Raw genomic sequence first — 144,179 nt, 5'->3', positions numbered from 1 at the left:
AACTGCATGTCTGAGACCTTTAGCTCAACAGTCAAACCAAGTCTCCACAATGCAGACAAACATCCCAGTCAGGATAATTCACATGTACAACATCAGTATGTTTGTCTTGTCCCTGATTTGGTTAAGATGTTGATCCTGTTCTCATGTCCATTACATTTTGTGCAAAGCATGGTCTCATATGGAGTACTAAGAAGTGAAAATGTCAGTTAAAAGTTGCCTTATTGGATTGAGAATAAGGTTAAAGATTGCTAAAGCATGTTGTTTGAGGTTCACAGACTGTTTTGAGACTCTCCTGCTCTTATTCACACACATGCACAAACTCACACTCTTCTTTGCCCCTAGAGCACGTTTGGTAATGCTTCTACTACTTTAAATCATGACGTGTAAATGAAACAAAGGCTGAATGAAACTGGACAAGCAATGTTGCAAGATTCCAGGTGGTCAAATTTAAGAATATATATAGAAAGACAAAGAATAATTTGCTAGTTTAATTTCAGTGACTTAAATGGTTTATGGTAGCAGAGAGAAAGAGGTTTTCAATTAAATGCAAATTGAAACCACAGTACAAGAGCAATAACATCCCTGTAACACAATTTTCCTTCAAATTGAAGTTGTCCCAGTATTGCAGCCGCATCATCCAATCAGGTTGGTCCGACCCTCGGCCAAAATGGTAAATTAACGTGTTGTTACCTTGATGGACGTCAGTTTCCTGAGAGCCAGCACTCGTCTTAACATAAAACCATACATAATTTTTAACTAGCTGGGGCTAGACTGGAATTTGTGATAATTAAAATGTAAAGTCCTGGCAAATGAGCGAGACTGCAGCAGAACACCACAATCCTGTTACCTGAATTTCCACTGTGGTTTACTAGTAAAGTAAGCATGTATGAACCCTGAAGCGTGTAACTCTGAGGATCTGGCTGATAAAAGAAAAAAAGAAAAACAAATCAATACCAGCTGGGGTGGAAAATAAAGCCATTCAAGTTGCATGTATTGCATTAAAATATTTATTTAAAACTTAGAAATCAGCTAAAAAATAAATCCTCAAAATAAATTTCATACTACAAGGCTATGTTACCAAGGGTTGTAGCAAGTGGTTTAAAGGGCCTACGGGAGACTGCGGGGCTGAATGCAGGCACTGTTCACACAAGGCCCTCTCTGACTACATGTTTACTCAACCAGTCACATGTCCAAATCTAAGCAGAAAAAAGTGTTATTACCGTTTTCCACACAGATTAACCCTAAGATTCAGGTTAACAGCCCTCCAGCGCAGGACATTCCTGTTTCACGTGCTGTGAGGAACACTGTCGTTTCTGCATTTGCCACATAATGAATTTTGATCTGTGCTTTAACGCCCTCTGAGTTTAATCTATAAATTTAAGGATATAAAATCAAATCAGTCGTTTAAGTCTCAACTTTCTATGGTGTTTGGCAGCATGTCAGACATTTACCATTTAATGTATGGCCGAGTTACTGAGCCACACATATATTTAAAACCATTTATAATGAAATTGCAATAAAGACATTTCCACCTCTTACGGCCTTTTTAATGATAAACATAACTTTTGTGTAATCACCTTCATCTTCTGGTCGACACACAAAGAATACAAACATTTCGCAGGGCCTGGTTGTGTCACAATTGGAGTGTTTGATGATAAAGATATTCCTGGAGTTTGTGAAGAAAGTCTGATAGGGCGCTCGTGTGCACCAAGAGTCTGTGTAAATAAAGAGAAAGGGCTGGTAGGGCTCTCAAGGCTTTGCTCTCTCTGCTCAGGCCTTATAAGGACGCTCGCTGATCAACAGAGCAGTCGCAGGGACATTTGATCCACAAAGACAAATGGAGAGCACTTGCACTGGAAACAGTGGGCACAGAGGCTGTCTGGGGGAGGGGAGTTATCACGGTTAACCATCCTGAAGCTATCACTGACAGTTCTTAAGGCACTTTCCAGTAAATTGAGATTAAATGTGTTGAGGGGTGACTGCATCTGGAAGAAAGATCATTCCTTTATGTAGAGTCATCACTGAAGTTGTTCATTTTACTCTTAATGTGAAAAGTAAGTTTAATTATTTGTTCTGTTCTGTAACTGTAATGAAAGGATCAGCTTCCAGCCAACAGTTGCTGATTCACCGAAGCCTCAAAGCTGCTGCGATGAGAGGAGGCTGCCATTCTTTCTGAGACTTGGCGATTAAAGGGATGAAGGTGTTCATTCCCAAGAGCTGCTGACAGCAGAGCTGACTTCCAGGTCAGGATGGGTATGGATCATCCACAAGGTTCAGACCTTTGTGGCAACCAGCAAGAAAACAGCTGGTCTTGGGCTCTGCTTCCACCTATCCTCCCTTCCTCCGTCACTCATCCCACTTAGCAAGAGCTGAGTCAACTACAGGAAATGGACACTCCCATCACCACCAACCACAATCCCAGACAGTTTACTATTGTTTCAAGCCTACGCCATCAATGGGAGCTCTGACGGTGTGAGATGATTGGAGGGTGACTCTCAGTCTTTGTGCAGGAGATCTCAGGACATCTGTTTCTGAGAAATCCTCAGGTTTCTCTGTCGGTGGTGTTTTCTTAGCCATACGTTGCACCCCACGGTGACAGTGAGGAGTGTGATCATGCAGGCTCATGCGGGGCCTCAGGTGGCAAAATGAATGTGCGACTGTGAGAAAAGTGCAGCAAGAACAAGTAGCAGGTACAACAAAGGGGAGACCACCAATTGCAAAGCAGTGAAGTGAAACGTTTGTTGGTTCACCGGTCGGTCTGACGTTGAAGCAGCCCAGTGGAAGCATCCAGCTTGGTGATCCTGCACTCTTATCAGTATAGTTATTCATCACTGATCACTCAGTGAAGCCTCAGCAGGTTCCACCTCATGTAGGCCTAGGGGGTGAATATCTGTGACACAGAACCATTGTTAAGACATGGTGTTAAAGGACTGACAGAGCTGTAGTGCAGCTGTGTGGCTGGCAGGCCCACCATGCAGAGGCAGGTGTGAGGACCAGACCACCTACGGTCCGAGCTGAGAGTATGCACTGTCAACATTCCCTTCACAGTCCCTCATAAACAATGGCGGTGTACCACCACATAGCCATCAGTGCCCTGTCAGTGTCATGTGAATTTGTCCTGTCTGTCCTGCCTGCCTCCGAGTGTCCCCTCTCTATATTTATTTATTTCCAGATACCATAAATAAAGTCCAGCTCAATTTTTTTCTAACATTTTTGTCTTATGACCCTTTACAGCAGGGCTCTCCAACCCGTAGCTCGTGAACCACCAGAAGCCGGCAACCTGGCTCTGAGTAGATACTATCAAAGTGATGAATTAACGAGTAGACAGTCTCCCCTCGCTCCCTTCACTTGTGTCTGCTCCGCACCGTCAGTGCAGCAGAGGATGAGCTCTGCCTGAGTGAAACACACGGACATCAGAGGACCGAATCTGCGACCTGCAACGTGCTGGCAAAACACCGCAGAAACTCTCACACTGAGTGAGTGAGTGAGTGAGTGAGTGAGTGAGTGAGTGAAAGATTAAAGTAGGTAGGCTGAACGCTGTGACTTTTCAAATTAAAGCCCTCCAGTTCCACACAGGGTCCAGCCCTATGTGACATTTTTACTTAAACATGTGAATCTTTCAGGAAGAGCAGGGGGTCCAAATCAAAGGGGAAACACTACATTTTTCCAGGTTAAATCTTATATTAGAATGCTTTATTTAACACTTTTCAAACCAGTTTGGCCACACCTTGCGTGCACTGCAGTAGGCATTTAGGGAACATCTGTGTTGAAACAGAAAATAATCACTCATTTAGTTGCAATGATGGGATAATTGTTGAAACCATTAATACGTTATCATGAAATGTTTTGCCAGTAGATCAAGTATTAACATTTTGTCGCTTAGAAGATTTAGTTAAATACAAATTTTTGTATTCATTTGGATGAAAAATGTTATTCAGATTATGTTTCTCTCCTAACATTTGTTATTTTAGTACTATAGTGCACTGGGTGGGTGGAACAGTGCGTCAGAACGATTTCTATTTAAACAAACAATGAATTATTTTGCCTTGAGATTTAAACTCATTCATTGATGAAAAGTAATTTCTCCAGCGTTAAGTGCTGTCCTGCCCTGAAGTTGTGATTTCCACAGCAAGAGGCCTCAGTAAACAGAGGGAGCAGACGCACTGCTCAAGGGCTCCTCATTTATCTCGTCATCCCAAGGACACTGACAGCTGGCCTTCGTGACGGGACAATGAGTCCGAGAGGAGCTCCAGCAGAGAGACGCTGGCCAACGGCCCTTTCTGCTCTCTCTCTGAAGGGGTTAAAGTCTTAATCCTCCTCTATTCTCTATGGCATAAGGATTAACCAGACTAAGTTTAATATGCACACCTTCAGGTTAGGGACTAGAGCGAGATCCCTGCTCTGTGGCCATACAGCCTGTCTGCTGTTTGCAAACAGCATGCGGCCTTCCCTGCCCTCATTGGCTGCAGCCAGTACAAGAGGCCATTTTGACCAGAGGGTGACCACCCTTGTTTCAAAGCCCTTCGTAGAGAAAGAACAGATTGTTTGACTTGTCCCTCTGCACTTTGTGCGTATGCATTTTGTCACCACTTAACCCATGAGCTAGGTCATGATTGAGATGGAATTTGCATTAATTCAGCATGAAAATATTATAATAGTTATGTAAACATGTGCATAAATAGAGCGATTTCACAGCTCACACTGCTGACCCTCAAAAGGAGGTTTGTTTGCCGCTGCTCAGCAGTGTATAAATATTCAATTGCCTGTTAGCCACGGCTGCTGCTAATCCTCCGCAGAAGTCGCTGCCAAGTCGGAACATATTTGAGGGCAGCTGGATAATAAATCATAAGAACTCAAACACAGAAATATACCAAATCGCTTGCTGTTTACGCCTTTTGTTCTGGAGCGATGACGGTTGTGACAGCGGGCTCATGAGACCGTGGCTAAACCCACCAAGAACTTGAGGCTCCGTGTGGACTGTCATTGTTCTAAGGCAAGCAATATGCTTATGCCACAACAAAGTAATGACTGTAAACTGTGCAGTGCTATATTTTTCAAATCAGTCACATCTTCTGATATGAATGATGTTCATTTCATGCTCCAATAGCGTCCTTAAACCCCAGGAAATTGATCCATTTTTTACTTTCACTAGCACAGAAACACAAAGCGATGATGACTATTTTAAATGAGATATCCGCTGAATTTGTTTCTGTATCTCTATAGCGAATCGTACTTATGATTTACTGGGCTTGTCTATACAAATGGGGGAAAAAAAATTGTTTTCCTTCCCGTGTTATTAATTTGCCCACAGTTGTCTCAAAGATAAAATGATCTAATCATAGAAGTGGAAAATTATTAACACTTTCAAAGACTGAAAAGAAAATTGCGTGCCAGCTGTTCTTACTATTACTTTTTACAGTACAATAATTCACTCAAACTGTTTATTGGCTTAAGCAAGTGGATACTGGTATGTTCTGTAAGTGAAAACAGGTGTCCAGTGCTGTGGCTGGTATGGAGACATACACTGCCTACAGTATGTATGTATTTATGCATATGGTGTGTTTCTCATATCATCCACATGTATAACGCAATTATTTTTGCATATAATTGTTCTTCGCTCACATGCTCTTTACTTAAAAAAGTTTCTGAACACTTTTGACAACCTTTACCAGTGGCACTGTACATCTCATGGGAGATATCAAAATTATATTTACAATAGTCAAACGATCAAATTTGGTTTGTGGTGCAAAGACAGACCACATATTCCAAAGAGAAACACTGTGGCGACACAAAGAATATTGTGGCATATTTGTGTGTCATTCAGAGTCGTAAAGTGGTGCCTCCGCTCACACCACTGCTGTCAATCATGTAGGATCGCCAGTGAGTGAGCATGTGTTTGCTGAAGCAACGGCTGCCGCAACAATGTTTACTCGATGTTTACTCGGGTGAAAGAGAAATTAGCTCAGCTTTTACTGTAAACAGGCTTGATTCCTCAAGGACACTGAAAGATTGGCGATTGTTAAGTATTTTTACTCAGATAATCAAATGCAGGACGAATATATTTTCAAACTCTAGAAGTGAAAATGTTTGGATGAATGTGTATGCTGTGTCAGCATCGCTCCATTAGAAACACTTCCATGGGAGCTAATCCAGCTCTGTTGCCCAGTAAGCACTTCTGCCGCAGCAGTCTATAGTTATATTTCATTGACAAGGGCCCCACATAGCACACTATACTATTTAGCACTGCACTCCTGTAATATTAAGAGTTATCGTCATAAAAAGTTAAATAAAATGATAAAAAAAAAAAAATCAATGTAGCAGAACTAGAAATCCATGCTTTATTCTTTTGTCCCAAACATTACCCACAAAGCAAACTGACTACAGACAAGTTAGATGGAGACTCATGAGTGCCATAGTAGTGACTAATGTGGTAGCGACTAATGTAGCACAGAGCTGCTAGCGTCATGCAGAGCTGAGGAAAGAATTTAGGAGGTGTGGTAATCTCACCCCAGGATCAGGATTCAGCTAAGAGTTATCCTTTCTATAAATGGAAATACAGGTATGGTCAATGATTTGAAGCCTGGTCACAAATAACTTCTTGCAGTGATATGTAGCCATTTTTATTTACATGTTGCAAATGACTTGAATCACTGTATCATTTAAGAACACATCAGATCCTATAGGAAATGATGGGCAAAACCATGAACCGTAAGTACTTCTCAAGAGAAGAGATACCTGCATATTTCATTTTACTCATAATCATGAACTCCTCTTAAATTATGAATCATAAAAAAATCCTTTCAAATTTAAAACTTTTCTTCCCAAGTGAATGAGAAAAAGCCCAATCAGCGTGTTTTCAGTGGGAATACCTCTATGTGTACACTGTAGTTTTGTTTTCCATTCCCATATTATATCCCTTCAAGTATCAGTGGAATCTGTGGAATGACTAAGTGGCTTGCAAAAGTTTTCATGAGATTGCCTTGATCTATGTGTAATCCCGCTCATAGGATGTGTCCAATCATTTTTCAGGTGATATAAAGAATAGCTCCATTCATTTTATCAATGGAAAGGATTATGTGTGAAGCCGAGAAGTCCTTCTGCTGACCAGGGTATCCATCATTGGTCATTAGGACATGAGTGGTAAGTGGATAATGCCAAGATGGCTCAGATCCAGGTGAGACTCCATTGCTGAATGAGGCAGGCAAGTTAATCCTCAATTCCAATTTTTTGTCTGGCTAAAAGGCACAATGCGGGACATCAGTGAAGAGGCTGGAGCTTTTTGAGAGCTGCTTTAATCCATAGTGAAACCAAGCAACCGTTGACATCGAGCCTTGTTTATTACGGGGGAGGATTAAGGTATTGCTAGGTTAAGAACAACTTTGATCATGACTGCTGGCTCCTGGAATGCACAAAGGCTTGAGCGTAAGCCGAGGCAGCAATTACCAGCCGACATAGTGTCATTAGATAGAGAGCTACTGCCCACGCTCCAGACACCTCCCCCCCATAACCACGACTGACCAGGACCGCTGATAACATCAAACCCACTTCTACCCGTCCAAGCTCTGCCACAATCATACCAAGCAAGGCTTCCTAATGCGAAGTACAACTCTGCCAGACTCCACTGAGATCCAGCATTCCCCACAGCTAAAGAAGAGAGGAGTGGCCCAACAGGAAGTGTCCAGGGTGTGCCAAAGTGGGAGGCTGCGATCCTGCGGGTGGTTAGGTCCATGGAGAGCTGCTCAGATGTGGTTCAAATGTGATGCTATCTTTCTCTTTATTTTTTTCTTTCCTGCTACAGATTTACCAAAGAGGCAGTAAAATGACCTAAAATAGGTACAGGTTAAATAGTGTTTATTTTTCTTTGATTCCAGGTTTACTGGAGATTACTGTAAAAGTACAATAAAGTTACGGTCATCCGCTTGTAATCATTGTGATTCTTTAATTTAGGTGTTAACCCTATTCCTGTAAATAGAAGGAAAGAGCTGCGGATGTGTAGATTCTGATCTCATGAACACATGAGCTCTGGTCAGAGTCTTTGAATCGGACCCTACAGCGGTGCCATTGTTCATGTTCTGTTATGAGCTCTCATAGCAGCTCACAGTCAGTCAAGTGAATTAAGATTGCTGGAGTTGCAGTCAAATTTGACATTTGCATGCGTATCCATCTTCGGAATCCAATCAAATTAATTTTGTGTGTCTACCAAGTGCTCTTACTTTGTTAAGGGCCACAGGTAATACCTGGATTAACCTCATTGAAAAAAGACAACAGTGCTGTAAGTTTACTCGCTGGCTGTCTGCACTTGAAATGTGTGTGCAAACTAAATTAGAGCATGAAATCAACAAGCTGACCATTGACCCATCTGCTCCTTCTGCCCTCTTGACTCTTGAGGTAGGTTAGGTTAGGTTAGGTTAGGTTAGGTTAGGTTAGGTAGTTACTTTATTAATCCCCGAGGGGAAATTATTTCGCTACAGCAGCATTAAGAAGCAATAAGATAATAATAGAACAATAGAAAAGCAATAAAATAGCAGTAAAATAGCAGTAAAAAAATATAAAATGCAGTGTATATACAGTATATACAGTACAGTATATATCTATATATATTATATACAAACAACCAAGAAACACAGTCAACAGTGTTATTGTTATGTGATGGATTTTGCCAGAGGTGAGTTATTGTACACTATTGTACATTTGCCAACCTTCTTTTTGAAGTGTTATGGGATCACAGCAGGATTTAATTTTGATTTTATAGGTTTTGCCTGTTATCAGGTGGTCACTCACCAAATGCCTGCAAGGTCAACGTACCTGCAAACATGGAAGTGGGAGGGATCGCAGGGCCACCCTTCTGTTGAGAGCCTGCTAACATTTGAGAGTGGTGAGGGTCAAATCACTGTTACACTCTGCTATCTGTTTAAATGTTTGGAGCTTCGGGATTATTTTGTACAACGTGAACAGGGCTCTATCTTAAACTGCCTGCAGCTGTGGAGAGCCGCAGACATCCTGGCAGTGTTTCCTTTCTAATCAGCCGGCTTACGGAGAGTTTATTCTCTTGAATATGCTTGCATAAGATCCGTAGTTGTCATAAATCTTAAGAGTCGCACAACAAAAGTCCAACTCAGCAGTGTTTGTCAGTGAATGCGCAGTGTTGACATAATCAACAACCCTCTCTTTGGGTCTGATTATGCCACAAAATATTCAGTCCCAACAATGTTTTCCACCACTCACTTCAGGGTTATTGCTTTCAGCTGGCCAAGCACCATTGATCTACACCCTGAGCATTTATATTGTGCATATCAACAGGAAACAAATCAGCACTGAGTAAACCCACAGTGTTTTGGTAAAACTCACAAAGACTGTGAGATGACTGGCAGGAAATATGTAAATAACAGCTCTATTTTTACCCAGGTCGCCCGCAGAAGCCACAAAGGCTGACAGTTTGACAACACTGGAGGGAAATAAAAAGTGTCTTGTGACAGTGGTTCATCAGCAACAGCATGAGACAACATCTGGCAATAGTTGGCGTGTCTTAGGAAAGATCGGGGAGTTCAAGTTTTAGATTTTAGGTTCTGATCTTCTTCGAGCAGTGTGTGACACTCCTTCTGCCACACTCTTTCAGCTTCAGAAATGAGCGTGGGTTGTGGTCCATTCATCGACTTTTGGTACTTTCCAAAACTGACCATCAACAGCAATGCCCACTTCACACAACAATTAGGCAAGTGTCTGGTGGTTAGAAAACCTGCAGGCCTTTAACTGTCTTTTCAAGCTTCTTGTTTTTTTTATCCCATCTTTCACACAATACCACTGTCACATTTGTGTATAACGGAGTACAACACTTTAAAAACCTGTCAAGGGAAATGCAGAAAATGTGCACCGTTATCCCCATTTGTGTAAACTGTCATAAACACTGGTTTATTTCAAGTTGGCACCAGAATTTAGAGTGGTATTTTGACGGTTGGAAACTTGAGTGAACTAGAAATTAGAAACCTCAAGTTTAAAGCTACATCTCAATTAAGGCAAATTTGGCTTAAATCTATTTCTATCTCTCACGTGTTTGGATTTGCAGAAAATTTCTATGGCATGACTTTTTTTAAATGCAGAAAACACTAAGTTATGTTAGAAGGCGTGAGCTGGGAGGGCGTCAGCCAGAAAACACTTGTTAACGGATACTCATTTGAATTAAAAGTTAAAGTAGAAATGTAACATAATTTACACGTAAGGGTCACATAAACCACAGGTGAACAGAAAAGCTCACATAATTTCAATACTTGGGGTATACAAACACAATTTTTTATTTCTTTTCATCTGTTGTGCAAATAGTAAACTCAACCTGACATCAAAATTTGGTGAGCTCACAAAGTGGCCACCAGCTGTGACATCACCCATTGGTTTGTGAACTGCTGTTATGAAGCCTCAAGTTTGGATTTTGGCTGTTTTTTTAGTTCGTTTGGAGCCAGAAGTGACCATATTTGGATGAACTGGGGACGAGCAAGCGGTGGATCTGACTCGTTCTGATTGGGAACCTGACGATAATACGTCCCACCCACCTTTAGTGGAAACCTGACTGCACCACAGGCCTGTCAATCAAACAGACAAGCCCCCAAGCACAGCTTGTTGAGGCCTAATTTCTAATTAATGATGGAATTATTTTCAGATGAACTACTAGAAAACTAATAAGAAGGAGTGACTTTAGCTGACAACATCATAGAAACTTCTGTAAAAAAAAATATTGACTTTTTATTTCACAAGACAAATTTAATGGGAGCTTATGGAGCCAGAGCCTTTTTAGAGTCGCCCCCTAGAGGCTCTCGTGGTATTGCAGCTTAAGGAACTTCCGCATTTGGCATTTGCCCAGTGGCTACATCCACTTTTATATACAGTCTATGGTGCTCACAAAACCAAAACAAGCTTTAGCTACAATAATGCATGCAGGTTAGTCAGCAGAATTATTTTCAGACATCTGATGCTCTCCAGTACACCTATCCTCTATCTATTTGGTCATAAATAGATCCGATTGCTGTACTCTATATCCATTTCTTTCCCCTCCTACTACCCCATTTCTCACAAGTTTTGTGATCTGACGTAGACCCTACTATGTGGAAAGACTTTGAGTCATAGTAAGTACAGAGGCATTTTCTTGCAATAGTTTGCAAGCTTTTACAAACATGCCAAATGTGATTGCATTTTGAGTATCCTGAGAGCTGTGGTCTTTTACACAGTCCAAAGAAAAACACCAATTTACTTTCAATCGCTCGAGGCTGATGCTGGAAACATGACCGATATTTTGACAAGGCTTTTGGGAACATTATCACAAACAGCTCAAGCTGAGAATTTGTACGACTTTTGCTATCCTCAGATAATGCTTGAACTCTGCGTTACCTGTGGTTGGTAAGCTATACTTGGCACGGCTGACACTGAGATAGGTCACGTGACACACATTGCTGGCCTTTCTGTCATTATTATTGCAAATTCGAGGTGGATTTGATTCACCTCTGTAATTTATTAGTTTTAACCATAAATGGCAGGTACAGTTTAGATTTTACTTGAGATTCATGGCAAAGCTCATGTGACCTGAATTCAAAATCTACTGCAAAACAAACTAAGGATCTTTTGGGAACTCTCCACTACAGTAAAATAATTCTGCTGAGCACAGACTTTTCAATCTAGGCTGAAAAATTATCGGTGTTGCAGCATTAATATTTCTAAATAGGGGATTTCACTTTCTGACTCTTTTAGCAGACATGCAAAGTAAAAGCGTAGCATATCATTAGATCAGCAATGATTCCAAGGCCTCTGCCCTCATGGCATGTTCAGGCTTTCCAACGAGACTCTTATCAGAGACAACGCTGCATTCCACTGCAGGGCAGATGGAGTCACATTTTTCTCTATCCATCGACAAGATTTACTATTGCGCCCACTATCTCTATGATTTGTAGCTACAACCCACTTTGAAATTATACCATTTACCTCTGCTCCCTCTGGCACAACACATGCAGGGCTTAAATATGGAGGTCTATGGTTGGTGCTTACATTTGCACTCACTTTTCAGTAAAATCATATCATTCTTTCTGTGTTCATCTGTTTCATTTTATCCTGAGTCAAAATGGCTTCCCTTCAAATTTTTCTTTTTGCCTATTTGACAGGAATTTGTCATTTACAAGTAATTTACAAGTTGTCATGATAAAAAAAAAAATTGCTTTACTGAGTAGCAAGCAGAGAAATACACCACCACATTTTCTTAATTCATATCTTCAACTGTTTATAGTTTAAATACATTTATATGAGTAATTTAATCTTGTAATTGTAATAAATTATCAGTTTTCCATATCCTAATATTTTAACGTTCAACATTAAACATCAGACTGAGAATTAAAATTCAATCTCAGTACCTCCCGAATTTCAGAATCAGTCAGGTGACATGGAGTCTCTACATACACATTACACATTTTATAGTTGTTGTCAGACTAAAGGCCTGGTCACACAAGCATCTAACTCTAAAATATCTCAGTCAATCAGTAAATTCCAATTTACCACAGTTTGTGGAGATTCGCTTGCAGGTGCACCTCTGAGAGGATGGAGAGTGGAAGAGCCCAAAGTGAAGGTAGCTTGTAATGCACCATTCACTTTTATCTAACAGAGTCTAACAGAGTATATCCTGCTTTACAAAAGAGGCCTGGTTTGCACATAGTTGGGAAACATTGCGCAGATAGGTCATTTGAATAAAATGCGTGACCTTGTTGAAATGAGTGACTGAGCTAATGAGCCACTAATAGCAAACTATCAGCTAACATGTTAATAGATAGCTTGTCTGGTAAAACAGCTCACCAACTTGCTCTGCGAGTAGTAATTACATTATGTCCCCAAGATTACGAAACAAATATTTAACAATGACATATGAATGAATTTTGCTCTGACACTTTCTGGTGTGTCCATTACTTAGCTACTGTAAGAGTCTTACAAATGTCGATATTGACATCTTAAATTGGAGTAAGGATAACTCAGTTGTCATGTGTAGTCTGGTTTCTTTGGGTTTTTTCATTCTTCTCTGACTGACCTGGATATAATATTAACAGAGAGCAGAGGGACTGAACTTTATGTGACAAATGGTCTACACTAATATAATGCCTTGTACCTTAGTGGGCTCCAAAGCACTTTACAATTTTTGCCTGCCTGCCTGCCTGCCTGCCTGCCTGCCAGCCACCCACCCACCCACCCACCCACCCACACACACACACACACACACACACACACACACACACACACACACACACACACACACACACACACACACACACACACACACACACACACACACACACACACACACACACACAATAACTTGGGGTTCAATGTCTTGCCCAAGGAAAAGGACAAAAGGAGAAACTGAGAATTGAAACACCGATCTTCTGATTAGTGGCAATCAGACCACCATGTGAATATATCTGCAGAGACCATCCTGGGTTGTTTATCTTAATTAGTGCAAAGAGGAAATTCTGTGCACTTAAGTCCATCTACCAGTGGCACCTTAGTGTTTTCTTATGCTAGTGCATCAGGCCATGCAAGCAGTTTGATCATGAACTGTAAGAGGCAAGTAGGAAACCGTGCTGTTATTTTTTTTCCGACTGGGCAGTGACCAATAAACTATCATCTTGCATTCCATGCAGCCAACTAGCTCTTCCTGTCTTTGAACTTTATCCAGCACCAAAAAACAGAAGCTTCAGTGTTCAAAGAATGCTTGGCAAAGTTGATGCTGCAGTGTGATTCCAACCTATGAGTTAAGAAGCACGAGGATTACAAGGAACCAACAGAATGGCCCTCTTCCTGCTTTGAATTAAATCCCCCTTTCTGTCTCTCTTCTGTGTCCACAGACAGCTATGTCCATGCTGCGAGGGCCAGGGCACCATACCAGGGTGCTGTAAGCTGTTTGACCTGCATGAAAGTGTCACAGCGGAAGAAAAAAGGCTGACCTCTTCTTCTTGGTCAACATAACCCTCTAAAAAAAAAAATCATTTGAAGTTAAAGCTGCGTGTTAAATGAATCTCTGGTCTGCCAAGATAAGATATACTCAGCAGGAAGCCTTTTGAAGGCGTCTTCTCTTTGTGGGTGTGATGATGAAGACATAATGGACTATAATTTTTGAATGCTAATTTAGCTTTTCAGAAAATATACTCCCTTTGAGATTCAATGTTTGTAAAATTTGTGTCAATACTTTGACAAGAACACATTAGGAAAACAAGCACAAGGTTAGAGAAACTCAACCTCAGCATTTAACTATACTGAAATCTGTGGTTCAGAATTCTGGGAATACTGTACAATTTTCAGGCAGTCACTTATGAAAGGTAATTCCCTCAGGCATTTTATATGACTCTTTGCGGTAACAGGTGATAATGTGTTGTCAGGTCAAAAGGAGTTTTCTCATTTGTTATACCGTGGAGACAAACCCCTTTAGCTGAAGGTAAAAGCTTGACAAACTGTAAATAGATGCAATCATGCCCTTTGAACTGTATTTTCCTTTATATGCGAAAGTAATATTAAATTTGGGGCTTGGCAGCTGGCCAAAACAAAAACAAAGATGGTCTGGATGTCTTTCAGCAGTAAGATTGAGAGGGTATGACGATGTTGAATCTGATTCAGGCTATTCTCTGGAAAGACTCCATCACTGTCGTCCTCACATTGAAGACATGAGCTGATGCCGGGCACTTCAAAGAACTGGGAGGAGAACTGGGAGTAATTCAGAATTACTGGTTTCCTTTTGGCTTATCCCATTTTCTGAGGAATTTCTTGTATGTAAATAGTTGTTTGTGGATTTGATCAGTTGGGACCACACCCAAGCATGGCACAAGCCAAACCGTCTAGTCTCACTCAGCGACATCCATGCAACCTTATCACTAAACCAGGAACACATCCTCTCTATGGCTCTATCAGATTCAACTGACAGACATGACCGACAGCGTTATCTCTTGGATACGAGTAGGTTTTTGATCTCTTGATCTTTTCTCACATTTGAAGCCACATCAAAAGAGGCTTTAAGCTATTTAAAGAAGGTGGAGAGTACAGCATCCTGCCTTCATATGAGCTAATCCAAGCCAGGTGGAAGAAGGAGAAAGGAATGAAGACTGATGGATGAACTGATCTACAGATGTAGCCAGTGGCACTGCAATGCTGTGAATCCTGTATATACAAACAATGCATTCAGAGTCTTTGTTTAAAAATTGTTCACTGTGCGTTTTTACAGCTGCCTTAATGTTTGTCTTTTGTCCAGAGTGACCTACTGACAATTTGTGCACATTGAAGTCTATGCTCACACAAATTCATGACTTAAATATCCGGGTCCTTCTAATATTTATAAAATCAGCAATGTTTACTAGTGTATCTCTGGTGTTACAGTCATGTGTTTCATATAACCACCATCCACCCTGACAACCTCAATGTGACCCCAGTGTGGTTCATAACTGTACAGTTGCCTTCATTCCAGAAAAAACACAGACACTGAACCTAACGTGAACATAATCCAGATTGCGACATTTGTCACCACAAGGTGAAAACTATTTTGTAATATATAAACTTAATTTCTCAAAGATACAAGTACATATTAACATGTTGAGATTTGGAGGTGCAGAGTGGATTTTTTTTTTTTAACTCAGGACAGAACCTGTTCACCCCTCTTTCCATTTTTATGACTCCAAATCTATATTTAATGCATAGACATTCTCTATGTTCTCACGTAACGCTCAAGTACATCTTTATGATTATCTGCCAAAATATTGAATTCCTTCTGTGAGTGCCTCAGTTTGAACAATGAGTCCCAATGGAAGGATTGCTTAATTCAAGGTCTACTGGGAATTAACACTCAACTTGTCATCTTCACACTGCTTTCTCTGCTCATTGTTTGAGTTTGCTGCTCTGCACCCAGACGGTATAACTCAGGTTTCCCATGTTGCTATCCACCCAGTACATAGTCTAAAACTTATTCCAGCTGGTCTCTACCTATTTTAATTGCAACACATAACATGCACAGGTTCTGACACTGCATCAGATTTGTCAGGCTGAGGTTGAGTTCAGGTCTGGACTTCTGTGTGCTACAGTGTGCTCAGCTGTGAGTAATCCTAACAAAACAGCCAGCAAGACCCCAGTATTTTCATCAAACTGATATTATTATTATTATTATTATTATTATTAATATTATCAAGATGCCAAATCTTTCACCATAAACTTCTTTCCTTTCAGAGTTGAGGCTAGCATTTCCCCACAGGTCCGAAGAACAGGCACCACCAAACAACTTTCCTTTATAAACACCAACTCCTAATTAGTGAGTGGGTGCTTGAAACCACTAGGTCTGACTCATTACACCACATTTTACGAATGCAAACAATGTGACTTAACATTACCTTCAAACAAATACAAAGAAAGTAAGAAAGACACAGCCCCCAGGGGCATGAAGGAAATCTCAAGATTCACACTAGTAATGACCAACGAGATGAAATAAAACGTTTTTACTGTGTGTAAATTTGAGCAAGTCTCTTAGACTTTAAATTACCTTTCCATTTTAAGGAGTGCCACCACCTGGCACCACATTGTTTATAGAGCCATCAACAAATGATATAATGTTTCCAAACTTATGGTATAAACTGTATAAAGAACCATGGCACACTTTTGATTGCGTTTCTCAACCAACTGTTAAGCTGTCTGCCAGACAGAATCCGAGATTCATGAGTGCAATAGAGCTTAACAGTAAATAAAGCTGGTGCTATGTTCTTGTGGGTTGTCAGGATGATGAAATTACCCATTTTTACTTGCACTTATTCAGGCTGCTGTTCCTCACCTCCAGCCATGCAGTGATTTACAGCACAGTTCTGCGTCTATTTCGACCAGTGTGTTGCACAATGTGTTTTAGCTTGTTCAACAGACTCACGTAAGCAGAAAAATAAGCATTTAATCACAGGTTTCTGGACTCACCCCGAACTTTTTACTGCACCACTGATAGTGCTGCTGTTTCAGCAAAAAAAGAAGGTTCCACAGCTTGGCAACTTTTATCTGCTGGCAGATAATTATGGAAATTAATGATTTTGATGGTTGTTGTTCAGTGAATGCGGGTGTTAAAAAAAAAGAAGTGATGTGTGATATAAATGAATGAAGAAAAAAGCCACTAAATTAGCAGAGGAAACAGTCAGAAAAACCCTGTTTCTACTTGCGTTCAAGGGGAGAACAAGCGGCTTAAAATGGGTTTGATTTAGACTGGATAAGAAAAAAAATAGATGAAAGAAGGCAAAGTCAAACTAACTGGGCAGCATAATGGGCTTCAACACAACTTTCCGGACTGGCACCATGAAAAAAAAAAAGGGAACGGGTGTGGAACAAGTGGGATGCTTCATCTGTTAAGGATTAACTGTCCATTAGTCATAAAAGCAGAGTGGAGACAGGATGACCCTCAGGCAAGAACAAATGACAGTCTGTGGTGAAATCTCAGAAAACAAGTGTTTGCTCATTCTTCCCAGCTGTCCAGCAAACTTTGTTTTAACAGAAATGCTAAGTTGGCTTTGATCAACCGGCCATCTCTGACCTAGAAAATGAAGCCAACGCAGAGGTACCAATAACTGCAGTTTCTTGAATGGCCACTTAAGGCTGGCTCCAAAAGTGAGTCAAACCCCAAGGAAAGACTTTATAGCAGATATGAACATGTTTACAGCCTGGTAATGGCCAAAAATGGTTTTGGTCTCTGTAGCTAATTTTCGCATTCTTGATAAATGTAATGGCCTTAATTTTTTTACAACTCAAACATTTCATTTTTAGTGAGGCTTTAAGTCATGCATACTTAAGGGAAGGGCTGCTTTGAGTGACAGGTGGGTGCTGAGACAGTCAGCAAGCTATCTCCAGGTTTTAGAAAGCACCCACGCTCCACCTCTTTGCCCAGTTTTGGAGCCACCTGAAATTCAACTTTCAAACCAATCTTCAGGAAACCTATGGGTGACCTCATGCAGGCTACATCTATTATTTATATAGTCCATCGCTTTGATGGACCTACAAACCTTGTTTAGATAAAGTCTTGTAATTGTTAGGCAATGTTTTTGTATAAACTTACACTCAAATGCAATAGCTTTTCTGATTGGACCTAATTATACACAACTACATTAAGTTAATGGAGAGCTGGTCGTGTCCGGAGCGTATGGTCAGCCACAAAACATCTCACTTAAATATCCTCCTCAGTTTTCACAGGCCAGTAGGGGAAGACAACAGGGAACAGATGCCCTGCAGTCATAAAAAAGCAAAAAGGGGAAACAAAACAATCCTTCTTATTTGTTTAAACTTGAACTCCAGCAAGCTGATGGGAGGTAGGTTTCGGGGTCATTGGTGTCAGAGTGCTTCCCCTTTCTGCAGCGCCTCCCTGCGCACATCAAAGATCCCGAGCATCGGCGGATAGCTGGTCAGCCCGGTGAGCAAAAACAGCTGGGCCCGAGCAAAACAAAGATGATATAAGTGGCTTCCTCCTCGGTGGCGGCACCAGAGTAGTCAACAATGATAAGTAACAGCCTATATTGTGTTTGAAGCGCCGCGCCACCCCACACCCGCCGATCCCCCTCACCACACCGAAGCCAGACAATTTAGAGCCCCGTGTAATGCAAGAGGAAATATAAACTGTGATCTCTTGAACCCTGTCAAAAAAAAAAAAAAAAGGTCTGGCTTTTGTCTCTACAACCATTTTGGGGAGGTAGTGAGAGTGATTTTAAGGACTGTGATCTGTGAAAGCATTCAAACTTCCCTGGGGGAAGTATAATGGAGCTACGAAGGGTATGATTGGGCAAGAAAATGATACACGTGAAATGATGCCTTGTTTTGGCGAAAAGTCTGACAAATTGTTTCCTGGTTTTTCTGTTACCTGAGTGGGAGATGCAGACAGACAGAGAATGACGAACACACAATACTCTGCACCATACTTGTACTTCTTCCTAAAACAAAACCAAGCTCTTAACATTTTACATACATAACACACCTGCTGCTAACAGACACATCAAATTAGAAATATAACACCTTTCAAGTGAAAGTAAACCTCTCAGTCTATGACACACTTTGACAGCAAAATAACGATGTTATTCAGATGACTCATGCTAAGAAAAACAGGACAAGCTGCAGAGTTGGCAGTGACCAGACCTTGCATATGGATAGACATTTTTTTTTTCCGAGACAGTACCCAAAATGGAGGTAAACATTTTCAAGAGATGCACAATTTCCCGTTGGATTTAGCCGACAGTGCTCCAGGCATGCATGACACAGGGTAAGCATGAATCTATCTTCAGCAGCTGCCAGGAGCAAAAGGTATAATTTGCATACACAAGATCTTTTTCAAAACAGAAAGAATTTAAGTTACTGTGTTGACCCTAAGTCCATATCTGCAGTCAAAGGAACCAGGATACAAGACGCAAACTTTTTTGTGCATTAAAGCCGAGGTCTTCATATAATCCAAACTAAATTACAAGGTTAATGGGATAGAGCTGTTTGGGGAATTATGTTGTATTATGTAAACAAAGTTGGTTAATATGATTATTGTGGGCACACATCGTCTGCGCCTGATTACTTCTGGTGTTGAATGGTGTATACGCTTAATTCTCTTGTATTAAGTAAATGCGTGAATGTGTGACAGTTAACTTGTGACCAGTGCCTGGACCTGTAGCCTCTTACAAGTTAATTTAAAAACATGCTCTCCTCTAATTAATCCCACACACTTTGGTCAACTCGGCACGGGCTGAGGTACGCATTTAGAAAAAGTTTGAAGTTTTGAACTGGTATTATAAGGGATGGCCTTTGTCTTGATTCCTAATAAGACAATTCACTTGTCACTGAGAGATCAAGAGGGTTTATGGTATGGTTTTGAAAGTAGCACAATGTATTTAATAAATGGACTGCAGTTATACAGTACAGTTCTTTTATCCAAAGCACTTTAGAATCTAAAGTCTCATTCACCCATTCACACACTATCATCAGTGATGCTATCAGTGTAATGTGCTGTCTGTTAGGTTCACCGTCTTGTTCCAGTGTACTTAAACTCTGTGAATAATGGACAATCCACTTTACTTCCTGAAATAGATGCTGGTATCTTGCCGACATACTTGTGGGCCATATTGGTTAAGCTGTTGGCTGGTTGACAAGTGACATGCTAGCACTATTGAGCTAGTTGGTTATCAGCAGCTAACCCAAAAATATTTATTTGTATTTCATAACATAGTTTAAAAGACCTATTAGTACCATCAACTCCTGTCTCGATTGCGAACCACTATTTTCTGTGGAGCAGAGTTACAGTATATAAAATCAGATGGTGACACATGTATGGCTTCCATTTTGTACCCTGTGGCTCTCTCTTCCTTCAAATGTCAACATATTGCAAGGTAAAAGCACCAATTTCAATTTAAAGCTGCTCTTTATGATAAAGCTCCTTACAGATTTACTTGTTTATTAAGAATTGGTTAAGTAACCTGTTAATTGTTAATGTTCATGTGATAAGGCTCTTCGAAAGCTTCTGTTCATCCAGTTCAAACTACCAACACTTGGCTCTGAGTGTCATCACTGTCCCCTAGATTACATTGACTTTGGAGAGCAGGGGGGGCCATCCACCCCTTTTCATCCCCCGGGGCCGTCCAGGGCCGCAGCCATGTCTGGTTAAAGTGTGAGTCAAGGAGCTCACAGCCGGGCTGTTACACCTCCATCTGGGTCCCTGAATTAAACATCAGCTAGGCAGACGGGCTCCCTGCCTCAGAGCGTGAGGGGCCGGTAACCGAGGCCAATTAACCCGTGCCTGGTCTATTCAGACCTTAGTGTGTAGCCAATTAAGAGGGCATGTCAAAAGATGATAAAACGGTTGGGTTTGAATTGACATTAGGGACACTGGGTACGGTTTGCATAAAATCATTGGGGCTAAAAAGGAACACTTGGTCCTTGGCAAGGATTGCAGTCATAATAACCCAAACAAACACATTAAAAACACATTAAAAACATCCAGGATAATCATTCATAATAACTGAGGCTACTTGAGCTTTTGTTTCCCTAAAGCTTCTAAGAGCAGCAACAATATTTCCTTCAAGTAATTTGAGAATAACAGAACTTTTTTTTTTAATTGAATTGAACACTGAACTTAGAGTATCTTCCCCTGACATATGTCACATTATGGCACTATGTCATCAGACACTACTTTGTCTTCACTGCAGCTCAGTTCCTCTGTCACCCATCTCGTATAAGGAAATATGTCAGCAGATGAGACATGTCAGGAAACAGTGAATGAGGATAGCAGAAGTGAACAGAATCAGGACACTTATTTCCTTCTACCACTGAAACAGACGCAGATGGTCTCAGCTGTGGCCCAATCATAAACTAATGTGGCCTCGCAAATCCTGTCACAGAGGAAGTCTCATTTTTTTTTTCTTCCTGCCAGTAGAAATAATCATAGTCATTATGTTTTTTATTAATGATCTAAATGATTTGTCATAGAGGAGCTCTGCCGTGCAAACACCAACTATGTTATGTTGTGACTGGGAAAAACATTTGCAGTGGAACAGGATGCAGACAGAGTTTGATTTAGCTTTCATGGACTCGTGCCATGGACATCCCCAAATAATATGTCCAGGATTTATCTTTGTGCGGTGCAGTCTGTAAGTATTAGGAAAGTGATATGTTTTTCATTGTTTTGGCCCGACTCCAGAACACTGCATTTAAAATGAAACATATGCTGGGAGGTCAAGGTGCTGACTTTCAGCTTTAAGGGTGTGTTCACACTGACAAGGGATGAAGAGTGTGGCTCTTTTTACCTCTAGGGGAGGGAATTGGGGTATATATAAAGAGGTCTACAATTTTTACATGTTTTATTGAACACCAGACAGAGGTCTCAGTTGTAACATTTTCACACATTTACTTTTACACTCTTGATCATTGATCTTTTGCTGGTGGCGCTGACACAACTCCAGTGGGCGCTGAAACTAGTCATGTAAAAAGCTGGGTCATGAATCTGCTGCAGCTGACAACCTTCGCTGCACTTCTGTGTATGTTTTTGTTGCCAGGTGCACTATTACAGACATTTATCAAAAAAGGTGGAGAGTTTGGAAAACGCAACTTCTTAGTTTAAAGTCAGCTATGATACAAAACACAAGTTTACCATATGTCTGACTGCCTTTTTTTTTTTTAAACCTGCGTCTGTGAGCCTGCTGCTTTCAATTCAGCGCGCGCACACACACACACACACACACACACACACACACACACACACACACACACACACACACACACACACACACACACACACACGCACATATTTACACATATGTTCCTATTTGTAAGCCCGGCCAGCAGGGAAAATTCTTGGCGATATAATCTTTACAACATTGGTAACTAGGAATTCATTGCGTTCAGCCCTCACTACGTCCCCCTTTGAATAGCTAACATTTTACATCAATCTCTCCCCTCAGGGTAGGAAAAAGTGTAATGATGGTGAAACTAAAAGAAACAGGTGTTCTTCACGCTACGGGTATCTTTGAAGGTGCTGAGAGTTACAGAAAGATTGTGAATCACTGCTAATTGCACAAAATTATAGTTGTGGGGTGTAAAATGAACTCATCCCAGTGTAGCTCGAGCCAACACACTTATAGCAGTACTTTGGAGGGTTGTAGATGGCATGAATTATGGAATGACAGAGGTATTTCTGGATGGTAGCAGAAGAATGACTCTGGTTTACTGGAAAGGCTGCAGGAGGTTTACAAAAAGCTCACTTGATTATGACGATTGGAGTACATTTTGAAAGCGAATTGGATATTTAATGACATGAAAAAAATGCAGCTCATTTTAAGATCTGCCAAATTAGAAACCTAAGGGAAGTGAAATCAGCTGTCACTGTGTGCCACATGAAGACTTATTGGATTCAAACTATGGAGCCAAACAAGGATGAAATATGACAAGGATTGGCTGGAGCCTCTGTTCTTGTTTATTAAGAGTAAAATTCATTTGTGTAGCTTTCTGTACATGAACTCTTCTCTGAAGTTAGAATTTATTGAAATGATTTAATCTAATTATTATTTGACAGCACATCTCTAATTACAAAATACATATACTCCGTAGTTAACTTGTTCAACTGAAGCCACTAAAACAAAAGCATGTGCAACAGAGAGTGTGGCCTCTCATTGTTCAGTTGCTTTATCAGAAGATGCAGCCGTGACTAAACCCATTTAGAGTAGACAAATACAAGTCATTTGTATTCTTTGACAGGCAAAAACCAATAACCAGGATAAATAATGCAAAAGCCAGCGGGGAAATATCTAACTGGTGATAAATCTCAGAATGTCTTTCATATCATTTCAGTAACTTAATAAACTGTGTATATTAAGTTTCTGAAATATTATACTGAGTACTGCTGGTTGTCTTTACACAACACAAAACCATAATCAATCCAAGTATGTGTGAAGTCTGAGATATTCACCTCTGCAGATTGATATAAACCAAGCTTTCAAATAAAAATAAATGATGATTTTAATATATGAAAGACTGATTTTGTTGTCTTTATTGTCTATTCTCTTTTGTATTCTGACTTGTTTGCTATATGACTGAAATAGACTTGACTTGCAATGTGGTTTTAGTGGTTCATTCAGCTCTTTTGCAATGAGGTTATGTTTGGCAATACTGCAGTGAATCATGTATTTACGTAATGGAAGCTGAAAATGTCAGTTCTCACATGACTTCCATGTTTGTAGTCTTTGGAGAACTGAAAGTAGACTCTTGACTAAGAATTCACTTGGTACTGAGGATTCACTTCTCTTTTAGGGCTGGATGTTTGTTCTTTAGGTGCCCTTTATAATCTGGGTGGCAAATTTTATGACTCATTTTGTCAGTGCTGCTTCTCGGTCAGGGATTGGAAATCCTCTCGACATCGAGTGCTCTGAAATAACAATTTCTGACGAAAGTTAGCAAGGATATATAGGACTACCCAGAAGACATACTTCTTCAAATCATGGCGTGTTTTACTACCATACTCCATGTCATCATTTTGTTGGAATTCATCAACGTCTCGGCAGGAGAGAAGGGCAACTGTGAAATCTACGCTGCTGTTGGACAGAGTGTGACTCTGCCTTTTGTCTTTGATGGACTGGTAAACTCATATGTGGTGAGATGGACTCATAACAGCAAAATCATTTTCTACAGAGAACAAGGGAGAGTGTCTATTGGAAAATCAACGGACATCTCTGCAACTGGATCTCTCCTGCTGAAAGTCCTAACATCCGCAAGTGCAGGAACTTACCGAGTAAACATACTATATCCTAATGGTACTTTCGTTAAAACATGGACTGGTCGCCTCTGTATGATGGACAACGTGTCAAAACCTGAACTCAATTATGTCTGTGACCTCAAAACTGGTGCTGTTAATTTGAATTGCCAAACAGCCAAACCTCAGGATCTGGTGTTCTCATGGGTGCTTGACGGAAAGACATTAACAAGCGAAACAAAACAAACTCTGAGTATATCTCTGACCCAGCTGAAAGGGGAGAGGAGTTTCTCGTGTAGTGTGGCAAACAAAGTCAGCAAGGAGAGCAGCAGCATTGTTCGTCCAACCTGTAAAAGTCCATCACCGCCACCTTTGCTTTGTTATACACCCAAAACTGTTAAGACAGCGCTAATAGGAGGAGCAGGAGTGATCCTTCTTTTACTCATTATCATCATCGTATTATGCTGCTGCTACAGACGCAAAAAGTCCCAAATGAGACTCGGGGATAAAGGGGCACTGAGGATGCTTTCTCTAAACAAAAGAGAGGATGGCGCCATTAGCCCAGAGTATGAGACCATGCACCCGACGGAGAACTCTCTGCCCCCGACCCCTCAGCCTCCACCAAGAGCCTGTTACCAGACTGTTCAGCCTGAAGTTCACACTGAAAGCAGGCCTGCAGAGCTACCCACAGCTGCTGAAGAACAACAACCTTCACCGGTTCCAAAGCCAAGGACGAAGAACCCCCAGACACCGAACATCTGAACATACCGTCCTCTCTTAGCATCCCAGGGACATTTAAAGAACATGTTTGTAGCTTGACAACAGGGAGAAAAAAAAAAAATTCTTAATTGCCTACAATGTTAATTTACATATTTTTTAATCACATAAATACTTTTACGTAAAACTAGAAAGATACAGTATTTGATGTTTTGGTGGTGTGGGCCTTTGAGCTAGAATTTGAGACAGCAACATCTTTGTTTTCTTCAAATGTAATGTCGGGGCTTATCTTTGTTGTTTTACTGTTGATGTTTAAAACTTTTAGTAGTAGGTGTTAAGAGTTGGTGGGGGGTGTCTTATCCTTGTTATACATTATGATGCAACAAACTGTGCGAGATGAATTTCAAACACTGTCCTCCAACCCGTCTTTTTTGCAAGCAGCGTATTATGACCTACAGCTCCGCTTTTGAAAGTTAAGCGACCTTTTGTGGTTGCATAAATAATGATTATCTGGTACCCATGTAATGTGAGTTTTTCCTTGTTAGAAGATTGGATTAAAGAAAAAATGCTGGTGATATTCTGTATTTGTCATATTTTTAACCAATCCAAGAGTACTAAACCCCCAAGCTCACTTTTTCCAACACAAAAGATGTACAACATAAACTACGAAACATAGAGATTAGCTTTAAATTTATTTTCAGGCTAAATCATTTCACAAAACAGCTTGGCACTGTAGTGTTTACATTTCTCTAACAAGAGCAAACTTTTTTGGGGACTAATTTCAATTTTGGCATGATACACATTTGATGGTTTAGTTTTTTTTTATTTGCATTAAAATCTCCCCACAATGAGGACAAATATACAGAAGAATATTGCACGACTTTTTCCTACAAGTTGTCTTCTTTTTTTTTTAAACATTACCTGGTATGGTATAAGGACTAAAAAAGTAAAGGACAAAAGTATGAAAAAGTAAAAGCGTCTCAACCTCTTCTGTCACAGACAAACTATTCACCACTTGACCTACTTTTGTGCACATTTTATTGAATGAAGACTATTTTTAGCAACTCCACTGATCCACGATCCACTTTACACAATAATCTTGAAACATAGCAGCTGGGCTTACTGTAATATAATAACACTTTTTGTTTACATATACAATATGGTGTTTGAAATAAATAAAGTTGTCTAAAACGGTCCCGTATCCCATTTGCGTGGAAAACTACATTAGGCAGCTTATCTGTGTCAAACACAGTCCTTTGTTCCAGCTTCTTACATGTCAGCATTCTTGCACTTATTAAAATTTGCTTGCTTGCAAGAAGTTATTAAAGGGAAAAAAATCAATAGAGAAATGGATTAGCCAAGGCAAATATCTATTATCTCCAATGGGTAAATGGTAATCCACACATGAAAGTGTTTGCTGTCTCGCCTAATGCTGTGTGACAGCCACATAATGGAATCCCCCTGAGCGTCATCGCCTAAAACTTACAAGCCAATGTCATCTTTTGTCAGGTCCTGCTCAACTCCTGCTCTCTTTACATGGCTGAAATTTTCAGTCCAGCCGGCAGGGATTTGGCTGTAAAGCTGCTATCTGCTCCTGGAACAATACCCCTTTTTTTTTTTTTTTTTTTTTCCTGCGTTTCTCAGTATCACTGTTTCTCAAGAAACACAGAGACTTGACTGGCAACAAGCCACGTCACTTCCCCCACCAGCTAGAACTGTGCACGATATACACAATCAGAGATGGAACAATATACATGCACATACTTAGACATACTGTATTCTCACTTACAGTACACACAACCACACGGGACTACATTTCACGATACAACTTAATGAAACACATATCATACATCTATGCCAGATCTACCCTGGAAATAGAAGGGAAATACTTCTGAAATGTGTTTAATCAGTGGCTCTTGGAGTCTAGAGGATATGTCCTTTTGATCTCGGAGTGTGTGTCCAGGAAAAAGGTCAATTACCCATGGAAAGTATTTTTACTCATGTCAGATCATTCCTATTAAAGTTCTCCTGTTGTCAGACGCTGCCAAGTCTGGGGAAAGTACAAATTAGAACATCAGAGGTCAGCCAGCGCAGTGGCCTTTTTCATCAGATTTGTCTGAAAATACTGAGATGATTATGACCTATTAGCATTCTTGAGACAACTTGGCACTCCTTGATCTCAGTTCTTTTCTGAAGCTTTAAGCATGCAACGAAGCCACGATCTTACAATCAGTCTCCACCAGTGATGTAACAACTTTGAATACCATGTTGTTTACAGAAAAATCTTTTAAAAGTGTGGAAAATTATAAGACATCTTTAAGTGTGTTACTGCTGAACACATTGTAGCACAGCACATAAATGGTGTTAAATCTGTTTCATTAAGCTCCAAATTCACAGTATCTGTCAACACATCAGTCCTGTTGCTGTTTTCTCCTCCATCTGTACACTTCACCATTTTTTGTATTTTTTTTCACAGTGCATGTAAATTCAGGACCGGCTCTACACAGTCTGTGGGTGTCTGCAAAACGGTTTCCAAATTTTGCTGAGGAAACAGGCTGCCCTGATTTTTAATGGAGGCAGAATACTTTCCAGACTCAAGGTTTAGCATATAACTGGCTCTAATGTGATTTGCTAAAAGATTATGTTTTTGAGAGGAAATTTGCCTTTTCATCTGACCACAGATTCAGCCACACTGAGCTGCACCCCTTCATTAGGTTGCACCAGGTTGTATATAAAGTCCTCGCTTAGTTCTTTTAAGTGCTAGATAGTTTCAAACCAGGAGTTTTTCAGCCTGGGTGAAACCTTAAAATGAAGGAAAGCCTTAACAATAATGACAATCTACTATGTAAATAGGAAGTCATTATAGCATCAAAGGCTGAAATGGAAGTCCAAAACAGTTTTTTTGGAGGCTAAAACAATATACCTGCCAATCCTTTGTAAATGTGGTTCTGACATTTTTTTTTTTTTTTTTAGAGAAGGTAGTATTGTTTTTGTGATTTGAGGCCAGGTCAGTTATACAAATTACTCGATATACTGTTTAGAATAAGTGGGGAAATTTCTGATGAAGTAAACGTGACTGACATTTTAATTTCATTTAAAAGCTTTTCATTTTACATCATTATGAGATAACATGTTAATTAGGTCACTTCTTGGATGAAAAAAGCAGCTCACATTTAAGATTATACAGAGTGCTAACCAAAAAGGTCATATGACATTATGTCCTATGCAAATTTTAATGTTATGTCCATCTCTGTCATTACACAAGGATCAATTGTTGAATCTGTTTTTGTGTATTTAACCAGATTGTCATAGCAGACCAGTATCTCGCTGTTGCTTGCACTGTTGCAAAACACTCTCTCGTTGTCTATTTTGATTAGGACACACCAGCAGAGGCTGATTCCATGAAAAATAACTGCTCGTGAAAAAATAAGCTTCCAATACTTCCCTGATCTGCTACCTAACAATTTTATAGTTTTCTTCATGAATGAATCAAATGTTTTGACCAATATGTGAAACGTGTTTACTTGATGAGTCCTACTCACGCCTGCACTTTTATAACAACATCACATTAAACTCAAGTTAATGGATGTATTGAGTTCATTAAGCAGAAATCCAAAAGCACAGAGTCCTGGCTATACTTCTGTTTGGTGGCTTCTGTTTTTTTTTTTTAAGGTGCAAATCCACAGTTATAACCTTAAAACCAACTTAAAAAAAAACAAAAAAAACAATGAGGAAGTCTTAAATTTGGCATCTGAAAGCAGTTAGGAATGCATGTATAAATCACTTTGATACCATATCATGTGTCCAGGAAATGAAAAGTGGAGGTCATACAGGAAGAAAAGATGGACAGAATCAATGTTGAGACCATATCGAAGTGAGTAGAACAAATATTCCCCTAATTTCATTCTAATGCCTCAGCAGCTGCTCTGAGCCAGAGAGGCTGGCGTGTGAAAAGAGAAAAGGCTAGCAAAACAACAGCCCTTTGTCAGAAACAGACATAGACGGGGGCGCCGCTACCATTTGTAGCAGCGGAGGAATGTGACAGCACCAAGGTCTGCAGACGAGAACATCACTGCTCTCAGCAGATATTTCAAAATAGTTCACTGCAACAACAAAAAATTAACTCCGTGTGTAGTGTATTCACTGGTAAAGAATACTATATTTTAAAATAAAATAAATACACTGCACACCTGCCTTGAATATTGAGTGGCCTGGTGAGGGTGTAGACAGCCACGTGCCTCCTCCGTTAAGTTTCGTGTTTTATTCACCTGCCATCAAGGAGCTTCATCAGAAGTTCTGAGCGCCTGACGAAGCTGCTTACTGTATGTTGCAACACAGACATGATGCCTCACAGGCTTCCCCCCTGCCAATGTACTTGGGAGGACAGAAAGAAGCTGGAGAGCAAGCGCTTTGCATCTCCACCACCCATCCAAAAACAATCAAGACAACTTATGTCAGTAAACTAATAACTTTCTTCTGAATATAAGAGAACATTTTAGGGAACTCAGTGTTTGAGATTACAAGCAACAACACCCTGGAGCAGCGACATGATCCACCAGATATCTGCCAAACAACTGACATCCTTTCTCTTCTTAATCCACACGTGAATCTCCACAGATGAGAAGTGTAGTACATAATACATTATATTTTTGGTGCAGGAAGGGGAAAAATAAACAGCTTACCGCCCAAGTAAGAAATCATAGGTGCACTGCCAAGTCAAATTGTGAATAAATCCTTAAAGCTGAGGAAACAAGCAAGCTGTTCAATTAAAACTGTCTTAAGCCTAACTAAACCCTGGTTGACTTACTTTCACAGTCATTCCTAAGTACATTCATGTTGTAATTGACATCCTAAACGTTGTGTGTGACTATTCATATGTGCATGCACTGACAGAAAACTGTCAGCTGCCATTAAGTATGAATTGTTTTATCCTTCTATACAACCAGTGTTGCAAAAAATAACAAGATCCCAACATTTGTTTTAAAGAGGCAGTCTCACATGTAGAGTGTTTTTTTACTCCATTGCTTCACTTACTACAAGCGCAATTGTGTTTGGACCATATGGGAGATGTCAGTAGTGGTTAAAGGATCCCTTTCACGATGTTAAACCTCGTCTGTTTGTTATCCCTCACCAGGTGTATCTTAGAGTTTGTCTTCATCATGTGCGCCGCAACGAAGCAGGTGAAGCTCCCACACGGGGGAAGAGTCTAAACAAACATTCCAGGATAATCAGCTGTAGACAAAAGAAAGGAGGTAAACTCCAGTCCACAAATGCTGTAAAGCAGCCCTATCATTTCCACTACAACCAGAACTCTATAATAAAAATGCTTCTATCAGCCAAATTACCCATCCATGGTCTTGCACCTGATATAAATCAGATGGAAGAAAAATTCCACCTTCTGCTCTAATAAGCATCTTGTGTGCACCGACTCAACGTTCATGCAAAGATCAAACATTTCTGTAACATTCTTGGAGATGTGTATGTGTGTGTGCCAACATAAAATTACAACCTGGCAAAAGAAAAAGAAGAACAAATCAACACCCTACTGCTTATGATGTACATTTTGCACAATAAGACTTTTTTGCTTTGACATGTAGGGCATAAGCATTTAAGATGATTGTCCCACAGCTATAATGCCTTTTGAGGAACACCCAGAAGAGATAATTTGGATAGTTTGAAGCCTTTGTCTTGCTCTCTGGAGCTATCTCCTCTCAGAGAAAATGATCCCTTCAGCCTTATTGTGTGTGTGGATCCATGAAGGGATGACAGCATCTCAGTGAAGGGCCATGCAACAATAGTTCAAGATGAGAGAGGTGTAAAGGTGCGACAAAGGGCTAACAACAGAAGGTTTTGCTTTGGCTATGTTGTGCCTATCTCAGAAAGCATCACCACAACACTCCAATGGCCTCTCTGTGTGGCCTCGGGATCTTCAAACAGCTTTAAAAAAATAACATAAAAAAAAAAAGGTACTCTGCTGTTTGTAGTGGCCTCATGCTGGAAAATTGCCCTGAAAAGTATTTTATCAGCAAAGTAGATAAAAGCTTTGAAAAAAATACATGTGTTTTGCGGTGTATGTGTAGTTTTTTTTTTTTTTTTATTATTGCTGCCATAGAAACCATCTGGTTGAGAGAGTTGTGTCAGAAAAAAAATGAAAAAATGAAGGTTGAACAAGTCCACCACTCCTCTGATAGGAACTGCAGCAATAATAAACCATATTTCTAACAAGCTGTGTTTAAAGTATCAGGAGTTGACAGAGGATAAAGGAAAAGTACTTATTATGACTTTTAATATGATTCTTATTAAGAGGCAAAGCTATAAATGAGTATGCAAAGGTTAACACTGAAGCATGACTGTCTAATTGGGAATACATCTAATCATGTGTCTAACAAGTCTTCTGGGCCAATTAATCTGAGTCAATTCTTGTCCTTATGGCAACTGACAGACAGTCTGGACAAAGCGGCCACTGATGTCGCACTCTGTGCCAATAAATGTGTCAGAAGCAGCTGGGCGGAGTATGTCGTTGAGCTGTAGTACCATATGGAGTGCTAAAACGGAATAAATCCTGCTGCCACTATGACATTTGAAAATCTCATGAATCTTTCTTGTATGACACGTGTGTCATTCAACACTGTCCGGGAAGTCCATGTGCAAAGTGCAAACAATGGCCTTGGTGCGAGGCTTGAATTTGAGTTTCCTCTGAATACAATACAGAGAAGCTTCAGAACAGAAGCTGTCTGATATCTATTCATTTTTAGAGGAGCAGCAGAAAGACTGATCAGCAGTATTATGAATGAAAGCCAAGAATGCATGTTGGTTACTCTGGTTGTTTCGATGGAGCCACCAGTTTGATTTACTGCTCGTTTACAGAACACACAATCCTGGTAAAAAAAAAAAGACAAATTATTTTTCTTGAAAGATTACACATCTTTCTTCATCAGCTGAGAACGTTTTAAGGCATTTATGGTTAACATCTACAAAAATGCAGTCTTTATCTGATCCCTGTTCCACACAATAATTTGATTTAATCTATGAATGTTTACAAGTCCTCAGTTTAAATTCACACCCAGACATGAATGTAATCACTTCTAAAACACATCCTTGGTTGAAATTATGGGTTTGGGGGCTTTTCTTTTCTCAGCCGGACACATTTGTCATAGTCTAACATGAAAAGCTTGGATCACTTTAAGTGTTGCCTTTCCGCACTTTTCAGATGTTGCAGTAGCTGCTGATTTAAAACATAAAAAATTTAAGAAAAAAAATTGTTTTGAAAACACAACCGTTGATTAATTACATACCTTCTTAATCTATGCAGTGTCATGGAGCTGGCTGAAACATTTTCTCCTCTCCTCTCCTCTCCTCTCCTCTCCTCTCCTCTCCTCTCCTCTCCTCCCCTTCCCTTCCCTGACACATGCACACATGAGGTGAGACTGATCTTTTGCATGGGAAGCATATACATAACCAAATAACCCTTCCCTTTGGGCAATTTATAATCTCCAAATCACCTAACCTGCATGTGTTTGAACTGTGAGAGAAAACCAGAAATTCCACAGGAAACCCTCACAGACCAAGTGAGCACATGCAAAATCTAAAATAGGAGTAAAATGCTAACAATAGACTGGTCTTCAAAAGCCAGTTTAAGCAAGACACTTTTACAAGCCCTCCATCCCCTTCCTAATTAATCTGTATCTTTATTGCCTCTTTTCAAAGCACTGTGTTGCATTCACTGAGTTGCTAAAGACCTACTTCAAAATAATAATAGTACATTTGAATGTAAGTACTCTATATTGTAAAATATGATCTTCGGCTGGCAAATGGAGGCTGGAGAGCTTAAAAGCCATCGGCTATTGTCCGGGTCTATTGAAGTGGCTTTTTCTGTGTTTGAGTGGTCTTGTCAGAGATAGACTTGAATGAGAGCCCTTCTTGCCACGCTAATAGACAATTTAAACAAGTGTGTGTGTGTGTGTGTGTGTGTGTGAGAGAGAGAGAGAGAGAGAGAGAGAGAGAGAGAGAGAGAGAGAGAGAGAGAGAGAGAGAGAGAGAGAGAGAGAGAGAGAGAGATTTGAGTGTGTCTGAAGCACATAACCATAATCAAACAAAAAGAAATACCCAGACACAGATACTGTCTGTAATCCAGACAGGAAGACATGCTCAACACAACACAGAGGCAGTGGGACTGGCTCTTAATTAGAGCAGGTAGGAGGGGTGGAGATGTTTTGGGGGAAAAGGACATTATTGGGGTTTTGAGGGCCCTTTCAAGGTTGAATAGCTGGACAATAGGGGGGGACTTCTTGTGGTTTAAACATTGATCACAACCTCATGCAAAGATAGAATGATTAATATTCAACACAAGGAGTGATTTTTTTTTTTCATTGAGCCCTATTGATAGACTACACAACCAAACATTTAAGTATCTTGGAATTTCCCATTTTTCTCCCATCCTGAGATTGTATCTTCCTTTGACAGAGTAGGGCTCGTCTGCACATCTCTGGGCACAAGAAACCAGAACCTATCATTTAGTCAGGCGCAGAGAAATAGTAGTTTGTGAGTGCAGGGGACCTTCAGAGAAGTGATTGATGTGAGTTAACCCTGTCAAATGCAGGGTTATGTATGGATCAGTGCAAAACAGGACATAAATCATTTCCAAATGGTCTTACTGTTACTGTCTGTTAGATCAGACCGATACACTCTGTGCTCTATATGTGAATGTTCAGAGTGTCTCTTCATTCAAATCCACTACTTTAGGTATTTTTATTATAGTAGTAAAATCACAGTTTAGTGCACACTTTTTGAGGGCAACAGTGCCCTCATCAGCTCATGTGAAGCAAAGAAATGAAACTATAAACCTTCCTTTGCCTCAAACTGCACTTGCACTTTTAATGAAGATGACAAAATACTGAAATGTATCAATATTACTTATTTTGTATGTAAAATTTCCAGTTACACAAAAGATAAGTGTTTTATTCCCCATTAAGTAATTCACAAAACCCAAAAATGTACATTACGTTGTCCTATATAGAGATGTTACTGTGTTTGGGTCTAATTAGACTTCAAGGGGGTGAAACTCCATTCGACCTCTATTAAACTATAAACTTAAAAAACTGAAATTTGAATAGACTGATTTGAGATTCAGCAGATAGCACTGCAGAAGTGGTCTGTCAATATCAATCACAGATGGAGCGCGCACAAAACAAACTTTGGTGACGCTAAATAGAAGTAAAGTATCATCAGGCAGACTTATGAAACATGTAACGGGTTTAAAAATATTAAAGTGCTAATACAATGCTAAGGACTATTTCTGACATGTTAAACTGGGCCGTGGGTCTCCGAGATCCCAAACAAATCCTATTTAGTAACATTTTTGAGTTTTCCAAGAGGGGAACACTGCATCTTTTGGGCTTCGTTATGGTTGCTCAGAATGGTCTCATGCCCTAGTTTGAATAGAAACACGTTGGTTCTTTGCAGCAGGAAAACAATTGGGTCTGGAAAAATGGATATCATCTGTTCTGAGCTACCTTGACAAGAATTCCCACATGACCACGAACATCTTTTTTATGAGCTTTGGGAAACTTTTCCACTAAACGCATAGGAGAATGTCACTTCTTTTTCACACAGCTTTAAATACAAAAACATGCTGAAGCCACAAGAATTTGGGAGAATATCTGTTGTCTGTGTCATCCCATGACAGAGCGTGTGTGTGTGTGTGTGTGTGTGTGTGTGTGTGTGTGTGTGTGTCGTGTGCGTGCGTGCGTGCGTGCGTGCGTGCGTGCGTGCGTGCGTGTGTGTGTGTGTGTGTGTGTGAGTGGCTGGGCTGGACTGTTTGTACAGTACTCCACTGGGCTTTTGCAAGTGTGAAATGCCAAAATCAAAGAGGCCATTCTGTTAAGAGGTTTATTTTTACTCTGGTGACGTGAGCCACAACAGTGTGTAAAAATCTCCAGAAAGCTAATTTGATTGGAGTGTTATGCTGTTAAAAATATTGTGTCCCCCCCCCCCTGCTGTTATCAAGAGTCTTTAGCTGCTGGTTTCACACACAAAAGGCCGACCACAGTGCACAGCTATAGCCGGTGTCATTCATTCTAACTATGCTGACATTAGGCAACATTTTCCAGGCTGCTTAACAGCCTAAAGTTTTACAATGGGAAAGTATTTGCTTCAACAAAAACACTGCCACTGGTCATAATGTGTGCATTTCCTAAATGACTGTCAGCAGACTTTTATGACCGCTCCACTACAAGAACAAAAGCTTTGTTTTTGCAACAAATATAGAACTTTAACTATGATACCTTGCTGTATATTGCATGGAGTCTGAACAAAGATCCCTGAGGAGACATGGAAAACCTTCAGTGAGTGTCTTACGTTCACTGCTGGTCTTAATGTGTGATTCACGCTTGAATCTCACATTCATGGATCAAACAATGCAAGTCCATTTTTCACCACACCACATGTGCATATGGACTATTGGCACGTACTTGCAGACCCCAAGGGTCCAGCACTAAGCCCTCGCCCCCCTTCATACCTCCTCCAGTTGGACCATGCCCGTTTCTGACAGCATACCACCCGGCCCCGTGCACTGAATAGGTGGTCAGCTTGGGACCAAGGCTGCAGTCCCCCACACATCGCATGCAGCTGTTACAAAATGGACACTCTAGACCTGTAACACAATACCTAAAAATGACCTCATTCAGTCTCAGCCAGTTAAAGTCAAAGCTGACACGATTTCTTCAAAAGCTCTGTCAGCCAGGCTGACAGTACAGTCTATGATGCCCATATGGCAACGTGCCAACAGCTTCTACCCCCCAAACTACTGATAGCCCAGTTGGCAGTGGAGATAACTGCTCAATCGTGTGTGGTTTCCATGGATTTTCAAGCAGACATTGGTGCATCAAAAGATGAAACTGATACTGTTCAAGGCCAACTGTTTCACTATAGGATGTGTGTGGGTGGGAGTTATGTGTGAGGTATACAAGGATTTGAGCTTGCTTAAATAACCTCCTACTGCAACAACTTTCACTGGGAAAGTCTTTTAAGGACTAATACGCTCTGGATGTTTGAGCTCACTGCTGTTTATACAGAAGTACATGCAGACAGTGCTGTAGGAAAGATCTAGAAAAAGCTGCACTACATTAAAACTATCAAACCGCTTCAATTAATGGATTGCCTAAAACATACATACACACAAAAAAAACAGATCATGCAAAGAACAGTTCTCATTGCATACTAACAAAAACAAAACGTCACAAAAACCACAAAGGTGGTGCGTGATGTAAGACATAACGCACAATGTGCAATACATCAGGAAATCATGGTGGAAAACTGGATCATTGAAAAGTCTCTGCTTCCTTACCGCGCATGAGTCTATGGAGCAAATCGCTGAAGTAAGCCAGTGGTTTGTCTAATGCTTTACCACCATCTACTGGTCAGCACTAAAGGTGCCTCGGGTTTTACAGTAAACTTTACTATATCTCCACCATAATCCAGTTCCATTGAAAAAAAGTTTAAATGACATAGTGTAAAACTGGAAACAAATCAAATAAATGAATACAATTCAAAATGTAAGGTCATTCACGTTTAAGGTATTTCAACAACAAAGCTGCAACTATGTCTAAAAATGTAAATGTGTTAAGATATTTTCACTCAAAACTCAAATTGATTTCTTCATGCGCGTCACTATAATTGACAAGAAAAACTCACCTCCGTCCCAGAAAACCTTTGAAATGTTGCAGCAGGTCAAGCCAAGGTGCAAATACGATGATGGAGTGGAGGTTCATTAAAGTGATCCTGGTCCGGGTGGTAGACTGTAGCTATTTAAAAGCTCCAGGCTCCTGGTCGTCTTTATGTTCATGTTATTAGCAACACCTACACCTGTGTCGATTCAAACCAATTACGAGTCAAATGAGCTGCTAAGTAAGACCTTACGGTGCGGTGCACTGAGATAATGTAACAGTCATGTGACTACAAGAGTCACCGCAAAAAAATATTATATTTGTAAAACATGTGATTGTTTTACATTATGAGAAAAGTTACTGTTTGGTCATGAGTAAGGACAAATGACATCAGCTATGATATAATATTTACTTTATAAACTATGCTTTACTACAGAAACTAAAGCTACAGCAATAAATGATAGCATTATATTATATGTAGAATAATATAGTAATTCAATATTGATTATCAATTCATACTAATTATGAGTATACTCATAATTTCGCCGTAGTCTGCTGGGGGAGCAGCATTGGAGCCGGCGACACCAACAGACTTAACAAACTGGAGAAGAAGGCCGGCTCCATTATTGGCTACAAACTGGACATCCTGGAAAAGGTGGTGGAGAGGAGGACGCTGAGGAAACTATTATCCATATTGGATAATCCTGACCAGCCTCTCCACCACCTGCTGCAGGGACAGTGGAGCACTTTCTCCAATAGACTCCTCCAGCTCTGCTGTCACAAGGACCGATACAGGAGATCATTCCTGATACAGGAGATCATTCCTGCCCACTGCAATAAGACTGTACAATAACTCACCTCTGGCAAAATCAATCACATAACAATAACACTGTTGGTTGTTTGTTTTCTTGTTTGTTGTTTGTTTAAATCCTTGCACTATTGTTTAGTTAGTTTTAATTTAATTTAATTATTCTATTTTATTGTATGTACTGTGCATTTTTATATTTAATATTTTTACTCTGTTGTTTTATTGCTTTGCTGTACCTATAATGCTGCTGTAGCGAAAAAATGTCCCATTGTGGGATTAATAAAGTATCTATCTATCTATCTATCTATCTATCTATCTATCTATCTATCTATCTATCTATCTATCTATCTATCTATCTATCTATCTATCTATCTATCTATCTATCTTTCTATCTATCTATCTATTTTCATAAATATTTAATAAGCATTTAACAGTAAAATAATTACTATTACTTAAATAACTACCTAAATTTAATTGACATCAATTTACTATTTGGAGTTTGAATTGTATTGTGTTACCCTATTCATAATCCTGGCAATTATGGACATTTATTCGTTATGGCTGAGTCCCATCATTCCAACAGTGGATGTACTGTCATAGTTATAACACTAGGGGGAAATGTGTGGCCAATTGAAAATAAATTCCTTTTGATCACTAGGTGAACTCTGCAAGGCTTTCAGTGCAGAATTCCCCATTGAAATGTTCTGTAAATGCGTTATGAAATGCTTTAGTTCATGTTTTATAAATTCAGTGGCAAATATAACTGTAGTTCCATTGCAGTAGCTCTTCTGCAGTTGATTTTAAATATGATATTGTATTGTAAGCTGTAAAAATGCAGCAAAACTTGTGGGATGTGGTTCATTTATATTTTGTAAAACGTCAAGAAACTTAAGCATTTCCTAGTAGCAATGCTCAAAATTACCTGGAAATAAGATTGCTAATGTAATTTGGGGTGTTTTGTTTCAGTGTGTCAATGCAAACTATTGTTGTTTCTGGATGTGCGCCCTTTAGTGCAGGTTGCAGCTGCAGATTACACTGGAATGTCTGTGCTGTTACCTCAAAGCAGACTGCGCTTCATGGTAAACATCAATCATTAGTGTCTTTTATGAGGATTCTCGGCGCAGGTTTGTGTTTTTCAGCTCAGTCATTAAAGATGTCTGGTTTATGCTCACAACAAGAGGGCCAGGGAAGTTGTTTCCTAACTTGTCAATAGCCTGGAGAGTCTGGAAGGACCTCATCACAGCTTGGTTTCACTGGAAAACTGCTTTTGAGGGGAGTTGTTGTCGTGCTTCAGGACTCTTCCAAATCCTTAGATTAGATTTTAGGAACCAAGACTAGCTTCTGGCAAGAAATCAAAGCAGCTCTTGAGGGACCACAGTATCTGTTTTCATTTAATGTACAAAGCTATCTCTGTGCAATGAGCCCTGGAAAAGTGGCTTGTATATAAAGTTGGTCTTTTTGCTGAAGTACCTGCACCTTTATTGGAGTCATTTTGGTGACATAATTCTTTGAAAATGGTACTTTCCACCTCTTTTTGAGGTTTTCAAAGCATACAGAGAACTTACCTCATCCTTTGATTTGACATAATAATTTGATGAGTCATCGGGCAGTTGACAGCTTTGGTCGTTTCCAGAACTCGAGAATACATCTGCATTAGTGAGAAATAGATTTAAAAGTATTTGCTCTGTTTATGTGTCTCTTAAATGGAACTGAACTCTAGAAAGTCATGTTGTGGAAATGCAGCCTGCACCAGTAAGTGAAGCCACCTGGAGCCACAATCTGGTGAGCACAAGCACCCAGCCAGCTTTGATCTGCTTCCCTTTTTCATCAACCAATTGATTCTGTGGCAGAGAGAAAGCAATGGTGATAAGAAAGAGTTGAGTTTGTACTCACAACATTTTAATTTAACCACTTTGTGTTGCATTGGTGAAATATTGAAAGTCTTCCAAGTGTAAGGTCTTAAAAATGTGTCTTTCTTGAAACTCAACTTGGGTGTTTGGGCTTAAATATACAAAGTGTGTCTGCAGTTTGACACTTGACATTTGTCTGAGGGGTTGTCTGCGCTCACCATTTAAGACACTTACCTATGAGCATCATTTTGTAACATAACAAGTTTGAAAGTTAGTTTTGATCAAACAGCAACTTAACACATCTGTGATTTGAAAACCTGCAAGCTCCAGTACATGATCACAAAAAATGACTTCACAGTCATGTAAATTGGTATCTTCTGTAATTGGAAATAGGTAGTAATTAAACCAACATGTAAAAATAGCAGTTTCCAAATACAAATCATATTTCTGTTTTAAAAAAAAAAATCCTAAAATATTTCTTAAAGGAATCTCTAATGTAAAAACAGGTTTTAATGCAGACTGTTAAATGTGCTGTGCAAATAATAAACAAACATAAATCTACTTGTGAGTCCGCTTAAAAGCATCTTTTATTCTTACTTATTTTTTAAAAGCATTAGTATAGTAGCAAGACATACAGTAATTGTATGATTAGTAACCATAGCACCAGAATCATTCTTTTCTTTTATACAGGCTACATACATACTGTAAGTAGATATGATTCTTAAAAACATCTTTGGATAAAGCATGGCAAACAAGCACACTGTTTCTCTATTCAGTACCAATGCCCATTCAATATTTAGCACACTGTTTATAGTTCAAGTATGAATATTAAAAATACACATATATCATAAGTTACAAATCTTAACGGTTATTACAAAAAAACACAACAACATAGGATTACATTTCTACAAAATTTATGGCACATAGTGCATCAAGTATTCTTTAATTTCTGATACAGACCTCATAGCACAATTGACCATCATAAACATGAATGATAGCCAAAGGTTTTCTAGCTGCTCATTGACTTTTATTATTTTCAGCCATTCTTTAAATCAAAAGAAGCTGCATTGTCTGAGAAGAAAAAAAAAATCTGCATCTATCCTCTAACTTTGGTTAAAGCTTAACATCAGCGTACCAGCTTGTTAGGTTGCTTGATAGGGTAGAAGTGGTTATGGAGAAAGTCACGTTTGAGTTCAGCGTTGCTCAAGGGAAGATGTCCTCATGAAGTGCTTTATCTGATACATCCTGTCATTTTTGCAGCTAGACTTTCAGCTGTTAATAAGAAGACCGTGACATGCTTTATAGGCAGATCCTACATCTGCTAAAGAGTCCTTAAAACCAAACCGTGTCAGTTAGAGAGAGTTGAAGCTCTGCCACAGCGAGTGTTATTCCCAAAACCAGTGTTTTCCTTCTTAAGATTAGAGGTAATTCCAGTAGTTCAAAAGCACCATTCAAAAGATCCTCATTTAAGGTTAGTGGTTACACACTACAAATAGTCGGCTAATACCTATTTTTTAGCAAAGCAGGCGAAACATATCAGGCAATGGCTTCTCCGTCGGTAGTAGTCATTGTACCTTAATAAACAGAACATATCTACAAGTCAATACAGAATAAATATGGTCAAACATAAATATATTACAACACATGTTTGTGAGAGGTAGGGGTTGCAGGTACCTACAGTAGGCCCAATGGAGGGTGTGCGACGAGACATCACACCTGATACTGTGTCCTGGGGTAACAGATGAGAACTTGTCTGTGTGACGTAATTAAAGAATAACACTAAATAAAATGTAAAAAAGAAAAGGAAATGTTGCCGTATTTCAGCTATTTCCTCACAGCACAAGTGTCTATTCTGACAGTCGTATGTCAGCGTCGGTCAGTGTCAATGTGGGTCTCACTAGTTCTGTTAAATATCTGACAACAGATGACAGCAGACAGACTCTAGAAATACACAACAATGAAAACAAAACATGATCTGTAGTCGTTCCAAAGGCTCCTAATGTTCTCCTAAAGTTTGACCTCGACATGAGGCAGGTCTGGAGGCAAATCAGTACTTTGTTGCTTGTTTACTCTTTTTGAAAGTCAAACAAATAGTTTACTGTGTTGAAAAATCTATTTTGCATGAATTAAATGAGAACATTCATAATAATCTCCTGTCTACCAAAAGCCAGTATAGATTAGCATATGTCTTTTTTTTTTTAATATATATATATCAGCCTAATCAAACTAAAACGATTACACAACTAGCCGTTACATACTATTCCAATGTCTGTCTGTCGTACCTTATGTCACAGGAGAATTGCAATGATTACTATAGTATATTTACTTTTATACTGTCTCACGGATTGCAAGTCAGTTGGATAAGTGGTAACTAAATGCTTACAGTGGAGCTACAAATATAAATATCTATGTACCGTGGAGAGTATAACGTATAACATGATTAGTTCCAGGTACTGTGCACAATGAAGATCTGAAATGGTTTTTACCAGAAACTTTTCTGATAAGAATCTTTCTCTTGAAGAAGCTTTCCCAGTGTTTTTAAGTCCATATCCCTTGTCATGGTACAAAATAATGCAAAATAGTGTAAGAGAAAAAAAGAAATAGCATTTTAGGTTCCAAAGCGCAGATGTGTTGATAGCCAGTGCAAAACTGTTGGCAAGCAAATGTAGCTGGCTCCTCTTCAAGGTTAGCAGTTTGGATGAAGGGCCTGATGGTGGCCCTGTTGTACTGCACAGTATGCAGGGTGTGCTTTAGCTGCCATTTGGGAATGGGGGATGTTACTGTAGGATGATAACTGTTAAATGCTCTTCCACCACCCTCACAGATGACTACAGGATCTGACAAATCCCTCTTATTGTATGTTCCTTGGCCTACAGTCTTCAAGATATATTTGGGGGTTTGGTCTCTGCGTGTCCCTCAGTGGACTTGAAGGAGTAGGCCGTTGTGAGCCTGGGGAATGCACTTCCCACAGAAACCACCGCAGCGACCGTAGATTCTTTTTCCATCCTACAGATAGACACAAACGAGGGAGGAAAAAGTGGGCAAAGGGCAACTTTTTATGCAGAGAATGAGAGCATGTTAAATGTCAGTGAAGATTCCTGATCAGTGAATCAGACCGAAGCACAACATGGCAATTCAGATGACATCTCATAACAACAATCTCATATCAACACGCCACGATCCAATGCAAGGAACAATTACATCCCAGTAAAAAGACAACAGCAAAATCCATTACTTCACAGCCACATAGTGTCAGCCATACTACAGGAAACTATTGGATCTATTTGAAACTTCTTACCTCAGATCTGTGGACTTTGACGGAAACATAGTTTCCCTGAGATGTCCATTTGGTGGCCTGAGCCACTTTGAGGCCAGTGCCAATCAGATTAATGCTGAACTGACCCTGAAAACACACATCAGATTGAGTTAATTATGAGAAGGTATTTAACCGGGAAGGTATTTGCAGAATTATACAACACACAAAAAAAATAGATAGTATTTGACCAACCTGTGGACACTTGGCTGCACTGTAACAATCTCCTGCTGTAGCAAAAGGCACAGGTCGACCGAGAAGAGTCTGAGAAAACTGCAGGTCTGTGACTGGTAAACAGCAAAAACACAAGAAGTAAATAAATACTGAGAACATCTGCTCAAAGGAAAGTTTAAATCCTTTGTGGAGTGTATTTAGGTTTAGTGTTCAAATGCTAGGCTCACTTTTTTGTTAATGACTACATGCATGTTTTTTAAATTGCAATATGATTTTTTTACACTAGCAACAACTATAAACCAATGAATGAAGTATTTACTGACAGGTAAGCAAATCCAAACAGGTTATCAGAACCAATGCTTTCTTACACTGCATCACGACTATGAGAAAAATGTCTAGGTAAATAATATTTTACATTTTAAACTCAGTGAATCAGTCTGAACCCTGTTGACCTGAGTTCACTATTCAGATTTTTCATTTTCCATTTATCCAGCATTGCCACACATTAGCTTTGACCAGTACCTTTTCCTGCCCTCCCTTCATATTGCCCAAGAGATGTGCAAGTCACACCGCATTAGCGCCTCTTCATAATTTTGTATTCATCTTGAACTCATTATCCCCCCCATAGCTCTCTTCAAGCCACCTGAAAGCCAAATGAGTACCATGCAGAGGGAGGCGGGTAACATGTGCTGTCAGGACCCAGACGAGACGAAGGGGATGGGAGGATGACGGTGAAGGTACTAATCCAACTTCCCCTCCACTCGTGCACACACACGCACTGTAGTCTAACCCTCGTTCTCTAATCAAAGGCATACTTGGACAGAACAGGCCAGGTGGAGCTGACTGTAATAATGAGCAGAGGAATATGGCCTGAAGATGTATGTGTACACCCTTTGAATGGGTGACTGCTTGCATGCAAGTATGAGTAAGTGTTTGATACTGATGCAGTTGGATGCACGGGTGTGTGTGTGTGTGTGCACGCTCACACATGTCTGTATGTGTGCGCATGCATTCTTTTATTCTCCGGCTAACATGTTTGTACTGACAGGCCTGGTTTCAAGTCCTCGCCTGGTGATGTGAACACAACTGCTGAGCGGTCATTATTTTGAAGAGAGAGTGTGAGGGAAAATCAGCGGCTTTTGGATGAGGCTTGTGAGAGTTAAAACAACCACTGTTGTGTGGTCTCATTATGGTAGACAGTGCAAGGCAACCGCACAGTAATTACGCACTCATTATCCTCAGGGAGCTCAGGTCCAGACGAACTTTGTGGAAGAGTGTGTATCCTGCTGCTGAGTAGTCATTCCTACAGTCGCAGTCCTGCCTTCGGCTGCCATTATACGGGCATTCAAAGGGGTTCAGCAACCTGTGTGTTACGAACAATGAATAATAATATTTATTTAAGACTAAACACGGGAATCTGAACACTCCTACAAACACCGTGTGTTACAAACCGCACAGTAACTTTAATTTATACTTTACATAATCTTATACACAGTTACAGTGGTCATCGCTGCATCATATACACCTGTGGCCGTACACCTCGGAGTAGTTGTCTGTCTGACCGCTGCGCAAGGTCACATACTCTTTGGGGAAATCGGTCTGCATCTCAGCACAGTAAATCTAAGGCCAGAAACAGAGAGAGAACCGATTAGAGAACATGTGGGGAAGCTGGTGGCTGAGTCATTGCATCAGTAGTTCTGACTGAGCAGACACACCTGTAGGATCCGGGACTTGACTTTGAGATAGTATTCCCCATCTATCCTCACACCCTGTCTCATCTGAACCTCTCGGCAGGACGTGAACAACTGGCCTTGGAGAGAAAATATGAAGGAAGGAAAGGACAGATTTTAGTGCGACACCAAGGTAACAGGAGACAAGTGTGTGACACTGAGGTCAACAACTTTTGAAGGTCCTGATATTTAGCGACTCTACTTGTGCAAGTTCGTACATAAATCTATTGTCAAGAAATGCCAGGAGGATTTCAAAAGCTAATAAGCTAAGCGCTTCCCACCAGAAAGAATTGCAACCTGGCTCTTTTCTTCTCCAACAAAAGCTCTTGTAAAGGTCTTGTTATTTGTGTGGCCTCCTCCGTATTCCCATAGCGCTCTAGAGCTGATTAGCTGATTAAAATTAATACTTGACCACAGAACTGGCTGTCACCCGAGCATATCATTTTAATTTCGGCAGTGCCTGACTTGGCAGAAGCCAAATCGGGAATGATGAGCCTAGTGTGCCAGTACTGAACCATTTGAAATGTGGGGGAACGAACCTGCTGTTTTACAGCACTTCCAAGTTCACAATGAAGAGAGCCTCAGCCACAGCACAGACCCCTGAGGTGCTCTGACAGACTGTCCACATCACAATTTGTAGAAAACTGCTGACTGTCTATTTACTGTTCCACTAAATAATCAGTCCAAGAGGCTTTAAGTGGAGGTCGCTGCTCTGCCTAGTGTGTTAAAACAAAGCAAAAAGTTGAGTTTCTGTAAACACAATCAGATATGGCATTGGTTGCCATATATAGCACTGTCAATTTAATGCCATTACGCTACACATTCCTTGTTGGCAGTGAGAACTAGAGGGATAAGAAAAGTTGAACAAGATGGGAGAAGAGAAGAGAAGAGAAGAGAAGAGAAGAGAAGAGAAGAGAAGAGAAGAGAAGAGAAGAGAAGAGAAGAGAAGAGAAGAGAAGAGAAGAGAAGAGACTCACATTCTCCGTCTTGACAGGCAGCTTGAGACTCGGGTCTTTCTGATGGACGACAGTGTTTGGATGGCTGCCTTTTGGAGGTCACACACTCCACACTGCGCTCAATCAATCCTGCCCCACAGGTCTGTGAGCACTGTTATACACACACACACACACACGCACGCACGCACGCACGCACGCACGCACGCACGCACGCACGCACGCACGCACGCACACACGCACGCACACAAAATAATTCACACACACACACACACGTAACAAAACAATTAACGAATAAGCTCCAACCCGAATCCACAAATGAGATTGATCAGCAGAACTGTAAAATGCACAAGTCATCAAAATGTTTTGTTAAAATAGCAATTAGCTGGAGAGGATTTGTCACTGCCTAACAAGCATTTTCTGTTTCACCTTGCTCCATGGGCCAATTTTCCAGTAGGTTGTGTGTGGGCAGTCCGTGAGGAGGCACGGCCGGGTGCCAGGAGGGTGGGGCTCGGGGCAGTTTGTGCTGCCAAACGAGGCCTGAGCATACACGCGCTGAGTGTGAGAGGAGGGCATCACTGAGCAGGACACAATGCGCTGCTGGTACCCAACACCGCAGCTGGCAGAGCACTGAGCAACATACAGATACACACACACTGACAGTTAAAAAACACTCAGCATGAGAACATGTTTCCACAGAGAAAAAAATAATAATATCAAACACAGATGTCCTCATCTGGGCATCAGTGGTACTTTTAATGAGAATATACTGTGTCATCTGACTCATTTAACCTTGTCTCCTTTATTGAGCCTGATTCTACTGAAAAGCAGATGTACTGAAAAAACTAGTTAAGTAAACTACTAAATTATTGATACATGTGAAAAGTTTTATTTGATCAAGAGTTTAAGAAAGTTTACCATACAGAAACACCAACAATTTATCACTGTCCTGTGGAAACTATATCTCCACAATACTTTACTTTTTTTGAGCAAAGACAGACAGCCCTTTGTGATGCACTTTTAGTTAATTCTGTGTTTATTAATGGTTTATGCCTACAAAGGTGTACTTTTTCAGCCCTTAAATAAACTCTTAAAAAGACAAGTCCACTGATTCAACATTGTAGTCCTCTAACTTTGCACTCAGGAGGAACAGTTCAAAACAAAACCCAATTAATGCATAAAAAACAAGGATAGCCTTTTTCTATTCCACACAAAGGCTGAGAGAGGCCTGGTAAACTCTCTTCTTTCTAACTCCACCCGCCCTCAAGATTTTCAAATTTATACTCAGATTTCACTTTCTTGTACAACTTTTTTGATTCCCCAAAACTGTAAGCAGACCTTTATGTGAAAAATTGGTGGATAGATTCAGACTGTGACTAAGGTGGTTCCTGCTTCTTGTATTAAATATGCAATCTATCTATCTATCTATCTATCTATCTATCTATCTATCTATCTATCTATCTATCTATCTATCTATCTATCTATCTATCTATCTATCTATCTATCTATCTATCTATCTATCTATCTATCTATCTATCTATTTGGACTTTTGAACTGTTGGTTGGATAAAGCAAGACATCGCAGGTCACCTCCTCTGATAATTTGGACACTTTCCATTATTTCTCTACATTTTACAGATTAAATCCTAACTTGATTAACTGACAAAAAATTATGAAAAAATAACAATGACTGTTGTTGTACTACTAGAATAACAAAGCTCAATCTTTACATCTCCCTTGATTCCCACCTGTGACCACTCCCCTGTTATCCACATGGAGTGACAGGGAGCTGCTTTGCAAGGCTGAAGCGATGAAGGCCGCGACGATGGCTCACAGTAATCCTCCTGGGTGGGTGTCATCCCTGGGCCCATGCACCCCACCTTCCTGCCTCGCATGCCTTCTCCACATGTTGCATTACACTACAAGGCAAATCAAACACAGGGAGAAGTCAGTAAGGGTGGAGAAAGGCTTGCAGAGGGTGGGCAGTGTTGTACTTTCAGCAACAACATCATAAAGTTCTCAGACTTCTGCTCGTCTCTTAAGCTCTCCAGATAGCAACAAATGCGCACTCCTTATTTTGTAAAGGGTTACACAAATGGAGAAAATGTAGTTTTGTGTGACAGTGGCGATGTTACCACAATCTCGTACATATACTCTGGTTGACAATGTCACAATTAAAGATAAAAGTTAAGCTAGTTTCCCTCAGTGATGGTTTAGAGGTCCATTTAAAAGAACTGATACGAACCAAAATCTTAAAATAAATTGGTGTAAAAAGCCGGCTGAGCTTCTTTGGATTTCACGAGAACAAAAAGGATTTCAGGGCCAAACTGTAAAAGAAAGGAGGCTGTAAGTTCTCGAGGCAACACAGACAGTAATCTGCAAACATTCCAGCACGAGGACACAGTGCTATGTCCCTAAATGGCGCCCTACTTTTATGCCTCCCTTTTGAGGACAAAACACACGACATTAAAGTAAGATGAGCCAAGAAAAAGCAGTCTGCTAGCGTGACGCAGAACAGCAGGACAAAAGGAATGATGGCCATCAGTACTCTGAGGTTTGATACTGTAGGATATACTGACTGATGGTTATCGCCAAAGCCCTCGCGGCTGACGCAAGAGATCAAGGGTCCCTGCAGGTCGTCCATTTAATGGTGCGGAGAGAGAGCAAGGGAAAGAGGAAATCTCAGCCAATAAAAACCTTAATAACATGTTTAAACATTTGTCCATCTGTTTCACACTGGAAGACTGAGCACAGAAAATGGGGAATCATGGATAGGAAGACAGATTGAACAAGCGTCTCTACTTACCTCTTCCCATTCACCTGCAACCCAAGTGTACTTTGTGCATTCTGCAGTTTGGCACGGCCGGACAACAGTAGGACGTGTGTGAGCATCACACAGAGCCTCTCTGACTCGTCCGGTACCTTTTAACCTGCAGTAAACATCTCGGTTCTGAACTCCGACTCCACAGGTCACCGAACACTAGTAAAACACAAACAGAACACACATCCGCTTGAGAAAAAAAGGCAAAAAGAAACTTAATGGTGACGTGTTTATGCCATGTTTGTTTGTATGTTTCTCTTACTTTACTGTACATAGAAACAAACATAAAATACAGTATGAGCATCAGTACTTCATGGCACTCCAACTTCAGTTCGGTCGCAGAGCTGACCTTAAAGGGACACGCCACTGATTTTACACATGAAACTCAATTAACTTGTCTAGTGAAAACAGTTGTCCTCTGTATCTATTCAAAGTAAATAACCCCGATTATGTAATTGGAGTTATATTAGCATGGGTCTGAAGACATTACATTGTTAATAGAAAGTTTGTGGTACCTGAAGGGTAGTGTTTAAAACAAGTGGGTCTAATAGAAGAAGAGACTCAGTTACATTATAGGAATTGGAGGATGCAGCGTTTTTGGAATCTGACCCATTTTTTAATTGAAGTCAGACTTCTGACTCATTAAGTCAGAAGCTTCTCACCAAGCATGAACTCAAAATGCAAGGTGGCTGTCCGTAACAAAAGTGAAAGTTTTAGTGTTACTTTTTATTAGCAGTTGTGTCAAATACCATGTAATGTATTGTCAGTATGCTAACAACTGTTAGCAGTGGCTAACCTGGATTATCCAACTGAAACAGCAGCCACTGTGGCCACAATGGACAATTACAGGATAATAGCACATTAAACTTCCCTTCATTTTCCAAGATTTTCTTTAATATCATGGATATGATCATTAGGGAACCTAACTGAGAGCCTCTATAATGCATGGCTGTAGCATTTGCTGCAAATCTACCCCAGTGGTCAATCACAGTACTGCAACTAGAAAAATCTGATGCAACCAAAACACATCTTTGTTCATACAGCACCATGATAATAGACATGGTTAGAAAAACCTTTTGAATATGTGTGATCCCATTTCAGTGAAAAAAAAATAGCTATTGAGAAAATGTATCTTCTATTTGAACATCAGCCAACATGAGCTACTGACCAGGCACTGAGTAGTAATGGTGCATTTTTTTGCTGATAAACTCAAGTTGTCTTTTGCAAGAGGAAAACTCTGTTATTTCATCTGTCAAAAGTTTCAGAGACAATGTTTTAAAATATTTATTTGGTCTGTCGTGTCGAGATTTGCTGCTTTAATGCTTCTTTACAATGCACGTAGTAAATCCAAAGCTGGTTTGTTGCCTCTCTGTGAGACTTATATCTGGGATCACACAAAGGTCTATCTCCAACATCTCTTTGATGTGGTTTGAGAGGCATACCTGCATACAGAGGAAGCGGTCTGTAAGGCTTGAGCTGATAAGGCTGATTTCTCCGTAAACCCTCTAGACCTAAGAGAACAGTGCCAGGTCTCATCTATGTCAGACAGTCCTGTGCATTATACAGAAAGTAGGGACTATCAGATGTTCTGTTGATGCTGTTCTTTTCACACTGCAATTGTAAGTTATCATTGCAGACTGTGTGGTTGGATGTAAAGGGTCAAGTCCATGAGTTTGGAATAAGAACAACAATCTCCATAGGAAATGTGATCTTCAAATCAAAAGATGGTTGTTGTTTTTTTTAAAGGTACTAAGCATGAAAATGGAATTGCAGCTAACAAAGCCTGACTGTGTATTCATGAAAACAACGTATAATTCTTTTTAGGATTACTATTTACTTTTAGGGGTATCTCGCCTTGCAGATTTTTTTTGTTTTTTTGGACAGTGGAGGTAAATGGAACTTCACTTGTGCTGCTCACAACATTAAAAAAAAAATACATTGGAAGACTCCAAACACTGTTGCTGATGATTTTCTAAAATGCATTTTCAATGCTGTACAAAACACATGTTAAAATCTATTCTATCAGGGTGACAGCAAATAATTCAAAGACATATCCAGAAACATGAAGCTGAAACTAAAACTCAATGCCAAACAAGCGAAAGATAATTTCTTTAAAAAATAAAAAAAAGTATTGTAATTTGGATCATGCAACCTTTTAACTGCACTTCAAATATTTACACTGAAAATGTGTGGGCACAGTGTTAGAAATAATAAGAGGAGAATAATTCTCCTGTCCTTGGACACCACTAAACTTCTCTGGGCAGCCCCCATCCGACCCAGCTTCTCTAACATGTTGCCCATTACACCCCCAGTCAGAGGTGAGTGAGAGGGCTGGGTAGCTGTGGAATAACTCAAATGTTGGGTGCTGAGGTTTCAAAGTTGTCACATGCATGGATATTAAGATATAAAACATGTCTTTATGCTCTAGTTGAGGATTTCATGGTTGCTGGTGGTATGTGGAGGAAGAAGATTGCTTCCAGACACCAGAGAGAGAAAAAGTGAGAGGGGAGGAGGACACCCTCAAGAGAGTGGAGAGTGGCGGGAGGCAAACATGGGTCTTCATGGATCATTGGGGATTTTACTTTTACATTTTAGGCTTTTATACTGAAGATTGTGGTTAGCCAAAGAGTGTCAGAAAAGACATACTGCAGTGCAAGAATAATCCGTATGTTTCTATGAATCTACTTACCTGTGAACAAACTTCCCCCTGCCTGTGTAGGAGTTACCAGTTACTAGTTAATCCAAAAAGCTGCTGCGGTTCAGGATACGTGTAATTCTTATCACCCTGTTTGAGTGCATGGGAGGCCAAGCTTGGCTGCATCAGCTGCACCTCTGGATCTCTGTGTTTATCACATTTCATTCAGATAGCTTATTATGTATGTATGTGGTCAGTGTGTGGTCTGAAAAAAAAGCTTAAAAAAAAGAAGAGCTTCCTCTGCACAAAACTGGAGATTACAAAAGGATTTTAACAGTTGGTCTGAATATGTTAAACCTGAAATATCAATGTCAAGTGAACTACATAAACACTTGTGCAAATCCAGCCCATGGTGTTTAGTTTACACTTGAGGAAATGGCACATTACTCTTGAATAAAGATAAACTGAGCGGTGATTGGGCAGGTGCTCTGTGTGTACATTTGCAACCTCTGGGAAGCTTTTGGCTGCATTTGTGTTTGTGTCTCAGCTGCTAGCTGCAGTCAGTGATAGTTTGGTCCCACAGAGGCTTGGGCCTATTATCTGAGCCAGAGGAGATAGCGAGAAGCAAAACCATACCTCCCTCCACCTGTTGGCTTTCCAACTGGGACATCCTCGAGCCCGACAGGCCTTCTGTGTCCGCGGTCGAGGCAAATGACTGCAGTGTTCCTCCTCTATTTTGGTTTGGTTCTGATAAACACAGGCAATCTCCCGCTGCTTGGTCCCCCGACCACAGTTAACTGAACACTGGAGAGGGAAGAGTGAGAGGAGGGGGATGGGTGGAGGGTGGAGAAAAAATGAATTTATTAGCAAATATTCACAAAGTCCAGTAATATCTCTATACAATAATGCTCACTCTCGAGGTCACAAAAGTGGAAATACTATAAAATTAGACACTATTTCAAGTTCGAGCTAATATTTCACGATCTAAACCACCACTTAATTTTCATTTGACCTTTTTCTTATTTACATTTGTAAATGGATATTCTTTCATCACATTTTATCACAAAAGAGGTACTTCATACATTATAAAACTTTTCCACTGCAAACTATTGAAGGATGAACCACATCACTGTTTCTGAAAAGACCCTTTGCTGTTGATATTTTTTATTCTAATTTCAATGCAACAAAATTGAATTATCCAGAAAACTCATCCATATACAATATATGATCTTGTTTTTGTATTTTGGATGAACTGACCCTTTAAAAACAAGACAATAGCAGCAGACTAAAGAGCATAAACATTGGTGTAGAACAAAATGTCTCCTTTAGTCCTACATATACAGTATTTAGACCTCAGTGGAAGAGCACGCAATATACTCAAAACCTTCCCCATAGCATTTCATGGCCAACTGGACACACTGCAAACAAATTTAACTAAACAACCAAAGTGGATTTGCCCAAAACCTTTGTCAAACACTCACACGCTGATGGAATGCAGCCAACTATTTAACCTGTAAACAGAGGAATTACTTTTAGAGCTGCTGTGAACGGCTGAGGAAAGAAGAGCAAAACATAGATGCACGTGTGACATATCATCTGGTACCAATACGCAACCTAGAAATACTTCAGGAAAGCTAGACAACGAAGAAGAAGGAGAGAAAAAAACATGGTGAATAAAAACCAGACATTCCGATGAAAGCTCCGAAAAAGGCCTTTGCCTACGATCGTCGATGAAAATGCTGTAGAGACTTCGGTCCCCGTGAGGCCAGACAGCAATTAGGGAGCCTATTTCTGCTTGACGAGTGAGCGCCCCTATACAAAGACACTCAAAAAATGGGGTGCTGGAATCAAATACACAAGACAAGGAGAGTTACAGTTTGTCTTAGCATATTTTCCAGTCCAGATAATGAACATAATATTGCATTGTCCTCTAATTATGATCTCAGAGTATTGCATAAGTGTTTTTTTGTGGTGCTGATCATACCACAGATGGTGACCTATGGAATCTGCAAATGAGGATTTATGTCTCTCCTCCAGTTTACAGGAGCTAAAAGGCAGATTTCCCTGTTTAAAAAAAACCCTGATATTAAGGTTTGAGTGTCGCTTTGAGGACTTCAAACAAAGCGACCTCCTGCCTTTTCTTCTAAAGTGTTGTGCGGGTAGTAGTTGACACTGCACACACACGCATCATACGCATTGTAATTACCGAGGCATTTTAAACACAGGGCTGGCTCAGCTGACGGAGGACATCAAAGCCGAGGCCAGAGCTTGAGTGACTAGTCCTGAGCATGGCAGATTCACATACCCGCTGCACACTCACTCAAAAATGATAACAGAACTCCCTCTACCTCAGACAAGAGCAGAGACAGGCAAACATGTTGGAGGGGGGAGTGGGGAGGGGGGCTAGCCCCTCCTTACTGCTGTAAGAGCAGGAGGGGAAAAAAAAAGAAAAAAAAGGGAGGAAGAAAGGAAATCGCAGCCATACGGGCTACGTTCCCCCAGCTGAACTGTATCGGCATTTTAACGGTGGGAGAAAAGATGTGCTCCTCCTGCTACCCTGCCAACCTCATCTGTCAGCCATTAGTTAATCAGGGTTGGTAACACAGAGCAGAGAGAGCTGGCACAGCGCGTGGGACCAGAGGACAGCTTCACCTCTGCGAGCAGGAGGAGGGAGGAGGGCAAGGACTCGGGGACCTCTGCTTCACTGATCTACAGCTGGGTTAGTTCACTCACCAGCACCCACTCAGGTACGACTCTTCTACTTATTACTCAACCTATACTACATCTGTGACACGTTACCGTCTTGCTGCTTGCTTTTACTAAAATAAATATTGATTCCTGCATTTGTTTGCATGTCTTTGAAGTAAAGTTGGTTATTAATTAATTATTGTGATGGCATTTGGTGCCTTATACTGATAAAATACCACTTTATCTGAACTTCTATATATATTAAATCAGTGCTCTAGTATTATTCAGATGTGTTGAGGTGTGAGAGTGTTATGAATACAAGGAAAAGCTCTTAGGGTTACCTTAACATGAAAGAGAGGAGCAGCTCCCTGAGAAAAGCACATCAATCAATAGGTCACACGGGAAATGAAACACTCTTGAGACAGATTTGCCCTCCCACATTGTCCCAGCAATTAATTTCACATGATTAGGTGGGTTAAATCTAGTATAATCCGCTGAGGTTCATCTGGGCATAAAGTGGATTACTATAAAATGGAATGACTCAACCGCTTTGGATTTGGCAGTTGAAAATCAGCCAAGTAAAACAGCTATTATGAAACAAGGTTTTTTTTCCCATGCAGGACAAAAGTTCTGCAGAGAAAGATATCATTGATATTCAAAACCAAATGTAAAGAACAGGCAGCTCTCAATTATTATACTTAGTGGCTGTTAGTGGCACCCTCACTGATTTGATACGAGTTTCACAGTTCTGGATCAAATCACATAATGGAGTGCTAAAACCGTTGCCAGCTAATTCATGACTTTTGTTCGTGCTACAAAACCATAAACCAGAAAGTTTTGAAAACAGATGTCTGATTTTGATTAAGTTAGCAAAATGTGAAATCATACAGACAGATTTCTTACAGATAAATTGTAACCAGATAATCAGACTGACATTATTATTTGTTTGTGCACTAATGTCTTTGTCTTGGACTGGCAGGCAGCAACCTCAAGATGACCCCACCCACTGCTTTCCTCACAACAGGTAAGCTAATAGGACACATGGAAACCGTTAGGTATCCAGGAGAAACTTGACTGTACCTTAAATATCTGTCACTCAGCCAAAATGGAAATGACATGAGCTAATACTGATGAGTACCTCACAGAGAGAAAGTAAATCCCACAAAACCAACTAACCACCTGGCTCACATCAACTATTTTGTACAGAAATGTGCATTTGTTTGATCACTAATCACAATGGCCTCAATCAGCGCATGACAACATTTAATCTTGTAAGAACTATAATTACGCCATAAAGTAGTTATAAAGCAGAAATTAGTGTTTTAAAAACTGGTACATGTTGGGGCTGAAAAATATTAAAAAATCTAAATGTGTATTTTGTCAAATGTCATTTTTTCCAGGTGAACTAATTTGTATTTAACATTGTTCTTGACATGCTGCTTTATTTTTCCATTTCAGTTTGTTTCTTAGCCACTATGATGATGTACAATGACAATATAATGATCGTGGATTAAATCTGCTCCTAGGACAACAGATAAGTTATCCACATACCTGTATATTGAAAAGAAGGCAGTATTATTTCAAAAATAAATAACTAATTACTAAATAAAGCATTGTATTTTGCTATATTTATTGGTTCTAAATGAGACCACATCTTAAAGTGTCAGCGCCAAGGTCAAATTCCAATCACATTGCAGCACGCTCACAATGCAAGGGTGGTAATACCGAGCATATGGTAACTGTCGCTACGTAGTCTTCAAAGGAGCTCAGTGCTGATCCGGAGCAAGAACGAACTTGCAAGTGTAGAGGGGAGGAGAGTGTAGAATTATACCTTGAACGACATGTTGTCAAGGTTGTAAGATACAGTATCTTTGAACAAACGTGTCTGCTCTATATGGACAACAATACTCTTGCAAAGTCGTATTTGTCTGAATTCAAAATCATGCAAGAAGCTTAACTGTGATGGTGTGTGTTATTGCTTCATCAGTATCACCACATCCTCTGGTGCAGAGAATACAAGTTTGAGTGAGAAAAAGAGGAAGATACGGTGTCATAGAGCATTCAGGCTTTTCTGTTCATGGTCTTCTTTTGCGGGGAGGTTTCAGAGACAGAAGTCAAAACAACACATGTTGTCAACATGGGAACAGCTGCTAAAAGTGCGTGATGGGGGCAGAGGAATGTCAAGACTCATAGATCTTTTATCCATCAGGTCAAAATACCCACCCAGACTTGAAACCACACACAGGAACAGTGTGTGGTTTCCTGAACATTCATATGTTCAACTCATCTCACGCCCTCTATGACTAACTTTACCCACTAGTCTTACAAGAAGCTTTGAAATAGAGAAATCATCTGATTAATTTAACTAATGCATGCAAATTCAATCTTGTTTTATACTAATACACAGTAAAATGATGGCTTTTAGATGTGACAAGTTGATTTTAGCATATTATTCATCCCAGGTTGCAGTTGATTGTACGATGTGGAAATAATTTCCTGTCTGCAGTTTTTGACAGACTGTCAGCAGCTGCTAAAGCTGCAGCAAACTTTTGATTGACTAAAACCAAACAGCATGTTCTGCACTCCATGCCTGAATACGAGTTTGCCATTTTGTAACAGTTAAATAAACAACATGTTGAGTAGACATATACAGTGTCTTCCACACAGTTTCCTTTTAAAGTCAACACCACTCAGAGAAGTTACAACAAGCAACCATAAGTAAAAATGAAATGACAAAACAGTCAAGTTTATCCGTCTGACGAAACATTCCACTGAGAGTTTTTCCATGACCGCGTTGAACTTAAACAGCAAAGCAGTACTACACCACATATGGAGGAAAATGAAGAATAATCATAGACACAGCCGAATAAAGCTGACTCTTGATGACAGACCTTGAAAAATACAAACAGCAGGCCAGGTGAAAACTTATAAAGTAGTAACCTTTGACACAGGGCATCCAAGTCTAACTCTGTCTTCCTGCTCAATGTTACACAGCTGCTTTTCTAATGTCATAGCAACCAGCCTGCCACAGCTTGCGAGGACGGAAGTATGGAAAAGCTCTGGGAAGTGGAATGTCTTTGCATTTGTGTTTACTAATATATATATATATATTTTTTTTAATGCAAGCAATTACCTGAAGAAGCATGCACTTTCTTTAATCAAGGTGATATTGAACTTTTTTGGTATTTATGTAAAGAGCCCAATGTGTCCCCACTGACATTCCTTCTTCCACAGTGTCTTCTGTTTTTGTAGCTCTGTCAAGTCCATGGATGGTACCATGTGGAAAATGCATCCCTCAGAGGAAAAAAGTCACCCGGAGAATTGAAGAGACAAGACATGGTAGATAACAAGAGATAGTGGCACCAGTAATATCCCCTGCTGAACACCAAACGCATAATGCAGGGCACTGATGTGAAATACAGCGCTTCCTCTAAAACCTTTTGTTATTTAAACCACTGAAAGAATTAAAAGTATTTGCACGCCTGATATAACTCCCTCCATGTTGTGGCATGGAAATGTTGAAATGAAGCTGAAGTGAATAGATACAGCCAACAACAATATTTTTGACACGCCCAGTAAAAATTGTGAAATGGAAACTGTTTCACCTAATGGATTTTTTTCAGCATCTGTGGACCCGTGGCCCTGCTGACAATAAACAAGTAGAAACTGATGGTAGGCTATCAAATGATAGGTACAGCACGTGCAAACAAACAGGACAGTGTGAGTACAATTAAATCTCTGGTGGAAAATACACCGATGTCTAGAGAAGGAAAAAACATCGGCAGCTTTAGGTTTTTATGTTAGCCAGAGTTGAAATAAACGACTATTAGCTCCCCGTTAGTGGAAGTGGGCTACAGCACCCAATCCATCACTCTCCCGTAAGAGGGGAAAAAGCTGCCACATGCTCCATTTCACTCCATCAACTTGATAGCATTGGCAGGCCCAAACAGGAACAGGCCCCATTAAGTCTGTGGTGGTAGCCTCATGTGAGAAGACTACATTTATGTGGAGTCCAAGAAGCGACTCCTAAAGGCTTAAAAACCCTTTACAATACTCTTCCAAAGAGTTGAGAAAAAGCAGATGCTCTCTACCTGTGTCAAAGCGAAGCCGTGTTCCCTGTCATTCCACGGGCCCGGGCTAGACCGAACTAAATGCTTCCAGACTTTCATGCCCTGTCTCCTCTCATTTTGTCTCACTACATCTGCTCCCAACTCGGATCGCCCACAAAACAACATATACCTAAGATGGACTCCTCTCTTAATTTATTTTAATGTCCTGCACAAACTCATTGTGGTAAGGAGTCAGCTCTTATTCCTTAAGATTGGGTCTTTGCACCAACAGATACAGCATTAATAGCATATTTTAACTGCTCCCTAAACAACAATAAATTGCAAGGATGTTTATGAAAAGATAATCTATATTAGTGTGCAATGTGTTTAACTTTTCTTCTTGTTATCCAACTGCTTAACCTATAAAGGACTTCAATCCCTGATGTAAGAGCCATGCTGTGAACCAAATATTTTGAATCTTGAGATAACATCTCACAGCATCTGGTTTTCTGCCTCCCAAGTCTTAATGGTTTGCCAAAATCTGTAGGCCACACTGCTTGACTTCTAACCAGAAAATCATCAGCTGAACTGTTTTTCTTCCTCTCACAAGGCCAAAATGAAATATAATCCACTAACTCGTATTTAAATTAAGCCACAATAAGAACTGTGCTAGTGAGTACCGGGAAGTGTGTGTGTGTGTGTGTGTGTGTGTGTGTGTGTGTGTGGGGGGGGGGGGGGGGGGGGGGGGCTTTCAGCCCCAGCTTCAATTCCAATTGCTCACACTCGACTGGCATATGGGCAGGATAGGGAAACACAAGCCTCGTGATGTCACAACCATCTGACCCCAAGGTGACAGGTTTGCAAAATGGTCCTGCCCAATGCCCTCAGGCCAAAGTCAAGTATGTCAATGTTCTGCATGTGGATTTCATTTGAAGCAGCGTGATTAGTTTACAGACGCTCTACTGCGATCGCCCTCCATGGGAAACCCACACTGACAGGAAATGGTGTGTTTTTGTTAGCAACAAACAGGCATAAATTACCAAAATGGTGCCTTGGTTGACGATTCATCAAACACAGCCATATTGTTGGGGCATGCACGGAGTCGACGTTGACATGGCTTTTAAGGTAATTACCATTAGTTAATAATATTTACATTCCTGATAGTTTATATTGAACTATGTGTCTGATTTCTTGATTTGTGCAATAAACGATATAATTGTTTTGTGTCTTTTCTTTTTTATACTTGATGAATGTGTTTTTATGGCATGTATTTGCAAAATGAATATAACTTTTACAGTTATTCATAAGAGTTTCTGAAGCTTAAAAAACGTTAAGACTGTTTAAAGAGACCTCTCAGGGTATTAACAACAAACTGAAGAAAACATTAAATTGGTAGGTTTGTAAAACTGTCCACATGCAAATAAATGACATTGATGAAATGTTTACTAGAAAGCCTATTTGTGAACATTTTCAAGATTGTAGTATATATGCAATATGGTGTTTACTATTAACAAGCTTATTTCCAGGAATGTGGCCAAACTCTAAAATGAAATATGAGAGAAAGGATTTAAGAAAAATGCCTTACAGCTACTGTTATCTCTGGAGTAATACATTTATTAACTATATACCCTAGAAATCAATTTACCAATACGCAATTATATGAGATCTTTTGGGATAATAAAAACTATTGGGAGGATATTTTCCTTAGAATATATTTGATATATTATATAACAAGGACTTCATTCATAAGCTATTGCTGCAAACTGATGTGACTAATATTAAGGGTGCAAAAAAACTATAAAATATTAAAAATGTTTGGTGGATACTACAAACAGAAGAGGCCATTACATAAAGGTAAGACACCTTCTGAAGCCATGAGACATATTTTGACAAGGTTATTTAATGATAAAAGGCCACAGACTATATGATCTCTCACTGGCATCTAAAAGAGCATCATCACCTCACTATATATATGTTTTGTTTGGATTAAAGGATGGTAAAAAGCTTTTTATGGTTTACTGTAATATATATTAGAAAGTCTTGTGTGTAAAGGCAACTTAATGTTAGTTTCAGATTCATGTTTAATAATTTTGTTGAAAGCTGCATTATAACTTTTTATAGTTAGCTATTTTGAGTGAATGCAGTTGGCAAATTGCAGGTTTTCTTATTATGGATTGTGGTATTATGGTCCCTTGGGAGTTGCCTAAAGCCTGTGTATAAACTTGAATTACTCCATCATTTGTAGTATTGATATTCCTTCTTAGTTTATAGTTTAACAATTTATTGTACTGTATTCTGTAAATACTGTCTTTTTCAGCTCTTGCTTTTAGATCTCCTCAACTAAAGAACCCTTGCCAGCATCAATTAATTCCAATTATTGCTGTAGTAAAAGTAATACACTGTGGGTCTCCTGCCATATGCATTACATTCCATTAATACAATGGCAAACAGATGTGCCACCCAGAGCCAAAGTTTGATTTGGACTTGGCATGTTTTCTCCAGGGAGATTACACAATAAAATGTTAAAACACATTAAAAGAAAAGGCCTGCAGTGTTTTTACACTGCATTATGCCAAAGTATGTGAAGCACTGCAAATACTCAAAGAAGCAGATTTTAAGTATTCCCCCACAGGTTGAATTATCATGAGGATTACTGAAAAAGGCTGGTGAAGTCAATTGAGGGTCAAATACCAAAATATCACACAGTGACCTACAAATCAAGTCTTTTCTTTGAGCTGTTTACAGTACCTTACCTACATACTGCTCATGTATTGGATGCATATTGTTTACCACAGCACAAATGTACTACAGAGTCACAATATGGAAGAGCAACTCTTGTAGCTCAGAAACAAAATCTGTTATCAAAGTAATAAACTATGTATTTCAAGTTTTATCATTTTGCAGTGTGTTGTGTCTTATTTTGTTTTTTTCCGTCTTGTAACGCTGTTTCTGATGAGGCATTTGTGGGCTCTATGTATGTTTATAAACTTCCGTTACTTAGTTGTTAAAAATATAGTCCTGTATTTTGTTTGTCAGTAAAATATCGCATCGAGAAACAACACAAATTTCACAGTTATTTTTCTTTAATAGTCTTTACAGTTGGAAAAAGCTAATTTAACATATTTCTGTATTTTTGCATGTGAATGAAATAAATAGCAAAAACAACAACGAAACCAAAGTATGCAAAAATAAAGCGGCGTTGCCCTGTTGGGTTTGTGCAACTTTGCACCACAGGGTCAGGCGGGAAAAATAGAGGGAGTGGGAGTGAAACTGCCATGGTTGAGGAGTCTTGGTTGTAGTGGAAGTCTTCACACACACAAAGGGAAGCCAAAAACACAAAGAGGGAGACTGTGGATGTCCTCACTGGGGAGGATACCGACATAAACACAGACCCAACTGCAACACTTCACCTGATATATGTGTCATTTGATGTTGCCCTAATTCAGAGTGCTTACATGTCACATTTTAAAACTGGTCATTCATTATTTGTACGAGCCTGAATCCGCAAAGCAACTTAAACCACTGCACGGTGTCCAACTGTCTGACTCACAGTCCAACACATACTCAGACTGTATATGGCAAAAGTCCTGGGTTTACCTGGAACAGTTACTAAGTTGTCACAGTTAAACTGAACTTAAGACCAGACTGATAAACAGTATTTCATGGCCTTCTCTGGGTAACACACATTCACTGTGTACAGACATGCCTTGCAGTACCTCACTACCTCACTGCAGCAAGATGAAGGGTACCAGCTAGTTACAGCTGGTATTTATTTGCTCTTTAAGGTTATAACACAAATATAAGGGCAGCTTACATTTTGTTAAGCTAAAAGCTGCTCCTCATTTCCTGACGCAAAGGATTTGTTATTTTCTCTTACCTGATTGCAGATAATGGACACTATGGGATTAATAAGCAATTTCTGCTTTTTCAATTTCACACTGCCACAGCTGCTCACTGATTTGTGTTGGCACTAAGTTGCCCTCAGTGTAGTATTGTGGAGGTTGCACCCCTGGTAAGGTCACATGACCGCGAAAACCAAAGGCTCAAACCATAAAGGTTCAGGTTACGTGTGTAAAATGACAAATAATTCAAGTAAAGTGTTACATCAGTCGAAGCTGGAACAAAATATTAAAGCTGCAACAATTACTAATCTATTGTAAACAAATAAATAAGTTTCATGTGAAAAAAAAAAAATCCTTCAGAAATAAAAGAAAAAAACCTGGCCAGAGGAAGAAAAAGAAACAGCAACAACTGCGGATAACTTTATAAAGAGGAGGTATCTGTGTGCTTCGGTTTGTTTTCTGGAACGACAAACACTAAAAAATGAACTTATTAGCATTGTCGATTAACTGCACTGAAATGTTTATGTTAAATAAGCTGCACTGATGCGACCTACCATTAAGAAAATAAATAAATTCATTCTAAGCCTGGACATATGATAAAACTATCTTCACAACACCGATAAGTCACCATTATATAATGTCAAAGTCAATAGCACCTTATCATAATGAGAGGCAAAGTATCACAATATCATGAAAAGTTGCATTTTAAAGTTGCTATTTTTGTTGTTGTTTGCAGAACAACGGGTTAAAAATCCTGACTCTTCATCCCAGATATGACACGTCGAAAGTGCCCACCATTTTGATCAACACAAGATGACTCATTTTGATTTTGGCCATTGTATTTGTGAATCATCACATTAACAATAGCTTGGCTGTATATTAAGCAAGAACCATGTTAGAGTGGCATTGGAAATGTATGCATCTAATCCTTTTCCTATGCGATATACCAGACAATATCAATATTTAAACATTAAAATAATATTTTAAGAAAAACCTTCCCTTTTGAATGATTTTTCATTTCAAAGCACTTATTTTCAATGAGTTTTAGAGTAGTGTTTTTAAGATTTCTTTTTATCTTTTGTTGCATAGTTTCATTTTCATCTGTGACAGTGTAGCTATTTTTCAGATAGTTTAACCTAACGGAGATGAAGCCGTTCCATGTTGCATTTCAACGTAAGTAAAAACATATTATCAAAAATAAGAATGAAACATGTTCTGAAATTATTTTCCTCTGTACAAACCGTATTTACTCACAGAGAGATACGAGAGGTCGGACCAAGAGCACCAGCAAAATATTAAATATTCAGTAACGAAAATGAACTAGTTGAAAAATTAAGTCATACTGTACAAAGATACATATACAAAATATGCTGACAGTCATTTGTTGCTGTTCAATAAAGGTCATAATATTAACTCTTATACACAAATATACACTTGTGTACTTTGGATACAGGGTGAAGACAGCAATAACAACAAAGAACATTTACTTCACGCCTCACATATGAAATAAATATTTTCTAGAGTTATGCCTCTACAAATATATGGCGTTGTTGGACAACACTGTCCTGATTTATAGGTTTTAATTTAGAGCCTTAGCTCAAAATGGGGTCCATGTGTTTGTAATGATCCCTTTAGTGGAGCAGCATTGTTTTTGTATAGTTTTTTGTTTTTCCTTTTTTTTTATTCTAATCAGCACCACGCCACTGCCGTGCCCATCTGGGTGGGCTGGAGCTGGCTGGTCAACAGTGGCACTCAATCCCCCGCACTTACTCCATAGCTTCCTACAGTTTTAGGCATTTTAGCACACTCAGTACACAGGTCTGAAGGCATTTTAGCACACACCTTACAGTGGCACACCCTTAGTGAGAAGGACAAGGGTTGAAGGAAAACAAGTTAGTACTATCGTACCGGCTTCCATGGTCGGCGGTGCCAGGAGGCAGAACCCGGGCAGGGCTGCAGGTTGCACTGCTCCATGTCGGGCGGCTTGTCCAGGATGTCACAGTTGTAGTCGTTGAGCCTCTGTCCATTGGGCCTTTGACATACCACTAAACGAGTCCTCCTTCCTCCACCGCAGGTCTGGGTACACTGAGAGGAACAACAAACAGATATGTTGAGGATGCTTTTCCTGCCCTTTAGTGTCTAAACTAAATAAGCACTGGCTTTACATGATCTGTGTGCTTTGACCTCCAGAGCCGTGACTGCCAGCTTGTTAATGTATCACACGTGATATGAGAGAGACAGACATACAGAAGACATAGCAGATGATAAGGATGAAACACAATATCCTCACCTCTCCCCAGACACCGTAGTTCCACAGCGGACAGGGCCCAGAGTCGCAGCTCTTAGACTCGGCGGGTTTGACCCTCTCATCACAGTAGCTGTTGCTGCGGCCATCAGCATCCTGACAGACCACCACTCGCCTCTGGAAGCCTCCTGCACACGTACTGGAGCACTGGAGAGCACACGCAGTATGTGGTTGTGTTTACAAGATCATTCAAGCTATTTAGATGTATTTGAGTTGCACTGAATATCAATTTATTTAATTCATCTTTTGGTAAAGTATAAAGTAAGTGTAAACAGGAAACAGATTTATTACAAGACCAAATTACCCTACTTAAGTCACTTGGTGACACCTGAAGAAAGTCCCATTCACCCCTGGAGGCCAAGCTTCAGAGAGGACTTGTAGACTGGTGTGTAAGCACCTATCTACTTGTGTTTTATACTGTACTGCAGGTTGATTTTATAATAGAAACTTTAAAATATGGCAGTTCCCCCATTTAGAAATCACAACAAGAGGAAGTGCAAACAAACAAACACGTTAAAAAAAAGGAAACCTCCATCCGCAACACAATAACCAGTCTTATGCAGAGTTTACGTGAGTCTAACCACAACCAATCCCAGCTGTGATGTTCAAAGTCATATTCCCTGAAAAAATAACCCATGAAGGACAATTTTATATGCTGAACAGCACAACCTTGACCAGAGCAGTAGGAACACTCTGCATCCAATTAAACTGACACATCCCCAGTGTCAAAGGAAATGAGTACATTCAGTGCTTTCTATGTGTGAGGGATGACAGCACAAAGTCGATCTGAATGTTTTTCGTGTTTAGTGCTTCCGGTAATGTGGGACTGAACACTGTGCAGGGATGAATACTGCTTTAATTTTCAGGAACAAAACATGAATCTCTTTAAAAAAAAAACAACCATTAAATTAATCTATAAAATATCAAAGACAAATTGTTTCTTTGTCAACATTAGTTGGGCACTTTATTTAAAATGTATGAATTTTGTCAATTATCTGCTAGCAGGGAAAATAATTTCTCTTTTAACTCGGGGTGGATTAGATCAACTAAAAATAAAAAGCCTCACGTATCCTAAAAGTGGATATGGACGACATTCCTAGTAAGAATCCTCCATAACCCCAACAAAAGTGCTTCCTATGAGATGTTAACACAACACAAAAACACAAAAAGTCAAAAGTAGCTCTTTGCATACGAGTTTAAAATAAAATTGGGCTGGAAATAAACGGGCCATTTCATGTGAAATGAAGTCCTTTGAGAAATAGCACTGTGTGAATACATACAGGAAACACAGCCCCACCTGCACCAATCTTCATACCTCAGGCAGACGTGAAACTACCAAACTTTGCGGTAAATCAGGAAGGCACCTCTCACGACAAACTCTTTTCTGTTCAGTCATTCACAACTTCAGTCGGTCCAACCTGATCAGTGCACTTTATAACTGAGGTAGCGCTCATTCATCCCACCTGCTGTTCACCACAACCTGCTGTTCTCCCCATCTCTGCAGCTTCCTGCTGCATTAGCAAAATTGCTTTCTTTGCTCACATTGTGGTCGTTCAGTCAGATGGTGAAATCTGAGGCTCTGCTGGAGGCTTTGTGACCTCAGGGTCTGTCTGTGTTGTGTAACATTCAGTCTGTTTTTAAGCCAACCCGATTCAAGGTTAAGAACATTAAGAGCCTCAGCTGCCCTAGGCCATTTTGATTTGTTCATCCCCAACTGATATCAGCCAAAGAATTCAGGCTCTACCTCATGGTAACCTATACTTTTTCTTGAATACACAGCTATAAAGTGCTGAATGTCAGTATATACACTAACACAACGTATAGTGTGTATACACTGTGCAGTCTTCAGTGTACCTTACAATCTGTCCCTTGGCGCTGTTTGTAATGTCTGTAACCATGTGTGGCCTTCTGCCCTGGGAAATGAAAACATCTGCTTTTTAACCCTCCAAGTTAATGTCTTCACAAGAATGTGTTTACAGACAGACACACACAGGCCTCCTCAACAACATGTTATACATGTATGGCCTGTATGCTGGCCATACACACACAAAAGTTAGATTTTTTTTTTGTCTGCCAATAAAAAGTGTTAATCAGGCTCTGAGAAGATTTTAACTGGTTTCCTTCACATGGCAAGACGATGACATCATTATATTCTGATGGAAATAATTGAACCCAAAGATAAAATATTTCTGGTCACTGCTATTTCTTCAAACACGCTGTATATGCTGAACATACTGCGCCCCAGGGTCCCGTCCTCCACTGGTTGTCTGCTGAGGGCACATTCCAGCTGCTGTGGCCAGGGTGACGTCCCGGGTCCTGAGGATATCCGTAGGGCTGGTCGTTGATGCGCTGACGGTGGTAGACAGAAGAGCAGGGGGCAGTGGTACACTCCTGCTCCGTCACAGGCCTCTCATCCGGGTCACAGAACACCTGGTCCACCTGCTGGTGGTAGTTAGAGCAGACTACCTGTCTGGTGGTTCTTCCTACGCCACATGTCACTGAACACTGAGGCAGGGGAGAGACAACCAAAGTTTTATAAACAGAGGTGGAAGAGGGGGACTGTCGATTTCACAAGCAAACTACGTAAATCTCTAACCTGGATATATCCAGTTAAAAATATAATCTCATTTAAAGTACAGATTCAACAACATGTCCTGCATTGTTGTGAGAAACATGTGATGTGATCATGTGACTAAAACATGTTAAGGTGCAAAACCATTTGATTCTATACACTTTAAACCTCACCATGTCTTGACATTTAGTTCACCTTTTACTTTGCATTCCTGCCTGACCTTGCTTGACCTATTTCACTACAACTCCTTTCCCAAGATTTTCTTCCATTTATTTCTCTAGTGAGATGTTTGTAGGAGGTTTTCCAGGTTCTAAATCAGCCACGAGTTTAGGGAGTGTTGTTTTCTCTGATTGTTTCCATGTATTGCTTCATGATGTGAAGCCCCATGAGTCTGTGATTGAATACAACAGGAGTAGAAATCAACTTAATATGACGTAAATGTAATAAAACTCAGTATAGAAATTTTATTTGGGCTTTTGAATTTAAGGGCCTGTGATTAAAATGTCACATCATCGCTGTAAATCACCTCTGGCCCCACCGCACCACTTTTGGTAACATCATCAACAGTTTTGGATGAAATTCAAAAATCAAGTCTCAATTGTTCATGACTACAGCAGTACCATATGCCCATTTTGTTTCAGTGTGACGTTAACATTGTTTCAAAGTGATTACTGCAAGTCACCGGGGTGGAAAACATCTGTATTGATTGGATACAGTTGGATGTTTTACTCACAAGAGACCACTCTCCGGCGTGCCATTGGCCACAGGGGCTGAAGCAGGCGGAGAACTCCGGGGGACGGGGCAGGTGGGCGCAGTACGATTCGTCAGCCACTCCTCCCTGGGCGTCTCTGCAGCTGACGTAACGTGCCCGCTTCCCCTTGCCACAGGTCACCGAGCACTGGAGGAGATGCAGATACAAGCAGGGCCAAGATTAAAATTTGTCACATGTGGAATAATACAAAAAAAGCCTTCATGTGGTTTTTAAAGGGATGACTCAATTATACTCATTCCGACTCAGTGACAGTTGAGAAAATGCCCTCGAAATGTATTGGTTTTCTCTGCTAACATAAAATAATGCCAATTGAGCCCCAAATGATAATGGGAGCATACTATATATAATAGTCGAAATAATATATCTATGGATCCCCAGTAAAAAAAAAAAAAAAGTTTAAGAAACTTATATTGTTTTCGGATGATTAAATACTTTTTTTTTTTTTTTTTTTTTTTTTTTTTTTTTAATCTCAGCTATAATACATTTGCTTTAAATTATCAAGGTAACTTCAAGGTACATGGCCTTGATCTGTCTTTTATTTTTCAAATTTTTTTTTTTGCTAGACCTGACTTGGGTTAAACTTTGTTTGGTGATAGCAAGTTTCTATAGACTACACAACCTTTTGTTTGTTGTAGAGGAGTTCTGTAACACTTCCTGGCACCGTGTTCATATTTTAAGAAATAATAGACATTTCTGAGACTTTCTTTTCTTAGGTGGTAAAAGATCAGCCAACATTTTTTCATGAAAACAATATATCGTGGCTTTTTCACCTGCTGCCACAAATAAATGCATTTTGACATTGTCTGCATTTCCTGGAGTCCTGTTCGACTTTCACCCACTTTAACTACATAGATGTATTCCTGCCATCTGAAGACGACATTATAGTAAACACATCAGAAGGGATGAATACCTAATGCAATCAAATGGCTCCAGCTCAAACAGGCACGTTAATATCCCTCTCATATCAATGACACTTAGAAGAGCATGGCAGTTCCGCTGCTTTGGGAATGTATGCATGTTTATGTGTGCATGTGGGGTGTGTGTGTGTGTGTATGTGTGTGTGTGTAAGACCAGTGCCAGTGTGGTCTTACACACACACACACACACACACACACACACACACACACACACACACACACACACACACACACACACACACACACACACACGTCTTTGACATGTGAGCTCACACCGACTTTCAGACTGACAGATGGGGTTCAATCTTAGAAACCGTAGACTCGTGTTTAGATGGAATCTGGTTTTCATTTGCCACGAATAACAATGCAAAGTATCAGAGAGACGGAGGGGCCTCTCAGCCTAGACACTGGAGCCTGCGTGTTTCTACATATGTGTGCGTGTGTGTGTGTAGACGCAGCAGGGGGGTAAAAGAGACAATGCAAAAGAATATCATAGTCATGTACAGTATGTACTATCTGAAGGAATATATATATATATATATTTGTAAACACACATGCAGGAGATTCATCACCATTAGAGTGTGGTTTCTTTCTATTAAACCCACACATACACAAATAGCTCCATCAATACTCTTATTTTCATTCTTTTTCAAAGTGTGATTGCAGAATTCAGCAGATCACTTTCCCTCAAACTACACACACACACACACACACACACACACACACACACACACACACACACACACACACACAATAGTGAGCAGCACAGTACAACGATTTGTTTGTCATTTAATTAAAAAAAACATTGCTTTTGTCTATTCAACACATTATAATGTGCTCTGACAGACCCAATGAACCCTATTTGTTTTCTTACTGCAGTCCAGGAGCCGTATCGCCACTGAGTCAGGAGCTGCGCTGAGTTGTCAGGGCGAGGTGTGCTTTGTACCGGAGAAGCCCATGGACATGCTGGCATCTCACAGTCCTGCAAAAACAAACATGTAAACACAGTATCCTGTAATGTGCCCAAGAAAAGACAGCTTGAAAAATTTCCTTGATCATTTCTTTCCAAGCTTGTAGACCCCCAAACTGCAATGTCTGTCCATATCAAGATCCCTGCATCTGACACAGATCTCCTATTTGGGCACGTAAAGGTCATCAGGTCAGTGCTCTCTGCCTCCACTGTCCATTAGTGTCTAAGAACCCTTGAAAGGCCCTCTCCACTCAAAACTGTCTTTTGGTCAATGTCACTTCTCTTGGATGTTTTGACCTTCGCTGTGCAGAATGGTGTATGTCCTGAGATTGACACGAGAACACTGTCCCCAAATTCTTGTGTTGAAAAATTGTTTATGCTCACCTTAAATCTAAGTTTGAGGAGTGTCTCTATGAGCAGGATTTATGACATCAACTAGTTTAGACAACAGTCCATCAATAAAAAGAAAAAAACAAATTATTCAAACATGTCTGGAGGGGATCTTTAAGCACCCCACTTAAACCACTCAGGTAAAGTGGGCTGCAGCATTATGGTCTGTGTCCACCTTGACACTGACTTTGGGTCCAACCAAAGCAGAGAAGTTACTGAGGCTGGTGATATTCACAGCCATCTTGACATTTTTGTTTCAGTAAAATTCGTATTTCAATGACACTTAATTAAAGAACATAATGAAAGGGTGAATAATATATTTTGAAGGTGAGCGGAACTGCTTTTAACCAATTAATAGGTGATTGTAAAGAGCTATGCTAAGCTAAAATGTTAACATGACCGAAATTATCTCGAGGTATCAGATTATGAGAGATAAACTATAAAGTATTTTATTATGAGCCATATAGTTGCTGAATAAAGTTCAGTTTTAGTGATTTGGTTTCGTGGTTTGTAATAAGAATCACTATTTGGTCTGGCTCCCCATTTATAGGCTCACTTTATTTACTATTGATGTGTTCAAGCTCAAACCAATAACATTTAAAGCTACATTTATCAATTTTCTATACTAAAAATGTATGAGTTCCCCTCAGCTCTATTTCAGCATATTGTTTTGGCCTTAAAACCCATAACTGCCCAGTCTGGATTAGTTTCACTACTCTCCCTTACTTCCTGTCCAGTCACTGCAGACAGCTGTTTTCACTGTAAAAGAATTCAATAAAAAACACTGCACACCCATGTTGTAACAATTTAACAAAAAGGAGGACCCAAACACAGGGGACTGAAACAAAAAGGTGAGATGTACTCACAGACTGTAGGTAACAAACAAATGAAAACCCAAGGCGCCGGCAGAAAGCCAATAACAGTCATATACAAGAATCTACAGCGAAGTACTCACAGGGAAAAGACATATATGAACCAGGAACTGAAGGGGGAAAGGCTGGTCTAAATAAACTAGATGTGCTGATAGTCTATAACGAGGTACAGGTGTATACAGAAAGTTCACATGACAGATGAGTGACTACAAAATAAAACAGGAAGTGACTGCAAAACAACAAGAAAAGCAAAGAGCAAATAAAAACAAAGACCTGACCTGTGTTACCTAACCAGCACCACAAGGCTATGAGCAACTTTGGCAAGTCGCTGGTAAATGTAGTGGAGCATGTAGCCACTTCAGTGCCTGATTATTCCCCGTGGGAGCGAGTGGAGACCAAACCAGAGCAAACAAGAAAGTAGCCGGTAGCTCTGGATGGAAACATGATTCCGAATGCATGCTAATCTTGCTTCATGTGTGCTGGATGTTAAAATTAAAAAAATGTTTGCTAAGGTGATAACAGACAGATGCTGTGTTTACAGCTTGTTCTGCTCCACTCAGAGGCAAACGAGTATTTAATGCTGCTTTGAGTTGGCTTAAACTCATCACTGTTCTAAATCTGGCCTGCTAGCTGCAGAATTTACAGGAATGATCATCCATCCATCATCTTCTGCTTATCTGGGGTCGGGTCGCGGTGGCAGCAGGCCAAGCAAGCTAACCCAGACTTCCCTCTCCCCCGCAACATTTTCCAGCCGAGGTGTTCCCAGGCCAGCCGGGAGATATAATCCCTCCACTGTGTCCTGGGTCTTCCCCGGGGTCTCCTGCCAGTTGGGCGTGCCCGGAAAACCTCCAGAGGGAAGCGCCCAGGAGGCATCCTAATCAGATGCCCGAAACACCTCAGCTGACTCCTTTCGACACGAAGGAGTAGCGCCTCAACTCCAAGTTCCCTCCTGATATCCGAACTCCTTACCCTATCCCTAAGACTGAGCCCGGCCACCCTACGGAGGAAACTCATTTCGGCCGCTTGTAGCCACAACCTCGTTCTTTCGGTCACAACCCAGAGCTCGTGATCATAGGTGAGGGTCGGAACGTAGATCGCCCGGTAAACTGAGAGCTTCACCTTCCGGCTCAGCTCCCTTTTCACCAACACGGTCCGGTGCAGCGGCTGTTTTACTGCTGCAGCCGCACCAATCCGGCGGTCGATCTCCCGCTCCGTCCTCCCCTCACTCATGAACAAGACCCCGAGATAGTTAAACTCCTTCGCTTGAGGCAAGCACTCCATCCCCTCCTGGAGGGAGCAATCCACTGGTTTCCGGCAGAGAACCATGGCCTCAGATTTGGAGGTGCTAACCCTCATCCCCGCCGCTTCACACTCGGCTGCAAACTGCCCCAGTGAGTGCTGGAGGTTGCGGTCCGAAGAAGCCAGCAGGACCACATCGTCTGCAAACAGCAGAGATGAGATCTGGAGACCCCCGAACCCGACGTGCTCCTCCCCCCGGCTGCGCCTAGATATCCTGTCCATGAAGGTCACGAACAGGATCGGTGACAAAGGACAGCCCTGGCGGAGGCCAACACCCACCGGAAACGAGTCTGACTTATTGCCTTCTCCAAGTTCACAAAACACATGTAGACTGGATGGGCAAACTCCCAGGCCCCCTCCAGTAGTCTTGCGAGGGTAAAGAGCTGGTCCACTGTTCCACGACGAGGACAGAATCCGCACTGCTCCTCTTGAATCTGAGGTTCGACAAACGGTCGGAGCCTCCTTTCCAGCACTCTGGCATAAGCTTTACCCGGGAGGCTGAGTAGTGTGATACCCCGATAGTTGGAGCACACTCTCCGGTCCCCCTTTTTGAAAATGGGAACCACCACCCAGTGCTGTGCATGGAGGTGATCCCAACCATATCTAGCTGGTACCGCCCCACCTCCTGCACCAGCTCCGGCTCTTTCCCCGCTAGCGAAGTAACATTCCACGTCCCCAGAGCTAGTCTATGCTGCTGGCGATCGGTTCGCCCGGGCCCCCGGCCCGGCCTGCCGCCCGGTATGCAATGCACCCGAACCCGATGCTCCACCCGCAGGGTAGCTGCTCCATGTTGTTTCTTCGGGCTGAGCCCGACCGGGCCCCATGGGCGAAGGCCCGGCCACCAGACGCTCGCCGGCGAGCTCCCCTCCTGGGTCTGGTTCTGGGAGGGTGCCCCAGTTTCCCTGATCCGGGCGAGGTGGCTTCAGTCCGTGGGCTGCTGTTCATCGGGGTCTTTGTGAGCCGCTCTTTGTCTGGGCTCTCACCTGAGACCAGTTTGCCTTGGGAGACCCTACCAGGGGCTGATGCCCTGGACAACATAGCTCCCAGGATCACTGAGCCACTCAAACCCCTCCACCATGTTAAGGTCATCAGGAATGATCAGCAGTTCTTTAATATTATGGGATACATGTTTGAACTTTTCAAGAGGTCTCCACTTATTGCAACATGAGGGACAAATCAATACAAAATCATACACTGGTTGTAAAATATACAGGCATTTTGGTTAAAATATTCTGAAACCAATTTTAATGAGCCTATATTCAGCCTTTTTATGATTGTTTCCTGACCTCAAATGATGCATATGACATCTGCATTCAATACTGTATGCAGTATTTAATGCTGTCAGTCCTTCATGATGAATTTTATGTCTTTGTATCCTAAGAGTGAAATACTGATTCTGGTACAAATAAGGGCAAGCCTTGAACTTTAGGTTATTTGAGCAATCTGGGTTGTGTGAGCAGTTATTATGAGTTTTCTTTTTAGTTTTTTTTACCTGACTGTCTCTGGGCCTCGCTGCAGCATTGCACTCTCTGTCATCTACTGTGTCGCCATAGTTCCCCGACACACACCTCACAGCTCTCATCTGGTAGCCATGGCCACAGGTCACCGCACACTGAAAAGACAAAATTACACACACACACACACACACACACACACACACACACACACACACACACACACACACACACACACACACACACACACACAAAGAGAGGGATGCTCAGTCAACTGCAAGCTATCTCAAACTCTATCTAAGTATGTCAAGGTTGATATCTTAGACAGGGCCTCAGTCAAGGTCCAGCTCAGCAGAGCCTGGTTAAGGCCTTGACAAGCACACACACAGACATGTTCGTTCAGATACATACCCACAGTCTCAACTCAACCCTTTACCCAATTCTTACCCCACATATGAGGCCATCCAATCATGATTAGGTACAACACGAGAGCAGAGGAAGTGCCATAGGATCGGTTTATTATTTGAGCAGCAAATTCTAATTGCACAGGCAATAATAAGCCGATATATTCCAGCTCTGTAAATACCACTATCTGACTTCATACAAACACGTGTGGGAGGGCATTAATTCTAGATGTTTAAAATATGCTATGAATAGCCAAAGACTTCCATTCATACATGTTTCAGTTTGTGCTCTACCCCGACAGTGCTAAACCGATCCAGAAATAGTTGGAAATGAAATTTTAATGCCAAGGAAGTTGTGTGCATCTGTGTGTGTGTGTGTGTGTGTGTGTGTGTGTGTGTGTGTGTGTGTGTGTGTGTGTGTGTGTGTGTGTGTGTGTGCGCGCGCGCGTGCACTGTGGCTCGGGTTTAGTGTAACAGGATGTTAGGGCAAAGTGAAAGTACTATAGAGGAAATGGCAGCTGGAGTCACAGAGAGCACACTTCTCCGTAACATGCCGGTATATCAGGTTACATGTACAAACACACACACACACACACACACACACACACACACACACACACACACACACACACACACACACACACACACACACACACACACACACAAACTAGAAGTCTACACTGCCTCTCTCCTACACACCACATTCTTACTTTTTGACCACACACACACAAACACACACACAGTAACAGACAAGTAAAAGTCCAAGACAGCCACACACGAATCTAGTGTTGGAAAAATCTGAGATTTTGGATATCGGAATAACGTTAAATGGCATAAATGTTGTCCTTTCCTGGTTTTAAAGGCTGCATGACAGTAAAGTCATGTAATTTTCTGAACTTACTAGACTGTTCTCAGTGTTTTATTTATTTGCCTTTACCCACTTAGTCATCATATCCATACTGCTGATGATTATATATCATAAATAGTTTTTGTGAAAGCACCAATAGTCATCCCTACAATATTATTGCAATATCGATTTGTTTTTTTTTATTTTGGCCAAAACTATCCTGATAGTTGATTTCATCTGTCTGGCCCAGCCCTAAATGAAACCCATTTACAGTCAGATGCTACATCAAGTCACCTCGTTCCAGTGTGTTGATGTATTACGCCTGTACTTCACCGGTTTCAGGTCAATGAGGTCACGTCTGTGTTGCTGATTTGTTCTATCCTTCACACAGCTTCATATCCCTCTGGGAGTGTTTCACTGCTGGAGTGTTTTGCCTGCCCGATTTTGTTGACTAGCTGATTTTTTTGCTTCGAGTTTGGGTAAGGAGCCTACTTGAATGGGTCGTTTATTGTTTTTTAAATTATGTTTATTGTTGTTATTTCTGCTTTGTTGTGCTGTAGCCAACAGACAAAGTTAATGGAGTTAAGTTCAGTTACAATCGACACAGAACAAAGATGTCTTTTAGTTGTTAAAATCACAGTCATCCTCATAATTAATATGTCGTGTAATATATGATCGGGAGTATGCACAGGATGTTTTTGAAGCCCGACCAAATGCTTTGTGACGTTTCTGTGGCTGACCTGTTCTGAGCGGCTTAATGTGCTTTCTGTCAAAAACGGACTTGATGCATAATTTTAATAGAACGGAGTGGAGAGTCACTCATGGGATGCTTCTGAAACGCGCTGCTGCACATATAGTAGAAACACAAGCATTGTCGACATTTGGCTGCGATCAGCTCTGATAGCTGCATCCCAGCTGAAAAGTGACACAGTTGGCCCCAATGGAATCCAGCCTTTTATCTGTGTGTGTGTGTGTGTGTGTGTGTGTCGTCAGGACTCACCGCTCCCCAGACGCCGACCTGCCAAGTCGCACACTCGGGTAGCTCGCAGCTCCCCACGGAAGGGGGTTTATTGGACGGGTCACAGAAGTGCTCGCTCAGCTTTTCATCCCCGGCTCCCGTTCTGCAGGACACTTGTCGGTGCCTCATCCCTTTCCCACAGGTCACCAGGCACTGGTGGGGGGAGAAGGGTGTAGTGGGATGTGGGATTATGGTAAAGGAGAGAAAATTGTGAAAGTCTGTGAGTTTCTTTATGATGCAGTCCTCAATCAGACATTCCACTCTTCCAAAATAGTAGACGGGACACCCACATGACCACCCTGATTGTCCTCCCACATTTATGTCAGTGAGGGTCGACAAAAGCCTCTAAAGTTACTATTGTAAAACATTCCTACCTCTCTGACACTGTCGCGTAAAACTAAATAAATAAATGATTGATTTATTGCAGGACTTATGGACGGCTTGGCTAGTTGCATGCACCATAACTTTATTATATTTTTTGGCGATGGGGTCCGACCCATATATTAGATTACAGTATACTGTAAATACACACATGACTTCATTGTTAGTTTCTATAAACATTTGCGTGTGCTGAAAGCTACTTTCATTCGATGAAGTTTGTTGACTTTGTTGTCTCCTTTTTGGGATTGAAACACTATTATTCAGACGTTCTTGCAGCATGTATAGGTGTGTCTGTATGTGTCCATATCTGCATGTCCAGGTGTGTGTCGAGGCCCACCTCACTCCACTCACTGACAGTCCACTTCGGACACGGCTGGTCATTGCAGGTTTCAGTAACCACCCTCAGGTATTCATTGCATTCCCTGTCCACCAGCTGCCGGCCCAGATTGTTCATACAGTATGACTCTCTGCTGCGGCTCCCACGTCCACATGTCTTTGAGCACTGTATACAAGAGGAATACACAATGGTGTTTTCATGCATTTTGCTTTTGTTGTTGTTGGCTCAAATGTTCAGTTCATGCAAACCATTTCAAACAATTTCAGTCTGTTCAAAACATCTGTTTTTGACAGCAAGAGCAACCTCTGTTTAATTTCTTTTTCCTTTTATTGTTTTGTATTTTGCATCATGACCATTAACCAGAGCACAATGTAGGCTTGAAAAACACATGTCCCTGAATTGGAATTAGGGTCTTTCATTTTGCATTCAGTCTGTTTGCCTGGTATATATAATGACTGTACCTGTGACCAGGCGCTGTACTGCCAGCTCTTGAGCAGACAGTCCCCATGGCAGGGCTCTCTGGTCTGAGGTTTAGCGATGTCTCCACAGGTGCTCGCCTCCATCCTCTCACTCTGTCTCTTCATCACGCTGTATTTCATGCACTGAACATCCAGGCTGCGGTAACCCGGGCCACATTTAGCTGAACACTCGCTCTTTCCAGCAACATGCCACCTGTGAGATAGGAGATGTTGAAAAATGTCTGGTTGTGTGTGTGTGTGCGCTGTAGGATTTTATTTTATGTGTGTAAATTGATGCGCACCTAACTTCACAGTCAGTGTTGCAGGGCTCAGTAACAGCAACAGGACGAGGTAAATGTTCACAGCGTTGGTCCGATACCTCCAGGTGATCGCTCTTACGCACACACACCACCTTTCGTCTTCGCTCACCTGCACACACACACACACACACACACACACACACACACACACACACACACACACACACACACACACACACACACACACACACACACACACACGGAGGAAAGCAAGGTTAAAATCAGACGACATCTGGTAGACACTTCACTTGTCAAAATATCATATTCCTTCACCTCTAACGAGTCTGACCAGCTTTCTGACATTAAATCCTTCATCAGACAGCCTCAGGGGTCCATGTTGGTCTCAGACTCCACAAACACATTTCTTTACTGTGCACTCTGACCCACTGGGAGTCTGAGTAGCTCACTTCCAGGAGGGAAATTTACGGGGCTGAAAGACCAGACTAAGGTGAAGGTGTCGGGCGATTTCATTGGCCTGGGTCCTATCGGGCTTGCCAGGAGGTAGATTTATGGAAAGAGAGGATGAGTGAGGAAGGTTTTAAATCCGGAGATGTGTGCAAATTGATGTGAGAGAAAAGCTGATCGTAATGTGCACTGACACCCAATTCATGTCTGTGTTAAAAGAGCTGTAAGATGCATTGTCGGTCCTTTAAATTTCACACTTTTACAGGTTTTTGGTGATCCATTTTTATACTTTACATTAGCAGTGGCTGTGAAGTTTGGCCACACGACTCAATAAACCTTTTTCTTACAAGGAGAAACATGGAAATTTGTTAAATAAAAATGAGCCAAAAAGTATATAAAATAGTATTTATGAATCATCACAATTGCAGAAAAGCTCTCAATTTTGTGCAATTGTAAAGTTGTTGTTTTTTAAGATTCACTAAAGCCAAAGACAAATTATCACATTTTAGATGTGCGGAGACTTGGAAGCCAAGCTGAGATCTTACCCTGACAGATGCGGCTGCACTCGAGCCAGGAGCCCGAGGGATCCCACACAAACTGCTCCCTGTGTTCCTCAATGGGTATGTTGAAGGAGTAACGCACATCTGGGTTGTAGAGGTTTCCAACGCACAAGACCTGTGCAAACAATGGTGGGAAAGACAGCAGGGTCAAAGGACCGACCTATGTATTAGTTTGAACACATCCCTTGAGGCACAGGGATTAAGATCAGTGTTGAGAAGCTATTCTTTGCAGAAAAGCATACAGAGATGAATGAAGAACATACAGCAGGACTCATAAAGTAAACATAACATACATGAATTAAAAGGCAAACAAATGTATTCTTAATACCTGTAGAATGAGCTCCTCCTCAATTCGCTCAGTGCAGTTGATGCGCTCAACTTTTGTGTCTGAGCCGCTGTACTCAATGACGGTTCCCTTGAAGGTGATTTCCCTTTTGAACATGGCCACCACAAAGTTCCCATTTAGGAGGGAATTGGATTGGCTATCAGATAAAGCTGGAACAGGAAACAGACAGATATAAACAACAATTTTTACCACAAAAGAAAGAATTTGTCTTAAGTGAAGGAATGCTTGGTTCCTAAATGAGTTTGTCTCTTGTGATTTGAGGGATTAAGAATGCATAGAAAATGGCATTTATCATTTCTGCCCATATGTTAAGTAAACAGTCTTTGAGTTGCCAACCTATTGTTCTGCAAAGCTATTGTTGCAGGGGAGGTACTGTATGTTGAAACACTGGTAGCACTAAGTAAAGTTCGACTGCGTGACTCTCCTCAGTGACTGACACTCCAATGTAAGCAGAAGAGCTCCACTGACAACAAATACAAACAAATGCATAAACATAAATCCATGATGAATGTCTACAAGCTCTTTCTCTACCTCCAGCATCATGATTCCAAGAAACATGCAGGCAATTACAATCTGAGAGTGCATACTGAAACAATGATTAAGTCTCTCAATAGAACTTTGTTTACACTTATATCTACACATTGTTCGATGCCAGCTAGTCAATCACAACTAACAATGATCTACAGAATCTGGTTGTCATCAGTGACACTCTTCAGAAATGGAAAACGAAGACAATGCCTGTAATGTAAAGTCATCAACACAGAGAACTTATATGAACATAGTTTTTCTTATGCCTGCTGCAGACCAAAAGAAGCATATTTTCCAAAAAAACATGTACAGTGAACCCTCGCTATAACGCGGTTCACCTTTCACGGTCTCGCTGCTTCACGGATTTGCATCGTGCATTGTGTTCTGCATTCTGATTGGCTAAACCGCGGGCTTTAGAAGAAAAAAACGCTACAGAGCGGAGTCAGGATGCAGCGGCTCAGTCAGAAGAGCAGTGAAATACACGTGAGTCACTATTTGTCCTACTGTACTTTGTATTTTTTTTCATAATCATTTTTCATTTTCTCCCGTTCTAATCCAATGACTCGGGTCGCAGTGGGGCGGTGCTGATCTCAGCAATTTGAAGCCTTCAGTTCGTATTGATGATTAAAATTATTATTTTACAGTACAGTAGTTATTTGTAAAAAAAACATTTATACAGTACTTTTATTTGTTAAACAAATGCTTGGGCCTGTAAAAAGGTTTTGTTCTTTGGTTTCAATGTATTATGGAGTATTTCATTGATTAATAATTGTAAAAAAAATAAAGGTTACTACTTCACGGATTTCGCCTATCACGGTTTCTATTTGGAACGTAACCCCCGCGAAAAACGAGGGTTCACTGTACACCTTAACGAATGAACATAAAACTTAACGTAAAAAGATTAAATCTTCTGTTACAAAAGTTGTTCTAAAAGAGTAAAAGAGAGAGAGAGAATGATAGCCTACATGTGAAGAGGAAGTAAGAAACCAATCATGTTTATTTAGTGAATTAAATATTAATTAATAGCTTCAGAGGACACTGAGAGTACTGATGACAGACACCTCTGAAATTTGATTACTTTGAGAGGCTGTTCTTGAGAAGATCGCCGTGCTCACGACAAAGTGCTAAGACTGCATTTACATTGTTTTGTTTTCATGTTTGCTTTTAGTATTGATTTATCCTCACTATTAATTTTACTGTGAACTGAATAGCTTGTGTGCATGCATGACAGAGCACAGGTGAGCTCAAGGTTTCCTCTTTATGAAACCTTTTCCATGAAACAGACACAAGTTTATTTGTATTTCTATTCTATTTATTTAAAGTAAGTACATGCAATTATATATTTATGCAGTACCTTTTATATTACACTTCAGGAGGGCCTTAAACAGCTTTCTAAAGGTGTCTATAGTATCCAACTGCCTTCAAACACAAGGAGCCGCAACTTCAAAGGCACAGTCTTCTTTTCATGTCACGAGTGTCCTGATCTTCTCCAAAAATCTCTACATACTGTACTGGCTGGAGTGACAAAGCTGGCAGGGCATTGCAAATATCAACCATATTTAATACAGATTCCAAAGTGCAGTTGTGGCACTCAGGAACAGTGGGGGTCGACCTTCTCACAGCGGTGTGGCAATGAGGCTCTGCCAGATGTGTTTCCTGACAATTTGACTTAAAACATCTTGAACCCGACTTGAACCATCTGAAAATGGGCGCCCACCCTCACAATGCAGGCAAAACTACTTTTCTCAGGTTTTTTTTTGTTTCTGTCTGTCTCCACACACTCGCTGAGCCAAAGGTAGGTCCATCTAACCCTACACCCCTATATCTACTTTCATGCAGCCTGTGCTCCACATGCCTCTAATTAGCACTTATTGCTGCCTCATTTATCTTTCTCAGTGGTTGACACTCCATTTGCTTTCTCAACCAACCCAGATCGACCAACGCCCCTCACGTTTCCTTCATATATACTCAGTACAAATAACGGTTTCCTTTTCATTTATGAAAACAGTTTAACAACAGTTTGGCCCATGTCTCAGTACCCTCATTTATTGACACCCGCCTCTACAGCTCCGGGTCACCAGGTCTTGGTGCTTTATGGTAATGATAGGAATAATGGCATTGACCTATGGGATGAGAACTGAAGGGCTGTAATTTATGCATCTTATTAGGTTGGACTGCTCCCACTGAAGATTGATTCTCCCAGAGAAATCCTGAAACTTGAATAGTATTGCTTAAAACCACATTCTCGTACTGACATACACGAAGCACACTCACCGAGGTAGTTGTCATCTTCTGGCTTTCCAGAGTAGCTGACCTGTTTGATATCAATGTTAGTGGCTCCAGCTGGGATCCGCACCACTGTGTTGTAACCTGAAGGAGGAGAAAACACAAAGAGACAGACACAGCAAGGGAGTGAGACAGAGAGCATGCAGAGTGTCAGAGGGAAATAATAACAGCAGCAACAGCAGTGAAAAGGTCCCACCTTGATTTTCATAATAGCTTCACTATGCTACACCACAAACCCAGTCAGGGAAGTCTGGTTCCAACCACTGGGGGATTTAAATGTCACACTTGGAAAAATATATATATTAAAAAAAAAAAAAGGTCTAGTCATCTCAAATAACCTGCAAGAGGCCTTGTTTTAGTCTCAGAGGCCTGACCGTGAAATGGTATGTAATTATTCCCTGGACCTACCTTTGGCCTGTAATTACTGCACCGGGCCTGTTGTCCAATGATAAACTAACACAGAAAACGAGGGAGCATGAGAGAGAGCGAGAGAGAGAGAGAGCGAGAGAGAGAGAGAGAGAGAGAGAGAGAGAGAGAGAGAGAGAGACCCTGACAGCCAAGAGGTGACAGCAAAAAATTAGGTTTGAAAACTTAGCGCTGAGCAGGAGGAATGTAATAAACAAAATATAAAGACAATGGAAGCATTTAAAGGAAAAAAGATAACATTTATGAACCTCGCACAATCAATTAGATGTATTAGATCTAAATATTCTTTTGTGACCTACTGAAATCATCATGATCAGCATTCAGCATTTAATCAGTTTGGCTTGTTTTTTGTTTTATTGAATAAAAATAAGGAATATAGATATATAATCCATCATACTGTGCTCAAAATTAGCAGCTGTTTGGTTCAAAACTCCTTTTGTACTTTTGGGTTCTCTGGAAGTCTCAGTAGAGACTGTAGTGTTGATTAATGATATCTGGTAAGTACAGTTGGACACAGTAAACATTTACTAATTTCCTTCATCATGACATTTCAGCTTTGACTGAATGGAATAAAAGGAAAGGTGTGGGTTGATGGGATCTGACGCCTAGCCTGACACCTCGAGCCACTCGGGGGCAGCACTTGGTTTACATATCTTCCTTTCATCAGCCTCATAGATCTTTTCATGCACACACACACACACACACACACACACACACACACACACACACACACACACACACACACACTAACAGCCTGTTAGTATTACAGTTGTCTGCCTTTGTCTTTGATCGAGTCGCGTCAAGAGGAATTTTTCTCAATCTTTTCATTCATAAAAGACAGTATGAAAACACACTACTTTGCATATTCAGTCGCTATTAAAAACCAAACCTTCATACAGCTGTCCCCGGACTTCATTGTTTTTCAGCGTCATGTAAAATTCCCTCTCTAACCACTGGAGAGAGGATAAGCTCATAAAAACACAAGGGTGTATCAACTTTAGAAACCGCCAACACGGTCCCCCTCTGAGGCAACATGGTATCCACAAACCATTAGAGCCCTCCGGGATCCCCCAGCTTTGCAACTGACCACACACACAATCCTCCACCACCACAGGGTGACCCAGGAATGAACAGTAAACACACCACCAGGAGGGAAAAAAACAACAACCATGCTGCACTCAGGGAACAACTAGGGTTTACCTCAAACATGCCTCTCTCTGCCACGAGCAAGAAAATGATGATGTAGTATTAACAGCTTGCAAATTAAAGTCATTTGATTTATATTTTTTTTATTCTGAAAAGTGCTCAAACTTCTTCTCCTGTTGGCATTTTATTGCTTTAAATTGAAGGGAAGAACCTAGAAACCAAAAGGTAACGAAAACTGTAGTTAAGAGAAAGACAGAAAAAAAGAAAAGAAATAAAGAGACACCAAACAAAAAAAGAACAAAAGGGTGAATGACAGAAAGGCAGGCCCAGACCCAGGAGCAGAAGGATATCCTGCCTGGGCTGCACTCCCACTTGTTTTCTCTTTCTTAAGGTTAAGCCAGATTTCCAGGGCCGAGGTCAGTGCCTGCTTTGGTTCAATACAGTCCTCAAACTCTGTTCCCCCCAACAGCCAAAACAGAGCAGAGAGAAAAGCAGATAGATAGAGATGCTGAAGCTCAGTGCCAAACTAATACAGGGGAAACATGACGGGGGCCACACCCAGGGCTTTTTATGCTAATGCTTCTGCTGTCGCTGCCCAGACTTAAAAAGGATTGGATGCAATCAGGAGTTGGCCCGTGCTGAAGTGCTGCATTAAGCAAGACAGTTCAAAGGGATGATGTCAGTTTTGTATTTGCTATCGAGAGACCTGACAGGGCGAGATCGCCGAGTTAATCAATTTCTAAAGCTGTAGAATAGACTGGTTTTCAAAATGTTTCCAAATTTATATTGTTGCTAAAAAACAAAAACAAAAATCAAGCTTAATGTGTTTAAACATAACCAGACGTGACATCGGTACCTAATATGAGCATATGGTGCGTCAGCGTTGTAGCAAGAACTGGAGGTCTTTCTTAGCTGGTCTAAGTTTACTGTGCATCACGTTTATCAAAACTCAACTGCAGAAGCTGCTGACGTACTGTGTTTAATAGTGACACTTTTTGTGAGAACAGTCAGCTATTACTGGACATGCGATCTGAGCGGCAGGACTTACCATACTGAGCGTCGTTGAAGGTCCCGGCCAGAGTTTTACATGACGAGTTGTCCCCGCCACACACTCCGCACTTGTCATTCCTGGCCTTCGAGTTAAGTACATGGTCACAGCCAGCTTGCTGAAGACGTGCAGATGAAGAGAAGACAGAAATTTGTGATTTAGAGTGATGTGATATGACACTCAATGCTTAAAAAGATCAGTTTGAGTGATTTGAAGTACACATTAGTCAACAATTTGGACACCATGGATTTGGGAAACGAAGGTGGTTCTGATACAAACACTTCACAAAAAATATGTATAGGCCGACAATGTGTTTTTATGCAACGGCCTAAATGTAGCTGTGAGACGAATGTACATATCTGGCACTTTCATACACTACATCATGAGAATAAGTTATGGCTGACAATGCTGAGTACACGTTTTGTTGCGTGCATGCACAGATTTATAACAGAGGAAGAGGAAACATGCAGATGTACCCTGCAGAGGCCTTGAACACAGATGTCGTAAGTGTCTGGCCCACATGGTGTGCCGTCAATGACGCGGTCCTTCAGCTGATAGTACGCCATAGTCCCAGCAACCCGGCAAAAGAGCTTACAGCGATCCTTCATTAATACTGCCAGGAAAAAGAAAACAAACAAAAAAAAAGTTGGACTCGCTCATTAAGGTAATAAGAATACAGAAATAAAAAAAACTAGATCAATAATAGGATGAAAAAGCAAGAGATATTTTGTCTGTGCTGATGAACATAACACTTCACACATTTTTTTAGCTTAAATGTATTTAAAAAAAAAAATAATAATTTAAACTTCAGTAAACTCTTGCTAGAACTGACAATTTATTATCCATTGTTTGGGAAAAATCACTTTGTATCTGAAAGTACACTGGCTCCAGGGCTTGGCTTGTTTGCTTGTGTAGCTTCAATTAAATGAATGAATCACTTGCAGTAACTTTGCCAGATGGTAATCTGTTGGGGGAGGGCTATCTCGGAGGGGACTGAGATACGGCTAGAAGAGGGAACTCTGCCAGGGGGTTCATATAGAAGGGCTGTGTGCTGCTTTTATGTTGCTGTTGATTAGTGTTTACTGAAGGAAAACTCAGGGGTACCCTCTTATTGCGGGTATAAAACATGACAAAAAAAAACCCACACACTCGCACACTCCTTTATCCTTTATGTGTTAAAACTGCGGTGCATTAGATTCGAATGCAGTAGACCCACAAAAATCACAATTTTGTATGTTTTCACATCCCTCCTACACACAATGTGGACTGCATGAGAAATTTACACAGGCCCAAATGATCATACAAACAGTGGGCGCGGACAAAAACTGATTTCAAAATGGAGACATGCAGTATTTAAGTTAAATGCACCAAATATACTGCAGCATTGGCTTCAAACTACATTGTATAGTTACATGTAAATAGTATCCGTCTTTGATGTTGCTGCACAGGTTCCCACAAGACATTCAAATTACATGCTTGAGCATACTCACTGCCACTGTACTTGGGGACCCAGCGGACGGTGGGAGGTAGACCGTTGATGTTGAAGTGCTTGCCGTCAAACTGAGAGCACTGCTCTTCGCGGAAATCTTTCCGTCCTCGAGGACACGGCTCAGTGTTGCAGGAGCGGAACTTCATCCTGCGACCCACGCAGAACTTACCACCATTTCTGGGCCTAAAGTTCAAGCAGATCACAGAAGCACTTCAAACAATTTTAATTTAGAGATCACATTTTCTCATGTTTGACTGCTGCTTTCTGAATTCAAACCAATATTGTTTGACCAAAGTTTCCCTGAGTGTTGATCGCAATCAGGTTGAGACTTAGTTTATTTGACATGCGATCTTATTACTAGCTTAAGCTTCTTTACAGCTCTTATTCAAATGTGACTGCTCTCTGTGACATAGAGACACTTGCTCTGCATAATGCGTTTGATTGTCATAACTCTATGACTCTCTCTTACTCAGGCTTGTTGCAGTCTCTCATGGTGCTCCTTGTTCCTCCACCACAGGACCTGGAGCAAACACTGTAGGGCCCCCAGGGCCCCCACTCCCCGTGGACTGGTTGCAGGTCCAACTCCTTGTTTACACACATCCCGTGTTTGCAATACTGCATGTGAAAACACAAAAACACAGACAAACACACACAGATCATGTTATAAAACCATGACTGCAACTCCTGCAGTGCTGAAGACAAACACAGACTGTGTTGAGCACAGTTGGGAGTGGTGTTCCCTTTTGCCTTCTTAATCCTTTCTTTAGATCTTTAGTTGGACTGATTCCAAATCTATCCAGTGAGGATGAGAAAATTCCATTTCATCAATACAACGTAGTAGTTTGAGACTCATAAAAGGTGTTAAATGTATCACTGCTTCTCAAAATATTGCACACTCTTTTCTTTCTTCAGTCATTGTTTAAATGGGCTCACATACAGGTTATAAAAGACTGATTCAAACAATGCTGTTAGACATTTAACCCAAAAATTTGTTTAGCTACAATAAGGAAAAATGACATCCATTTTCTGCGCCACAGATAATGGAGAATACAGGTTAATTATTTGATAAATAATCACTAGATTGTAAATACGAAATTACATAATACAGAGCATTCATACAGTAGATCCAGTGGGAGATAGAAAATAAGGCGCCTGGTATCAAACAGTGTGTACCCACTGAGCAACTTTTGCCAAGAAGTGCTAACAGTGCTTTCATAAGCAAAGCACGGCAGGCACATTTCCCTTTGTGTGTAACCAAATCCCCCTCTCAGTGAGTAAGATATCGGAGGGTCCTGTTCACTGAAAGAATGCAGGACAAGACGGCGTCTGTCTGGGTACGTAGCCCGCCGTCCGGGCACACAGGCACGGGGAGTAGTGGCACCATGATAAAGAAACTCTAGAGTTGTGATAACAACAGGAACAAAGTTCATTGCTGGCTTGACATCAGGAACTCTCTTTTCCTGCTGAGCTGTGTATCTGCTCAGGTGCATGGCTTTAAACCTGTAACCAGTAGGGGAGGATGTTGAGTGTGTTTATTTGCATTGCACTTCATTTGGTTTATAAAGTTGACGTGCAAATTGTTTCCATCACTGCCAAGCTCCAATCAGAAAGTTCTATAATTTCAACTGGGCACAATTCCATTCCACTACAAGATATTCAATCTCCTATTTCAGATTAAAAAAAGCGAGAGCCTCCTGCTTCGAAGACTTTTGGGAACTGAGAACATAACCGTGTGAGATCCGCTCCAGTGCATTTTCATAATTACACTAATGAACCAGCGAGGATATCAATCAAAGTCATCTCCTGGACAATAGCTAATTGGGCCACATTCTGCTTTAACATTCACAAGTGCGGTCAACTTGCAGCTAGTGCCTTCAGTGAACCCCTGCAAAACTGCAAAGTCATACACACAACCACATCTAAACACACAAAATGTGGCACCACTGCTTCTACTACCCAGGCCTAGTTTGCACACGTGTTTTACACACTTGTGGGACTAATGATGGAGTGTAGAATCTGTGTACAATGACAGACAGGTGTTAACAGCTGCATGGCATGGACTAAACAAGCCAAAAAAACTTCCATAATCTAGGCCTGGTCTGAGGAATGGCCCAGCCCATTTCTTTTCTTCCTGTCCAACTCCACTGTAAACTGAAGGCATTGATCATTTTGTTGGAGCACAACCAATAGATTCAGAGAAAAAATAAAAATAAAAGGCACTGAGAAGAATATGATAAAAACCTCCACGAGTGCAAATTGCTTCCACATCCATGAAAAGGCAAACAGGTGGTGGTTCTTGTTGGTTGAGCAACCAAAAATAGAGCGTTAGAGTTCAGTGGATTGTCAAAAAGACACATTTAAGAAGCAAGTCCAAAAGCTTTCCCAAAGAGTTTCCCTCCCCTTACAGCTCTCACATCCCCTTCCCCCGCCTCAGCTTAGGGTCTGTCAACCCGGACCTGAGCATCGCTTCTATACCTCCTCTCCACAGACACCCATCCCCCCCTTATCCCCTTATGGGAAATTGCAAGGGCCATGCAGGGACCACCACAGTGCAACCAGGCAGCGGGACCCAAGGAGCTGTCAAACACAAGGCGGACTGTCTGTCACAGAGGACCAAAGACTGTGTAAGCATCTGAGGCATTCCACTCTCCCCGCTGGCACCCTGTGTTTACCACCGTTTTGTTTGGCTTGAAAAGGTGATGTGGGTGAAAAAAAAAGGAGGAAAGGGGGTTGTGGAAGGGGGAAAAAACATCTGTGTGAGATGAGGTGTGTGTGTGTGTGTGTGTGTGTGTGTGTGTGTGTGTGTGTGTGTGTGTGTGTGTGCGCACGTGCGAGAATGTGTGGTAAGTGTGAGAGTGATTGCTTAGGGTCTGGAGGCATCTGGGGGCCACGCTCAATTCCAATTAGCCTCTATCCAAAAGTGCACAAACACACTTGGAAAACACTGAGGTGAAAGGCAGACTTCGCAAAGCTCAAACAAGCATTACGAACACCAGCAAACCCTTCCCTAGAAAGATTGTCAAATTTGTCCCTCAGTTGGGAATGTGGTGAGACATTTGAAGGTCTTGTGAGAGAAACCTGTCCAGCCTTGATTAGCATGTGTTTCAAATTAGGAATTTCACAAAGACACACGCTGACTCACCAACTCATATCAAGATATGCATACAGTAGCCTATATCACATGCATGCATCTTTGCACAAGTATGTAGATGGACAAGAACACAATGTACTTTTGCCTCTTTTCAAACAAACGGACCCATACAGCCACAGAGAGTAGTCACCAGCAGGCTAACCCCGTCAGTGGGAATAGTAAGGACGGCAGCATCTGCTCTGAGCTCCTCAGCTGGCTGGTTTGGAAGTTAGCACCTTGTAATTGCCAGGAAACTGTTGCAGAAAGCACCTCATTTCTGAACCCAAGCCATACATCACTGCACGAATGAGAAGGCAGAGGACTGATTTAAAAAGCACGCCACTCTTTCATTTTAACACAGCCATTTCCAAAAGGCATCACCTTTCATGTTGCGGTGTCTTTCTCATGGCTCTGGGTTAGGACCTCAGTCTGGCCCCGGCCTGTTGGGGGGTTGTGTATTTGCCGCTGATGCTTTGCAGCAACCGCCCCTGTCCTCTCAACAATGCACGATTAAAACATACTGCAATCTGAAAAAAACTAAAAACATCTGAAGCCCCCTGTCAAAATGGGACAATATGGACCACCGCTGTTGATTTTCAAGAAGGCATCATTCACTTTAGCATATGTTGTAATTTAACCTGGAGGTGAGAGGAGATGTGGAGCTCACGAAGCCACAGGTCTCTTTGGGTGGAAAGGAGATGTGGAAATAAGTCAAATGACAGTTATTATTATAGTGGATTTACACTCATTTTTCTGCCATGGCATACATTTGTTCCCTGTTAGTTCCATATTTCCTCTCCCTTGTGTTAAAAGGGTGTGAAGACAGGAGGAGGAGACATGACAAGACGCAGAAGAAAGTGAAGAGAAACAGGAGAAACAACCTGATGAAACCATGAACCCAGCCAAGCCCTCCTTTAAGTTTTTACTCTGTTTCCTATTTTTCCACCTCTCTGTGATCTCTCCTTCCTCCACACTTTTCCAAGGTTGTCATTAGAGTGAATGAGTAGTTTGGCCCTATCAGCTGTTCCATTCACGTGCACTTCAGAGACACTTTTACCGTTGATTTTCCCCACTTATGAACATCCCTGCACAATCTGAGACACACATACTTCATGTCCAACTCAACTTGCAAGAAAAAGTTTTAGACACACAACCAAAGAGGCCTGATGTGCAATCAAAACCTTTTGTGACACAATAAAGAGGCTGTATAAAACAACAAAAGTGTAAGACATGGTTTTTTTTTTTGCAATCCAGACAATTTCATATAATATAAAATACATTTGAATTAATATGGAATCAGTTCTTGTTCTTCTTCTATGATTAAGTACAGTGATGATTTCTGACATTCTCTGATTCAGCCCTTCACATCTTACACACCATTCACTTAAGCTCATCAGAGCTCTTACAGCTGCTGTAGATGACGATAGACTATAAAGAATGAATGCCATGATGATGCAGACTTGGCTGACAGGAGCCGCTGCAAAGGCCAGCAGTCGTGTAAGAGAATTTCTTTTTCTTTTTGTAATTCCATTTATGGTTTTACTTGCAAATTTAGCATTTGATTACAAGTGCAAGAAAATGTACTTTATGCTTGCATTATAAAGACCCTAAACCAACTTCATAGATGCAAGGCCCATTGTTACAGAGGGTTTGAAACAGTGCACAAGGGAAAATAGAATAAATATACAAGTGCTCTATGCTACATTGTGTTTAGGTCATTTATTTGCGAGCATTTGCTGTTAACAAGGTTCTTCTTTCCGTGGTTGTTTTCTGGTGTGATCTCAAAAATAGATCAGGTAAACTTATAAAAATGACAGACTTTCTCAAAAATTGGTGGAGATTACCCTTATGTAAAAAACACAAGTTTCCCCATGTTTTCCACATGGGACACATGTGATCACATGTATGACACATGTTTACTGCATGTTGCAACATGTGACAACATGGGAAAATATGTGGAAAAGTCTTTACATGGGAATCTACGTGGGCTTCACACGATACACCATGAAAATGTTCCAAAATCCCATGTTTCCAATGGGCAAAATACATGTTTCACATGTGCACAATCACAAGTGCACAGTATGTAGTCAGTATGTGAATGTGAAATGCATGTGTTTTTTTCTGTAAGGGCAGGAATATAGGGCTTGGGTTCATAAATTAAGTGGCAGAAATATGACTCCAAATGTTGGTTCCTGTCGGCTCTCTGTAGATGTTTAAATCGACACTGACACAATTTTATATGTACATGTCAGATGTTGTGTTTTTAGTTTTCTTGGAGTGTAATTTTGTAATTATTTCCAATTTCCAATGAACATATCAACTTTCACATTGAGTATTAGGCATGGATGTCACCACACTGCTGTAATCATGCAAATACATATCTCTGCTTCAACCCAGCCAGCAATGAAAGCTCCACTCACTGGCTGCCGGACACAGTAATTCCATCAGCAAACTACGTGAATGCTAAAACAACAATTCTGTTGTTAGCCCAAATCCACAGACATGTCTGTGATGATGGCAAATCAAAGTGGCAACATCCTGCAAATATCCAGAGATTAACTGAGAGTGACACTGATACCAGCCTCACAATCCCAAGCTCCCATACAGGCATACAGGCACACGCGCACACACAACCATACACGAAAAATACACACAAACACACACCCCGTCCCTGCATCGTACGACAAGTGCTGTCAGGCTGCCAATGGAGCTCCAGCCAACACTCACCGCCTCCGCCAACAGAGTCCATTCTGCCCTGGCTTCACTTTTCAAGACCTCACTATCTCACTCTAATTGGCTGAAACCAGAGCAGGTCGTCATTCTTTTCCGAGGAATGTTCTGGAAATCAAATACAGCTTCCCGTTTATTTACTTACACTAACTGCTCAATTAAGCCCCTATTAAGAGTATCTGTGAGCTTTCTGAATTTTACACAGTTAAAGAAAAGCCCAGCTAGCAGTCATTGTAGTCAATGAAAGAAAAAACACTTGAATATTTGGCATTAAATTCCCAACAAAATGTCCTTCAAAGGAGCTTTCAGTCAGGACCGTGCTCAAGTTGACAATAAAATGAACAAAACTGAGGACAATAAAAACGTTGACAACAAAACATGGCAGCTTATTCAAGCTCACTCGCCACTTTCTCTCTTTGCCACCCACTGAGCGACGACGTGGTGAGAAGCAGCGCGGGGACCTTCAAAGGGTGGGGACATGGGTACAACGCCAAGAGGCTTTGGCTTGACAGGCTTTTACTTTTTTGGTTTGCTTTTACTGACCATGCTGGCTGACCACTAATCCACACATACAAACATGCTCGCTCGCTCAAACATCTGCGTGTGTGCATGTACGCTTGGACTTAAAGATGGGTGATTCTGCAGTACATGCACGCACTTACACACATAATCAGAAGACACGCATAAACAGATGCACACAGATGTACAGGCGGAATCCTTTTGAAGAGCGAGAGGGACTGAAAAGGGGAGGAGTAAAGGAGAAAGAGCAGAAGAGGAGAGAATGGACGGGAGGGAGGGTGGTGGCGGTATATATAGACAACAAGTGATGGGATGCCCTCATTAGTGCACGGCCCACTGAGCCAGATGACAGACGCGCCGCCAAGAGGTCATGTGACCGCATTACTCACCCCGGCGCCCTGTGAAAGCAATAGATGGGGAGCGAGGGGTGGGAGGGAGAGAAACAGGCAGGAGTGGAAGAGCAGCAGAGAGTCAGAGAAGAAGGGAAGAGAGAGAGAAAACTACCCTTGGACCCTGCAGTGCCCATTGCCCTATTTTAACTGAGCAGTATACAAACAAACTTTTTTTTCCCCTCTTCATTTCGGGGACGTGCCTCTCTCCCACTATTTGGGCACTGACCTCAATTACCCAATGCGGTCACTACTTTTGTTTCATAACCCAACTAAACAAAAAAACTCTCCCCAGACAACGCAGGCTCAAGAGGTGACAGCCATTCAGAAACATTTTATGAGGTGATGTGTAATCACTTGGTTTGGTCTAATACAAGCTACAAAATAGATCTCTGGGATGGGAGCTGTGGACGCTAAGACAATACCTGCTGCTAGTTTTCCCCCATAGAGGCCATAGTTGTAATCCCCCAGATCTGACACCTAAGAGCCAGGAGCCCGACCCAAAACCCTGCAAAGCCCCAGACTTGGACCTCATGACTCCTTTGTAAAAAAAAAAAAGAAAAAGAAAAAAGAGACAGAGAAAGGGGTCAGGAGATGAAGTGAGAAGGTGTGATATATGCATTACATTAAGAATCTCTACAAAAAGAGAGAACGACATGGTGGACATATGCAAAAGAAGCACCAAGAGATATAAAGAACGAACAACGAGATACTGACACAAAAGAATCATGAAGAGTCATCTGGGCGAGCAGATTATCCGACTCTAAGGCATAAGAATGAACACGAGCACACTCACAGACACACAAACGCAGCACAGCAGAATACCACATAAAAGAGCACTTGTACGGGCAGGTGAGTGTCGGTGCAGGGTCCCCTTCTCTTTCAACTCACGCTACTTCAAACAGCACCCTGCATGAAGATGAGACTGGGGCCTCTGCACCGCAAACAAAGGTGGTGCCCACTACTGACGCACACATGGACAATTGAAAGAAAACTGTTCTCATTTGTTCGTACAAAAAACAACCACCACTAAAAGATCACATATGATTTGTAGCCACACGAGTTTTGTAGCTGTAGGGATGGAAATGTCGGTCTGTTGGTCGGTCCACCACTTCTGTCCAGTGTCGCAACAACTATTTGATGTGCCGCAGGGTTTCAGACTGCATCAAAACAGCTGCATATGCAACTATTTTTTGAGAGTAAGGGAGATGAAATTTCCCATAGTTGCATAACGACCTAACACACAGCATGGGATGGACGTGTACGTAGCGCCGGCGCTGCGTCAGATTGAAGTTCTCCAAAGTGGAGGACACAAAACGTTACAAAACAATCTATTTAGCTCTGACTGTGCTAAAAACATAAAGTGGTCTGTAGCTGATTATTTAAAAAAAAAAAAAAAAAAAAAAACACCAGGAGGAGGCTGACAGGGAGGGAGAGCCAACAATAGGTATGACAGGCGGCGCTCATGATGAAAGTGGACGCAGGAATGGACCAATTCAGCCAAGAACAAATATTTTCAATCACAATGACAAACGCAGTACCTGTGGTTGTTACGAGGGGTATTCACTGTCCAACTTTACTTCTATGAAAACTAGTTATGCAAATCATATGCTGGTGCGACCAGCTGAGAAAGATGAACATGGTAAACATGACACCTGCAAAATATCTGTATGTTAGCACCTTCATTGTGAGCATGTTTACTTGAGCGTTTAGCTCAAATTTGTACTACTATACCAATATACAGCCTCACAAAGCTACTAGCACACTTAATTAGCAGTTTTGTTTTCTTAGGCCAATAGAGTGACTAAAGAAATGTGGAATAGGATCTGTCTATGAAAATTGGTTAAAAAGTAACAATGACAATACATATATTTCAGCTCCAAACATATCCTTAAAAGACATAACTCTCATGTCAAAAAGAATTGACTTTACAAGTAACTTCATCCTGCCTTCATTCAAGATGTCTGAGCCTCTTTGGAGCTGCCAAATTGACCAAATCAATGTTTACCATGTCCAATAAAAAACAGACCTCTGTGGTAATCTCAACAAATCAGCTCAAGTGGGGTTAACGGATTGTAATTTAATAAAACAAACCACTTGGTGTGATTAAACTCTGTGTGTTTCTCCCACATGCAGGCTGAGAGCAGTATGGGAACTCCAATCCCAGGACCATTACTGTTTAGTCCGGTTGTTGTAGTTGGATTAAGATGTTAGCTATCCCCTGTTAACCTCTCCTCGCTAGACTGGGCTGATCCCGGACCTAACATGGTGAGGAGGGAGATGGAGCCAGATGAAAGGATATAAGGGATATGAGACTTACATGGGCCCACACTGCAAGACTCCTGGAGGGCAGGAGGTTAAGGAGAGAAGAGGACCCTCCTTCTCTCGCTCCCTCTCTTTCTTCCTCTCATGCATGTTCCGAATGCTAAACACCAGCCCACCAGATCCTCGTCCCCCTGTACCTCCTCCTCGCTCTCCTCCTCCCTCCCTCCTCTCCTCCCGCCTCCTGCTCTGCAGAATCACTGATGTGAGATCTTTTGTGAGAGCGCTGGCTGGCCTCAGCCTGGGCTCTGTTACGGCCTGACCACTGACCCACTCACCCGCCTTTTAAAGAGGGTTTAGGGTCATGGGTTCACAACAAGGTGACTCAACTGTGAACGGCGGGCGGCTTCCTCTTTCAAAGGGCCCACGTCTTCACCTTTCCCTCTCAGGACTCTCCCTCTTTTTCTCCCCCTCTGTCTGTCTTTTCTTTCCTTTTTCTCTCTCTCTCTCTCTCTCTCTCTCTCTGCCCCCCCCCCCCGCATCGCCCTCACCCTCCTGTCCATGTATCCTCAGTGACTGACCCGCCGTCTCAGCCCTAATTAGCATAGCATCCCAGAGCGAGGAGAACATGAAGGCTAATGGGGGTTGGGGCCCCGTAACAACACTGAGGGTAATGCTTCAAAGTTTCTAACTTGGGCCATCACCTGACCACATTTACATGTGTTTCTGCAACCAGAATGCAGGCAGCGGAGTAATGCATGATAAATTATTCTTTTTTTTCTTAGTAGAGGAAGTGAACTAGAAGGCATCAGGATTCAAAGCAGCGCTGCACGGGAGGTTTGGCTGTTCTTCGGTATAATGTATTTTGTGTAAGATGCAACGAGGCTAACTTTATCAACAACGCTGATTAGAGAGAGAGAGGAAATACATTCGGTGTTGCAATATGGTGATCCGAAAACAAATATTTAAATCTAAACCCTTTTTGGGTTTAACTCAATTGGGTTTTCACGGTAGTAACAGATGACTGTACGTGTTTTTCTTTTCCTGCTTCAAATACAGAATAAACGGGCTTTACTGTGTCATGGTAATTCAGTGTGTCCATGTCCTGTGAGATACAGATGTTTCCCTCCCTCTGTGTAAGACATGACTAAACATTTTCATATGCAGTTTACAGTTGAGCAATGTTGTACATTGTTCACTGCACAGTGACTGGCTGATTCACCCACAGCACATGTTCAGAAGACATGACTGCAGCTGTATCAAAACACCAACACCTTCACCCCCCACCCCCCACCTGGGAGGCCCTGGATATCACCTGGTGCCCAATAAATGTCTGTACTGACATAAACATCTACGAGAGAATAAGAAAAGTATGCTTTTTACTGAAAGCCATTTCCTGACTTACCATTCCATGTCCACAGTCAGTCCCATCAGCCAGTGGCATGTGCTGCGTGCGACAGCCTTTATGGTCCCCCTCGGCACTTGTACACCACAGCCTCTTGCACTGTTTCTGTGGAGGGAAGAAAAAAAAAGAAGTGAGAACTAGCAATAAATAATTTCGGGCTGAATAGGAAAATAGCTTGTGATGACAGCGTTCTCCAAGCCTCTAGTACAAGAACAAGACACCTGTGACTAGAAATAATTCATTTTATTGAAGAACTCTGAGTAACAGCAGAATTTAACAGCTACTTCCTCTCATATTGCTTTACTTCTCATGGGAGGAAGAGAGCGTTTGCAGTTCCAATATGTCAATTGATTTCTTCAAACCATATTTTAGTCTGAGTAGCTGGGAACTGACACTCTTTTTTGTGCTTCAGTGCTTTCCAGACATGTACACAATGCATTTTAAAAAGCTCAGCATCAGGTTTTGATCAGTGACTGTGCATTCAACAATATGCTGAGCTAATCCCCCCTTTGCATTTTGTTCAAATGCCTGTTATACATTCCACATGGGAATTTACAGATGGAAATGCACTCCGCTGTATATTACAATAAAGGTCACACACTGACTACTGCTTCATCTCTGTTGGCCTTTAGGGACAGCTCCTCTGCTCAAATGTCTGATGGTTCATTAAAAAAGGTTTTCCTGTACATCTGAGAGGAAAAAAAACATCTAAGCTCTCCACCTGAAGTCTTCTTCACTTTTAAGTATGTTTTTTCTTGCTTTGATAGCAAGCCAACTTACCATGTAAGGGCAAATTTGGGAACCAGGACCAAACATCAGTTCACACTGTCTGTTGGCATTGTAGAGCTGACCAGGGAGGAGGGTGGGCAGCTCATATGTTCTGCTTACAGGCTCATCTAGGAGGCACTCCCCATAGCCAGTGCTAACACAAAAGTGAGAGTGTATGTACAGTAAATTAAAAGGAAAGTATAAAACCATACGTGCACACACATTCATTAAAAAAAATAGACGTTCATGGTATACTTTTTTATTTTTTAAACCAGGTTAATCCAGTATCTTCTGACCCCAAAAAGTATCAACATGTTTCATTGCTTTCCTAACAGCAAAGCAAACATCTCTGTCATTGTCTGCGATCATCCTCAGATGGGTTTTCCCCTGTGGGTGGTCTGTGAAGTAACCTAACACACACTGATACCACCTCCCTCAAAAAGCCTGTTTGTAATTGCTGTCACTATGAAAGCTGAGTTAGGCACCACAGACTGAAAGAAGCAGCTTTTTGATACAGACTCAAAAGGATCTGCATGCTGACCACATTTTCATCCCAAGTGTATTAATCTATGCTGAAGGCAAACAAGAGAATGTAAAGTCATAAAGCACCTTGATTAAGTTACATAAATCAGTGCCAGCACCAGCACTGCAGCATAATGACAGATTGTGCTGTGTATCAGCCACACCCTGAGCCACGACGCAATAACACAGACAACAAAAGCACAGCTGGACTGAGTATATACGCAACAGCAGCCTGCATATAAAATCATCAGCCCTTGCGGTTGTGAAAAGACACTAGTCAAACATGTTAGCAGAGCGGGCCGAGCCACAAAGGATCTCTTCTTTCTTTTCTTTTGTTTGCTTTGGGAAAAGGAAACTTTCGGATGAGACATGTATAGATATGTAATTACACAACATGTTTGCACCGCTCTGACAAATTTCATCCCGGATTGAGCTGCTAAAACACCTGCTCGACAAAGCACCAGCTGATGTGACAGCCCAATAATTATCCGGGATTATCCTGAGTTACCATCACTTTGTTTCTTTACCCTTTCATTTCTAGCCGTAATGTAAGAAACTGTGGCAAATTGTGCCTGGTGGCAGGGGAATGAAAGCACAAGAAGAATAGACACTCTGAGTGAAAACTCTGGAGCAGCCTGTCAAGGAATCATACAGACAGTCCTGTATTACAGTGTCTTTCAGCAGTTGGTCATCTGTCTAATCAGTGTCCTGGAACCTAATGGAAGGATTATTAAGACCAGGACAGATAGACAGAGGGAGATGGGGTCAGTGTGGTCATTTTTTAAATGAAAACATCATCTTTTTTTTTTTCTTTTTGGGGGAAAATAATATCAGCTGTGTAGATTAGAGATTTATCTGGCACCAGAAACTCCACGCCTGGCAGCCATTGGGAGACTTGAAAGTGAGTTTATTTACGATCTACAGTTGACTGTTGTATGCTTGTCATATGAGACTAAACAATAATAGTTTCCATGTACATAACACAGACAGTGCAAGAAGTCTACTTATATGACAGATTGATGGTTTCTGCAGAAGGCTGAATTACACAGCGCATCACTGTACAGTGTCTGATCAAACAGCACCATGTCAACTACAGCAATCCTGTCATGTCAGAGTTTTGTCTCTGACAGCATGCACCAATTATTCTACATGGAGATATGAAACGAGATAACGGCAGATGTTTAGTTAAGCTTGGAGAAACATGCGGTGCATAAGGATCCATCTTGATTTTATTAAGAAAAAAAGATATCTGAAATGATTTCACATTTCTAGTTTTTCAGAGTGGTTGCTGCTTCGGCAGTTTTTGGAAGTGTAATGGAAAATGATAGGGCACGCCCACTGCTAAAAACGATGTGGTGTCAACACCCAGCAACAACATCTAGGTGGTGGCAACAGTCAAAGACTTGCATTTTACTTTTATATCTGGATTTTGTGGTTTACATCAAACGGCGTGGTGCCAGGGAAGGAATGAATAGTTTCTTTATGTAGCAGTTGACACATAATAACACTGCACTACAGCAGGACACTTTTCATCAGCTTTAAGGTTTGGGAGTTCAGTACACATTATTACAGCAACAGCAAGATAAGGGGGAGCAGAAGGAGAATCCTTTGCCTTTTTTTTTAAAAGGGATGTTTGAGAGGTGGCGCGGCCTTTCGTTTTTTAAACTGGTAGGAGAGTGGTGCGGATTGAATTTGCTCTACAGGGAGAATGGGCAGTCAAAACACTGACGTACTTGACCAGGTCAGTCCACTGAGCAGGAGTGGTACTGTAGAAGTGCTAGTATGAATCAATGCTGCTCATTGTTGGCTGGACATAGACTTCAAAAGCACTTGGACTGCACTCGCAAGGGTCTTTCCCACCGCTGCAGCTCCCACACTGAACCAAGTGCTGCTTTAATCTCTCTATACCTGCACTCTTTGTTGTACCGTACATCCCATGTGGCTAACAATTCCTAGAGTTTGTCGCAAATGCATTTGACATTTACATCATCGTCTTCTTTGTTTCTGTGTATCAATAGGCCACAAAGAGAAGCCCCACACAGCTGACAAGGACCCATCCAAATCCCTGGCTGCATGTTCCAACCACTCGATGTTGAGGTCACTGCCGGCTGGAAACTATGCAAAGCACAACCATAAAACTCCATATGAGGCGTCGCCTAACACTCGGCTCTCGAGATGCATCTGGTCAACAAGGCCGTCCTTTGTGAAGGCCTCCACAATTAACAGAGCAAAGGAGGCAAAGATTAAAGGGTCATGTCCAGGGAAGATCTAATTATAACTGACATTTCCTATTTTAAAGGGAAGTCCTTCACCACGATCAGCGACCATGGCGCGGGTTATGAGTTGCTGAACGAGCCGTTGCCCCGTGTTTCAGGTTCGGGTGTGGAAAGGAGGCCGGTGACTAGATTACTGTTTGCCCAGCCTGTTCAGAGCAGGGCTCCGTCTGAGCGGCGACACAACTGAAGGACTGCAGAAGATCCATCGCTGAGGTCAGCCGAGGAAGACCCCCAGATTCAAACAGGAAATACTCTTTCAACACCAGGCAATAACAACTCCACACAGCTTACATTATGTTGACCTGCCTACGGAGCTCTGTGGGGGACGTGGAAGCCATTTGTTTCGCTCTGCATGTCACAACAAGTAAAAGTTAATGTTTAACTCAAAATTCGTACTGTCCACTTAAATTGTGCGTGTGATAACATCCAGTTGGAAAACCACTGCTGTCTCTGCTGTGAGAAAATATCCCAATCGGTTATATTTCTAAATCAAGTTTTGAAGTGAGCTGGATGGACGTACTCTAGAAACTCTGTGATGTACTTGCGGCTGCACTTGGACCACGACCAGGGATTGGTATCATAGTTTAGGATTGGAGCCATGACATGGTACTGGTGCTTCATGCCGGCCTCCCGGCACTTGGGGTTGTCATCATGAGGCATGTTGAACCTGGTGCAGAGTGAGATAAAAAGAGGGAGGGGGGGGTTAGAGACGGCGAGAAGGATACAAAGAACACCCACAAAGTGATTATCAGCCACTTAACGGCTATGTTGCAGTAAGAAGGATAAATGTCACAAGATTTACATTCAGCCATTTTTAACAGGGGATCGCCCCCACATGCATCCCCACAGGCCGCCACACACAGATGCAGCCAAAGACACGTCTGAGAGTCCTGCTGCACACTTTGCATACCTTTCCCGCCACATGTCTGTTTCTTTTATACATCCCTATTTGTGCCATCTTCTAAAATTGTACACAGTAAAATCAACAAAAGGCTTCAATAAAACTCACACTGGCCAGTAGGTGGTGCAACATTTTTTTTGTAAAATGTCACTCCATATATCGGCATCTCTCCACCATAATGGCCAACATTGTGAGTGAGAACCCCCTTCTGGTCACCCCTTACAGGTCAGAACTCACCAACTCACATTCTCAAAGGGCTTAATGCAGAGGAAAAAGTAAGGGGCAGTAACACCACACACATCAGTGCATACACGTGTATGTTGCTCCGGTGTATAAGATCTCTTTTTACCAGTATAAAACATTTAGAGCTGCTATAAATATTTTCATTATTCTCTGTCGAGGTAACATTTCCTTGCATTGTTTATGAGTCCAGTTACTCAACTAACTGTTTCAGCATTTGCCATTAAGCAAAAACAAACAGAGTGTTCAAAGAAGGACAGCTGCATAAAGTGCATGACACAGTGCATCTGCAAATTAATGAATTCATCCGGGCCGTCTGTAGCTGGCAGTCTCACGAAGCACGTTTACTTGATCATGTCCAGAGCAGTGTCGTCCAATGTGGATGTCCGGTTTTGTGCTGCGGTTTGGCGTATAACCCACAAATACATGTAGTGCATGCACACATGAGTGCAGCTGTATGATGTCTGAGATGTTTACAACAGGATGTGGGCCAGTGCTGGGCTCTGGGGCTGTAGCGGAGGGTCAATCCATACCGCCAAACAAACAAGCCCTAGCATGGCTGGCATGAGGCCTACCCTACAGGGGCTGAGGGCCTCAGGGCAAACACCCAGGAAATAATTAAGCCTCTGGCACAGTAATAAGCTGCGCACACACAAACCAAGTTGTTGGCTAATAGTCACAATATCAAATCCGACTCAAATTCTATTTGCAAACAATTTTCTGTTGCTCACGATGGTGCTATAGTGAACTGGGAAGATACAGACGTGACAGGCAAGTTTCCAATCATGGAAAAATATCAGAAACATTAACAAATGGAGACAATGCTACAACTAAGTAGACATTGTTATTATCATGATGGGTGATCTGGAGATTTACGAGTGTCGTTATGATTTACTTGACCTATATCGGAAGGGAACAAATGAGGATACTTGTTTGAAATCCTGGGATGAAAGCTTTTAGCGTAATTAGGTCATAAATCTGGCAGATTTATGGTCAGATCAATAAAGAAGTCAATTCCAGTGAATTATTAGCATCCAGAGTGTCATTATTTTAAAGTACACTCACTTTAAGTGAAAGCTCTTCATAAAAAAAACTGCAAATCACTGTCTTAATGCCACACTGCTTTTCTAGAAGAAGGATTTCCTGCATGACATAAACATATATCTTTAATGAAAAGCCTTTGAACAGCAGAGACAGAGCATAGTGACGCCAGAGAGAAAAATGGATCGCTACATTGCACATTTTAGCTACACCAAATGCACTGGTCCACAAGAGAAACCATCACTGACAATCCCAGTGATTTCATGCAGTTAGCTTGCCGGGGTTGTGTGATCATGATAATGCCAGTAAACATCTGTGGTGTAGCCTTTCATATTTCTTAAGACGTTCAAGAAGAAAGCTTGTTTGCAGCTAGTTATTCAAATGATACAGAAAAATGTCAGGAAGATTTATTTGTCATCTAAGACATTTGAAGACTGAGAAACTTCATAAATTGATTTGTTTGTCACCTTTGAACAGCTATCAGGTGACGCCGCCTCACCTGAAAATCCCCACGATGGCTATTAGTAATCACACGTTTTCGTAGTCATCTGAGAAAGGCCTATCCATTAGCCTAAATCTTTCTTTAATCTGCAATGCTGTAGAGTAGCTCCCACTACCTGACACTGGCTTTCCCAGAGCGCTAAACACTCTGGAGAGCTCGCGCCCTTGAACCCAGCGATCAGCCATGCCAAGAGGCAGCGCCAACTCGGCCTCCAGCTGCTTGAACTTTAGCATAAACAGATCCACATGAGATGCGAGGGGAAGAGGGGGGCAAGCGGACTCGTCCATCTGCTGCTCTCGTCCGATCGCTCCACTGGAAGAATGTGTGAGCGTGACAGAGGAGGGAGAAGAATATCTTTCATTCTCAACCAGTGGCTCACAGGCTCACATTGACAGTGGTCCTTTTTTACTATCCACACAGAGATGAGCAGGCGGACCAGACTCTCATTCACTTTCACAATTATACTCTGCAAAGGAGGCGGGCAGGAAGAAAGGACAGAAGGAAAGACAAATGTCTCGTCTTTCTCAAAACATTTCTTCAAAAGTAAATTTGCTACGATGGTGTTAAACAGATCTAAGGCTTCTCCTTAAATTGCACCATATTAAAATCACCTGCACTGGTTGACAAGAATGAGGAGCTAATGACTGATTTACCATAATTGTGCCTCAGATGGATGTTTGGAATAAACAGCGCTTCATACATAAAGTCATGTGTTTTGATTTGGTCATTTGGAGACAGATTATACACACAGGTCTTTTTTTTTTTTTTTTCATTTCACACATGTGGCAGTATTTGCTTGTTGTGAAAACACTCTCTGGCAGACAGGTGTGTTGTGATAACCCTGCCATTACCCACTAAAAGACGAGTCACACATGATGGCACTGTGACATCTCAGGTTGTTTTATCTGTCTTTGGGGCTGGTAATTAGAAAAAGAATTGACAAACCAGAACGCACCCAAATACTTGACACAATATTTGGCCTTGCACGGTCTGATAAAGCTCCGTGTGCCAATTTCAAGAAACCTTTGGATGCTTTTACAGTGTTTAGACAACAGAGATTTGCCAAAATAATTCAACTCTATGTTGTTGTTTTTTCCACCACATCCACACTGAATTTCATCTGAGTATGTTGTCGTCAAGGTAAAGCTCCGACACATACGAGGCTAACTTCTTGAGCTGTACAGTAAGGTATTATAAGTTGGCATGTTATTAAAAGTCAAGATTTTGACTTTATTATGTTTTGCACCTGCGTCTGCTGCACCCTACGTCTCTTGATAAGAGGGCTTTTGTTGTCAAGGCTGGCTGTGAGGGCTGAGAAAGGCGGTGTGTGTGTGTGTGTGTGTGTGTGTGTGTGTGTGTGTGTGTGTGTGTGTGTGTGTGTGTGTGTGTGTGTGTGTGTGTGTGTGTGTGTGTGTGTGTGCTGGGGGCAGCTGTAACTTACACATGGCCCAGCTCATGAGTGATGGTGAAAGAGGCACTAATTCCATTTTCCTCACTGATGGAGCAGCTCCGGTACGGGTCGCACATGGTCCCCAGCTCTGCAAGCCCTGCATGATCACGTATACACACACACACACACACACACACACACACACACACACACACACACACACACACACACACAGTCACAGATGCACATAAACATGTTTGAAATGTTAAAGGTGATTAAACCATCAAAACTTCTGTTCCCTAAGAGAGATTAGCGTGGCACCAGCCTCCTTCCCTCCTCCCCTTTCTACCACTCTGTTCTGTCACTATAATATTATTAGCTGACAGCTTGCCATAAACTCATTACTGCACAGTTTATGAGCTCTGGTCAGCGGAGTGGAAAGTTAATTGAAAGGGACTCGAAGTGGACATATTTTTGCAAAGAGAAAAGGCGAAGAATTTACCTAGCGTGTCACATTTATCTTTCGCACGGCAGATGTCTTCCCTGAAAAAGAAAAGAACGTACAATGCTGTTACCCCTCTGTGAGCAGGACTCTTTGTTTGAGCATCTGGGATTTGTTTTTATAGAGCGGATGGGAGACAAGTGTGTACCTGGTAATGAGAAGTGCGGTGTCATGGTGAGATGGATGGCTGTCATCCTGGACGTTTTGGTTCTGCTGCCAGACACAGAAGTTGTGGAGAGTGGTGGCCGCATTGAAGCTCACTGTGGGCCCTTCCTGTTTTGGGTAAAACACAAACAGGGTTGTGACCAATAAATGGGGTAAACATATAGTAATATTTGAAGTGAAAGTTGTAATATGACCACAAAAAAAGTGTCAGCCTGTCTCATTCTCTTATTTTTGTCCACCATGAGTCATAGTAACATTTTCACTCACTCTGTTATAGAGATTTGGGAAACGCCATTTTTGGGGGGGCTCATTTTTGATCCAATTAGAAATCCTGTTTTAAAACATTCTTTACCAACACGATAGTCTTGATAGTTAGAGTCCCTTGTTATTCGTATGTGGGCCACTTTGTCGGGGATTAACTGGACAACAAAACTGGACTATCACTGTATTTTATAGTGGTGCTCTGTGAAAACGTTACTGAAATAGATCCACTGTGTTTATCAGTACTTTAAAACAGCTAAAGGAGACTTCTGTCTTAGATTATTTCTGTTAAATTGGATCTTTTTGGAAAGCTGCAGCAGGCTTATGGTCTTTGTTCAAATCAGCCTGTCTGCAGCCAAGGTGTTGAGTAAATTCTAACAGTGACCAAAAATACACAAATAATACCCAGGAGGGCAAATACCCAAAATTAATTTAAGAACTAGCTACATGTACCAAGCATAAAACCTACAGTGCACCTCTGCAGCCACATCTCATTTGCAGGTGGCTGAGCTGCCTCACTATAGTATCATTTGTTTTCCATAGAGAGCTCTCATGAGACTTGAGACTGACAAAAAAGGCAGTGTCCTTTCAAACAGGCCCCACAGAGAAAAGGCCAAGCCAAAGACACCTGCAATGACGTCAGCCATATTGAAGAACTGTACACACACAGTATTCAGGACCCCATACTCACCTGTTCATTGTGGATGATGACTAGCTTGACAATCATAATGTTGATGAGGTTTCCTACACTGGGGTCCCTGTACACTGCTGCTACCTGTAATGAAGACAAAACACACAGACAAAAAAATGCAAACCTCCACTAACCTGAGATGTAGACAGAATAAAAAACTAGTCTACTTCTTTCTACTTGATTCTTGGAATGGGAAAACACAGCCATTGCTTTTCTTGGTTAAGCCCTATTTGGTTTAATCAAAATAGCAGGTGAAGTCAAAAGAAAGCAAAAATATCTCCTTCAGGGTAAATTTAATCATCAGGGTATTAAACCCAATTACAATTCCCCCCAAAGACCAAATGAAACCTGGACAAAGCTACAAACGCGAAACTTCAGCAGAGCTGGAGCTCAGAGCCCTTCTGTGAGGACAGCAAAACATTCCACCTCTTTTCCCCTCTGCTTCACTTGCTCTTCTCGTGCACCCCTGTCACGGTCGGCCAGCGGTCTCCTGAGGCCGTGTGCGGCCTCATGACAGGAACTCATTAGTCCACTATAAACATTTAGCTTGTCCTAGCCTAAGTGGAGGAAAACATGGCCCAGGCCTGCCGGTGTGGCCAAAAGGGGTGTTTTACATGCTCTCAATACACTATATGTTACTGTAGAGTGTGATCAGTGCAACTTCACCGAAGTATCTCACAGAATGAGTTAACTAAAAATAAGATAAGATGGTACAAAGAAATGTCAGCAGGGCTGTTGCTACCATCACGGACACACATGTCATGATCTCAGGGAGAATTCTGGGAACTCAGTGATCAAAGGACAACGTGTTTACATTGTTCAATTACACACATATTGTATAAGGCTGACTGTGCTATTTTTTTGCAGTCGCGATCCGAACAATTTGCTAATTTTATGCAATAATCTTTACAAATCCTAATGATATAATACGTGTTTTGTTTTTTTTAAATACTCAATTTTGTATGAGATGGCTCAGTGGTGCATCAAAAATTTCTCCAGTCAGTGGGAGTCTTCAAAGGGTATTTGGATTTATTTAAATTGACATTTTATTGTGTTTTAAACATATAACAAAATATATATAGCAACTAGCTACGTTCCAAGATATATCAGAAATAACAGTAATAAACACACTAACACTAAATGGTCATTATACTCTACGTAATGTGACTCACTTCCATCAACATGACCAATAGCTAAAAAAAAAAACGTTGGATAAGATTTGGTAAATTTCTCTGCTCTGATTAAAATTGTTTGATTAAATTGTGGCAAAAAGAAAGTGACTGAGATCCTGTGAAAGAGAAGAGGAATGAAAAAGTGTGTGTTGGTGTGAGCCTGCACCGCTGGTCTGCAGACATAAGCCTGACAGAACTCATGTTTTGACTTCCAACCTCGCAATAAAAACTGGCACATTCAACATTGACTGCCCTCTTTCAGCTTTACTTAAAGACGACCTTCCACTGGCAATCATTACTCCTTTATAAGTTAATGAGTGCTTCAAAAAGTCTGTCTGTCATCCTGGTGAGAGATGGCAGACGGTACACACAGTTCAGTGCAATTGATAATCAGTCCTGGTTTGACACACTTTTACAGGACAGTCGATCACTGTGTTACTGGCTTAATTACCAGTCAGATTTGGGAGTTATAAAAAGGTGTAGGTGCTGAGTCAGGACTTAACAGGGCCACTTTGGTTGATGCAGCTGAGGTCACATCAGGGTTTACGACCAAGATGTCAAACAGTAAAAACAGAGGCTAGAAACACCCAGCCCTGGATTGCAGTTTACAACTAGCACATAGTGGACAGGGCTGGTGCACCGAATTACAAAAAATATATATTTAGCTTATTTTACCTCCCTTTATTTTTACCTTGACACAGAGGCATTTTTGTTTCTATTTGCCATAGGATATGTCAGTGTTGGAGATCCACTTACCTATACAATTAAGATAATGGAATTTCCTTTAAGGTGAAAAAAATATCAGCAGCAATTTTACTTTATAGAGATGGAAAGATGTCATTATTGATAATTCACAGACCTCCTTACATCTTACAGGGGCTATACAAGGTCTAGTTAAATCTGTTCACTTTAACTAGCCAAGGTAACCGTAAGCATTTTTTTTCTTCAACATTGCGTGAACCACCAAACCAATTGCATTCACCTCTAGTGTATTCTAATGTATTGCTTGGTCATAGAAAACCTGATAATGCTTGAAAAGTTCATGCAGTTGTATAAAAACATCTGCTGTTGTTATGAAGCTATTTTCAGCATCCCATAAGTCTCTTATAACGAGGTACAAGGTGAGAGCTGCTAGGGGCGCATACCATGTGGGCACAAATACTGTCAGCAGTGAGTCTCAGGTGGGGGTGAGGTTTGAATCGTGGCCAGCCGGACCTTTACTGCATGACATACCCCTGTTCTGTTTTTCACATTTTTTTGTCTGTCTCTGCTGGTCTGATCTAATAAAGGCAGAAAGCCAAAAAAAAAAAAAAAAAAAAAAAAAACTCTCAAACCTAACACATCTTCATCAGAGAGAAAAAAGGTTTTGGTCTGCTTCATGAAAAATCAGTGTTTTTACTTGAGGAAGCCATCAGACTGCCATCTTTGTTTTGATTTGGACACAGAGACAAAACTCGGGAAACCTGCATAATCTTTTAAATCTGAGTAGTTTTTATGGAGATTGACAGAAAATTCTGAAAATTTGGGTGTTAAACAACCTTCTGTTTTTTTGTTGGTTAATTAACCAATGCTTAGCTCAGTGAGCCAAAGGTATGTTAATACATGAGCCTACATTAGGGCCAGTTTCAAACCATACAGATGGCTTACGGAACCTTAAAACCTGCAATACTACAGTTGGCGTAGGTAAAAACATTTCTGTAACAATGTAATATAGTAGACAGTAAGGTGGTGCTTGAACAGGAGGACAATAATGCGCTAAAGCCCAAACCCACATCATCTGATAACACTCAATAACAAAAAAACACTTTACCATTGAGAAAAAATAATTTTTAGAAACATTATTTTACTTACTACTGACATGATTGTTAGGATGTAGTGCTCGAGGTTGCGTCCATGGTGACGAACCATTTTGGCATCGGCTGTCACCATTAGCTCAACATAGCGAGGGTAGGAGAGGAAACGCTTGTGTCTGCGTGGTGATCTGAGGTGTGTGCTGGTGGAGTTGTCTTCATAAATGTGCTGATCATCTATCGTGGCTCTGAGAGAGTCCAGCTCCTCTCCCATATTCCCTCTGCTCTCAAAGGAGAGGGGCCTCTTGGAGTTCTCTGTTTTAAGATAGAAAAACAATGAAAAAAGGTTGTTGTTATAGAGTTAAACTCTCCATCATAAGGGAATGAAGAACTCCATAGTTGGCACCAACTGCTTTACGTAATAAAGGTATTTCATTGGCGAGATGGTACATCAGTTCAGAACCAAAGAGTTTTAGCTTAGCTAAATTCCAATTACATAACAGAAGCACGCTGGACCTCTACAGCAGAAACCTGCCATAAATTATTGTGTCATTCCAGTGTTCAGGAAAACATTTAGTACTCACAGACACGAGGTGAGTGGTGACCTTTGAGACTTTTGTAGGTCAGGCAATCTGTGCTCCCTCTCCCTCTCCCTCAATGTGAGCCACACAAACAGAGAAAATCCCTAACGCCATTTTTCAGACTCACAGAGTGGGGTTATAAAAATCCTCAAACTGTCCCACTTCTGTGACCCCAGCCAGTATATTATCCAGAAACTATGGTGAATGGCAACAATCATGCTGATTGGAAGAATTCAAATATATTGAATGCCGAACTGAAACAAGTCCATTTATAGGTTTGAGATGAATGCTGTCAACAGCAGTCTCAGAACCATTATGACAGCCGTATACCGTGTATACTCTACCGACTCAGTTTTCAGCTGAAGTGCACGTGTTGAGCTGGCTACGATTGATAGATTCCTTCACCATGACACAGTGAAGTTAAAAGGGGGAGGCTGAGACAGACACAATGAAAGAGTGGCAAGGCCTCACGTTGAAGCAGATTTAATTACACATTAATAAGACTGTCAGAGTTTAGACAGACAGTTTGAAAGGGCCACAGAAAAACAGAGAGGAGCAGAAGGGGTGATACTGGATACCTAGCAGTGGTCATATAAATTGTCTATAAAGTCTGAATGTCAAAATGTTTTTCAGTCAGGCTCATGTATTAGCATTGGATGGATTTCCATTGCATTTATGTCTTAAAACGAGCAATCTGAGCACTAAGAATAGCATCCAGGCCATTGTGCTATCCAGATTTGCAGGTACGCATTGGCATACGTGATACAATGGAAGAAAGATTGCAGATACAGGACAATTTAAGCAGCTACAAGATAACAAGCCACAGAAATGTAGCAGGAGCGACTGTTTAAATGCAACAGTAATTAAGGCACAAAAGGAGATTTCTATGATATCTTCCACTTTCATCACAACTCAAACCACTCCAAAGACAACATTTTCACAAATAGCCGCTCTGCACTGTTTTCTGTTGGCAGGCAAAAGAATGGGCAATTTATTGACAGTTGCTAAATAAATTATATTGAGTAAATATAAATGACTTTAGGTAAGACTGTTAGTGTTTATGAGCCAAGCATAGTTTGGAATCCGTCATCCTAAACAACCTCCTCAACTTTGGATAACCCGATGATAGTGAAGAGTTCCTTTGTATTCTGTAAACTCAATCTTTCCAGACAGTCACACAGAGAGAGAGATTGTGTGTAACTGTTAGCTCAGAAAAGAGGAAAAAAAAAAAAGAAAACGAGGAAAGAAAACTCATTGAGCGCTTCGAGAGTATTCAAGCGATGCCCCCAGTGGGCACACGAGGCGGAGCGTGACTCCCTGGCACAATGGCGCTCAGCTCTTGCCGCCGTGAGGCCCAACCCCATGCCAGCGCCAGTATCCAAGTCAGCGCCAAGGCCGTCTGTACCCGTGCACACAGCCAGGGCAACTGGGCCAGAACAGAGCTTTGTATTTTCTAGGAAAATTCACTCTGAGGCCAAATCCACTAAACTAAACCCCTTAAACAGACTCGTCACTGCAGACAGTCTGACATCAAAGGGATTATCAAAACACAGAGGAGTATCTGCATCCTCAGAAATGGGCATTCAGACTCAGAGTAATTGACTATGAGATGAAAAAATAAAAGAGGAGGAGGTGGAAATATGGTCTGTGTTATAATAGCCTTTGAATCAGTGCAGATTAGCCACACATAACGTTTCCGAAATCGCCTTAGGTTGAAATCCCCCTCTCACTAGGTAGTGAGCTGCTACTTACACCATGAGAAGACAGGGGTGAGTGCCCTGACCTGCTGGACACACAGCTGTCAGCACCGGGCACCCAATCAGCATCAGCCATACATCTCCTTCTCCGGATTTTACATCTCGGAATTCATTACCTGGCAACAATTTGTGATATATTTTATTTTGTTTTTACACCAGCAAAAATATCATAAACATGGGCCTATAAAAAACAGACTCCAGAGGCTCCTCATAACAGTTCCAGTACACACATAGCTAAAACAGACCCAAACCACACTCACTTTTCTGCTCCAACACCTGCTGGACTCGTGAACGTGGCAATCTTTTTATTGTCGTGCCAAAAAAGAATCAAAAACAATTACTATTATAAACAATGTTGATCTATTCACTCGACAACATATTTAATTGTACACACAGTATCCCAAATGTATTATTACTGAACAGCTGCATGCATAAATAAAGATTTCATTGGGGTTGTAACACCTACATATGTTTATAATTAAGTATTTATTTACATTAATTCAAAAACATTGCAGTGTGACCGTTTTCATGTTGTATATGCATTTTCAGTTTGAGCCCACTTATGTACAGCAGCCCATCCACAACGAGGTCATTGAGATTTCATCTTAGATTAAAGAGCTACTCTTTGACTCTCCTTCAGTTCTCTGTCAAAAGTATCAATGCGAAGGGCCCAACAATGGGGAGCCCACATTTCATTGTTGAACTAATTAACATTCTTCTTCAGTGGCCCGCTGAGAGTTGTAACACCGTATTCCCTGCGTACCAATTAAATAGACAGTATACCTTACATTGAGTATAGGTGGTGCTTTGCTTTTACAAAGTCAGACACTCTGCTTACAGAAATTTAACTGACAGTACAACTCAGGAGGGGAAAAATGTTTAACCTCCTGCAGACAGCAGCACAATTAAGTGCAATTCTGTGGCTAGACAGAGTAAAGCACAGGCAGCTAATTGTTGCTGCTGATGAAGGCTTTTAAAAGGGAAGTGGCAGGGCTTTTGACCTCACTGGAAGACGGCGGGCTTTGTACACTTACAGTGCTCTCGGCTGTTATTTTCAGTTCAGAGACATGCTAAAGACAGCATGGTGGTCAGCTGAAGAATGTGTTTGGAGTAGCAGACCTCCTTAGACGAGACAAAACACTACTTTTGGATCGGAGCTCCTAATGATGGGCAGGGCCCTGGAGTGTTTTCTTTAGTCAGGATCAAACTGAGATACTTCTGACATTTGGTTTAAAAGAAATTCATCCAAACTGGTGGATGTCTAATGTCTTCAGAGGTCCATGTGAAAATGCATACTTCCACCAACCCCATCCAAGGCACTGTCCTTTTAATTTCTTGTTTGAATAATAGAAAATGTTGAAAAATGGAATACAGTATGAAAACAGTGGGTAAAGGTAAATAATAGAACAACTAGCACAGTCTGGTAAGTTCACATAGGTACATCACTCTACGATGTTGCAGCCTTTAAAACCAACTCTTAACTTTATCACAAAATGATGCTATCCAAAATCAAAAAAGACGATATCGAGTCTAATATCATGAAATCAGTATACTATGAATGTATTGCCCAGCCATACATCTGACCCTATCATTAACCTACTTAAGATGCTGAAACATCTTTGGCCTTGATATAAACAAAGCAGGCCTATGGTTTTGAGTGATGTCTGGCCTCTCAGATGATAAAACAGCCAGAGCTGCAGGAGATGACACTGATGCTTCACTGGTCAGCTCTTACAACTGTCGTTCCCCAGTCCACCTCAGTGGGAAACTGTCGCTCACCTGTCACCCCTTCTCACCTCTTACTGTCACCCATGCCACCACGCAGTCAGTCACTGTCACTCAAGTTGTTCTAGCCATTACAATCGGTGTCCGTCTGCTCAGGATGCCCAGACAGTAGACAGTGGCAGAAAATAGCCCCAGCTGGAATCTGTCACGGGAACTTCCGAGGCAACACAACACATTGGGTTCAATAGGGCTGAGGCCTCGGAGCAGACAGACACATGGCAGCTATTAAAGTTATAGACTTCGTGGAGCTGCCCAGCCCCGTTCGGCCCTGTCTACAGTGTCTGTTATCTTAAAATCAGATGACAATGAGTGCAGTGGACTGTATTATTAGCTACGTGCACTATCTCTCATGTAGTGTTATGAAATCTGAAGCAGTGAAGGGACAGAGCATTATGCCTGAAGGGGAAACATACACATCACATAAAACTAATATACATGTTGGCTCACACTAATAGTCAGTGTACATTTTTCAAATCATTGGACAATTAAGGGAAGTAGCATCATCTTGTACATTCAAAATGGCCGTCAAAAGAAAAACTGAAGGCAAATAGCAACACTGCTTTTTGGAAGCCCTGTAACAATAGCTACTTCCTGGTAAGGGGGGCGGGGGGGAGTCACTCGAGGGGACATGAGGGCACAGAGCAACCCTTAGCGCTTTGAAACAATGTGACATTCAGAAGCTCCACACCATCTAAAGCCAAGCCCTAAAGGTGAGAGAGGTTGTCTGAGTGATCAGCGCACGCCAATCACGCCCCGGCTGACCACCTTTCCTGACCCCTGTCAAGAGTTAAGAGCAAAACAAAGAGCTTGATGCATGCACAGTTCTGAGAGAGTCCCAGCAAACAAGCCAGCAAGCCCAGAAACCACGCACCTCTAGGAGGGAGAAACTCAAGGTCACATCCACCCGTCCAGTGAGTGACTACAAACAAAGAGGGAAGTGAGGTCACAATCAACAAGTGCCTCCATTCACATACATGAAAGCGCAAAGGGAGAGCGGGCACCGATTCAAGTCGGCTAGTTCAAACCGCAGGCGGGGGAGGGTATTTTTCCATGTAAATGAACCCATTGACCAAAAACCTGATGCTAGCATTTGAACTACCATGTATACACAGTGGGCACCAAGGGGGGAATCCTATACAGTGATTGTTTTTGAGGGTCAGGGGGCACAGATGCCATGTGTGCCAAGTATTGCTGCATCAAAGCCAGTCACTTCGCGGTCCCAGCTGCTCTCAGCTTGCCATCACGAAATCAGGTGAAATGCTTTTGAGATCCAACACTGGGACAGGGCTCTGGCTGTTTGGGTGTCAGTTTGCTGTCAAGCTGTCTGTATATTCAATGCACTGTTTCTAATTCAGAAAAAATGTGACACCCAGTGACTGTGAGAAAGAGTGACACTGACTCCCTTCGTCTGCTGCTTGTCTTCACATGGATTTCAGAAAGCCAAGGGAGGAGGAGAGAAGAATCTGCCCCTATCTGCAGCCACCCTCATCTCTGTGGTTATCTCCATGGAAGGATGACACAGAGATTCACATGCAAGCTCAGAGACAGATACCCTGTAGAATGGGTCATTAAAGTTCGGAGCTCTTGTGATTTGAGCCCCCCAGATGCTTTTAAAATCCACAACCAGGCACAACAAGGCACTCTGTGACTTGAAAACATGAATCACCCACTCAACAGCTATCTACTCCAGAGTTGTTCTAACCAGCAGGGTTGCCACCCAGGTTGGCTGACAGAGGAAGAAAGCTGATATAGCTGCCAGCGTTGTCATTCAATGGGACTTTATTTCAGAAGGCCGCTCAGAGGTTTTGATCCACTCATATGTTTTCTATTCGAGCTGTTAGTCGAACACTTTGGATTTGAAATATATCTGAAACATCCCATCCATTCAGCGCCACAAACAATAACGCTGTGATGCTTTATCAACAGTGCATGAACACACACAGTGAAGGAAAGCAGCTGAAGACAGGTATATGGCCATGTCCTGACTGCTGGAATAACACATATCATTTTCCATCAAGGTAACACTTTAACTGCGCTTATTAGTCCACTTCTACTTCTGACGTCTCACAGACAGTGACAGCACATGTATGAAAAAGTCAAGCATTTGTATGTATCAGAGATGACAAGTGTGAGGTTGAAAACCAAAGTGTAGCTTTGTTAAATTCAGCTCAGTGGAAGCATGGCCTTCCTCTCCTTTCAACACATTATTGCAGAGACTGTAAAAACTTTGGAAAGTTTTACTGCCTGAAGAGACAGAAGTCCCCGGTGTTGTTCTGGCACAATCTATAGTACACTAATCTCAGACATCATATCTGAGGGAAACACTTATCTCACCAGAAGTATCTTTTCTGCCGACACACATTTTGTTTCCTGGAGGTGTGCTCGATAAAACGCAGCTTGTTTCATCTTTGTCATTTTCAAAAATGTGCTTTCTTTCAAGACAGAAACTAGAAAGACAGATGAAGAATAAATCACCACAGTGAGAAGATATATCTTGCAAAGCAATTTCTGTGCTGGTGCGAGAAACTGCTTGCAGGCACAGTTGGCCGTTTGGCATTATCATGTGTTTGGACCGACAAAGGGCTCTAAACCTCCAGAACCTCTTCAAAGTCTTCAACCTGCCAAACCCCTCAGCGCTCCAGCTCCCAATTCTGATTTAAGACAAGAGTCTTCTTCACGGAAACATAAAGTGTAGAACGAGAGAGAGAGAGAGAAAGAGAAAAAGAGAGAGTCATAAGATAACTGACCCTCACAAAGAGGGCTTTTATAGCTCCTCAAAAAAGAAAAGATACTGGAATCTGCCCCCCCTGCTAACATCACTGGTTCTTGGGTCTATCATTTATGTAATAAAATAAAAATCTGTTTTAGACTGAAGCATCTCTGTGTTAACCCCTCAAAGACCTTTGAGAGATGTTGATTAGACTCGGTGGTCATTTGTGGAGCTGTAGTATGTGGTAGTATTGACAAATTGTTAGTTACACATACAGTTAATTAACATAAAGCTAATTTTATACAATTCACAGAAAGAATAATAATAATAATAATAATAATAACTTTATTTATATAGCACCTTTAAAAACAGAGTTTACAAAGTGCTCTACAGAGAAGCGAAGCATAGTCATACATAACGTCAATACCGGTAAACATTTAAGAAAACAGGAGGCAAAAAAAAAGACCATACCATTAAGGTAATGAATACAAGAAAACCAAACAAATAACCAAAATGAGCAAATGGAATAGAAAACAAACAAATAAATAAATGAATAAAATAAACAAACAAAAACAGGGGAACAAAAGAACTGCATAAAAGGACATAAAAGGATGACATCACTTAAAAGCAATTCTATAAAAATGTCAATGATTCTGCAAGCCTTATCTCCTCAGGAATGTACATGTTTGGTTCGAGACACTCCTCATAATCCTCTGTTAAGAAATGTTGGTCACCTCTAAGACACTTAAATTGTCCCTGTCATCCAATAAGAAAAAAAATATTTTGAATGTGACACTCTTAGTTTTGCTTCAACAAACAGAAGAGAATTCCTCAGCTAAAAACTTGGCAGTCCTGTGTTTCTGTGGCCATATTTAGACACTAATTTAGTTGAGATGTGAAAAATAATGATGAGAAAGAGCCTGACACACTGCACAGAGATGCTGTAGATTGGAGTAAAGAAAAGAGAAGAGCTACAGGGGCTAATCTAAAGCCGAGCAGGAAATGTCCAAACCCAAGACCAGGGGCAGCAACAAGTGTTTTGCAAGCAGAACGGCACGTGCCAAGTCAGTGTTTATATGTAACCTGCTAGTAGCAGTGTGCACTGCACTCCTTCCCATAAAAAGGCAGGACAGCCTTATTAGTTTAGCTCAGTGTGGCCTTCAAAGAACCCATTTATCACTGCATGCGGAGATCTGATAAAGCTGAGGAGTCCCAGCCTGAGACACCTCAGAGTCCTAGCACAGGCCCACCATTCTTTTAATCCTCCTGCTCATTGTTTACTTTCTGCCCTTTGATGAGGCCCCGCAGGTGTCTCACCCATTTACACATCTGCTACTCTAATCCTAATCTCCTGCTCTGCACTGGATATAATTTCCACATGGATTTCATTTTAAAATTGAGGTTATGAGAAGACAAGTCAGGATGTATGTTAAGTAGATGTTAAATAAGAACTGGTTAAAGCATAAAAGATAACTGAATAATAACAATGGATTAGACATCAGAAGTCAGGGGTCATTCACAAAGCTTTCACCCAGGCGGTTCTTGAGGGAGAGTATATTTAAAAGTGTCTCAAGAGTGGGGGCTGAGAGACCCTCTAGATTTCTCAGTCTCTGTTTACCACACACAGACTGAGGGAGTGAAAGGGCAGAGCATATTAAATCGGTTTTGGCCTGGCCCATCAGGTCAGCCCAAGTTTTTAAAACCACCGCCACACACAAAGGCAACCACCAGGCGACAATGGCTGAGTTCAGACAACAAGCAAATCAAGCGGTCGGCACATAAAAGATTTATTGCATCGCACAACAAAGGCCACCCTCAGAGCTCCCTGTGAGGACGACTTTAAGGTCTTCCATCGAGGTGAACTCCACTCGGTCACCCTGCTTTCTCTCGAGGGCCTCTCCACCGCCCAAAGGCCCTAACCATAAAAATTCTAATGAAATTGGGGGAACTTTTAAGCAGCCTCCCGAGCAGAAACCCTCTCCAGTTCTTTTCATTGCACTAACTAAAAAAGAAAAGCAATTATTCCTACCCTCTGAGCTCCTGCCACAAACCTGAGACTGAATGCTCCAGAAAAACAGGAGTGAAAACAGGCAGTGCTGGAGTACATTCTGCTTGATTAAGTTGAGGAGTTTTCAGTAACACCCCCTAATCAAGGCTGAAATCTTTTGGGTATCCTGCAAGCCAAAGATCGTGACTGAGTATAATTTACATTTGAGGGCCGCATTTATTGCCACGGTTCAGAGAGTGAATGCAGGTCATGAGGAGGTAAGTTTTTGCGGGTGAAAGTCAGACAGACAGTGGTTACAGGCAGTATAGTTAGGCAGTCTGTTACCTGAGGCAGCACAAGGCTCTGCGTTGTTGTCAGTGTTCGAGATGTTCTTTTTCCTCTCATGCCGATAGACGAGGTGAGGTTTGTTGTGTTCTTCATCGTATTCCTCCACCACAGCATTTAAAAGAGGCTCCAAGAAGTATTCCCCGTGTTGTGTCGTAAAAGTTCCAATCTGGAGGAGAATAAAGGCATGTTATTGATGGCTTTGGTATGAAACATACACTTGCATGTGTGTAGGTTTAGTTTAAACATTAGGGCATAGTTTAATTTAGAGATGTTGTAGTCTCATTGCAGTTGTTTTGTTTTGTTCTTGCCTTGGGCACCACGATGCACATTATTTTCCATGCTTTTGAACAAGCTCTGTTTTTGACAGGTGCACATGGAAAGAACATGCTGACTCAGAAAGGTCAGAGAATACGTAGAAGACTTCACTGTCAGTCATGATGGAAGTTTTAACCATGAGATTCACTGACAAATTTTGACACATCGTGAGTCATTTATACATGTATCAATGTGCAAGTAGGTCATGGTAAGTCAGTAAACTGTTCCACACCTTCAGGCACAGGCTGTTGAGTCAGTGCTTGTTGCAACTGTGATGCGAATGCATTTTCCCCTCACACCAAACTACTGGCCAGAGTGACATCATCATACATGGACAGAGCTGCTGACAGAGGAATGCTAATATTGATTTGGCAGCTCAGTCCCCTCACAAAGCTCCTTAGCTCACTCAGCCATGAGGCACAATGGTGTTTGCATGGTAATTTCATGCGCACACTTAAACAGGACATTGGACACTGGAATGTTATGTTTAAGGCAGCATTGCTCCATAACCGTCCCTAAGAACTGATGGACATTTGACAATGGAAAACATACAAATCGGATATGGAAAACACGTACAAAGTGTGTGTGTGTGTGTGTGTGTGTGTGTGTGTGTGTGTGTGTGTGTGTGTGTGTGTGCGCTTTTCCTTTCTGCCTTTCAAAGACTGAAGGATTAGTTCCCTTGCACATACAGTACACACTATACTTCCTCAGAAGTGCTACAGGCTGTGGGTGCTGCATGAGTTCAGAGTTGCAGTGTAATGACTAGCTTGTGAAAAGAATACACAATATAGAAACGTCCTCACTGCTGGAAACAGACTAAAAGTTGAATATTCTCCTGTGCCTATAATGCTGTCCCCCAATAATGCCACTTCTTTAGCTCTGACAAATAGTGAGGATGAATTAAACTAATTCTAACCAATCAGAGTAATTATATAATCCAATTTGACCTACTATGAGGCAAGGAAGCACAGACTGGTGCTTTTGTACAAACCTTCTTTTGAAGACAAATGCATCGTAAGATGTTGGGACAATGTTTTACGTCTCCCACCCGACACATCTGGACTGTCACAAATCACGCTGTGACCAATACTTTCCTGGAGATACTGAAATACAAGTGTTCACACTGCTTTGTTTTCCCGTTGAGATAATTGTACAAGTTTAACTGAGGTATATCTACACTCACATTTGGACTTGAAGATGTCAACACCAAAATTAAACCACAGATAAGTTTGACCTCGAAAGACTTTGCTGAATATGATTTTTTTCAAAACCATATCTGCAGGAAAAACATTATAAGATATCCAAGAGCATGTCCTTGAGTGCCTCAATACATCATCACTGAAACAAACTTGGCACTAAAAAACTGGTGATTTAAATGTTGTGGTGCACTTGAAAGACTGCAGGCTTCAAACATTTTGGTCTGATCAAAGTGAAAATTAAAGCTTTTAAATGTTCCCGCACATTTCATGTTATTTTTAAGTAAATATGAGAATGCTGCAGCCTTTCTGCTACTACTGCTGTTATAATATAAATCTAATGAATGATTTACATGGTGTAACAACTGGGAGATGTTTACCTGTGTCTTCTAAATCCCTGTGTGTGGTGAGTAAACTTTAATTAGGTGATGATGGTTGTCTTTCTGAACTTCTCATGTGGTCTTAAAAGAAGGCTGCACAGATAAATGCTCTGTTTAGTCAATGGAGGGGGCAGAGTTTCAGAGTTTCCCAGCATTAGCTCAGCAGCAAATCTGGCAAACGTTTGGACAGACACAATAGTTGCTGTTCAGTAGCGGGTGCTGAACTGGACCTTACAGCAGAGAGATTACTATTTGAAGCGAGGTCACACTCACGACATGGGTGGTGAATGACTGTTGGCACACATCTGGTTTATTAACTCGCACAAAGACAGGGTGAAATGCTGTGGGCGCTCAGTCATACGAAAGTGACGCGCAGCTGCAGTCAATCTCGAAAGTTAAATAGGACGTAAAGGTGTCATTAGCCTGCTCTTTACACAGAGGTACATCACTGGGGGTTGGAGAGAAGATGGATTCATTTCTCAGGACACCACACGTCTATTATGTGAGTGAACTGAGAGAGCGAGCTCCTCCCAGGAACTAACATTTCCCACGGTGTGAGCAATCCTTAAGTTCTCCACAACCTTCATTGGCAGTTGTCTCCCCTTCAGAGCATTTCTCCTCTTTTCTGCCCGTCACAGCTCACTTTGAAAAGGCCAAAAGCTCCTCAACCCTTCTCTCCCCCTCTCAAATCCCCCCCCCCCCCTTCCCCCAATTGCCCCCTGGGGATAGCTTTGAGCAACTCTGGCCGAAAAGGGGAACCTGCTTTTTTTCTAGAATGACCCCGTTGTTTTAGGGCTTAATTATTCCTTAATGACCTCATCCCAACAAAATGTCCCCGACCATTAAGCCCCAGTGATCAGATACGGACACATTTATGACCAAATAGCCTCTGGTGCTGTATCCATTGTCCTGTCATTCTCAATGAGTGACGATGCGGATAAGCCACAAAGATTGTTGAAAGAAGGATGCAAAACATGTTTGGATAAGTGAGTCATATATCTATGATGGGTGGAGGAGCAATTAAAGGCTTATTACCTTAATAATTTTCTTTATAAAAATGAAACGTGAAAAAGCACTTTATTTGATTGGTCCTTTTATGCAAGGCCACACTGAATCTAAGTTAATTACTCCTTTTAATAACACACAATGATTTCTGATATGATGTCTCATCAGGAGCACCATCACCACATGCATTGTGAATGTACCAGATCCGAAAGCCTCAAAGTGCAGCGCATGCCTATTCTGTAATACGCTATCCTGGTACTGTACACACTGCACCAAACTAAAATAAGGATTATGTCACTGACAGGGTGGGAGAGTCCAAGGCTATGGTCACTCTGTCCGTGTTGCTATGACCAATCCAGACCAGCACTCCCCCTCTCCTCTCCAAAGCAGAGTCCACACCAGAATCCGGCTGGCGCGACTGAGGTCAACCCCCTGCCCCCGGACCAGTAACCTTATGTGACCCATGAAGTCATCCCCTTCAACAGTTATCAGATTCTGTCACACAGGACTCAGCAAACTAACCCACTTGGGCATCCTCACGATATATTGGGTCCATAAACTCATTACCTACCCAATAACTCCATTACAGCCCCATAAGATTTGAAATATATGACAAAGGGGCAATGCAAGCAAAGAAAACAGCTGCTCTAAGACTTAATATCTGCTGTTTGGGGTGCCGAGATGACTTTCATTGATGACTAACCAGATGATTATTTTTTTCCTTGGATCAATCACCTCCTTAGTCTATGAAAAGTTAATAACTGTGAAAAAAACAACAACTCCCATTAAGCTCTAAGAACCCTACAGTGAAATCTTCAAATAGCTTTTTTGTCACAAACAGTCCAAAATCAGAGGGTATTCACTGTGCAATGAAGCATGAAGCATCAAAAGCATCATATTGACAACTTTTGAGAAGCATGTGCTGGTTCGAACATATCTGACATTTGTAATTGATAAAGTGAATTACTTCAAAAAGATATCAAGTTTTCGAGGAGAGTCACAATGTCTAATTGATCAGTTAACTCCTCTCGGTAAGTCTGCTATTTTTCCTTTTTAGATTTCGAGGTTCCCTGAGTCAATAAAAACGTGATTGATTGAGTAAAGCACACCCAAGACACCACAAATCACCCTGCTTCTTCTATTGTAGGAGAAAATCTGTCTTTTTGCTTGCCCTCAACCCAAGCCTCAGAACAGCCCACCCCAGTTGGACCTGATCAGGACCGTTAGCGTGATTTGGTCAAGAGCACTGGAGCAGAGCGGAGGCAATTGTTGCACCATCCACCCCGGGTCTAGACCATTACACCACGCTGGCTGCACTGTGCAACAGCAGCATCACCCCACGGGCGCTGAGGTGCGGGGCTCCTCGGTGACATGAGTCCAGCAACACTTGCTCTTGTTACACTCCTCCACACTTCACTAAAGCGGCGGGTTATATAGGACATGCGTGGATGGAAGCCGTTGAAATGGGAGAAAGCCTGTCAGCATCGCTTGATTGAGGCGTCTAAAAAAATAATAAAAAAAAAAAAGTTTGGAGCGAGTGAAAAATCTAATACTCACGAGGCCAGTGCACAGGCTGAAGACGGCAGGGTACTCGCTCTTGGCGTTGACGTGTCCGCGGAAAAAGCAGTGGCGCATATCGCTCGGGTCATGGAGGTGGTGGGAGTCCGTGCCGTTGCTCTGTTCCGCTCCCAAGTGTGTCACTGTGTAAGAGGGGGCGATAAAGCCGGAGTCTGCGGTTAGATTGAGATGAAAGCGTTCCCCGAACGCATCGATCCTGTAGTGAACCCGTAAGCCCGACAGGTCATCATTTAAACTTCTCCGTCTCCTTCTGTAGTGCAATTTGTGAGGGAATGATTCTCCGAAGTCATTCACACGGAGCGGGGTGATTATTTCATACGATGACAGCTGCTTGATGAAGCTTTCTGCAACAACAAAAAGTCAGAGAAAGTTGGGATTCAGAGACAAAAGTAGCGGCATTAATAGTCAGTGAAATAAATGCAGCTGCAGATTGTTCACCGGGAATCATTCTCAAACACCTTCAGCAACCATAAATCAAAACACTACCTTGTTTCGGATGCAGTCGGTATTGCAGAGTCTCCCGGACAAGTGCTGACAGATGACACATTAGTCCAACCAGCCAGATTGCAAACTGCATGATTTACTCCTCGAAGAAACCCAGGCTGTTGTCTCCAAGGCAGTACCCTCTGTCTCTCCCGAGTGGTTCCCCCTCTCCCTCTCCTTTCCCCCGGCTTGTCAGCAACAGGTCGTGGGATCCGCGGAGGATCTCTGCAGCGCAAATCTTGCAAAGTGCATTGGCCTCATCTCATTTTGCTTAACATGCATCCACTGCCCTCTATAAAGGCGAACTATTTATGACACATTCTTCCCCCTGACGCAAAAAAACCACGCTGCATTATGTAAAAGCAGTCTATACTGAAAGGAGGGATCAGTGCCAAGTACGCTTTCCCTTAGCCATCCCTAGAACACCCCGTGCACCCTAAGCACTCACCAATCACGAAGCAACGCCCCTACAAGCCTCCCGAGCCAATGGTGAGTGCGCCTCGACCACCACACATGGGACAGGCTGGAGTGCTGCAGTCTAAGGAAGACCAGTCATCAACCGAGACAATGAAATCAGTCTGAAGTCAGTTTTTTTTTCCTTTTTAGACCTCAGCAGATGATTAAATTCATGCATAATGGGAGTCACAAACTTTTGAGGAAACTAAGACACACATTGCAGCTATGGAGCACAAAACGGACCTTATTTCTGTAAAAAAAAATATTATACAGTATTTATTTTTCAGGCTAAAACTATAGAGACTTATTTAACTAATATCATAAATAATGATTTATTGTATAGAATTGATTGTAGAGCTTGACTGATGTAGCAGTCAGGCCAATATTCACCTATACTACCTATGACTGATAATACATGAATTAAGCGGCACACAGTAGGTAGCTAGAAAGTGCTGCAGAGAAATGTCAAATATATATTTGGGTCATTAAGAAATGTGTCTCCATTGTGTAGTTTGTCCACCAGAGAGCACTGACAAGCAGTGTTAAGTAGTAATACACTACTCAGTGTTACAGTAATGTGATTACTCCTTTCAGTAAAAAGGAGTGTTGACAAATTGTTACAATTTTAGTCGAAGGGACAACTTCCAAAGGGTTCGACTACATTTGTTTTGTTGGCTTACTGGGAGTTTGATTTGATTTAAAGAGTGGGCCTCAGTTTGGTCTCTTTGTGTTCATGTAAGTTTGGTGCATTGGCTGAAGGTGAAGGAAGGCGAGACTCCACCAAAAGAGAAGAAATGTACCTGATTTATACAGAAACACTCAGGAATCAGCGGGTTATGTTCAGAGTTGGGGGTTATGTGCTGCTGATAGTCAGTAATACCTGAAAAACATATGCCTTACTTTGTATGTCCACAAAGTTAAATACACAGAATGTAACATGATCGTTTTTAACAGAACCAAACTGGATCCAGTAATGAAAATAATTATTACTAAAGTTGTGAAATACATTTTCAAATCAATAATCTATTGAGTAACTGATTACATTTCAATAAACTTGCACAACACAGTTGATGACAAGTTGGTCACAATAAACCATTAAATTGAATATTGATGCACACTGACTGATATGACATATTTTTAACACTCACTCACTGATATCAGTTTCAGCCTCACATATTTAGTCTCAGTTGGACTATAATAGGCAGTATATTTAACATCATCAGCTTTTAAAACAACCAGAAAAGTATTTATTCATGTCATTTTTATCCATAGAAGGGACAAAATGTCAGAAACAGAAATGCCTCCACCCAATGTGGATAAATATAAAAACACATTTATATTAATGAATGAGTCAAGTTAGTGTGTTATTGTTAGACATTTAATAATACAATGAGTTTTGTATAGGAAATCTTTTTTTGGAGGGTTGATGTACAGAAGTCAAATTAATCCCAATGGGAACATTAGTGTGCTAAATTATCTTAATCTTTAGGCCTCTGTTGACTGTATTGTACATTTGATGGATTATTTTGTCTACTTCAAATGTAGTATTGAATTATAGCTTGTGGGAAAATATTAGACAATCAGAGCACAAAAATAATTAGACAGGCCATTATGAGCCATTCCTCACTGTCATCTATTGAAGTGAGTGGACTTCCTTGGCTGTGATGTGGTCAGCTTCTCGTTAATCATTCGGGCACGTAAAGTCTTACACAAGGTTGATGGACGTGTGAAAGGAATCTTGTTTTTCATGTCCTTTGAAGACTAATGTCACAGCATTGTGAATAATTAGACTCAGTGGGCTCACCGGAAACACTTTTGGGTCCTCTAAGCTCTTTCTTTGACACAAAACATCTAGTCTCCAAGTCATGGCTATTACTTTTTAAAAGTCTCTCTCTTACGAGTCTGTCTCTATCTCTCTCTGAACTTTCATGGACACATTTTAGTTTAAATGTGGTAGTGCGGTCACTGGACCAAACACATCAACTTTGTCATTGTGTTTTTCCTGATACGTCTCTGCAAATATGCTATATTCACAGCTGCAATATATGAGACAAAATCTAAATCCCATCAACATTTCTTTCTTTTTAATATTTTCTGCATAATGTTATGACATACCCCTTAAATAACAGAGATTTGTGTTCTTCTGAATTCCAGTAAATCCAGGTTTTCCTACATGTGCAAACATCTGCTGTGATCAACCCTTTTGAAGCAAACTTAAACAAAAGAGAGGGAAAAGATGAAAAGCACATCTGGAAACAGTTCAAACTTCCTAATAAAACAACAAGATTCACACATTCCCTTTTCTTATAGCTGACAACAAAAAGGCTGCACTGTAAGCTTGGAGTTTAAAGACAGGCTGTCTAAGCTGCATCTGAATTTCAGAGCTCCTGAGATGGAGTTATTGTTATCTCGATCAAAATCTCTCCACTGTAACTCCTCTGGTGCCTCCCTGATGTGTTATTCATTCAGTCTCCTCCTGTGAAGCTATTCATTCCGCTAAACCACTGCCGCTGTTCTTTCACTATCTAGAGCCAAGTGAGAATGTGCAAAAAGGACTATATTTGACAAAAGAGGCACGTTTAAGTACATTATAGAAAATCATATCAGTGATGAAAAGAAATAAATACTGTTCTAAAATGTTCAGTCCTAAGGAAGGTCATACAGTTTACTAGTGTTTGATTTGACCATTATATCTCTACAGTGATGTTTCCTAACTTTATTTATTTACTCCAAGTTCTGAAAATGTAATATCTTTTTAAGAAATAAAGATCATTTTTTTCAGGGTTTTGTCCAAAATCATGTTATGGAAGTATGACTAAAAAGACTTAAATTAACTTTTTGGGGTGAAAATAATGATAAGCCCCATATCAGACTGAAACAACCGCAGCAGGAGGTTTCCCACTGGATGATCTACTACATGGCATACACACATGTTCTAATGCCTCAAGCAATCACTTCACCCGCCCATCCACTAACTAGCTTTTATCATCTATGGTACATTTTAAAGTGAGCCATATGACTGCACTGGATAGCATATTTAGTGTAGCTATTCATGCACTCATTAAACATCCACAATTTCTGCCAGATGTGCAAAGTCACAAGTCAGTTTCTGCTGTAGACACATCACGGAACCCTCAAATCTGGAGTGCACTCCCACAGTGCAATGTTCAGTCCATCTTCTTTGTGTGGATTATTGGTGGTGAAAAGCATTAATATCCATCAGTCCTCAATAAGCCACAGAGGCTTTTACTTCTCGCGCCTCAAAACAAAATGGAGCAGGAAGTCGGATCTTGGTAGCCACAAATTGTGCACATATTGAGGTCATTAATTGTAATGTAGCAAAGTGCTGCAGCTTATTGGTTTCCACATGTTACCCATCTTATTGTTTCAAATGTGAATCTGATGACATGCTCTGGACAGTCTAGCCACAGTTGACCTTGCGGGGTCAGAGAAACGGGGAGGTTGGCGTTTGGGAAAAGGCGAACTAATGAGTTGGCTCTTCCTCGGCGTAACATCGAAGTAATTAATACAGGGCAATACGATTTTAAGAGGTATTGTGGCTTTGATACCAACACTTCTTACACTCATTGCCAATCATTCTCTTGAAGTGGTCTCAGTATCGCCTACATGTTTAGATGTAACTGCATGTCTATTTTACCATGCATGTGAGATGTGTCTCCATATGGGAGCTATTGATTGTGGTGAACCAGACATCAGTAGAAATCACGCAGTCAAGTGTGGTACATTTCATTTTATGGTATTTGATGGTTTTGTGTACCCTTTTGTACCCTGATGCCCTAATTTAGTAAAAAATACAATATTGCTCACTTTTCTCTTCTTTTCCAGCCTTTTGTGTATCATTTGTACAACAATTGGTATTGGTTCATTTCCCCTTTACAGTCACATGCTTCATGTTTCTCCTCTTGGTCATTCATTTACGCTACTCAGAACTTTGTTGTGACACTGATTTATGACTTAATAGCAATGCTGTACAGTTACCACATTTTTCCTTAAAATAACCTTATTTTTGCCATTTTAATTCAGGGAGATGTACATGTAAGCAAATATGCAACGTGTTTTGACAGAGGAATTACAGAAGACACTTACTGTACACACAAAAACAGCTAAAACAGAAACATAACGTCATTACATGAACGTATTATATTACACTGAATCAACATTGGTGAAAATCAATACCCGAGATTCCAGATAATATTTCCAAGAATCATGTACAAAGCACCGCCGTGTTAATCCTATTGTACACTTTAACTGAAGGCAGCAGTGGAAGCTCTTCCTCCGACATATCAGGTGATTTATCATCCAGCGTTTGACACCCACCCCTTCTGCTGTCTCCCAAACTCAAGCAAAAGCTCAGAGCTGAGAGCTCCAACAGCTCCAGAGCCACTCTTCCTCTCATGGTTCACCAGTTTTGAACTCCACAGTCATAACAGTGATCTATACCTCCTGACATACATCAGCGTCTCACCTTCACTAGCCACTCCTTGGAGTGTTGCAACATCTGCTTTATTTGATGCATATTTTCACGTGAATGAGGTCTGAAGCGCAGACATTTGTAACATGACCACAGAGAGAGGGCAACCAATAACTGCAACACATCACTGCATATTGTTGTAGTCGTGTTTGACGATAAGTTCGACATGCCAATACACAGAACTTATGGAAATACTTTTAAGTGTTACAGACTGCAGCAAATATTGTCTCGCAATACACCCTTGTATTGAACTCTTCTTATTCTGCATGGTTCAACAACGTCGACTCATCGAGGAATAAAATGAAATAAAAAAGTCGGTGGTGTGTAGATAGCAGGTTACTGTGTCACTGAAGGAGCTACCATAACGCACTGGCCACACCTCTGATCTTATCTCTGCTCCCACCATCCCCCATGTCTGACCGTTCAGGTGGTTCTCATGGTGCAGTGATCAAGGAGCTCGGCCACCTGAGACTTGTGTTGGCTTGCACTGCAGATTAAGGCCTCCACCCCCCTAAAGAGGCTTCCGCCCCCCGTTGCCACAACGAAGCTTCATAAGCTGCTGAATTCCTAGTGCCCTTTAAACACAGTGGTCTGTCAACCTCTTTCCTGCTCCCATTGAGTGAGGCATTGTCTGTCCTAGCCCTGCACACAGCTGTAAAACAATGTCAAAGCGGCACTCTCTCACCACTCTCCCGCGCACCGCCTCATTGATGAATCATCATATTATGGCAAAATAACAGAACAGGTTGACAGAAAACAAAAGGATAGCTGTTTTCTGAAAGAAATATAACAATGAGGCTTTTAATTTTACATTGTGGTGACTGCTGTAAAGACAGTTGAGTAAATAAATGATGAGGTCTGACGTGTTTGCAATGACGAGTTCTGTATTTTGATATCTGCATTTCATAGCAGGGTCAGTGTGTTTATTACTGTGTTGCTGTGGTCATTACATAACAAGCAGAAGCCTGCTGAGTTACCTAACAAGGAAGCCTTCCACAGTACTGTAAGGCAATAATCAGTTATATATATATATTATAGAACACAGAGTCTTGAATTCTTACTAAGAAACAAGTGAAGACGAATTGGGAACTGGGAGTTTTCTGGCCCCTTGGAAAATGAAAATCCAAAAATGCACTCGTATTTTAGCTGTTTTTGGTCTCCACCATCGGCTTTTTTTCCCGCTAAATGCTCCGCTATTGTTAAAAGCTAGTTTCCAACTTGCTGTTTGGTACCGAGAAGGTAGTGTGCAGTGGGTTTATCAGAGCATAAACAATAAAAAGCAGCTAAATACTGAAGAACAAAAAAATATATATTTAGTCTTCATATAAGAGAGCACTAAAATGGACCAAAACGGTAAATTTACAGGGCAAAAAAAAAATATTTACATTACATATAGCCACAAAAATATCAAGTAATAATCATTAAGTAATGACGGACTAAATAGTTCAATATGACTATAATGCACCATTTTCCTTGAGGGGACACTGATTTGTATCTAATTAAAAACATTATTCGTAGTTTTTACTTTAGTTTTGTGTCACTCATTGGCTGTGATGTTGAAGTGCATTCATGAAGAATTTATTGTCGTCTACTACATAGTCTCCAAGTCAGGGTGATTCTGACATAATTGATTGATTGATAATCATTTGGTTCCTGTTGGTAACAACTCAGCATTGAGTGTACAATGTTGTCAAGTATTTCCCACTTGTCTTTGCTCATATCAGTTGGTGTGTTTTCGACCATTTGAAACCATAACCATTTACACCATATGCGAGCTTTATCACTTCATAAATAGGTTTAACCTCGGAAGCAACAGCCTGATTCCAAATATGTATTGTTACAAACTCCCTCATCTGTAGTCTGCGACTTCTCAGCTGAGACCCTCGAGGGCCAAGCACGTACGTGGCTCTGTTTTCCATAACAGGAACTGATACGTTTCCACTGCTATTGGGACTGCAAGGAAACAGAGGTGTGTCATTTGTGTGTCTCTGCGTTAGGTTGAAGGGTGTGAGGATTGGGAAAAGGTCTGGTATCATAAAGATCAAATTTAGTGCCTCACATGATTGTATCAATTACGTTAAAATGAGGAGTCAAATCATGCAGCCAAGTGAAGTGAGATCATGTTTAATGCTGAAATTGACTTTAAAAAGATCAGACACCAAGAGAGGGGGGAGGGGGGGTTGTAAACTGTATTAAGACATCACACTCATAAATGTTACGCAGAGTGGACGATGAGCTAAACAGAAGGTATGTGAGCGTTTCACACCCAGGATGTATCCACCGTGGCTCCACTCACAACATGATGCCTGCTACACGACTCATGTGACTGTCTCTAAGTGATTCTATTTCACTGAGAAATGTATTCCCTTTTTGCCGTTGTCTGCAGGCAATCGTGCATCCATTCCTGTAGTAGAAATAGTAGGTGCTGATGTCTTTTGACATTTGTCCTCACCGGTGCTGATTTTTTCTTTACTGAAAAATGCCCTTGTCTGCTCCAGCAAGGGGAAGTAGGTACAAAAAGCAGCACGGAAGTCATCCTATAATACAGTTGATGAAGTTCAGCTTGACAAGATGAAAAATTTCAACACCAAATGTTAGCAGCACTTACTGCACGACAGACATCAAGCTGCCATCTGATATGTCTCCATACCATGACTGGATGCCACACAACTCAAAAGCAATCATCATGTTTTACTCAAAGTATGACCAGCAGGCTTAAATGCTGACCATGTCAACTGCAGAGCTTTGCATTTTCTCCTGTAACATCGCGGACTAATCCGGTAGTGATAAGTGGCGCGGGAGGTGCCACAGACAGCTGCCTAGTATTTGGGATATTAACAGCTGTGAACTTTAAGCGGGTAGTGACTCTTGAGATTTGGTGACAGTCCAGTTGGGGCTCCTGGGATCTTTCTCTTGGTCTGCATATAGGAAACACACATCATCCCAAAGATAAGAACATGGCCAAAGAAGGCTCTGGTCTGAGCGTTTTTTTGTATACTTGCTTCATAAATGTTAAAACTGACCACGCTCTGAAATTGATTTTACAACCACAAAAGTTCTGGTTCCAGGACCAGTGAACCAGTCAGCATTTATTTTAGTTTGTAGTGAACACGCAGGTTCACATTTACATTTTCACACCACAACACAACACAACACAACACAACACAACAGGTTCTGCATTGGTGGAAATGCTCCCTACGTGCCACAATCATCAAAATATGTCATTCAAATTGGTCATTCTTCAGGCCAAATTTCCAATTTAAATAATGCACAAGATCTCACAATTGGACCTAATATCACTGTTGGAAAATACTGGCGTTCAGCTGCCATGGACAGCCAGAAAGCTGTCAGATGCTATAAAAGTCTTTAGTTTGTCCAGAATCAAAATCACCTCACTGTCACAAAACTCCTGGAGATACCACATGGAGACTGTGATTAATGATTTCTGGGTTTACCAATTTGGGTTTAGAAGATGTCACTTAATGAGAAGCAAGATAAAACAGTACAAACGTGACAAACATAAGAAATCTATGATCTTGTAAAAAAAAAAACAAAAAAAAAACAGTTTCTGACATCTAAACAAGTTTGTAAAATTTCATGAATGACTAAACTTGTGCGTGTAACTGTTAATAATTTGCTCTAAAAATGTTACGACACATTTGATGATTAAACCATGATTTACAACCTGAAAGGCCCAGGCCCACGTCACCTACCATGTCCAAATATCACAACTAACCAAAAACACACTCCCAAAAGCACAACATTCGGACTGTTGGTTAAAAGAATTTGATCTTTGCTGAAGGTTTGCAGAGAATAAGGTAGACAGCAGGCAGGCAGGTCAAAGGTAAACGCACAAAGATAATCTGGCAAAGGGAGTGGATGTGGACTGCTGGTACATAAACATGGGAGATAATGAGGTAAGAAAAAAAAGGTGAGTGCAGAGGATGAGATGGTCAGCTGATCTGAAAAAAGGTCAAGTAGGATTGACTAATTCTGAAATGACAGGAGAAACAAGGATAAAACAACAGAATGACTGAAAGAATGAATGACGCTGTTGAACACGTAAGTCACGGGATAAGCACGGGGATTTAACACAGAAACCAGCTAACACGTCTCAAATGTACTATCTCTACTTTATTAAACACATTTCTTACCACTCACTGCCATTTCACATGAGCTCAGGCCCGGTTTTAAAGGAATAGTTCAACATTTGGGGATGTATGCTTTTTTTGCTGATCGGTGTGAAGAACTAGAGCTCTAGCCAAGAGACAGTTGGTCTAGTTAAGAATAAAGACTGGAAAGTCTAATAGATTCTAATGAATTGTTAGTTTATGCTGCACTTAAGAACACATGGGTATATTTTACAGTGTTAAGTTTGAACAATAAAATTTCCATCTGGCACTAACCTGTGTTTTGGTGTCTTCACTTTGCCTCTCACTACAAATTCATGTTTGCACATTACTGTTTGTGTTTGGATTAAACAAATGAGGCTTTGTGTGCTAATTAGTGAGGTGCTGTAGAGTTGCTGGTAGGTGGACTTTATAACTTTGTAGAGAGCATGGCAAGTTTGTCAATCACCATAGGCTCTAGTTCTGTAATTAACAAACACAAATGAGGCTGGTATTGAGTCACCTAAATTTCAAAGAGATGTTTCCAAAACTGTACAGTAGGTCTCCATGCTTTGCTCTTTCCTCTTTTTGTCTCTCATATACATGCTATTTCCCTGCCTCATACTAACAACCTCTGATTTCCAGCAGTTGGATAGGTCAGGTGATGTCCAGATATCCCAGAACTCAGGGGGAAATTACTTTACTTCATTTTCTTTCCACTTAATGGCCTCATTCCTTGAGATTATATCCCTTCTGTTTATACACAGAAAACACACCCCCACACACACTTGCATACATCCTTATATTTCCTGTCCCTTTACCACTCAACTAAAGCGAGGGTCAGTTTTCACATCAGAACTTGAGAAACAAATGACCTTTTCCTATTTGTCCACATGTTTTGCATTAAACCATGCTATTCATTTGTCAGAGTGCAGACACGCCGTATGAATTCAATTTAATACCTGACCTGCGATTTCAATGTGTTTGAAAAGACATAGAGAAATTTCGGGATCAAGTAATAAATCCCAGAGAGCCACGGGCAGAACAACTGCTGCACTATTTGTGACCAGCAACCAAAATAACAGTGAGGTCACATGGGGTGGAAATAGATAACACCACCCAATGAGAGTCTGGCGTGACGACTCTCTACTTCCATTATAGATGCCCAGAAGTTGAGCTTGCCCCGGGAGAAACTCTTTGAGTGCTTTCTAGGTAACTTGATATTAACGCTCCACAGTGACACACACACCATTTGGGGATGTATAACCTGAATATCTCAACATGGTAACTCAGCACTCATCTCTGTATGACCGTTAAAGCAGTTTAATTCTCATCCTATTACAGTCAGTAATATCAGGTTTGCCTCAGATACTGCGGTTTCTTCATACTGCCACACAACAGAAGAAATATAAAAAGGAAGCTGGTAAAATAAGTGATACAGGATGGCATATAATGTAGATTTTAAAGGTGCTACACTGACTAAAACATTTTTGTATAATTATTATTCTAATTTGTTTGTATATTTTATATTTTTTTATCAGTGATTTTATAATTAACTGTTGCTATAAAATGAGCACGAAAACTCTTCTCATTTTTAAACAGTGTTTAATTTTAGACACCTCATTTTCATTTTTGCTGTTAATGCTGCAGCAAAGCTATTAATTCTGGCAGATAGGAGGGTCACTGGCTTTTATTTGTCACAGTGGGACCTTATCAGTGACACAAATATAATTATATTTAAATATAAACTGTAATGGTTTATTCCGCTTTTTACTTGTGGCAAACTTTCCAGCATACAGGTGTAATCTAAAGTTTGAGGCAAACATTTCTGCTGAAAGCACACAATAGCACCTTCCTCTTTATTGTCAGAGCAGATGTTGCAACCATTTGCAGTGTTTCGTGTAAGAGCTCACTTCTTAATAGTACAGTCTCAGAAGACAGTGACAATCAGCAATAACATAGGACCAAGAGGTGAGTGAGAACTGTTTCTGCTGACATTTTCTTGTATGTGTAGCATATTGGATCAATGTATATCTCAAATTGACCTTTTAAGTCGTATAATACAAGGGGAAAAATATCTGCAGGTGTTCAATCTCAGACAATTTAACTTCTTTTATTACTTTTGGTTATTTTACAACAGATCTATCAAATCAAAAGGATGACGTCTTTGATCTACTCAGTGATTTTCTGGTTCATTTTGAAAGCCAGCCGCTGCCAACTTCCGTGTATCCCAGGTTTGATACTGTTAAATATCACTAATGATAAATGAAAATAAATAAATATATCATAAAGTGCCTGAATCCTCAAAGGTTGGGTAACAAACCACATTGATGGTGTTTAGAATTGATGGTGACAGCAGAATCTATGAAAATAGTTTGTCAACAGACATTGACCAATAACAACACATTCATTTTAAATCTGTTCCTTTTCAGCATTAACTCAAAAACCAATCATTTATGTTGATCCCATGGAGGAGGGAAAAATTGCCACGTTAAGATGTCGTCCTCGTAAGATATGCTCTAGTAGACAACGTATCCACTGGATCTGGACAAAGGCCGATGGACAATATGAAGAGTTTAATCCTGATTTTTACAATCTATTTAACAATATATTACAGCTCACTCCTACCGCAGAATATCACAACACCAACATCACATGTGTGGCAGAATATGATCATGCAGTTGTTAACACAACTGTCACATTGACTGTGAAATGTAAGTAGCAGCACTGTTCGTATCAACGATGATGTTTGCATGGCATCTTCTCAATCACTGGATATCTTCCTTCCTTCCTTTCTATTAGTTCGACCTAAAATGCTAAATGGTTCCCAGTGCTTGGTTGAAGGAAGGCTGCTGGTGTGTGTGTGCAACAGTGGGGGCAACCCTCTGCCACTGATCACCTGGCCTCTGGTGACCCTCACAGACTACTCAATCAGCAGCTCTAGAAGCATCCAGACAGTGAAGAGCACCATCACCATGTCTGCTGCTGACTACCACAACACCATGGTCAAATGCATCAGCAGCAATGAACTGGGCCAGGCTGAGATTGAAATTCCACTTCAAAACTCCACAGAGAAATTAAGGCTGTACGGTGAGTAGTCCGTCATATGTTTAGTGCATAGTGCAAATGTATTTCTGTTTGTGCTGTACATGCGAGAGTATATCTTCTAACAGTCATTCATTAACTAAATCAAATTAATAAATTTTACCGCAATTCAAACTATATGAATTTCTTTACTTGGTTTAGCTTCTAAAGACAAGTCGGATGCAGTCTTTCCTTGGATAATTGCTGGTGTGTCTTTAACCCTGAACCTGGTCCTCCTCAGCACCCTTATCGTCTGCACTTACAAAAGGTAAGGACATGAAATTACACTGAGTTAAGGCCTTAATACTGTAAAATAGTAATATCAAGCCAACCAAATAAGTATTAAACAAATTCATGCCTGGTAAATGAAGATATTGTATTTTTAAATGGTTTTCTTCAAAAGGAAGAAGAGCGAAAGTCAAGAGAAGAAACTTGGTGAAGAATCTAACCCTTATGCCTCCCTGAATGTGGCAGATGTTGGGCTCTACAGTGTTATTTCTTCTCAGAACCAATAAGATTTGAGATCTCCTTTTGTTCACTGAGACAATGTATTTATTCAGATGACATTAGTTCTGGACAAGTTTTTTCATTATAATGTTTTGTTCAAATGTTTAAATGTACTTAAATGAAGTCCTATTTATTTTTTGAACTGATTAAATTGTAACCTAGACTCAGCAGCAGTGTAAAATGTGGCCACCAGCTGCTATGTTGACAGACCACTCCTCCACTCTTTATTTGCTGTTCTATTTTGTTGGCTTGTATAAACAACATGAAAGTCTCTACGTACATTAGATATTTATCAGACACTGGAAATACAGGCAAGCTGAATAGTTAGGTTAGAATCATAGACTGTATATAAAAGTGGACGTAGCTTACGGGTCTGACAAGGTTGGCCAATGTGTGAGTGCCTTCAAGTGCAATACCACTGAGAGCTGCGACAGGTTGGCTCCAAAAAGCCTCCATAGACTCCCACTCAACTTCTCATGAAATACAGTGAATGCATTTTTCCACGTTTTTCATCATTTGCTAAAGTCACTCCAAATTAGTTTTCTGGCGGTCCAACTGAAAAAAGTATTTGGTAATGTATTAGATATTAGGCCCTAGGGGGGTCTGTTTGACCGACAGGCCTGTGGTGCAATCAGGTTTCTGCTGTAAGTGGGTGGGGCTGTTTTTTGTGTAATTTCACGTTCAGCTTCACACTTAAAACAAACAGGATATGATCTTCCCACTGAAAAAAAAAATCATACGGATAAAACACTGCCATAAAAGGGAAAAAAAACAAAACACCAGTCACATGTTTCAATGTGACAAATGTGTAACTCTTATGTTGGCGTAATTTCCTCAAAACCCAGATGACATGTCCACATTGCCTTTTTCTTCCTCTATTGTTTGTATTGTGATAGTATTCCGATGCTGAATTTGGAGTTATAAAACAGTCATATACTGATTTAATTGACGTGTATAATTAAATGAACTACATTCCAACAACTACAGTGAACAGATCTGTTGTTCTTGCCCTCTGAAAACGACCCGCACATCTAGCACAGATATTTTTTCACTGTTTTAGTCCGGCTCAAAACCAAATGGGTTAGGTTTAGGGAAGGATCTGGGCTTTGGTTGATGTCGTCATAACAATAATAATAAACAAGTGATAAAGGTTATGGTATATAACAATCATGGTCAAAAGAAATGTTGACTTTGAAACCGGAAGACACACAGCGACGTCCTTGGTTGTTGACCACTGATCCACTCTGACCTCCTTTCTACACTTATTGTGTGTCTACTTCTTCGCTCCTGTAATAATTTGATGGCCACTAACAGGCACGGTCACAATCAAAGTCACTTATAAGCTGCTTTCACAAGGTTGTTCGTGTGAGGCCTTTCACAACACTTATTTTTGGATGGAAAATCCCCAGAGGGAAACAGTGACTGAACTGATAACATGAAGAAATTTAAATATATTTTCTTTATAAAATAAGTATTTTGTGCAGTCATTAATTTCAAACTTACTTTTTCAGACGTGAAATGAGGATTAATGGAGGCCATCAGTGGTACATGAGGCATGGAAGACCATTTGTAAGCTTTGACAGTGTCAGTCTGTCTAAAGCAGGGCTCATCCTTTTACACACCCACTGAGCTCACTGCTATTCTGCACTCGCACAAAGAATCACTCTGCTTTTCGCCTCATTTCATTCCCTTACAGGAGGATTAGGGCCTTGTAGCACAGAGGTGTTAGACGCACGCGCACAGATACACAACACACACACACACACACACACACACACACACACACACACACACACACACACACTTACACACTTTTATTATTCTGTCTTAGTGAAAACCAACAAATATGTTTTCCTGTTTCCTCAACCATGACGCAGTAGTTAAACATTTTGAGAAAATGCACAAATTTCATTCTTCTCTCTAAACACGGTGGGCGTTTTATTCGTGCAGTTAATTTGGACGTCAATATATATATTTTTTAACTGTTTTCGTTATGGCTACTTTCACACAAAACACAGTAAAAAGCGTTGTTCAATTCTCTCAGAAGCAAGCTTTCGCAGTGCCAATAATCATCAACTAATCACAATATGAATTTAGGGTATTATGAAATCCCCTTCACCGTGAACAATATTCATTGAGATGCTGCACTATAAAGTACATATGCAGAGGGATTTGCAGATCACCCCTCACAATGCCCATGGAGCAGACAGAGCACACAGTGTAGCCCATGTTGGTTGGCTCACCATCGTCAGGCCTGAACCCCAAACATTCCCAAAAACTCCTTCTCTGTCAGATGGGCTGCCTGAATGCCGGTTTGTCCAGCTGCCTGCATCATGACTGACTGATGTGCACCACTATACATCACATAAAGCATCTCTGTCTCAGTAGAAAATAAAAAAGTGCACATGTTTAGAATAATTATTGTCATTATTGAGTTTTCCTCCTACAGTAGTATATGTTAATACCAAGCCGTGTCAATTTTAAAAGGATATAGGATAGGGGGGGTTATGCAAAATGTTCACGCCAAAGTATTTTGCTTTGTATTTTCATGTTTTGTATTTGTCATGCCCCGAGTGTGTAAAGACTTTTACGCAAAAAGACCGACTGAATATGAAACTATAGCCACCAGCCGAATAGCACAGTTTAGCATAAAGACTGGAAACACAGGGGAAAATATTTATATAAAAAGTGATATTTTCTTATTTTGTTCACAAACTGATAAAGTTTGAACTATTCCTTTAATATTAGCCTTCCATTGCATGAATTCTTGATGTTAACACCTAGTCCCAGTCTATATAGCCCCAAATGAAAACCTAACCTGCCATAAATCTCTAACCAGTAAATAATCTAGCACTAATTTGTCAAAGTTTATACACGTACTGTTTGATAGAAACACGTCCGCATTTGAGATCTCTACTTCTTCTGCTTCAGTTGTGAGTATCATGTCCTTACAAAGATCCACACACACTAACACACACTCTGTATGATTCTGCTTGATTCTGTCAAAGGAGCGCTCAGTGCACTAAAGTGTCCCCTGATGAAGACCGGGTTCCTACAGAGCTCTCTGCGAGCTTGGGGACCTTCTCGCCACAGATAACCTGGCCTTACAGATACTGGGACATCTAAAATTAGTATTGTCAGAATGCTTCATGATAAGAAAGCCTGAGATGTTGCACAGCACACTGGTAGTCACTTTGTTCAAGTCTCACTGCTGCCACCTCTGTTACAACACTCAATTCTGCAGTATGCAAGAGCTAAGACATTTGGAAGGTTTATGACATCAGAGAGACAAAAGAAAAGCTTCTTCACTTCCTTTTCCCCACCACCCAAATCCAGTCTTTGACCAAAAAGAGAAGGAAAAAAAAAAAACTCAGGCCTGTTTCAAATCCCAAACTGTGTAAATCCTGTGGCATGAGTCCATGAAGCAGTCCTTGGGAGGAAGATAGTGTTTGGGGGATTAGCTCCAGTCCAGGTGGTCTTCATTTAGCCCCCTATCCCCATCAGGGAGCTGCTGTAAGAGATCAGCACATGGTCATCACCGAGTCCATGCTGTTCTGATCTCCTCTCTATCCACCTTCCCTCTGTTTTTTACATGCATTTCAACGTGATCCACCCTAGTGCACCAGCTCGTAAAACACTGGTGAATCTGTATAAAGTATGATAGTTTCAATGATGGACTGCATCTTTCATCATGCTGCCTCTGTTTTGCAGCTGTGGTATTAGATTGTTACTGCAAAATTATGTACTACTGATGTAGAAAAGCAAAACTAAAATGGAGACCTAGAAGGTACAAGCAAAGTGACATGCGAGTTTCTGAAACTTACAACTGTTATGTAGAACTAAAGTTAAAAAGAACCAAGAGTAATAGGAAAAGTACTGAAAGCAGAAGTCAGTGAAGGAGAGGATGAAAATGACAGCCATGTCAATGATGAAGTGAAAACCCAACAACAGGACAAACTCAGGTCAAACTTATCCAAATATGTCCCCCACTATACATCTTCCCCACCTCCTTAAATGGGTGTTCCAGGTATTGTCCCTGTGCTTGTAAGAGTCTGGAGTTGTGTAAACAGGTCTAAATAGCAGGGAAGCTGCTGAAGATCTGAGAGAAACTCTGATCAAAGGCACCTTCACATGCAGCCGGTGTCAGTGCTGTGCATTTGTGTGTATGTGTGTCCCATCTTGAGATGACAGACATAGATCTGTCTGGTGTGGTTCCTTGAGAGGCCCCACTGCATTTTGACAGGCTCTGTTTGCACAACACAAACCATGGTAAGCATACTCACCTGTGCTGAAGCACGTACAATACCTCACATGGCCTCCTCCCGCTGGACTGAGCCCACCATATGTTCTCAAATAAGTGTAAAAGGGGGCAATCAAATGTTGACATGTTAAAGAAAACACTGGAAACAAATCTATGGGGATGGTGAATGTAGAAATTACTCGGCTTCAGTTAACTGGACAAGTGACATGTTGATGGACAAATTCTCTAGTAAAATCTTTGTGAGTTAAAGACACCTTTATCCTAGACACCTCTTGAGCAAACAAAGAGAGGGAGAGAACCAAAAGAGGAAGGGTGAAAGAGACAAAAGCTGGCGAGGTTGAGTTCAAGACAGCTTCCCTGGTCAGCAAGAGCTGCCTTTGAAAATCCCTTCAACAAAAAGAAATGGGGCAAAGTAAATGTCGTTCCAGGAAGTCCAAACTCTGGAGCGATTTTGCAGATTATTGTTCGAGGTGACATTGCATGAGAGTTCTTTTGGCTGAGCTGCTTCCATGCAGTCCAATCCCGAGGTAAAGGGACCACCCATTAGCCTTGTCTGAAGAAATGCCCATTCAGTCTCTGCGCCTATTCACAGACCTGCCTGTCTCTCTGGGCTTGCTCCTCGCCAGGGATTGTGGCTGGGGAACTGGGGGAGTGGCAGACTTCCTCAAAGCAGTGGTCGAGGGAATGAAGTGTGGTTGCTGTGGGCTGCCGAATGGGCTAAAGCAAGTCAGAGGCGAGGGGGTCTCCTGCTGCAGGAGAGCAGAGCTTTGATTCACCACTCAGCTCCACAGCCGTGTCCCAGAACAACCGACAGCCCAAACCCCAGGGGCCAGGCTTGGTGAGAGGAAAGGTTAGTGGTAGGGTGGGCGCATGGTGCGCATGGTGATGACAGTGACATTGACAATGATGGGGGAACAATGTGGCAGCAAGCAACTGTGTGGGAGGTGACAGTGGGGTGAGGAGAGAGGTTGAGTTTTGAGGAGCTCCGCAAAAGGACTTCTTGGACTGAAGTGTTGGAGTGAAAGGGGCAGACTTTGTCTGTGATCCAGCTTTCATTTGTGCCGTTAAGAAACGGGTAACCACAAACAGTGTGTGTTGAAATTCTGAGGCATTTATAGGATTTCAACTGAGTTTGTACTCTGTGATATAATGTGTGTGACTGCAGAAATGATAAAGTCTGGATTTGCTTAGGCAAAACATTTAGTTGTCTGCTGCTTGGGTATTACTCAATTAGAAGAGGGTGTTTAGGTCCGACTTTGCCATTGTGTGTCATGTAATTGCTGCGCTCGAAGGGCAGTTTTGACAGAGCCCTTATGGTTCCAGCAGATGCGACAGAGCCCACCTGAGTTCACCCTCACATGTCTGCTTCATATTACTGTTCTCCGCATCTGACAATTTGGCTCACATTATGGGAAGCTGCACAGCACTGCGGTGAGATCGGAATTTGATTTAGATAATGTGCATTGAAGGGAATGACGTAATTACTTGGCAATTCAATAGTTGTATCAGCCTCTTCAAGAGCAACTCACAAACAGACCCCCCAGTTGTTGGTACATTTTATTGGGTGTCCCCAAAAATTTAATTTCCTTTGACAGATTAGAAGCTTTAGAAGTTTTTCTTCCCTTCGACACCTGGCATGAAACCAATTTGCCCTGTTAGGTTTGTGTTACAGCTCATGTTGCTGAGAGTGCAGTGGGCCAAATCGCCTGTCAATCTCAACGTACTTTCATGATCAATACAGCACCAGAAACTGGTCTCAAGGTAGGAAAGTGATTTTCAGTTAATGAAATATAGAGCAAATTGATTTATACCGACTTTCACTTGCAGCAACAACTGCCCTGTTACAGGAAGTTGTGGGCGCGCACTTTGTGAATAGCCTTGAACCACTTGAGCAAGTTAGTATTTGATCATTTAACAGGTATTTCCTTTTCCTATTCCTGTAGACGCTTGCTTACTTTACAAGATATATTTCAATGTTCCACACAATTGCATATTCTGCCCTATTGTAAATATAAATGCAGGAAAAGTTTTTGTTTCCAAAACTGTTACTGTAACTAATATTGATAAGATTTTAAATGTCTTGTGGTAAAAAGAAAAGACTGTCTTTCCACAGAAGGTGGACAGCATGTCAACACAATGGGTGACCGAGATTTTATAAGGACTAACTAACGAGAAGGAAAAAAAAAACATGCACAGCATTAACATTTGCCATTGGGATTAAATACAAAGTCAGAGACCTATTCAAGATACACACATATACACAACTTATCTACAACACAGTGGTAATACAAAACGTGCAAATTGCGGGTGAAAAGATGATGCACAGCAACTCAGAGCATGACTTCACTGAACTGCAGGGTCAGCAAGAGTGTGTGAAGTTAGGTTCTGCGTGGCATCTTTAATGCTGCATGCCAACACAGCAGAAGTACCTTGTTTTAAAGTAGTCAGTCTCATCCCAGAAGAGACTCCTAACACAGAACACCTCCCTTCTCCTTGAGCTTGATGGGGCCCAGAGAAGGAGCCCCCAGAATGCTGATAACTCCCCCCACTATTCATCAGCACTCTGGTTCATATTTTTGTAGAGGTCCATTGACTTTCTCCTTTTCAGTCTCCCTTTAATCCCTGGGTCTGTGTCCTCAGTGGCTCTCTACAGAGGGGCTATTATTCAGGGCCTTATTACTGCGCCCCTCGCGGCTTATCTCCTTCCTGGTGACAGTCTTTTCAAGCCTCTCCCTAATGACCTGGGGAAGCTCACATGCTCAACTTCCCAGGGCTGCGGGGCCTCGCTGATGCAGAGGGGGTGGCCCCCACGCAGGGGCTCCTGGTCATGCCAAAGAAAAAAAGAGAGGCACGAAAAGGTCCTGCCACAGCCACCAGATCATCACACATTCACACTTTCCACATTTCCTCGGCCTTCTCCTTCTCTTCATGCAGGTGACAAGCCAAGCCAAGCTTGCCGGAGGACTCCTCCATGGGATCAGAGCTGAGAGACACTCGCTTCACTCTCATGAAAATAAGACAAGATGCTCCGCTCCTCATAGGTGGTGTCAGCATCTACTTGGACCTGGTAGATGTGGTACCTTTGCTTGTGAATGTTTGCTGGGAGTGAAATCAGAGCTTGTTTTATCACTTCGGGGTGATATCAGAAAAGTTGCTGTAAAGCAGAAAACTTACAAGTGAACTGGAAGAAAATCCAGTGATGCAAAGTCATTAGTTAAAACATCCAAACCTCCTGTTGATATTCCAAAGTGGTCTGCTGGCACACACTGTGTTACATTCTGTATTCTCAAGTCTTGATTAAAAGTCTGCTAAAGCCAACCATTCATCTTTGTCCAGACAAGTGAGGGGGCCGAACTGCATTTATATGAGTGAATGTTTTTAATTCTCCTAACATCTTCTGTTCCCAGTAAATCAAGAGAATGGAACCCCAGCTGAGACTTCATACCAGATTGCCTCCAACTCCATTCAAAGTGTCCAAAACATTGCATTACAATATACAGCAATATCATGCATAGAGGCTATTGAAGCATGGAAAACTCCAGCTGTTTGCAGATCAGCTTGTTCATTCAGATGTAATTTCAGTTCACATGAATGCTGTAGGAATCAGTGAGGAGGAATGAACTGTGACTGTGAGTGAACATGGTGTCCTACTGGTGCACCTTCTAATTATCATCCCCATATCTTTGCTAAACCTCATGGTGTCTTTGGAAAAGTTCGAAAAGAACATGGCATGCCATTAGGCTTTCATCTGAGATTGGCCCCCCGTGAAACAATAAGCGCACTACTATTCGGTCATCAGAGCAGACCCACTGCTGCCTGCTTTAGAAAGAGATCATGGGAAATGTGACACAGGTGTCTTCTTGCTTCCTCACATGGCATGCAGGCCTGTTGCCCTGAGGCCAGGGGGGAAACAACAGTCTTTAGTGTTTGTGTCTCTGAATCATAAACTATTTAAGACTTTGGGAAACATGTTGAACTGGTCCAATTAAGAAAGTAATGACTTTAGTGAAGCTATTTACGGCACAAAAGGCTGGAGACATGCGGGGAAAGCCCCGGAGGAGGTAATGGAGTCTTCTGTTTGGCTTTGCCTGCATCCCCCCTCCATCCCCATCTGGTTCATCTTTAGAGCTGTGAAAAATTGCACCGCAGTATTGTACTATGCACAAAGTGCACTAGTGGAAATCTTAATGAGGATAAATAAATAAATAGATATGCTGGTTTCATAAAATGTTGTCCTATTTTTGACATTTTGGCAATCATTAAGTCTAAAAATATACGAGACAAATATTTTAAGAGAAAGAGAAAACAAAGGTAAAAATCATGACTCAAACTTTCCTTTGTAAACATTAATAACAGTTTGCAGTCTGACTGCTCTGTTCAGCTTTGAGCTGCCACTTTTTTCAGTGCAATAAGGAATTGTTTGACCTTTTTCAGTTTCACTTCCGAGTAAAGTGGATTAGATCATCTGAGAGAACTGTTGCGTTACAATTTCTTGGATTGAGTGATTATTGCAGTTTCTTGCCCCAGTGGACTTGGCGAGGTTGCCGTGTTCCTACATCACAGCAGTTATTTTGGCAAAATATTGAAAAAAAAAAAAGAAAAGAAAGAAAATTACAATTAATAATTCATCAGTATCTTCAATTATAGGGCTAAAACTATGCAGTTTTTGCTCTACCTAAAACCACCACAATGCCCACCACCCAACAAATTACACAACCTTTTCACCCACTGAAATGCTCCTCTCAGCAGAACTTGTGGAATCTGCAAAGCCCTTTAGAGCAGCCCACTGATGCCCTTTAACCCTTTGCTTTGAGTTTTCATTGGGGCTTTTAGCCACACCTTAACCAACTTTTAATTACCCAAAACACTCATCCCCACTGCTTTCATTAACAAGGTTACTGAGGAGACAGAAGAATGTGCACACACAAAGGTAAAGTAACACAGCACATGCACCAAGATAATGTTCAGTGAAAGAATAGTGCAGATGCAGAAACCCAATCTATAGCAATTTCAATCAGCACCACACCCCAAACTTCAACAAAGCACTTCTGCACTGCTGACTGTGAAGGGTAAAGCTCAACAAAGTGCAAAGAGGCCATCAAATTTGGTGGCAATCCATTTAGTGGTGGGGTCATTGCTGTCTTGCACAAAAAACACCTTCCTCAGCATTTAAGTGTACCATTTGTGAACGATATCACTTAATCCTCCCGTACCAAACATTGCATTTACTGGACACACAGGCACAAGAACAAAGTCAATGACTTTCTAAAATCCCATTTTTCAGCATCTATAGTTACACAGTGACATAAATACCCTACAAATAATATTGTTTTTTAAAGAAAATGCTTGAAGAAGCTACTTTATTTAATTACAAACACATGTTGGCAGCTTATGAAGTGGCTTTTACTTGTTTATTTCCTTATGCTGTGTCATTCTTCAGATTGAAATTTAGTGCTTTGTAGTGAATTTTT

The 144,179-nt window shown here is 41.2% G+C and overlaps 2 protein-coding genes and 1 long non-coding RNA gene across 3 annotated transcripts; 2 read left to right on the top strand and 1 right to left on the bottom strand.

The window, feature by feature from the left end:
• Positions 1-23,861: 23,861 nt before the first annotated feature.
• Positions 23,862-25,518, top strand: LOC138206046 (T-cell surface antigen CD2-like). The gene has a single exon (XM_069162496.1). It carries the CDS (start codon positions 23,975-23,977, stop codon positions 24,986-24,988), a length of 1,014 nt encoding a protein of 337 aa, XP_069018597.1. The 5' UTR covers positions 23,862-23,974; the 3' UTR covers positions 24,989-25,518.
• A 14,320-nt stretch (positions 25,519-39,838) lies between these two features.
• LOC138206266 (A disintegrin and metalloproteinase with thrombospondin motifs 20) lies at positions 39,839-122,179 on the bottom strand. Its single transcript, XM_069162851.1, has 39 exons — positions 121,803-122,179; positions 121,296-121,660; positions 116,840-117,008; positions 107,736-107,989; positions 104,713-104,796; positions 103,744-103,868; positions 103,596-103,636; positions 103,145-103,250; positions 99,540-99,686; positions 96,234-96,375; positions 95,454-95,558; positions 85,488-85,633; positions 85,020-85,201; positions 84,006-84,142; positions 83,530-83,647; positions 80,898-80,993; positions 78,078-78,244; positions 77,735-77,864; positions 76,767-76,893; positions 76,468-76,678; positions 76,007-76,171; positions 75,271-75,441; positions 73,058-73,177; positions 68,909-69,016; positions 67,079-67,243; positions 66,009-66,278; positions 63,759-63,920; positions 63,377-63,553; positions 51,526-51,693; positions 48,240-48,413; positions 47,182-47,352; positions 45,864-46,064; positions 45,459-45,588; positions 44,467-44,561; positions 44,277-44,371; positions 43,981-44,114; positions 42,773-42,864; positions 42,563-42,667; positions 39,839-42,270 (listed from the first exon to the last, which is right to left on the bottom strand). Exons 1-39 carry the CDS (start codon positions 121,891-121,893, stop codon positions 42,181-42,183), a joined length of 5,736 nt encoding a protein of 1,911 aa, XP_069018952.1. The 5' UTR covers positions 121,894-122,179; the 3' UTR covers positions 39,839-42,180.
• LOC138206267 (uncharacterized) lies at positions 53,524-57,524 on the top strand. The gene is made up of 3 exons (XR_011178930.1): positions 53,524-53,636; positions 54,557-54,601; positions 56,812-57,524. It is a non-coding gene; the product is annotated as an uncharacterized lncRNA (long non-coding RNA).
• Positions 122,180-144,179: the final 22,000 nt, after the last annotated feature.

The sequence above is a fragment of the Embiotoca jacksoni genome, unplaced genomic scaffold (genome assembly GCF_022577435.1).
Source record: "Embiotoca jacksoni isolate LCO1_2020_lvr unplaced genomic scaffold, fEmbJac1.0.p SCAF_3, whole genome shotgun sequence".
Taxonomy (NCBI): domain Eukaryota; kingdom Metazoa; phylum Chordata; class Actinopteri; family Embiotocidae; genus Embiotoca; species Embiotoca jacksoni.
Note: the sequence above shows the minus strand (reverse complement) of the source record. Positions and strands in the feature narration are given on the sequence as shown.

What these genes read in the sequence shown, in the direction of transcription:
- LOC138206046 (XM_069162496.1), top strand. Translation starts at nt 23,975, where the DNA reads ATGGCGTGTTTTACTACCATACTCCATGTCATCATTTTGTTGGAATTC.
- LOC138206266 (XM_069162851.1), bottom strand. Translation starts at nt 121,893, where the DNA reads ATGCAGTTTGCAATCTGGCTGGTTGGACTAATGTGTCATCTGTCAGCA. An exon ending in ACTCATGAGCTGGGCCATGT is followed by an intron (nt 99,687 to 103,144) that starts GTAAGTTACAGC and finishes ACTCTGCACCAG; the next exon opens with GTTCAACATGCCTCATGATG. An exon ending in AACACTGACTGTGAAGTTAG is followed by an intron (nt 76,679 to 76,766) that starts GTGCGCATCAAT and finishes CCTATCTCACAG; the next exon opens with GTGGCATGTTGCTGGAAAGA.